Genomic DNA, 144,179 nt, shown 5'->3' with positions numbered 1-144,179 from the left:
GATATGTTCTGTAGATATCTATTAATTCCAGTTGATTCATAGTCTCTGCTAGTTTTACAGTGTCCTTGTTCAGTTTCTGTTTCCATGATCTGTCCATTGGTGAGAGTGGGGTATTAAAGTTTCTCACTATTATTGTTTGTGGTGAAATGTATTTTTGTAGCTGTATTAGGGTTCATTTTGCGAATGTGGGTGCTTTTGTATTTGGAGCATATATGTTAAGGATTGAGAGCTCCTCCTGACAGATGTTCCCTGTAATGAGTAAAAAGTGTCCTTCCTTGTCTTTTTTGATAACTTTTGGTTGGAAATTTGCTTTATTCGATATTAGAATAGCCACTCCAGCTTGCTTCTTGTGGCTGTTTGCTTGGAAGTTTTTTTCCCAACCTTTTACTCTGAGATAGTGTCTGTCTTTGTCTCTGAGATGAGTTTCCTGTATGCAGCAAAATGCTGCATTTTGTTTATGTATCCAGTCTGATAGCCTATGTCTCTTTATTGGGGAGTTGATTCCATTCATGTTAATAGATATCAAGGAATAGTGGTTTCTGTTTCCTGATATTATTGCTTTTGTAGGTTGAGTTGTGTCTGTGTCTCTTTATTCTTTTGGTTTTCTTGCTTAGGAGTTTTCTTGTTTTTACTAGGATGTATTTTCCCTCATTGTATTGGGATTTCCCCCTATATTTCATTGTAGTGCTGGGTTTGTGTTCAAATAATGTGTAAATTTAGATTTGTTTTGAAATATCTTCATCTCTCCATCTATGGTGATTGATAGTTTTGCCGGGTATAACAGCTTGGGCTGGCACTTGTGCTCTCTTAGGGTGTGCATGATGTTTGCCTAGGCTCTTCTAGCTTTCATAGTCTCTGTTGAGAAATCAGGTGTGATTTTGATGGTCTGCCTTTATATGTTACCTGACCTTTTTCCTTACTGCTTTTAGTATTCTTTCTTTGCTTTGGGCACTTTGTGTTTTTGACTATTATGTGTCAAGAGGAATTTCTTTTCTGTTCCAACCTATTTGGAGTTCTGAAGGATTCTTTTTTGTTCGTGGTCATCTCATTCTTAAGGGTAGGGAAATTTTCTTCTACAATTTTGTTGAAGATATTTACTGTGCCTCTTAGTTGATATTATTCTCCCTCTTCTATTCCTATTATACTTAGGTTTGGTCTTTTCATTGTGTCCTGGATCTCCTGGCCATTTTGGCTTAGGAGCTTTTTGTTTTTTGTATATTCTCTGGCTGTTTTGTCTATGTTTACAATGTTGTCTTTGGTCCCCGAGATTTTCTCTTCCATCTCTTGTAGTGTATTGGAAATGCTTGTTTCTGTGACTACTGATTTCTTTTTTAGGTGTTCTACCTCTAGGGTTATCTCTTTTAATGTTTTTTTAATTGGGTCAATTTCTGTTTTAAATTCCTTCCTCCATTCCTTTATCTCTTTGTTTCTCTTTTCCTCTAGTTCTTTGAGTTCTTTGAGTATTTTTCTTGTTTCCTCTTTAAAAGCTTCTGATTCTTTTTGCTTTTCCTCCTGTTCTTGTTTAAGAATCTCTATCATTTTCTTGAGGTATGATTTTAGGTGTGCATCTTCTTTTTCTGGAGTGTTTGGCATTCCAATGTTTGCTGTGATGGGATAGCTGGGTACTAGTGTTGCCAGGTTGTCTTTGTTTCCTTAGGATATGCTCTTTCGCTTTCCTCTTGCCATCTTGTTGTCAGTGATATGTTTTTGCCTTTCCCTTATATCTGGTCTGTGTTCCTGGATCTCCACTAGACCAGGTGGCGGATTGTCCAAGCCCTGTTCTGTGCCCCAAAGCTGCCAGGTGGTAACAGAGTTCCCAATGCTGGGTTCCTGGTCCCTGTGTCAGGCAGGGCAGGGGCGCATTTTCCATGAGCACTCTGCAGAGATCTCTCTGCACCCAGGCTGCTCTGTTTTTCTTCTCACCAGGCCTTAAACTTTGGGAACTGCTGGTCCAGGTGGCAGATGGTCTGAGCCCTGTTCTGCGTCCCAAAGCAGCCGGGTAGGAACAGAGGTCCCAATGCTGGGTTCCTGGTCCCTGGATCAGGCAGGGCAGGGTCGCACTTTCCATGCACACTCAGTAGAGATCTCTCTGCTCCCTGGCTGCTCAGATCCCCTTCTCATCAGTCTTTAACCTTTGGGAACTCTTGTTTCTTTTATATTTGTTAAAACTTGCTTAGTGAACAAAAACTCCTATGACAGCAGATGCTGGCAAGGATGTGGAGAAAGAGGAAAACTCCTCTACTACTGGTGGGGTTGTAAGCTGGTACAACCTCTCTGGAAATCAGTTTCATGGTTCCTTGGAAAATTGGACATCGTGCTACCTGAAGACCTAGTTATTCCACTTCTGTGCATATATCCCAAAGCTTCTCCAACATACAATAAGGACACACGCTCCACCATGTTCATAGCAGTCTTATTTATTATAATAGCCAGAAGCTGGAAAAGAACCCAGATATCATTTAGTAGATGAGTGGACACATAAATTGTGGTATATTTATACAATGGAGTACTACTCAGCTATCAGAAACAATGACTTTATGAAATTCCTAGGAAAATTGGTGTATCTAGAGAATATCATCCTGAGTGAGGTAACCCAGTCACAAAAGAACAGAGATAATATGCAGTCACTGATAATTGGATACTAACCCTAGAAAGCTCTGAACACCTGTAGAAACAACTCACAGACCATATGAAGCTCAAAAAAAAGGCCAAAAAGTGGAATCCTCAGTCCTTCTTAGAAATAAAACCATAAGTGTGTAGCACCCTCTCAGAGTTGGGCACATCTAGACCATAAATCATTAATAACTCAAGAGCTAAGATGATAGCTTTGTATCATTTTTTGGTAGTTAAAAATCATTATGTTTAATCTTTACAAACCAAGAAAACTTTGACTATTTCCATGTTACATTTTGTTTTACATGTACTTTATGCTCATTGTAACTAGTAAAAATTTCAATGCATAATATCAACCCTTCAAAAAATAAAGAGCAGCTCTGCTGCTTTGTCAAGGAAAAAAATTAAAAACAAACTTGTTTAGTGGCAGAGAATTTTTTATATTATAGAAAAGGTGCTATGGGCTTTTGAGAATATGTGCTTCATTTCTTCACATCTCATAGACAAATATTTTGGCATGTACCTTTAACTATAGTCTAGGTTAATTCTACAGTTTATTGTTAGGTAGGCTAATATTATCTGAGCATTAGATAAGTATATTGAAATCACACATTTTTGTATCACGATCTCTCTGATCTACTATGTACAATAGTGTTTATTTTATAAGCTCCAATATTTTATACAATGTATGTGGTTGTTTTATATATATTCACTATTAATTATAACCTTTATGAATATGCAGTTGTCTTTTTATCCTTTCTGATTTTTATCTTTATTTCAGTCCCAATTTTATCCTTCCTGACCGGGTTGCATATTCATCAGCAAGAATACCAATTCCAGTAAAATCCCTGGATTATACTTGCATGCTGAATCTCTGTAGGACTAATATTCAGATACTACTGATATTTCTAATATCTGAACTTGATGGGAGTTGTTGTAAGGTCCTCAGTAATTCTGTGACCTCTGGAAGTCCCAGTAATTTTTGTGGGTCAGCAGAGTTAAAATCTCAGGATCTCAGTGAACAATGGGACTACTGGAAAATAAAACCCTATTCTTCAGGGACCCCTGGGAAGAGAGTACCCAAAATCTCAGACCCACACTCCTTTGGGGACTTCTGGAAAGTACATCCTCTTAAAATGCCAAGTTCTGTGTCAGTTTATTTAAGGTCACTCTACATATCTGATGAGAAACTCTGAGATTTCTGAAGGTAAAACCCTAGTGTCTGTGAACTCTAGGACTACTGGTGCTGAAAGTATACTCCTGTAGTGAACTTCTTAGATCTCTGAATTTGAACTCATTCAAACCAAAGCCCAGGTTCCTTGGTGAATGAATGCATGACATCTGAAGTAGGAGGCTTTATTTGTGTCGATCCTGGCCATTATGTCAACTTTCTTAAGCATCATGTGTTATGATGGGTTATTTTTAAATAGGGCATTTTTTTGTAGCTCACAATATCTTCAAATTCACTGTGGCTTCAAATACATTGTGTAGCCAAAATTACCTTAAATTTTGGGTCATCTTACATCTGCCTCCCCAGTGTTGGGACTAAATATATCCATTAACATTCCATGTTTATATGGTCCTAGGAATTGGATACTGGGCTTGCTATATGTTAGGCATTCATTTTACCAACTGAAGGTGAAAGATGACTTATCTGAGTTTGTACATTAATTCCTGTGATTTTTCTCCTGTGAAGTTTTGTTTTCATTAATTTTAGTATTTCTCCAAGGAATAAGCTTCTTAGAAATGAATTCAACAGTGCTCACTTCAGCAGCACATATACTAAAATTGGAACATAGTACTACCTGAGGATCTAACTATACTAATCCTGGGCATATAGCCCCCCAAATAAAAGCTTCAACATCTAACAAGGACACATGCTCTACCTTGTTCATAGCAGCCTTGTTTATAATAGAAGCTGGAAAGAACCCAGATGTCCTTCAACAGAGGAATGGATACAGAAATGGTGGTACATTTAAACAGTGGAGTACTACTCAGCTATTAAAAACAAGAACTTCTTGAAATTTCTAGGCAAATGGATGTAACTGGAAGCAATCATCCTGAGTGAGGTAACCCAGTCACAAAAGAACACTCATGGTATGGACTCACTGATAAGCAGATACTAACTCATAAAGTTTGAATACCCAAGAAACAACTCACCCAAATTCTGAAGCTCAAAGAGAAGGAATACTAGAAGGTGGATGCCTCAGTCCTTTTTATACAGGAGAACAAAACGTTCATGGCGAAAAAATGGGACAAATAAAGGAGCAGGGATTGGAGAACAGGTCATGTAAAAACTGCCGCATCAGGGGATCCACTCCATTTGCAGGCACTAAACCCAAGCACTATCGCTGATGCCAAGTAGTGTTTAGTGGAAGTAACATGATATGGCTGCCTCCTGAGAGGCTCTACTAGAACCCTAATGATACAGAGGAGGAGGCTTGCAGCTAACCATCAGACTGAACACAAGGACCACAATGAATGAGGTCAAGAAAGAACTGAAGGTGCTGACAGGGTGCGCAACCCCATGGGAAGAACAAAATTATCAACCAACCAAACCCACCACAGCTCCCAGGGACTAAAACACCAACCAATGAGTTTGCTTTGAGAGACCCATGGCCCGAGTTGTATATGTGGCAGAGGATGGCACTCTCTGGCATCAATGGGAGGAGAGGCCTTTGTTCCAACAAAGGCTTTTTTCCCAGTGTAGGGGAATGCCAAGGCACTGAGGTGGGAGAGGGGGGTTGAGAGAGGGATCCCTCTCATGGAGGCAATGGTAGGGGGAAAGGGGAATTGGGGAAAGGGGATAACATCTGAAATGTAAATGCAGAAAATGTCCAATACAAAATGATAAAAATAAATAAATTCAACAAAGAATTAATAGCTCTCTTTCTTGTGTTTAGATCCTTAGAAAATCTAAGAAGGATAATACATTGTTCTTCAAAAAAATAATAACATAAATGAAAACAGTTAAGGCATCATATTCTAGGATAAAGGAAAGCAATTGGAAAGACAAATTAAAGTAGGTGATAGTCATTATAAAGGGCCATACTGTGAATTACAAAAAGAAAAAAGAAAAAGAAAAACAGAAGAGTGGATTCACAAAATAAAAGTATAAGGGTGGGTTTTTAAATCCACACTTCTGTCACCTAATATCTGTGCATCCTTGAAAAACCACTCATCTTTTCTGTCTGAATTCTTCATGAGCACAGAAATTCTTAGAAGTGACTCTTATATAAGTAAGAGTTGTAGTTCATAACAAACAATAACACTACTATTTATTAACCATGTGTGAAACTTAACCAACAACTGATAGTAATTTTATTACTTACAGTCCACAGAAGGGGGCAGTATAACATCGTAAATCTATGTGAGTTCTTTTGGATTTGCCATCCAAAAGAATTGCATAATCTTAGAATGGGCTATTTTGAAAGATAATGTTGATCAAGAAGTATCAGACAGCAGTTATAAGATACAATTGGAGACTCCCATGCTCCAGGATTTCCCCCCTCTTAACAGGACTGCTTTTAAATATAATATAATTGTTTTGTTTTGCTTTGTTTCTATATCTAAGAAAGCAGATGGATTTCCTAGCAACTTTGTCTATAAAGATTAGGGAAACAGGCTTAATATAATTTAGAAAATAACAATAAATTACATTTGCATGCTGTTTGTCTGACAAATTGTATGTTTGCCCATTTTTAAAAGTGAGGAACTTGAGCGTCAGATAGGTAAAGTTGCTTGTCCAATGTCACACTGCTAGAAAGCATTAAGGTGAGGGACTGAAGGTAGTAATATGGAATTTAATCACAAAAACAAAAAGTGAACTACAAGAGTATGGCTTCTGGATCAGACTTTTTTATTTTTAATTCAGCCTTTCTCATTTACGAACTATAAGATGCTAGTAAATTTACCTGAGTTCACTGTCTCTTGATTTTCCTAAATTCTACAAAATTCAAATTTCTCTTATATTCCTGTAAAATAGATATAATTATACATATATTGGGTAAATATTGGAAGGAGACAATAAAATATATTTTATAAGTATGCAAATGACTTTCTCTAAAATACCCTCTGTTCAATCAGTGTTCTCTGAGTTTATTAAGAAGAACAAAGTTAAAACACAAAACACCTAAGCAAACAAAAAAAATATTGCTCAAAGTGTGCATGATGACACATATTTACAATCCTAGTACTTAGGAGGTGCAGGCAGAAAGACCAGGAGATAAAGGACAACTTTGTCTGCATATTGAGTCCAAGAGCCTAGACTACATAATAACTTGTCTCACAAAAGCTCAAATTGTAAAAGAAAAATAGAAGTATAAGATTTATGTATTTGAGACTGCTGGAGAACTGATTTTAAAAAGGAGAATGAAATGTTGTAAAACAAAATAGAGAAATGAAATAGTATCATGGCAGTGATGAGAAAATTCCAGAAATACATGTTTTAAGCCCCAGTCAGTTTACCAGCATTTAGTCCTAAGTCTGATATTTTAACTAGTTATGTTATTAAGCAAGTTGCTTAACTGTGGATTACCTCAGTTTCTCTTAATGTAAATAGATGACTTACCCAAATAGTACTATGATAATTAAATGCATCAGTACACAGAAAATATTTAGAACAGAAAGCATCCTTCACCCAGGATAAACCCAAATGTTTCTGGTTAGTAGTATTATTGCAGAATCAAGAGGAGAATTCTTTAAATAAGTCTGGCAAGTGTGATCAGATCACAGAACTTTGAAAGTAGAAGCAGGAAGATCCTGAGTTTATATATAGCTACATAAGAGATTAAGAACCCACTTACAATTTCTTCTAAATGAAACTTTTAAAAATCTATTCTCACTACCCCAGGTTTCTTTTTGTCACTGTTTATCTCTTGACTGTTTTGCACACAGAAAAGAGCAAAGGCTGAGAAATAGAAGGTGATCTTGTTTGCCTGGAACATTATGCTAATTAAAATTCTGAGAAAAGAATTGTCTTGAATGGCCTATACATTCTCCTAAAAAGAAAAAAGGAAACAATGCTGGCCCTGGTGGCACATGCATGTAATCCCAGTTTTGTGGAGGTTGAAGTAGAAGAATTAATTGTGAGTTCACAGTCGGCTTACCCTACAATAGAAAACTCAAAATCAGTCCATGAAACTTGAAGAGAGTATGTCTCAAACTAAACATTTTTAATTCGTGGGGCTATCTCAGTGAAAGAGCATTTATTTGTCTAGCATGTACAAGGCTCAGACTCTAACATCATAAAAGAAAACTGCTGAGTACATACAAAATGGCATGTAGCACTTTAGAAACTGGAGATTTAAACATGTTTTCTTCTATCAGAGTTTATAGCAGATACTGGGGTATTGACAACAAATATGTAACCAATGACAAAATTTGACAATGTTGTTACAATGTTTAATTAACATCTTACCTCTTCTAGATTAATTCTAGGAGCCAGGCAAGATGAGTTGTGAGCTACTTAGAAAAGGGCAAGAATACAGAGCATTGAGGGAAGAGGACAGATAGGGAAGGCAATTAGGATGAAACAGACTGAGTTCTTTCACATGGCCAAGGGGGTCTTCAAGGCTGTCAAATGACAAATAAAACTGTGACAGTGCCTCAAATCTGACCTCCTCCCCCCCAAAAAAAACTGATTAGATTCCTGGTCAGTGTTTTTGACAACCACTTAGGGTTTTTTAATTGGAAACTAGTCAAAAAGAGGAACTACAGAACAGCATGGCACCTTAGAATTAGAAGAGAATACCTTAAGCTAGGTCACAAAGGGCTCTGTTTTTTGTTCCCCCTCCCCATTTTACAATTTTGAAATACCCTCAAAAATTAATAGTATAATAAATAACTTGAGAAGGTGCATACTACAGAAATATATACTGTATATGAAGAAAACACAGAGGCGAAATTTTCTGTATATATAGTTAGAACCTCAGAGAAATGTGTACTCTAGCGCCCTCTGCTGAATTATTATGTCTATTTTCTCAAATTCTGGTGACGCAGTTTCGGATTCAAACCTAAAATGGCAAGGACCTTGCACCACAGACATCCCAGAGTCCCTGGCTGCGGCATTGAGAGGATTGGCCAAGACCTTAACGTCTGGTTTGGGACAGCGGTCCACTGGACAGTAAGCTAGTGTTCTTTGAAAATTAGATGTCTGTAAGCGTTAAGAATAAAGCTGTTGACGTTACATTGTCCAGCAGGTGGTGATAGAGGGTAACAAGAGGGCCTCAGCTTCTCCGAAATTTCTAGAACTGGATTGCTTTATCAGAGTTTAAGACTGTGTTCAAGTTTTTAAATGATGGGATTAATTTTTGGAGCTATTTGTTTTATTATTTTTGTCGGAATTCCCAGAATAGCCTACACTACGAGGATTTTAGGCAGAGATGTAGTGAATAGTCTATAAACACATAAACATTGGGGGAGAGGGTGTCTTCAGCTTTCATTAGATTTTCACAAACCATTCGGTTGGAAAGTACTTGCATTAGCAGACAGAGCCCTGGCTTTTGATAGCTTTGCCGAATTCTAGAGCCAAACTTTCTTTCTAATATTTACTAGGCTTGTTCCTAGCTTGAGATCCCAGGCAACGTTCCCAGCTTTTCTCTAACATAGGTGCTTCATCCTTAAAATGGGGACAACAGCAGTGTGAATGAAATAGCTGATAGAAATGAGTTTAGGCTTCCCCAAGAGTTCAGTAACCCTTGGCAACGTTATAATAAGTCATGCTGATATAAAAACTCTCAAAATCCATTATCTCCTTTGATGCTAAATACAATTGTATGAAACATGATAAAAAGATATCCCATATGGGTGTCTATCCAGTCTTACCTTAAACATATATTACCGGAAGCAAAATGTATCCTAGAAGAACCCAGTGTATCTTATAGAAAACTTCATTACAATGTGTTTTGTAAACACCGGGAATTCTCTTAGGTTTTACACATTTGAAAACTTTCCTTATATCCATAACTATATATGGCATGCATACCTGATGGCATTTTTAGATATAAAGAAGAATGAAGTTATGTAGTTTACATGATTGTGAATGCAACTAGAGATAATCGTATTAAGCAGTCTCACAATACAAATATTGTACATTTTCATTGCAAAATCATGTGTATATACGTTAAAAAGGTAGAAATAGAGCAATCTTGGGGACAAGAAGACTAATAGGGATGAGGAAGGATGGGGAATAATATGCCGAATATTCCAGTACATACTGGTACAAGGAAATGTCTTTAAGTATCATGTACAATGAATGTACAAAATAATTTTGAGACAGGGTCTCATTATATAGTCCAGACTACCCTGGAACCCACTACATAGATCAGACAGGACTCAAACTTATAAAAATCCACCTGCCTTCACCTGCTGAGTGCTGGGAATAAAGGTCTATACCATCATGCCTAGCCTATGAAATGATTTTTAGTAAAGCTTTCCTTAATATTGATCTCTTGCAAGCTGCCCCTCATCAATTTCTTATATTGATCTCTTTTCCTTCTCAACAAACTTAGAGAAAAATTGTTTAGCCAGGGTTTCAAAGCCTTCAGTTCTGATTTACCCCTTCACCTCCTTTATGAATCTGGGCAGTGTCAGTCTCATTGACAAGACCAATAAGTGCTATTCAGAATTTGTTTGTCCTAACTCATGGATTATTTTTTACCTCTTTGCCCCTTGAACTCTAATACCGTATTGCTTTTATTTTTCTTGAGCATTTCCGTCTTTTCCCTCACCCTTTCCTTGCATGCTTTACTGTCTTATGTCTATTTCCTATGTGTTATTCTAGTTATATCTTTAGCCCTCTCCTTATGTTATACTGAGTCTCTGAATGACCTCATCCCTCACTCAGCTTCAACCAATGCCTGAAGCTAATGGCTAATCACTTTAAGACCACAGTCCAGTCATCTTGCCGTAACTCCAGATTATTACATCCAACTTCCTATCATATATCTCATAAGCACGTCCCTGTTCTCCAAAACTAATCATTTCCCCCTTGTTTCAAATATAAGATACTACCATTGAAATGGCTTACCAAAATCAGAGACTGGCAATAATTCTTAAGAAATGTTGTTGGGCACTGAAGCCTTTCGTTTCCATGGCATCTGGGATTTCTAGTGGCTAGCAACAGATCCCCACCCCCCATTGCTACATGTATCTATTCACTTTTCTGACCCTCTGCATTTCTCTCTTGTCTTTTCCAATACCTCATCCTGTCCCCCTTTTATCCCTCTCCCTCCTCACTCACTAGCACTTCACTCCCTACCTCTAGCTCCTGTGATTAGGTTCTTCCCCGATCTATGATCTAGGAGGAATAGAAGCATCTACACTTTAATCTTCCTTGTGTTTAAGCTCCATATGATTGGTTGTATCATGGGTACTCTCAGCTTTTGGTTCCAGGACCCAATGTTGATGATACTAGCTGAAATACCCAACAAAGAGGAGATGCAACCTGTAGAGACCACATCTGTAGTTCAGCATAACCCCCAGTTGAGGGATGGAGCTAACCACCCATCTCAAAAATTTCAACCCAGAAATGATCCTGATAACTAAATATACCCCACATAATACTTCTGCTTCCATCTATTTTTTACAGCTTTCTTTAGTATATTCTATAATAAGTATGTACCCATTTTCACTGTAAGTTAATCAGTTGAAGGATTTTCATTTGTAATACTTTTTGTGAATAGAGTAGCAGAAAACACAGCTGAGGAAGTTTGATAAATTATTTTAACATGAGTTCATAGTGAATAAAAATGGGACACTGGGGGTTACTCAAAATGAAAAATAAGAGGGGGTATGGCAGAAAAGATGGGATGTGATTTGCTTCTAATTTCTAACTTGAACTAGAAATTCCATAGTAGTAATTGTAGGCTTATATTTTTCAAATCCTACTTTTGAAATGGGTTCATAAACATTTTAACCTCCTTTCTAGCCTACCACCCACCAGAGTTAGAGGAAAAGAAAGGTTATTGGGATAACAGGGAAATGAACTCGTTTAGAAATTGTTCTCTAGAGCAGATCCCATCTGTGTTGACAGAAAGTCAGCAGTTCGATTCAAAGGAAAAGGCAGCAGGGGCTAGATTCCCCTGCAAACACGTCACAGATATATCAGTAATAGAGTTTGGCAATGTTGGCATAGCAAACACAAGCTGGTGGAAGTGGCATGACCTAGCAGAAACAGCTAGGCCTCAGCTGAATCCACACACGTCATCAGGAGGATCCAGGACCACCTGAGATACCAGGTGTTCTTTGTTGAGCCTCTCTCAACAAGGCAGAGATTATTGAAGACATGCGCGCAAAAAGCATTGCAAAGCTAATAATGCAAGCAAGCCAAGCCTTCATCGTTACCCTTTGAGTCCTATTTACATCCCCTCCAAATAGCATGTGTCCTCCCAGCGTCTTGCCTCATTTTGTGTCTTGAACATGATTTTGCCTTAGCAAAACTCTGTGTGTATCTGTATCAGCGGATATCACTCTGCCATTTGGCTCAAGTCCACAAAAGTGGCAAGAAACCACAGGAACCTCATGAGTTTTTGTTGTTGTTGTTTTAGGTTTTTGTTTTGGTTTTTGGGTTTTGTGCCTTTCTCTCTATAGAGTCATGACAAATGGACTTCAACAAGTCAGCGTAACGTAAACAAATACATGGCAAAGAATCCTTAATCATGGATCCTTTCATGTCCTTGCTTTAGCCAACATTTTTTTACCTGTACTCTCTTCAACAAAACTTTCCTTCACGTGTCTGCTTTAGCAAAATATCATCTGACACAACTGACTTTCCAAAGAAACCAGAAGTTTCCACTTCAAGTGCTGTTCTGAGTTGTGAACAATATGAAGAGTACATTTAGCATGTAAAGGGGAAATCTAATTTGAGATGGCACAAGTATATAAAAATCAGTTTTGATTTCTTAAAGTACAGTAAAATAATGATACCTATTAAAATTGATGGCATATTAATTTAAGTTAGGCTTTGTTATTGAAACCTAGAATGTGGATGAAATCACATTAATGAATTCAGAAAAAAGGGAGTTAAAGTATGACTCTCAAAGATGATTACAATTCAACTACTTGATGAAAGATTTGGAACTGACAATGAAGAATGAGATATAATATGTAGAGACATGAGGGTAAACCCAGTTATAACTCACTTCTCAGAAGCCAAGAGAAAAGTATATTCGAAAAAAGAAGACAGGGTAATGCCAAGGAATGAAGAATATATCCATTGGATACTTATAATAGGGTTGAGTAATTTTTGAAATAAGAAGCCAAATAAATAAATATGCCACAGACTCATTAGTTATCTGTGTATTCATTAATAATTTTAAGAATCTACTATGTTTCATGAAGGATAACAAAAATAAGTAATAGTTAAGACAGCTATGTTATTCCTTTGTCCAAGGAGCATGGCAATGTTTTTTATACTCAGACTGGAGATAGACAATATATTTATCAGATGAAGAAGAGTTTCACAGAAAATATACAATGACTATACCATTAACTTGACTTTATAATTTCAAAATTCTTGAATTTTTCAACTTTCTTAACTATGTCACTTTCAATCCCAGAAAATAACTCTACTGACTAGTTTTATGTCAGGTTGGTGCAATCTAGAGTCATCTGAATGCAAAGAATGTCAATTGAGAAAATGCCTCCATAGGATCTGGCTGAAGGGAATTTCTTGAATTAGTGATTGATGTGGGAAGGCCCAGTCCTATGTGGATGATGTCATTCCTGGGCTGGTCATCTTGAGTTATATAAGAAGTTGATCAAGCCACATTGAGCAAGCTAACAAGCAACACTGCTATATATCAGCTCCTGTCTCCAGTTTTCTTCACTATTTAAGTACATTCATTTTTAATTTACTTATTTGTGTCCCAAATGCTGCCCCCCTTCCAGCCCTACCTGACAGGGTTCCTCCTCCTCCTTGCCTCTGAGAGGGTGTCCCGCTGGGTATGTCCCCACCTTGTTGCATCAAGTCTCTGCATGATTGGGAACATCCTCTCCCACTGAGGGCAGACAAGGCAGCACTCTGCTACATATATGCTGGGGGCTGTGGACTAGCCCATGTATGCCCTTTGGTTGGTGGCTTAGTCTCTAGGAGCTCCCGGGAGTCCAGGTTAGTTGACACTGTTAGTCTTCCTGTGGTGTTGCCATCCCCTTTCATCTTCTTCAGTCTTTCCCCTAACTCTTCCACAAAGGCTCCAACCTCAGTTCAATGATTAGCTGTAAATATCTGCATCTGTCTCAGTCAGCTGCTGCGCAGAGCCTCTCAGAGGTCAGCCATGCTAGGTACCTGTCTGTAAGCATAACATAGCATCACTTATAGTGTCAGGGATTGGTGCCTGCCTAGGAGATGGGTCTCAATTTGGGCAGGTCACTGTTTGGCCATTCCCTCAGTCTCCACTCCATCTTTTTTCTTGCATTTCTTTTGGACAGGACAAATTTTGGGTTGAAAGTTTTGTTGATGGGTTGGTGTCTTTGTCCTTCCACTGGGGGTCCTATCTGGCTACTGGAAGTGGTGACTTCATGTTCCATATCCTCACTCTTGGCACTCCCACATGCCCCAGACAGGCTGTACCAGTCAGGTAAAAAAAAATATATATCTAACCATTGGTCTCTTTGCTAATAAATAGATACTGCATGCTTGTGTAAATGAATGTGGCTCCATTCTGGGATGTAACAAACACATGGCTTGTTGCCATGTTTGCTAAGGGTGGGAAAATTCAGAGCTATAGTTTCAGTGCCATCTTGCTCCTGTTTGAGATCCTGACTTCCTTCAGTGATGGACTATATTATGGAAGTATAAGCTAAATAAACACCTTCTTCTCCAACTTACTTTAGGTCATGGTGTTTTATCACAGCAATGGTAAACCTAACTGGGATAAAAAGGCATGCTGGGAGATATCTGAACATAAAGATTATATCAACTCGAATCTTAACTACAGCGGAGGATGTATCTTGCCAATCATAATTATTTATCCACCAATATCTGACTTAGAATCTCTTAGCTCACCCTTCTGAACTTCAATGCATTTTTCAAAGTATAAAATACCATCTCTATTTGTAACAGTTGAGTATTTTGCTCAGCTACTAAATTTTTGCTAATGCTCTAAAAATATTAGAGCCTTTGTATTATCTTAGCTGTCTTTGGGAAGGGTTAGGTGTTATACTATCCGCAATGGGTTAGGTACTCCCAATCAATCACTAGCTAAGAAAATACTCCATGAACTTGCCTAAAGAACAATATGATGGGAATATTTTCTCAGTTGAGGTTCCATATTTCCTAATGACTTCAGCATATGACTTGATGTAGAACTAGCCAGCACACACTTGTCTATCACCTTAATCTTTTAAGTAGGTGTTCTGTGATTTTAGCTAATTATGTCTTTAAATAGGACCCCTGTCTTGTCCTTTTGAACAATGACCTCATCTTGTATGTTTGTTTGTGAGATTGCCTTTGTCAGAGCACTTTATCACAGCAACAAGGAATAAACTAAGACACAATTTTGAGTAAATTTATGACTTATGCTAGGCCACTTTTGTAGCTACTCCTGTACAAGACGTGCCTGGAAGCAATTCAAGACTCCACCAAAGGATGAACAAACAATATTTGTGGTGTCAGTTATGTCAGTAAAAACGATTCAACTGTAGAAGAGTGAAGATACTGGGATACGTAACAATATGTATGAACTTAAAACCTGTTGAGTAAAAAACACAAAGAGCTCAAACTCTTTTATCCCAGTGACAGGAGGCCTAGAACAGGAAATTTCAAGGACACAGAAAGTAACAATTATCATTGTACTAAGTATTATCTAGCACTCAGAAAGACTATTGAAGTTTTTCATTCATCTGATCATTTCTAGCACCATGAAGGCTAGCTAGTAGAAGCAGGGTTTCCTGATCTCTTCAAGATTTATTTCTCTTTTTGTTCCTGCAGCCAAAGTTCGTGATTTATTCAGGAGTATTATCTTATTCATTAATAGTAATGTGCATCAGTACAATGCTGACAACTTCTGTTGTTTTGACATCTTCCCTTACCAATAACTCATAGGCTGGTAACCTGTGGTGGGCACTGAGATTATTATTAATTTTATACTGGGCCCATGAAAGGTAACCTATGACTTCTGGAAGCATAATTGTTAACCCAAATGGAATAACTCTATTTAAGTTATGTTTACTTGTTCTTTAGTTAGCTTAGAGGGCGGCTTAACCAGAACTAAGGGTGTATGAAAAAGGCCTATATGAAACCCCACTAGTTCATAAACTAATTTATTTTTCAGGAGTTAGTGCCGAAGGTTAAGGTTGAATGAAGATGCTCATAAATGAGCCTTGTGAATAAGAGGCAAGAGTTCTAACTCTGAGCCACAGACAAATATCTTGCCTTATAGGCTTATATGATAGAATGAATGGTTTCCCCATGATATTCTAGCTGAGTAAGTTGACTACGGGCAATCTTATTTGCATAGTAATAATTGGAAGTTTAAACTTTCCAGTAATACCCCTTCACTTCAGTTTGTCTTGACTGCATTTGTCTATAATATTTTAGATTATTCATCATGCAGGGCAATAGATTTATGAGGAAATCTCATTGGACTAAAGCCAGTAGGGTTATTCATAGTTCTATTTCTGTTTTATTATTTTTGCATTTTTCTTGAATATTTTATGTATTTACATTTCAAATGTTATCCCCTTTTTCTGTTCCCAACTCTCCCACTCCCTTAACCCTCCACCCGCTTTTATGAGGATGCTCCCCCTTCCACCCACCCACGCCTACCTCATCATCCAGTCATTCCCCTACACTTAGGAAACAAATATTCACAGAAAAAAAGACTTCTTCTATTAATTCCAGATAATGTCATCCTCTGCTACATATGTGGCTGGAGCCATGGGTCCCTCCATCTATACTGTTGGTTGGTGGCTTAGACCCTGGAAGCTCTGGGGGTGTTCTGGTTAGTTGTTCTTCCTGTGGGGTTGCAAACCCCTTCTGCTCTATTTCTTATAAATTATAGTTCAACACACTGGAGATTAGTTTGCTTAAGAATTAACTAGCCATCAATGTGTACCATGAATATTGGCTTAGAGACAGACACATGATCAAATAATCTAGTGAAAGGTAAGGTTTTCCTTTGAACAACTAAGAAAGATATTTTCTATATATAGACCAGAGCTTGTGTAGCTATAAGGCCCTTGTCACTAGAGATGGTCCTTGAAATATGCCCAAGAATAAATTTTTAAAAAGACAAAATAAACTGAAAAACACTGAGTCCTGATAATATATCTTGAATACCTACAGTCACGTATGAAGCCATATTTCCTTGAGCACTTCTGTTACTTTCCCAACAAATATTTGCGGAAATTTTTAATTGCCTTAAATTTATTTATTATCTTACTGTATTATTTTATTATTTATGTATGCATTTTATTTTAAAATGTTATTTACTTTGTGTGTGTGTGTGTGTGTGTGTGTGTGTGTACTTGCATGCCATGGTGTATGTATTCCCTTCTACCGCTTTATAGGTCTCATTAGTTCATCAGCCTTTGCAGCAAGTGTCTGTAATTGCTGAACTAGCTGCCTCTATGTCTGGAGTGCCTGTTTTGTTGCAGAGATACATGTTTTGGGGAAGTTATGCTACTTTCAAAAGGTGCATCTAGAAACAGTAAGTTTACACATACACAGGTTTTGTAAGAGGCACTGGTTTGTACATAGGAACACTAAAGTAGATAAAGGTAGACATGGCTCTCTGACTTCATTATAAAGATCAAACAATCCTTTTCTTTTTATATAATGAATCTATTTTTCTCATCTAAACTGAGAGAGTCCTGGTTAATATGTGGGGGATAAAGATGTTTTCACGGATTAAATGACATAATATATGTTTACTTAGTTTTTAAAACAATGACTAGCATATAGTACCTGGTAGGTTTTATGGCTCTGTATCATTGTCCCTTCTAATATTCTCAAGTGATTGCTATAAATATTATCCTATTTATCATAAATACATATTGTTTTTTGAATTTTACTACACTTATATTCCATAATAAGTGAACCTAAACAATATATCATTTTAGAACTCCTAGGGAAGTGGAGCCACAGGCAAAGGAGTGAGGAAGAGATATTTAAACTCTACACACTTTTAAAAGATTTTTGTTGCAAACACACTTCAGGCAGGGGAGATAATTGCTGTCTTAAGGAGATATAAGAGTTGTAGACCTCTTGTGATAAGTATTGATTCACATTCACATGATTTCTACTTGAAGACTGTCACTTAAGTTTACAACAATTATATCACACCTCTAAATTTCAGTTTCTTGGCTTAAAAATGAGAATGAAAGTTTTCTTAAGCCCTAGGCTTGTTACAAATCATAAGTGAGAGAAAATATTTAAACTGTTTTAAGAGTGGGTTGGTAATAAAAAGTGCTTAGAAGATGTTATTGTTGAGGAAGCTTTTCTTTTAAAATTTATTTTATTTTTATTAGATACTTTCTGTATTTACATTTAAAATATTATCCCCTACCCCTCTCTGCCATCCCTCCTCCCCCTCCACTGTCTCCACAATGATGCACCCTCTCCCAACAACCCTATCTACCTCAGTGCCTTGGCATTTCCCTACAATGGGAAAACACATCCTCATTAGACCAAAGGTCTCTCTCCCACCGATGCTAGACACGGCTATCTTTTCCTAATATACAGCTGGGGCCACAGGTCTCTCCGTGTGTGCTCAATGGTTAGTGTTTAAGTCCATAGGAGTTGTGGAGTGTTTGGTTGGTTGATAATGTTGTTCTTCCCATGAAGTTGCAAACCCTTTCAGATCTTTCAGTCCTTTCTTTAGCACCTTCATTGGGGGTCCTTGTGTTCAGTCCAATGGTTAGCTGCAAGCATGCTTAGCTGTATCTGTATAATTCTGGAAGACCTCCTAAGGAGGCATCCATATCTGGTTCCTGCCAGTAAGTACTTTTTGGCATCAGAAATAGTGCTTGGTCTTGTTTTACATGTACTTTATGCTCATTGTTACTGGTGGGATCTTTATCACACTATCAAACCTTAAAAAAAACAAGTACTGACAAAAATGTATTGTATAATTTTATGCAAAAAATGCTTAAAATCTGTACATTTATCTTTGTTTTGTAAAATAAAGTTGTTAAAAAATTAAAAATTAAAAAAAAAAAGAAATAGTGCTTGGGTTTGGTGGTTCCATAAGGAGTGAATCCCAAGGTGAGGCAGCCTCAGAATAATTTTTTCTTCAATCCCTGCTCCTCTATTTGATCTTATATTTCCTCCTGTGAGTGTTTTGTTCTCCTTTCTTAGAAGTACTGAGGTATCCAGAACTCTGGAGCCAAGTTTGAAAAAGCTTTTACTGTACTGTGCTCTCCCGTAATAATGCTATTACTTAAAGATATAACTACTGTGCATCAAGACACATCAAAGCATCTCCAAATACATGAATTCCACTACTTTTTAGCTGCAGTGTGACTTTTTTTTCATATTTCTCCTATGACCCTGGCCTGTCCTCACATCTCATGCAACACACTCACACACACTCTTCAAACATGTCTTTCTATACTCTCAACCACTTCTTCTCAATTGGAAAAACATATACTCTGACCTTATATCCTTCTCAGATTGAAAATGTGTAGCTTATTTTCCCTTAATTATTTCAACTGTCTCTCCTTAGATCCTGTTTTTTTCATAGTGGAGGTGACTGTAATCCATGTAACTCTCTCAATACTCTTCTGAGGAAGTTCTGCTCCACATCATCACCTACCTCTTTAATGGTAGAGATGGAAGTCTATGCAGAATACTTAAATATTTTGCCCTTGTTCCAAAGAATTTGAGTCTGCTTCTTGCACTTCTGGCTCTAGGCAAACATCTTACACAGTATTCCTCCTGGACTTTCTTTCTTTGTGTTTTCTGTTTGTAGACGTCTCTTAGTGTACCAAAAATATTACTGTGCTGAGAGGTTTTACCTCTCTATGCACTTTGTCTACATATAACCTGGACATTCTTATCCACTACTTACAATTTGTTTACATCAGTAAATAAGCATTCACATCCTAAATCAAGACTGCTACATTTAAATGGGTTCTCTGACACTTGTAATATGAGTTAATGTCCTCCACACTTTAGTTACTGCATCAATAAACTGAGTACTAATACATTTACTAAATAATAAGCTATTTGTATTTAGTGAGAAAATATTTCTAAATGCTAAGTATGTAATAATTTTGAATCAGTTTAATACTATCTACACTTAACAGAATAATACTAATATATTGTTTTCTAAGGGCTATGGACTATCCTCTAAGAGTTATGAGCTATGTAGCCATAGGTTCTTTTTATTTCTCTTTTCTTATTAGATGCTCTGTATTTACATTTGAGATGTTATCCATTTACCCCACCCCACTGCCATCCCCCTCCCCCTCCAGTTGCCTTCACAAAGGTGCACTCCCTTCTCATCCCCCTCTCCACCCCATTGTCTTGTCATTCCCCTACATTGGAAAAAAACGTGCCCTCTCTGGAACAAAAGCCTCTTCTCACATTGATGCCAGACACTGCTATCTTCAGCTACATACACAACTGGATCAATAGGTCTCTCAAAGTGTGCACAAAAGTTGGTGTTTTACTCCATGGGGGCATTGGAGGGTTTAGTTGGTTGATAATGTTTTTGTCTTCCCAGGAGGTTGCCACCCCTTTCTGCTCCTTAAGTCTTTTATTTAGCAACTTCATTGGGATCCCCCAGTTCAGACTGATGGGTAGCTCCAAACATGCTCAGCTGTATCTATATGATTCTTGCCTAGTCCTTGAGAGGGCATCTCTGCCTGGTCCCTGCCAGTAAGTACTTTTGGGGATCAGCTATAGTGCTTGGACTTGGTGACTGCAAATATGGTGGATCCCCAGGTGAGGTGGGTTCTGAGTGATCTTTTCTTCAATTCCTGATCCTCTATTTGACCTTGCATTTCCTCCCATGAGAGTTTTGATCTCTTTTCTAAGAAGGATTGAGGCATCCCCATTTTGTCCTTTCTTCTTTTTGAGCTTCATAATGTCTGTGAATTTTATCTTGAGAATAGGTTTTTCCCAGCTTTCTGGGGCTAGTTTCCGATTATCAGTGAGTGTATACCATGTGTGCTCTTTTGTGACTGGGTTACCTCACTCAGGATGATATTCTCTAGATACATCCATTTGCCTACCAATTTCATGAAGGCATTCTTTCTAATAGCTGAGTAGCACTCCATTGTGTAAATGTAACACACATTCTGTATCTATTCATCTGTTGATGGACATCTGGGTTCTTTCCAGCTTCTGGCTATTATAAATAAGGCTGCTATAAACATAGTGGAGCATGTGTCCTCGTTACATGTCTTTGGGGTATATGCCCAGGAGTGGAATAGCTGAGTTTTAAGGTAGTGCTATGTTCAATTTTCTGAGGAACTGCCAAATTGATTTCCACAGTGGTTGTACCAGCCTACAACCCACCAACAGTGGAGGAGTGTTCCTCTTTCTCAGCATCCTTGTCAACATCTGGTATCACCTGAGTGTTTGATCTTATCCATTTCTTACTGGTGTGGGGTAGAATCTCAGAGTTGTTTAGATTTGCATTTCCCTTATGATTAGGGATGTTGAGCATTTCTTTAGGTGCTTCTCAGCCATTTGCTGTCCCTAAGCTGAGAATTCTTTGTTTAGCTCTGTACCTCATTTTTAAATAGGATTATTTAATTCTCTATAGTCTAGCTTTCTGAGTTCTTTGTATATATTAAATACTAGCCACATAGTATATGTAAGTGACCACAAAAATCCCACCAGAGAACTTTTACAACTAATAAACAACTTCAGCAAACTGGCTGGCTATAAAATTAACTCAAACAAATCAACTGCCTTCCTCTATGCAATGGATAAACAGGTTGAGAATGAAACTAGGGAATCGACACCCTTCACAATAGTCAAAAACACTATAAAATACCTTGGGCTGACCCTAACCAAGCAAGTGGAGGATATATATGACAAGAACTTCAAGACTCTGAAGAAGAAAATTGAAGATCTCAGAAGATGGGAAGATCTCCCATGCTCATGTATTGGAAGGATCAACATTGTAAAAATGCCACCTTTCCAAAAGTAATCTACATATTCAATGCAATCTCACCAAAATACCAACTCAATTCTTCATAGAGTTGGAAAAAGCAATTTTCAAATTCATCTGGAATAACAAAAAACTTAGAACAGTGCAATCTATTCTCAAGAATAAAAACACTTCTGGGGGAATCACCATCCCTGATCTCAAGCTATATTACAAAGCAATTGTGATAAAAACTGCATGGAATTGGTACAGAGATAGGAAGGTAGATCAACAGAACAGAACTGAGGACACAAAAATGAACCCACACACCTATGGTCATTTGATCTTTGACAAAGGAGCTAAAAGTATTCAATGGAAAAAGGACAGACTCTTCAACAAATGGTGCTGGTCCAACTGGCAGTCAGCATGCAGAAGAATGAAAATAGACCCTTTCTTATCTCCTTGTACAAAGCTCAAGTGCAAGTGGATCAAAGATCTCCACATTAAACCGGATACACTGAAACTATTAGAAGAGAAAGTGGGGAAGAGCTTAGAACACATAGGCACAGGGGAAAAATTCCTGAACAGAAGGCCAATGTCTTATGCTCTAAGAACAAGAATGAACAAATGGAACCTCATGAAATTGCAAAGCTTCTGTCAGGCTAAGGACACTGTTAAGAAGACAAAACAGAAGCCTACAGATTGGGAAAGGATCGTAACCATATGTTCTTAATATTAGTATCCATACCAGACACAAGTGTCATCCTATGGACAAGGCCTTAAATCCAATCAAACCATAGAGGCAACATATCTCCTGGAGCTTAAATTAAAGATAGCTGTGAGCTGCCATTTATGGGTGGGAAATCAAAACAAAGAAGTCTGGAAGAATAGCCATTAACTGATGAACCATCTTTCAGAATTAAGGGCTGTATAATATCAGCAACTAGTTTCCTACTCTGATGCTGTGCATAGCTCCTGTCAGTACAATAAAAGCTAGATGGTAAAGATAATCCTTACATCTGAGTTCTACCTTGACTTTTCAATATTCTCTTACCCAAACATATTGTATCTTTACCAATACAGACTTACATTCAAGCTCTGCACGGTAATCAATTGCATTGGTATTAGCAGGAATTCTTGATCAGTAGCATAGAGTAGATATTCAACAAGATCATCAATGGAAATATCTTCAAATATAGGAAAGGCATATCCATAGAGATACAAAAAGTATGCAGAACACTTAATATGCAAGACAGAAAGAGAAAATACCTATAGCATGTCATTGTTAAAATAGTAAATATACAGGAAAAAGAGTATCAAAATGTAGAAGAAGAAAAAAGAATTAAATATACAGAAAAATACATCACAATAACAGCTGTTTTTTTTTTCCCCATTGGAAACTTGAAAATCAGAAGAACTCAAAGAAATATAGTTCAAGTTGTAAAACAACATTAGTACCATCATAGAATAGTCACGCGCCCACGCTTCCCGCCGATAGGAACAGGCGTGCAACAAACAAACAGATTCTTCTGCGGATAACCTTTATTGTACAGCACTCTGAGCAGGGGACTTCTTGAGCAGGAAACTTCTCTCTGAGCCGGGGACTCCCAACCGGGTTCTACTGTCTAGGCGACCTCTCATGCGCAGTCCCCCACGTACGATCTCTCTGTCCAGTCTCTGTCCACACGGGATCTCCCGCAATCTCTTTTACCGAGTCTCTCTCCACGTGGTATCTCTCTGCCATCCCTCCACGTGGGGTCTCCCGCAATCTCTCCACTATCTTCCTCTCCACGTGGGGGAGAAAATTGCACTGCTATATATGCCTAAGAGACTTGTGTTGCTACCTGATTGGTGCATCCTCCTGTAGCTCAATCACGTGCCCCAAGAGTGGGCTATGACTTATGTGGTTGCCAAGCAACACGAGGGAAAAGGTTTTTGTAGGCTGAACAATGGGCGGGAAGCTGGCGCCATCTATTGGCGCCAACGGCTTCCTACATAGAATATTGGATACACCAAAACCATCTGCCATAGTTGAAAAAGATAAAATGAATTTGATTCAAATAGAATAAAGGAGTTCATCTTCTTTATGTTCCATTCTGTTTGGTTTCTATAAACTTCTTGTATGTTTATAGGCATGTATTTGTTTATTTATGTTAAGGGAATTTTGAAGATAGTTTCTGGGATTTTGAGCTGGGAATCTTCTCATTCTTCTATTCCTATTATTCTCAGGATTGGTCTTTTGATAATGTTTCAAATTTCCTGAAAGTTTTGTATGATGGATTTTTTATATACTTTTATATATTTTCATTTTCTTTTACCAATTTATTAATATATTTTATGACTAAACTCTTTTTTCCATCTCCTGTATTCTGTTGGTGAGGCTTTGGTCTGTAGGTTCTGCTCTTTTTCATAGGTTTTCTAACTCCTCATGCTGAGGACTGCATCAGTATGTGGTTTCTTTGTTGCTTCTATTTCCCTTTTCAGGTCTTGAGTAGTTTTATTCATATCCTTCACCTATTTGATTTTATTTTTCTGTATTTCTTTATATTTATTTGCCTCTATTTTAATACTCCTGACTGTAAAAATATATTTTCCTGTATTTTCTTGAGAGATTTATTCATCTCCCCTTTAAAGACCTCTGTGTAAGTAAGGATTCAGTAGAGATACAGAACTTATAGAATGCTTCTATATACTAAGGGAAATTATTGGAATGACTTACAGTCAGCAGTCCAACTTGGGGCTAACCCATCAATGGGCACATGCTGGCAAAGTTGTGGAACACGGAACTCCTCTACTGCTGCATAGAGTGCAAACTTGTATAATCACTTTGAAAATTAATCTTGTGGTTTCTCAGAAAATTTGGAATAGTTCAACCTCAAGACCCAGTTATACCAATAAAGAATATATACCCAAAAGATGTTCTACCATTCCATGAAGGCACTTGCTCAACTATGTTCATAACAGCTTTATTTGTAATAGTCAGAAACTGGAAATGATCTAGATGTCCCTCAACTGAATCATGGATAAATAAATTGTGTTTAATTTACACAATGGAATAGTACTTACCCCTTAAAACAAGAACATTGTAAGTTTCACAGGTAAATAGATGGAACTAGAAATTATCATCCTGAGTGTGGTGGTCCAGACCCAAAAGAACTTTGTGTGGTGTGTACTCTCTTATAAGTGAATATTAGCTATAAAATTTAGGATAACCACACTATAATTGATAGATCCAAACAATTCAATAATAAGGAAGGCCAGAGGGAGAATAATTGAATCTTTCCAGAAGCTGAAAGAAAATAGATATTGTAAAATATTGCAGGTCAATTGAAAGAGATGGCTGGGTTGAATAGAAGATGGGAGGGGAATTAAATGGGCTGTGGAGATCATATGTAGGGAGAGATATGAAAAATCAGAAGTGGGGTGGGGGCAATCTCTAAGACATGCCAGAGACCTGGGATGGGAAAGGCCACAAATGGTCAATGGGAACACCTCTACCCAATGCTACTAGCAGTGGGGATATGTATTCTGAAGTGGCCACTTTCTGTATCCAGGCAGGACTCACAGTGGAGAGTCAAGCAGAGCAATTCAGAGAAAAGACAAGAGAAGCCAGTTTGTAGTCAGCTTGGAGAAGAGTTTGATCCAGAACAACTGAATTGAACCAGACAGACAGAGTTGGGAAAGAGCTAGAAAGGGTAAATTGTTCATAAGTAAGCCTCTAACAGGACAATTACATCTGATGAATAAAAGTTATATTTATAATCACCCAAGACCCAGAGAGGCTAGGTAACAAGAATGGCTCAAGAAAGTAGTCGTGCATAGATTTCCCTGGGAAGGGAGAAATAGAATAGAATAAATTTTGTGGTTGGACTGGAGGCTCATAGAGATGGGAACAATGGGAACAGAAAGAATCAGACAGGGTGGGGGCAGGTATGGAAGGAGAGAGTACTACAAGAGATTTCTGAATTTGGGGAGAACTTGGGGAGTAATGTAGAAACCTAGTACATGGGAAGCTCCCTGGAATTTATGAGATAGTGATTTTAGCAAAATTTCCTTGTAATGAGTATCACTATATAAGAATGGCATGAACTGGTCATCTTCTATAAGACTCTAAGAAGTGGGACTGGAATATCAACCAAACTACAAAAACTTGAAACTACAGTCTGTTGTACATGAAATACCTGCTGGAGAAATGGTGGCACAGATGTTGTAGTGGGGTCCAACTTATGATTGGTCCAACTTATAGCCCATGCCACTAGAGGAAGTCCACTCTTCATACTGTCCAGAAACCAGAGGTAGGACAACCCAGAGACTCAGAATAGAAACAACTATAACTGGCCAAAAAAGGATTGAAGAAATGGGGGAGGAAGGGAGAGAGAGGGGGAGGGAGGGAGGGAGGGAAGAAGGAAGGGAGAAAGAAAGGAAGGAAGAAAGTCAATGAAATGATTCCTAAAAATATTCTCACCACCCAGCCCTTCCTTGCCTTCCCCTTCCCCATGCACTTCTCCTTTATACCCACCCCCAAAAAATGTTCAGGTCTCCCAGATATATTAACATTAACAAAACATGGTATATTAAGTTGCAAGAATATTAGATACCTCCCCTTATATTAAAGCAGGGCAAGGCAACTCTGTAGGAGGAAAGGATCCCCAAACAGGCCAAAGAGTCAGAGATAGGCCCTGTTCCCAATGATAAGTGTCCCACAAGAACACCAAACTACACAACCATACCATATATGCAAAGGGTTTAATTCAGATCCATGCAGGCTCCCCGATTGTTGGCTCTGTCTCCATGATCCTCTATGAGTCTAGGTTAGTTTAGTTTAAGAGTTTTCTTCTGTCCTTGACCCCTCTGGCTCTTACAATTCTCCCTCCCCTTCTTCTGCAGGATTCACTAAGCTCTATCTAACCTTTTGTTGTGGTCTCTGCATGTGCTTCTATCTGTTGCTGGATGGAACCTCTCTGATGATACTTGTGTATCATTAGGAATCATTTCATTGACTTGTTTCAATTATGTCAGGTGAGACTTTAGGTCATCTGACCTCTGGTCTCTGGTCCTCCAGGCAGTGTTGTATATAGGTTCCTTCTTGTTGTATATAGGTCTCAAGCCAGACAAATTATTGGTTATCTACTCCTGCAAATTATGTGCTGCCTTTACGCCAGCACATCATGTTTCAGGACAGATGTTGAAGGTTTTTTTTTTTTTTTTTTTTTTTCCTTCTTGGTAGATAGGTTTTGCAGCTGGGGTGGTATTCCGATCCCTCTACTGGAAATATCCATGGTTATACTACTCCTGGACATATACACAAAAGACGATCCATCCTTCCACAAAGACACATGCTAAACTATATTCATAGCAGCTTTATTCATCATAGCCAGAAACTGAAAACAACCTAGATACCCCTCCAATGAATAATGAATGAAGAAAATGAGATGCATCTACACAGTGAAATATTACTACACTGTGAAAAACCAATGACATCATGAAATTTGAAAGCAAATGGATGGAAGTAGAAAAAATAATCACACAGAATCTGGTAACCCAGACCCAGAAAGGCAAATACAGTATGGATTTACAAGTGGATATTAACTGCAAACTAAAGGATAACTCTATTACAGTCCACAGACCTCGAAAAGCTAAGTAACAAGGAGGGCTCAAGAACACATGGATCTCCCTGGGAAGGGAAAATAGAAGAGATCTCATCGATAGATTGGACCTGGGTGGGGATGGTAACAGGGTGGATCAATTGGGGACAAAGGAGATAAGGAGAGAGTACTAGGAGAGACAACTGAAATTGGTGGTAGCAATTGAGGCATGAGGTAGAAACCTAGTGCAACAAAAACCTAAGAACTTGTATAAAGGTCTGAGGATGTGAACACTTAAAAAATTCTTAAGGTATAAGAAAATGCTTTGGCTTTTTATCACCTATTACGAGGAGTCTTAGCCAGGCTCATCATAGTAGATTCCTGGGAGTGTCCATTGCACCCTTATGACCTTATTAAATGAGTGTTAATTTTAAGTCAGATATTTTATAAACCCTGCTTTTATGATTTTTGTTTTCATATCAGGAATTACTATACAAAAATGAAGAAAGCATACAAAGTGAAGTAAGCTCTCGTGAAGAAGAGATGGATGTAAGAGTTATATGGAACTGAATCAGCTTTGACTACATGCTATATAGCAACTTCCAGACCCTATGAGGATGGACTGCTAATAAAAGGTAGGAGTCTCTTGGACATTAAACATCCTTGTTTAAGTGCTACCACAGTTAGGTGTAGATAGAAAGAAATCGAGAAGGAGAGAACATGTTAAGGCATAAGAGATTCTTGGATCATTTGTTTCTGCAGTGGCAGAAGCTGCAACCATTGAAAATTGACCAAGCCAATTTAGCCATTGAACTGTATTGATGCCATGCTGTTTGTGATAGAAGAATAAGATTTTAATAAATCTGAATCAATGAAATTAGAGAGAAAGTGTCTCAAAATTAACTCAGCTGAACACAATTTTATCAGTTCCAAGTGGGAGCTCGGAGACAAAAAAGTACCCTAAGAGAGTATAGAGAAATTGTGAGACTTCCAGGAAGCAGCTGAGTGACAGAAGGGACAAGGTCACAGAGACAGCCTGGAAGGGCTTCATGAAGCCATGGAATTCAGTAAGGCATCCAGGAATCTCCAAGAGGGAAGAGGCAAAGAAACAGGGAGGCTTCCAATAGAGGGAGACAAGCAAATGTCTTTGTAACTAGAGTTGCCCATGTGGTAAGGCCATAGAAGGTGTAATAGGGTCCAGGAGTGAGAGAAAGGACACATACTGAGTAGGCAAAGAGAGATGGATTGGTAGAGCATATGGAGTGAGGAAGTGGCTCAAGAGGTAGACACTAGAATCTGGAACCAAATATGATGGGTGGCAGAAGCCACCAGAGACAAACGATCCATACAGACCCTAGGAGAGTCACATCAGTCAGCTTGAAATATTGAGGCATGGGTATGACTAAAAGGTAAGTATGGCACCCTCTACCAACACTACAGAAAGTTTACACAATAGTCTTACAAACCTTGAGACAAGATTTGTGCCTTAACAAATTTTTGAGAGTTAAATCAAAACCAAAAGAGCATAAGATGAGTATCAATAGTGCCCAATGGGGATAGTCTGTTCTTGGATTTTGTTTTACTCTCTTTTCTCTGTAGCACATTCAGGTGGCTCCCCTGATACAGAACACAGATTTTGGAGAAAACCTTTAAGCACACATGCTTAGGTCTAGGGGAGGGGAGCCATATCGTACTCCAAAGCCATCTTTTAATTTAAGTAGGACAGTACAAAACAGCAGTCTAATGTCAGTCATACCGAAAAGACACCTAAAACGTACCTGAATTTCTATAAAATTAACTCAGTAAAATGAGAACAGAGAAGGTTTGTGGATTGAAAGTATATAGTATAAAGCTATATAAAGTCAGATGACACTGCCAGACAGAGGCAGGAGACCCACAAGCCAGGGAGGTGAGGAGTGTCTGTTTGTGTGTGTACCCTGCTGTTGGCTTGTTCCTTTGTTTCTTCCCCTTCAACTAGGTCTAGATCCCTGCTCATACTTTGAAACGAACTTACATATCCATCAACTATAACTTAAAAGACTAGATATTTACACAGTTTGAATTTGGGGGAGGAGACCAGACAAAACCACATAGTGTTTTTTGGAGTGGATAAAAGAAAGATTGAATATAAGCAATTGAGGATCTCTTTCCATTTCTCTAATAGCTTCCAGAATTTGTAAAGATCTCGAATATTATTGGGATCTAGGGTGTCATTATGGGGACACTTGGAATAATTATCTAAGAGGTATTGATTCAAAATTGATTACAAAAGCAAATAAATTTGGTGCCAGTCAGGTCCAGTGCTATGTGGAAAGGCTGGTTTCTGAAAGGCTACCTAAGGGGGAATAAGAGGGTATGGAGAACACTGTTCCATGTGTGGTGGGGGGAGGAAAAAAATCTCACTTCAGCCAGTAGTTGTTGACATCTCAATGAATCAGGGTGAACTAGAAGAAGACATAGCTTTGCAATAGATTGCCAACTGCTCTCAATTGGTACCAGGGGTTTCATGAGAGGAGGCCAGAAGGAGGGGAAGAGAGCTAAGTCCTAGGAGAGGGGATCTCTTTTACAGGAAAGGGTCAGGAATTGAGTAGCAAAAGCTCCAGGGGCCTAGAGAAGCTGGGGTATTATCGGCAGTTCCAATGGGAAGGCCTAAAGAAACTACAAGATTGTACCTCTAAGGATTGGGAATGGGGCCAGCTATGATTTTAAACACCACAGCTGGGGGTACATCTGCTTCCAAGAGTACCAGAGGGGTGCTAAATGCTAAAAGGTCACTTTCTTATATTCAAGGAAGTGTTGACACCAACCAAGGGGAAACTTACCAAATTGCTTTTAGTGGATGGAGTGCTGGGTGACCAGTGAAAGGGAAAGTGAGTTTGTAGAGGATGACCTAGAAATGAGGGCTGGAGTCCTGGAGCAGCTTGTACCCTGAGGGTAGTACAGGCACAAGGAGAGCCTATCCCAGTCACAGCAACAGTGTTAAGTGTTACAACTGTAAGGGAAAAAAAGGATTCCCCATTGTAAGTGTTTCAGCTCTGAAGAGAAAGGTATCCTGGAAGTCAGAGAAGAGATTTTTTGGGAAAGACACACAAGCATAGCTGCTTCTGCTCAGACAGGAAGTAGTAGACAACTGGGCAGGAGACAGACTTATACAAGGTGTGTTGGGTCAGAGTTTTGCAGGGTGAGATTTCCAGGGTGAGCATTGGTGGGATTTCATCTTCTGGGCTTGGTGGGGGGGGGGAGCTCAGGGATTGGTAGACTTTCAAAACTGAGAAATGAGCTCAGATATTTTATCCTAAACCACTCCCATTCCCTACCCACCTAACTTCATGATCTTTGGTCCACCCAATGACTCTATCACTGTTTTCTTTCTCTAAAATAAGAACAACAACAACTAAACAGTAACAAACAAAAAAACCAAAACTTGCATGAAACAAAACATACACAAACAAACAAACAAACAAACAAAAAACAATACCCAAACAAAATAAAATTAAACACATAGAGCTCACAGATAAACAACAAACATGGAGTCAGCTTTATGTTAGCTAACTACTCCAGGTTGTGAGGCTTGCCCTGGAGTGTGGTTGAGAGACAAATGACTTTTCATTTCCTAGCAGGTCTCAATTGCAAATAATTTTATGGTAGGGGGAGTGACATTGTGCTGGAATTTTCTCTTGTTTGAGACTGTGGAGGCATTATACACACTGCCACAGTTGCTGTGTATTCATTTGTATATCATTTCTACTGTATATGAAAGACACTGCTTCATTGAAGGCACCCAGTACCTCTGGCTATATTAACTACAAAATCTCGAATCTGCAACATTATCTACTAGCAAAATATACTGGTATGAAAGTAGCACTACCAAGCAACTTTTTAAATTTTTTTAATTGAAAATTCTCTGCATTTACATTTCAGATGTTATCCCTTTCCCACAATCCCATCTCCCCTCTCCCTCCCATTGCCTACATGAAGGTGCTCCCTCTCCCAATCACTCTTTTCCACCTCAGCACCTTGGTGTTCCCCTACACTGGGAAAATAAGCCTTTACTCAACCAGAGGCCTCTCCTCCCATTGATATCAGAAAATGCTATCCTCTGCTGCCTATGTACCTCCTGCCATGGTCCATGGGTCTCTCCATGTGAACACATTGGTTGGTGTTTTAGTCGCTGGGAGCTGTGGTGGGTTTGGATAGTTGATAACTTTATTCTTCCCATGGGGTTGTAGACCCTTTCATCTACTTCAGTCCTTTCTCTAGCTCCTTCATTGGGTCCTGGTGCTCAGTTTGATAGTTAGCTGCAAGCATACTTCTCTGTTTCAGTATGGCTCTGACAGAGCCTCTGAGGAGGCATCCATATCAGATTCTTGCCAGTAAGCACTACTTGGCATCAGCAATAGTGCTTGGGTTTATTGGGCACATATGGGGTGTATCCCCAGATGAGGCAGAAAAGATCTCTGGATGATCTTTCCTCCAATACCTGCTCCTTTATTTGTCCCTTTATCTCCTCCCATGAAAGTTTTTTTTTTCTTCTAAGAAAGACTGAGGCATCCACTTTCTGGCCTTGTTTCTATTTGAGCTTCATAAATTCTGCGGTTGGTTTCTTGGGTATTCCAAGCTTTTTGGGCTAGTATCCACTTACAAGAGAGTACATACTATGATTTTTTTTTTGTGACTGGGTTACCTCACTCAGGATGATATCTTTGAGTTCCATCCATTTGCCTAGGAATTTCATGAAGTCATTGTTTTTGATAGCTGAGTAGTACTCCATTGTGTAAATGTACCACGATTTTCTTGTCCATTCCTCTGTTGAAGGATATGTGGGTTCTTTCCAGCTTCTGGCTATTATAAATAAGGCTGCTATGAACATGGTTATGCATGTGTCCTTGTTAGATGTTGGAGCTTCTTTGTGTATATGCCCAGGAGTGGTATAGCTGGGTCCTCAGGTAGTACTATGTCCAATTTTCTGAGGAACCACCAGACTGATTTCCAAAGTGGTCATACCAGTTTACAGTACCACCAGCAGTGGAGGAGTGTTTTTCTTTCCCCACATGCTTGCAAAAAACCAAGCAAATTTTTGGATCTTACATTTGAGGCCCACTTGATGAGCAGTAACCCTCACTGACCCTGCCAATGTGGCTGAGAAGCTGAGACTAGTAAAGTAATGGGGCTAGAGAGAAAACTAACATTATTCTCCTGAAGAAATACACCAGGTCCATGATTTGAGTGGTTTTTTTATTACTTTTCTTTTCAAAATTAATTTTACATCCCATTTTTTAGTAGCTGGTCAGAATTCTTGGACACATGGAGTTCAATTCAGAAAGACAGTTTCTACACTTTCATAGGATATTGCTGAAGATTTTGTCTAGCAGTTTTAGTGTTTCATGTTTCATGTTTAGGCCTTTGAACTATTTGGAGTTAGTTTTTGTTCAGGGTGATATATATGAATGTAATTTCATTCTTCTTCTTGTGTATATCAGTTTTCACAGTTAATGATGCCATGATAAAGTTGCACTATCTAATCACATTCTAAATATTTTTCCTAATTCACAAAGGTAAATGTAGTCCTTAACCCTCATCAAGGAAACTTGTTTTTTTTCAATAGACTGAGACCAAAGTGCTTGAATAGTATCCCATAGAGTATATTTATGAGATCTTTACACATTTAGGTTATTTCTATTCTTTAACTATTGTGATTATAAAAGCAATGATTACAGCTGAAAAAAAGATCTGTGGAATATGATTTCCAGTCCTTTGGACATACTCCAAGTAGTGCTATACATCAATCAAAATGCAGTGCTATGGAGCCCAGTCCTTCTCTGCGGATTCTTTCTAGACTGTGTGGCTACACTAGTCTCAATAACTAAGACATGGGAATAACCTAAATGTCATTTGGTGGATAAATAAATAATGAAACTATGACACATGTACAGTGAGATATTATTTAGCTTAAAGAAAAATGGATAGAACAAGAAAATATATTGAGTTAGATATCTCAAGCCTAGAAAGAAAAATAAGCTGTATGTTCTTCATTTGTGTCTTTTATGTATAAACCTTCATATGAGAGGATATAAAGTAGAAAAACTTCAGAAATGAGTAAATAAATAAGGAAGCCCAATGGTGTGCTCTAGATATAGAAATATCAGTGTCAAGAAAATACTATGGTTGAAATAAAAAATGGGAAATGAAAAATGAAAAATTCAAATTCAATTTTGAATACCAGTTGAAATGCTATATGGATGTAGAAAATCTTACATGGTCCCAGGAAATTAATGGCCACTTAGAAAAGAATTTAACTGAAGAGGTTTGAAAAATAAAAATACCGAAGGAAAGAAAGAAAGCTGGATAAGTAACATCAGGAACTTTTATAAAAACAGGGAATCACTCATCTTATTTTACATATACGTATGATTATGTATATATATACATATGTGTATTCTATCAAATTATTTTATCTCATTCTGGGTGATGTTTTCTCAAAGGGCGATAGGTTATCTAACAAATGCCTAGTAGCAGGCAGGAAAAACTCGCTTTCACAGTGTTATATTGGGAGTACGGGATATGCCTAAGTCAGTATAAGCTATGGCCTTTGCCCTTGTTTACCTGCTTGAAGTTGAATGTAGGGCCCTGTTGTTGTAGGCACCACACACATGGGACACAGGATTTTGTGGATTTGAGGAGGCTCAGACCCAAAAGCTTCCTCCATGAAGACAAAAATCCCTATGCGATTTTCCAAGAGAGTAATCAATATTCCTTCCCAGATTCGGTGAGTATGAATCACAGCAGTAACCTGCACTATATTTCCTTAGTGGAACAAAGTAACAGAACTTGCATCTTAGCAGCAAACCCAGCTTTTTAATTGGGCACTAGGCCTACACAACAGAGGAGAAATTAGGCCTGGTAATGTAAACTTACTCAACTACACATGGCTAGTGAGGTCATGGATCCTAGATTACTACTTTCCTAAAGCAGTATAATTTCTATTTTTCTACCCATATAACCAAAGTAAGTGTAGCTCTCACTGCTCATTCAAAAAGAAGCCTCTTTTTTGCAAAGTTAGATACAATGCCAGACCTAGATCACACACAGAACAACTGACCATGATGTATCCTGCCTCAATTGATACATACACTATGCAACCCCTACACCTATGGTTGAAAGATCATTGCAAAAGAAAGGGTTGACAGACTCTCATAACCAGATAATCAGAAAGTCTAACATAAGATTGTGTCATCTAGATATCATTGTCAAATCTCAACAGTATGTGGCAGCCTAAAGAAGAAATGAATAAACAATTTTGAATACCAGTTGGAATGCCATGTGGATGTAGAAAATCTTACATGGTCCCAGGAAATTAATGGCCACTTAGAAAAGAATTAATTTTCTCCAGGTTATTAGGCTCCTAATTGCTCACTGAATACCAAGTGACCAGCCCTAAAAATATATACAAAGAAGTAGGACTGTATAGATCCAGCTGATTTTATTTATATACTTATTTGTATATGTGTGTGAGAGCCTGCCTTTGAGTCTCTCACTCTCTCTCTCTCTCTCTCTCTCTCTCTCTCTCTCTCTCTCTCTCTCTCTCTCTCTCTCTCTCTCTCTCTCTCTCTCTCTCTCTCTCTCTCTCTCTCTCTCTCTCTCTCTCTCTCTCTGTCTATGTGTGTGTGTGTGTGTGTGTGTAAGAGAGAGGATAATTAAAGAAAAAGAGAGATATGCTAAAGAGGGAATGGTTTGGGGAACACGGGAAGAGTGGTAGAGAAGAAAAGGCATACTATTATATTTTAATAAATTTTTAAAAAGAAAACCTATTTCATGTTAAGCACTGAATAAAGCAGTTAATATCACCTTTTATTTTGTCTTGCATATAGTAAGTTCTTGAATTTTACAGAATATTTTGCATGTATTCTCAGTACCCCTATATGACCAGCCACCACTTTAGTATTCATATTTGGCAGCTAGTAAGATAGTGACTTCTTCAACTAAAGGTAATGAAAGATTCCAACCTTTTGTTTATCAGTTTTTAAGTTTATCAGGTTTTTTTCTTTTTTCATGTCTTTCACACAGAGTGAGGTGGGATAGAGAATGCTAGAAGAAAAATAGAATAGGAAAAACATTGAGAAAGAAGCAGCCAGAATTGCCCTTAAGGTTTATTTTTTTTATTGTGGACCACCTAGATCATTGAAAGGTTATGCCCTGGCTGCTACGATACAAAGGAGGCACAACAGGGAAAAGTATAAAAACAGGATAAAAGTCAGTTGGGAAAGATGACATTTAAAACGCACCATGCTTCATTCTCCTTATCAGCCATCAAGCCAAACAGAAAGTGCTGAAAGAGTTGTATCAATTTCCTGAGAAGGAAAGGGGAGCTTTTGCACGATTATTAAGAACATCTGGGAAAAGTCTCTCTGATTGGTCAGCACTGGTTCTTAGGGTAAATCTTTGAGTTCAGTGTTTTGTAGTTAATTTCTGGTTGTCACAGTGAACTAAACAAAACAATTACTTCTCTTTCTTCGATCAGATCACTCATCCTTATTCCAGCTCCAGGAAAAACCGACATCACACATTAGCCTCATTATACTTCTTCTTCACTTTTTCCTTGTTTGGCTTTTCAAGGATTCTATATTAATTACCTCCCTCTCGGCTTTCAGTAAAGTCATCTGCCAGAACAAAGAAAACAGTCTCACCATTTCTTTCAGAGTTATTTCTCTTAACTCTCCACCCAACAATCTCCTAGCCACCCCTCCCCCAAACACATAACACACACATAAACACAAACACCAAGTCCAAGTGCTTACTTTCTAGATAGGATGAATTGAAATAGTCATACTTTCGTTATAGGTATGGTCTGTAAATATTGAAATCTTTATAGTGACTAAAAAAAACCAGATCAATATCAGGAAGCAGTACTATTTACCACACACCATGAATTGTACACTTTAAAATACTACTTCTTGTCACAAACATTGCTGCAAGGATTGTATTCATCTTCATTTTACAAATCAGCCAACTGAGGCTTGAAAATGGCAAGGAAAATAAACTAGAAATCAGTGCCAAATATATCTGGCTCCAAAGCTTTATGCATTGTATCCTCTCATTGTGAAAGAAACAAAATGTCATCAGGACAGGATAAATGCTAAACCAATTTAATGTCTTATTTAATTCTTACAACACATGTCCCCATTAGTTGTTAACTCCATTCTTTAGATGAAGAAAACAATGCTCATTTCCAAGTGCATAAACTAAATCTTTAGCAATGGATTAACAAGTAATTAAGACACTATTATATAAAATGTCTAGCACCATAATTTGCACTAATCAGAGCTGCAATATAAGTTCCCCTCCTCCTCGGAGGTGAATGAATTTAGCTATGAGTTTGAAGATTCTCAGAGTAGATTTAACCGACTCTGAACATGCCAAGTATCATGCTCAGTTTCACAATGACCTAGGCCTAGTTCCCTATTTAGAAAACTATATTCAGATAAATTGTGTCCACCTTGAGGCATGTATTCCTGTGGCTCATAAGCTAAAAATGGTTTAAAGATATTTAATAGGCTATAAGAAGCAAAAGAAGAGTATGGAGAAGAAAACGTGACAGTATGTGGCCAACAGGCCTAAAGTACTCCCTGGTCTTTTAAAAACGTTTGCCAAATTCTGCACTAGTGTCCGAGCCTAGAGTTAAAATTATGTGTAGTAATTAGGCTCTAATAGTTGTTTTCTTTCAGCCTTATCTTTCTTGTTCCTCTTTCTCTACTGGTAGGTTCTCTTCATACTGGATGAATACATAATTCAAGTCTGGCTAAACACTATATGGCTTTTATTTTTTTGACAATGGTGATTGTTATAACTCAGAATTAATTTGAGTCTTTCCCAGATACATGTAAAGTTTTAGATGGAAAGTTGCTGTTTTTCATTGACATCACTATGTCAAGGATCATGGGAGCTGTTTTTACTACCATGTGGAAAAGTACCGTCTGAAATAAGAAGGCATAGGAGATATATGAATTCAAATGATCGGAGATAAATAAAAACACAGTCATGGCATCTTATAGCATCTTAGTTCTGATAGTGAAGAGTTTTTTCCTTTTTGGTTTTACTTCAGTTTCATTACTTACCTTATGACTTCTTACAAGGAGTTCTCAGTACTTTCTTCTTAAGGAAAAAGCCACTAAATATTTTTATTTCATTTTGCCCCATCTAGACTGTTGATTTTATGACACAATAAAAACAATAACAAAATCCTATTCCAATAGATAAAACGGGATAAAATCCTGCTCCAACAAGATTAAAAAAAACATGTTATAATCTGCATTCATACCAGCATCCACTTCCTGACTGTGTGAATTTAAGAACTGACAGTACATCATTAATACCTGTTTTAACATCTTACAATTAGGATAGTAAAAGCCGTGTAATGGTGTTTTCTGAAAAGCAGGCAGGTAAGCTAAATGTATAAAAGAGTCACAATAAAGGCAGCAATACATGCTCATAAATATATGAGTTCTTTTCTCTAATAGCAAGGTCTAACAGATCAGATGATTTCCAGACAAGTAAAATGCCCATGACTCATAGCTGCCCAGCTGTTTCTTGGTGACTCTTGACTGTAATAAACCTGTCAGATTCCTACTCTATAAATCAAATCTTGAACTTAGCAGCTAGTATGACAGGTGTAGTTTAGTAGCGGAGGCTGAAGAAATTACTGAAACTTATGATACATCTTGAGTCAAAACAATTTCCTCTTGCCACACGTTATCTAACTTCACATATTGTATACTTTGCAGCCTTTTAGATTTTTCAGTTATTAAAATAAGCTTCTCCATTTTAAACCAGGTCACATAATCATGAACAAAATGTGTTCTGTTTTCCCTGAGGTGGACAATAACTTAAAAATTATCACATTCTTTTATAAAAAGTAGTTTTATTATTATTTTAAACATTGTGAAGCTCTTATTTATCTTATTTACCTTTCAAATATTGCCCTGCTTCCCGGTCATCACTGTACAAGCCCCCCACCTATCCCCTCCTCCTTGCCTCTAAGATGGTGCTCCCCTACTCACCCACCCACTACCACCTCACCCCTTTAGCATCTCCCTCCTCTGGGGCATCAAGCCTCCACAGGGCCAAGTTCATCCCCTCCCACTGAGACCAGACAAGGAAGTCTTCTGCTACATATGTAGAGGGGACCATGGACAAGCCCATTTATGCTTTTTGATTGCTGGTTTAGTTCCTGGGAGTTCTGAGGGGTCCAATTAGTTGGTGCTGTTGTTCTTCCTATGGGGTTGCAATCCGCTTGAGTTTCTTCAATCCTCCCCCTAACTCTTCCATAGGGATCCCCAGGCTCAGTCCAAAGGTTGTAAGTATCTGCTGCATCTGTCTCAGTCAGGTGTAGGTAGAGCCTCTCGGCGAACAACTGTACCAGGCTCCTGTCTGCAAACACATCTTGACATCTGCAATAAAGTCAGGGTTTGTTGTCTGCTCATGGGATGGATCCCAATTTGGGACAGTCTCTGGATGGTCTCTTCTACATTCTATGCTCCACTTTTTGTCCCTAAATTTTCTTTAGACGGGAACAATTCTGAGTCAAAAAATTTGAGTTGGGTGAGTGGTCCCTCCCATCAACTGGGGTCCATGTTTATCTATTGGACATGGTCTCTTCATTACCTGCCAAAAACATAGTGGAGCATGTGTTTATGTAGCATGGTGAAGCATCTTCCGGGTATATGCCCAGGAGTGGTATAGCTGGGTATTCGGGTACAACTATTTCTAATTTTCTGAGGAACACCAGATTGATTTCCAGAGTGGTTGGACCAGCATGTAATCCCACCAGCAATGCAGGAGTGTTCCTTTTTCTCAACAATCTTGCAAGCACTGCCTGAGTTTTTTGCTTGTTTGTTTTGTTTGTTTTTTATCTTAGCCATTCTGATTGGTATAAGGTGGAATCTCAGAAACATTTTGATTTGTATTTCCCTTATGATTAAGGATGTTGAACATCTTTTTAGGTGCTTCTCAAAAGCTATTCAAGATTTCTCAGTTGAGAATTCTCTGTTTAGCTCTTTAGCCTATTCTTTTAGTTTTCTGTATATTTTAAATATTACCTCTGTATTGGATATAACATTAGTAAAGACATTTTCCCAAATTGTAGCTTGCTGTTTTGTCCTATTGACAGTGCTTTGCCTTACAGAAGCTCTTCGTTTTCATGAGGTGCCATTTGTTAATTGTTGAGACTAAGCAATTGGTGTTCTTTTCAGAGAATTTTCCCTTGTGCCAACATTTTGGAGGCTATTTCCCTTTCTCTTTTATTAGATTCCATGTAATTGGATTTAGGTGGAGGTCCTTGATCCATTTGTACTTGAGATTTGTACCAAAAGATAAATATGGCCAATATGCATTCTTTTATATGTAGACTGTCAGGTAGACCATTTGTTGATGATGCTTTCTTTTCCACTGTATGGTTTTTAGCTTCTTTTTCAAAGAACTCAAGATGTCACTATTTGTGGATGATATGACAGTATCCATACATGACCACAAAAATTCTATCAGAGAACACTTGGAACTGAACAACTCCTTCAGCAAAACGGCTGGATATAAAATTAACTCAAATGAATCAGTAGCATTCTTCTATACAAAGGATAAATGGGCTGAGAATAAAATTAAGGAAACAACACCCTTCACAATAGTCACAAATAATGTAAAAAATCTTGGTGTAACTTTAACCAAGCAAGTGAAAGTTCTGTATGAAAAAAAAATTCAAGTCTCTGAAGAAAGAAATCAAAGACCTCAGAAGATGAAAAGTTCTCCATGCTCATGGATCAGTAGGATTAACATAGTGAAAATGGCCACCTTACTAAAGCAATCCACAGATTCAGGGCAATCCTCATAAATATACCAACTCAATTTTTCACAGAGACAGAAAGAGCAATTCTCAACTTCATATGGAATAACAAAAATCCCAGGATATAGAAAACATTTCTCAACAATAAAAAAGCTTCTGGGGGAAGCACGATCTCTGACCTCAAGCTATTCTACAGACCGACCGATAGCTATTTTAAAAAACAGCATGGTATTGGTGCAGAGAAAAACAGATCAATCAATGGAGTAGAATTCAAGACCCAGAAATAAACTCACACACCTATGGACACTTGATCTTTAGCATAGTTTTATTATTTTCAAGAGACAGTTTCACAGCACAATGAACACTACACACACACACATACAGAGGTCACTTCCTTAATTTAAGAGAAAAATAATTACAAAGTAAGAAGTTAACTTTGTATTATTTTTCCTGTACAAAAATCAGTCATAAACATTAGAAAAGAACAAAGCCTTCCAAATATAGACACCAGAAAGGGCCTTTTGTTGCAAGACAGTGTCATGGAATTATCTTCTGACTATACTTGATTAAATAGAGCCTTGTCTGAGAGCAGGGAATGATGGCAAGAAGCAAGATTGTTGGGGTACATAGCATTATGTGGCAGCTTAATTTGAAAGAAGATCATTTGGACCTTCTACAGAAAGCAATAACTGGCAGGGAAGCCAGATAAGTCATGTGTAAGCTCCTTAACCTCAGTCTCCATTATCCTGAAAAAGACAAACAGTAACGTGGAAGACAACAAATATGAACAACAGGGTTTTATCCCTATTGTTCTGTTATCCTCAGACCAAAGTACTTTGGTCATAAAAAATGAAGTGGAAAACATATATCTCTGTAATTTTATACTTTCAGGCACACAAACACATATATGACAATACCAAATCTAAGTTCCAGAAAAGAATGCTGAAAAAAATGTTCTATGCAATTTTTACAATTCTGGCTCTTGAAGTTATGAACCTGGACTGTGACACAAATAGTAACTATTGAAAATGACTTGACATTAAAGATTGTAGAATGGGTCAACTTTTAATAAAGGGCTATACATCTGATAAAACATGTTTGAAAGAATCCATCACTCAGCAAAAAATAATTTAACCCAAGACCAAAAGCTATCAATGGAATTTAAAAAAAAATCTTTCATACTGGGTTAAAGTGTTCTACAAATCAGTTGTACATGAATCATAATGTGTCCAGTTTCTCTAAATTCTCCAAATGATTTCCATCTTACTTTGCTCAGTATAAATTAAAACTTCCCGAGCGAAGAAAAAGTTTTGTGCAGTCTCTCAACTCTTTATCCACAGTGTCATAATCACAGTGACTTTTCTTTAACTCACATGAACTGTTACCATGCTTGTGAATTTCTTTCATATATCTATAGCTTTCTTCCCTAAATTTCATAGAACTGCTTCTTGGAGTAGGTGTGGCCTTGTTGGAGGAATTATTGGAGGAAGATTATCATTGGGGTGGAGGATGGACTTTGGGGTGTCTAATGCTCAGAACAGGCCCAGTGTAACCGTCTCTTTTCTGCCTGCTGATTATGATTTAGAACTCTCAGCCACCTCTCTAGCACCATGAGTGCCTGCAAACCACCATGCTTCCTGCTGTGGTAATGATAATGTACTAAACTTCTCAATATAACTAGACCTAGACCATAATGAAATAGTTTTATAAGAGTTGCCTTGGTCATAGCATCTCTTCATATAAACAGAATATTGACTAAAAGAATTTGGGGCATATCTTTTTATTTAAAATGACCCTTTCAAGACAAGAGCACATTAGCACAGTATTTGCTTATAGAAAGCATTTGGAGAATTTAAGGTAACTGGATAAGTCTATCACTAAAAACAAAACAAAAATATGAATTCTCTCCTGTTCATATATGCATCAAATTATCTTCAAAATATTTATTTGTACATCAAAAATTTTCTTCACTAATACCTCAATGATGTGAGAATAAATGTCTTGGGTTTTCCTTTTAAAGTACTGACATATGTTCGTTGTATAAGATGACTGGTTTCATAACTTATTCATATGTACCCCTCTGCCCTCTCATATCCTTATATTTCTCTATCACACTCTCATTCTCTACTTAAATATTTATTTCCCATCTCTCTCTCTCTCTCTCTCTCTCTCTCTCTCTCTCTCTCTCTCTCTCTCTCTCTCTCTCTCCCTTTCCCCCTCTCTCTCCCTTCCCCCCCTCTCTCTCCCTTCCCCCCTCTCTCCCTTGCCCCCCTCTCTCCCCCTCTCTCCCTCTCTCTCTCCCTCTATAAAAATGACTCCTAGGGCTGGGGTTATATGACAGGGGTACCCACCCAAAGTTCATAAACCTTGGATTTCATCTCCAGCAATACATACATATAATAATTCCTGTGTCTGCCTAATGGTCAAGGCATCATATCTTTTAGAATAGCACCAAACACACACTCTTCCTTTCTCTGTCCATCTCTTTCTATCTCCTCCAGTCTGTTGGTCTGTCTCCCTCTCCCCCCCCCTCTCTCTCTCTCTCACACACACACACACACACACACACACATACACACACACACACACACACACACACACACAGCAATAGCAGCAGAAGCAACAACAGCAATGAAAACCAATCAACAAAACCAATACGTCCAGGCTGTCACTCTGAAGGCAAAACAAACAAACAAACAAACAAAAAACTATGCACATTTTTCCAGTTGTGCAAAGTTTTAGGATTCAAAAGCTGTAGCAGTGTACCTGGGTCCACATACATTTTAAAGGATGCCCATGAGAGTCATTGGGAAGGAGAGGGCGAGAGAGATAGAGATGGATAGATAGATATAGAGATAGAGATAGAGAGAGAGAGAGAGAGAGAGAGACCTTCATTGTGCAATCCTTAGAGGACTTTAAAAAGCAGAATATTCTAATACTCCCAAACTGTAGCATGTAATGTCATTTTTTGAAAGCTTCAGGAAAAATAGTCTAAGCAGTGAGATTTGTAGTATGTGATGCTCTTAGCAACATAAGGTCTTCTTCAAGGAGTCTTGGGGGTCCAATGTATACAAGAAGGCAAAAAAAAAAAAAAAAAAAAGAGAGAGATAATTCTCATTGCCCAAGATTTAATGTCTTCTTTCTATTATAATTTGCACTTATTTATGGATTTTTTTATTTCTGTTTTTTATCACTCTATCTGGGAATACAAATATCTTTGCTGTTTGGGAATAAAAATATCTCTTCTGTCTAATATGCGATAATACAGGCTAACAAAGTATAGAGAAATTTTCTTCTAGAAATATCATGCCCAAGTTTCATTAATATTTTGCTTACAGAACATTCTGAATTTTAAATTTGTTTGGTGCTATAAGAAGAAGTGAAAATGTGTTTCATATGTGAGAGTATGAATTTTGGGAGATCATGAGTAATATGCTATGGTTATAAAATGTTTTATTCAAAAAATGAAGTTAAAATATATAGTTTAAATGAAGCTGTGACACTTGGGACACTCCCCAAAGCAACATTAACAAAATTGTAGCACCCAGCATAAAGAACCTCTATTGAAATCATTGATCAGGGGAGTCTAAAAGACCCCTAAAACACTGTAGGCTATAGCTGTTGTCTCTGTTTGCCTCCCAGAAGTTGAAGTTATATTCATACTACCAAATACACCTTGCAACTAAGACACAGAATTTAGAGGAATAAAGATAGATCCTAACAGAAGTCTCCTCCATGAGGACCAATTTTAATATTACCCAAAGGTGGTATTCAAGCTTCTAATGGAGGAAATAATCAGTGGTCATTCTCAGCTCTAATGCCTATGAACCATAACAATGATCAGAATGATAAAATATCCCGAAAGGTTCGATATTGCATGGGGGAAACCAACAGCTGTTTAATTGGACTTAAGTCCTTCTCATCAGGAAGAAAATCATGTCTGGTAGTTGCTAGCATATTTTATTTGCTTCTTATACCTCTACCTCCCTTCCAACACTTATTCCACCATAATCTCTTCCAACTTTACAGAACTAGACAGGAGAGAAAGAAGATTAGTGGGAAAGGGGTACATATACTTCTTCAGACTACATCCTGCTGTTTAGGGTCATTGAATTTCTTGGGGAAGGTCCAATCTTCATAGTGAGAATATCCAACAATCCAGCAATAGCAAATGCAGCAGCAGAAACTAGTAGGGGGAGCAGCAGTCACCATAGGCTCTCTAGTCACTTCTAGGGGCTCTCCTACCTTCTGCAGAGTCCCCAAAGGTAAACTAACTGCAGCTGGCAAAAATCACTCCCATGCTAGTGTACAAGGGAAATCACAATCACCTTCTGTGAAGCATCGATTTATCCCATACCTGAGACTAAAACAAAAACATATTTATATAACATAACTGAATTATTTAAGAAGAGAAACTTTCCTTTGCATGTACTGTGAACCTTGTGAACTACATGTGGTTAATAAGGTTATGAATTTTAGAGGAGAATGAACATTTGAAATTTCTCTGGTATAGTTTCTAACTATATTCTATAGTTCTTCTTATAGCCATTGGTAAGTGTAACTCTCATCTGTACCACCAAAACTTCTGTATAGAAAAGATAAAGAGAAGTACATAAAACCATAACTCCTTGGTGATCACTGAAGAAAAGGGGCTAGAAATACAGTAATAACCAGAATACTAGAACTTCTGGTGTAAGATAATGCATTATAACATGGCAAGGAAACTGGGCCTATAAAATCTAAATAATAAGGCTATCCAAAGAAGACCCAAACAGTGACAATACCAGTTAGCATAAAAATTGGTTGGGAAAAATTTCCTAGGGGCCCATCTCTAAATGAAAATCTACAGTGAATCTATGACTACTGAAAAGGGAAAATTTGTCTTCCCCAGAAATGAGCCCCCTAAATGCTTTTCCAATACTAACTAGTTAGGCTTGAATATATATATATATATATATATATATATATATATATATATATATATATATATATATATATATATATATATGACATTAGACACACTGAGCAGGTTGTATTTATTAATGTATAATAATAACTTTAAAAGAGGCCATGCATTTGAGAGGAGGTGAGTTGAGGACATGGGAAGCATTGAAGGGAAAGAGGGTAGAAATTATGTAATTGTATTTTAATTAAATAAAAATGTTTGCAACTGTTTTCTGTATGGAGAATGCAGATTAATACTACTTCATTAATTCAGTTACACAAACAGACCAGTCAAGATCAAAAATGACAACAAATTCTTGTATGGGTGTTGGTAAAGGAGAACTCTAATATACTGATGATGGGAATAGCAATCAGGCTGGATTTTTCTCAAAACAAATAGATATAGAAATATCCTATGACCCACCTGTGTTACTCCAGGGTTTATAAAGTTCCACAAGTCGTTATATACTATTATAGAAAAACTTGGCTATCCATTTTAATTGAGGTTCAATTCACAATAGCTAGGAATTGCACTGAACCAAAATGTCCACTAACTGAAGAATGATTGAGGAAAATGTGACATGTATGTGTAATGATCTACTACACTACTATATAGCAAAAGTTAACTTGTGAAATTTCAAGTTAATCCATGTCAGAAAGACCAATGCTGGGAGAATATTGTCTCTCATATTTCTGTCATCAAATAATTTGTTTTGTATGTTTACCTACATATATGAAGAAGCCAGAACACTAGGAACAGGTGATCGTGGGATGAATGCTGTAAAGAAAGTAAGACAGGAAGAGAAAGGTAATGTGAAAGTAGTAAAGGGCCTTACTAAGGACACAAATGTTTAAGCATAGAGGGCACAAAATGTGAAATGAGAACAAATACTTAACAGAAACATTTAAAAAGCTACGTTGAAACCTATTAACTCCCAACTCAGAAAAGACAGTTAAATTAGAGAGGATGGTGGAACACAGATGAGGAAAAACACAAGAGGAAATACTCGGAGTTAAAAGTTTAGATTAATAAGTGTTCTATGAACATAGTGGAGCATGTGTCCTTGTTATATGTTGGAACATTTTTGAGGTATATGTCTAGGAATGGTACAGCTGTGTCCTCAGATAGTACTATGTCCATTGTTTCAGAGGAACAACCAGACTGATTTCCAGAGTGGTTGTACCAGGCTACAACCCCACCAACAGAGAAGGAGTGTTCCTCTTTCTCTGCATCCTCACCAGTATCTGCTGTCATCTGAATTTTTGATCTTAGCCATTCTGACTGGTGTGAGGTTGAATTTCAGGCCTGTTTTTATTTGCATTTCCCTAATGAATAAGAATGTTGAATATTTTTTAATTTGATATTTTTATTAAACATTCTCTATATTTATATTTCAAATGTTCTCCCCTTTGCCTACCCAGTCCCACTCTCCTCACCCTCCACTTGCTTCCATAAAGAAAATCCCTCATAGAAGCAGAGGTATAGGAAATGGGAATGGGCATTATGGGGGAGAAACATAGAAAGGGGATAACATTTGAAATGTAAATAAAATATATCCAATCAAAAAATGTTTTAATGAGTATAGCAGGAGTGTAGAAAGGAAAATGTAGATTAGTAAAAGCTCATAATAAATGAAGATATCTTAAGTAAACCAACAAGTTTGTGAACTTATTAAACACATATTATTAAAACAAAATATATATTATTGGTTTGAATTATAAAATTTCCACTATTTTCTTATATTTGCATACTTATTGTCTATTTGGAAGTGCTTGGAAAAGATTCTTAGGTGTTGGAGGATGTCTGTCGTTTGGGGCAGGCTTTGAGGATTTAAAAGCTTTCCCTGTGACTCTTGTTTGAATATCTGGATGTAAATAATGAGCTATTACCCAAAAGTCATGCCTCTCTGTCTGCCTGTCTACATGCCTGCTTCCTTCCATGTTCCCCATGATGATGGTCATGTGCTTTAAACTTCTGAAACTTTTTTTATAATTTGCCCAGTTCATGGTGTCTTATTACAGCATAGAAAATAAATGAAAACATGTCTTAGGACCTTACTGCTCTGAGCAGTCACCATGACTAAGACAAATCTTACAAAGACAACATTTATTTGGGGCTAGCTTACAGGTTTAAAAGTGCAATCTATTATCTTCAAGAGGAAAAAATGGCAACATCCAAGCAGGCATGGTGCAGGAGGAGCCAAGAGTTCTACAACTTCATTTGAAATGTGCGGGCGAATACTGGCTTTCAGGTAGCCAGGACAAGGGTATTACTGTTTATGCCCACCTACTTCAACACTGCTCCACCCCCAAATGTTGCCACTACCTGGGCCAAGCATATACAAACCATCACAGTTTCCAAACTTCCAAGGCTAGGGGACCTTTCAGAAGATGAAATAGAAAACATGATCCAGTAAATTTGGAGGAGAGGTGTGAAATGTTAACTTCTGAACCTGATGGAGTGTTAGCAAGCACCAGCTTACAGCAGCTATGATTACATGCACAAGATCAAGCCAGTGAAAATATCATTATAGACGAGAAAATGCCCAATGCTACACTCCTATCAAAAATGCTATGGGAAATTGATGGTTGCTGAGGGAGGAAGTGCCACTCTCCTTTGTGGATATGGCACACAGGTAAACTGCTCACGTATCATCCCATAGAATGATTTTCTCTAATTTAAAGATAAACATCAAAAAGTCATTTATTTCCCTCATGTTTACCAGTTATCATCCTCCACAGTAACCATTGCCCACTATATAAAGGAGGTTTATAAGCCTGAAGCCAACAGAATCAATAATACATACACATAAATATAAATTTTAAGGAAGCAATTTGACAAGTGCATCATATTCATCAACCAAACAATAATAGATGTTTCTCCAGTAAGGTCTATAACCACCCCAGCTGAAAGATATTCTTATGCTGACTTGAAATATTAGACCTAGGTCCCCTCGTGCAGGGGTCTATTGCAAACTCTGCTGCTCATTTCACACTCCTTCTTCAACATTCAAGGTATCTTTTTCCACAGTGCATTGGCTGGAATTTGGGGAGTTGTATTATGAATAGTGTAAATTTTCCTTTTTTTTTGTCATATACCATAATCCAGGACACAAACTCCTTATTTATCCTGAAGGTACTTTTATATATGGAGTTTATCAAAATGAGATTTCTAAAGGGGGACAAGTACTAAAAAATCCTATTCCACTTGGTTACTGATGCTGCTTGTACTTAATATTTTATATATACTTTTCAGTTTTAAAGTATTTATATTTATTTTTAAAATATTTTCATATTTATAAGTATTTTATATATTATAATAAATAGTATAAAAATTATATTCACTTTAAAATAGTTATTTTTATTTTCTGTGTATGCGTGAGTACCTGCATGTACGTACATGTACCATGTCTATGCATGGTACTGTAGGAGGCCAGAAGAGAACACATGATAATCTAGAACTAAAGTAACATGTGGTTGTGAGAGGCCTGATGTGCTGGGAACCAAATCAGGGTCTTCTGGAAGATCTGCAAGGGCTCTCAACTACTGTGCCATCTATCCTCTCCCCTATTGTTCTCGTCTTAAAAAAGGAACTAATCTTTGAAGTGCTGTAAAAGACTATATTTATTTTTATTGCTGTTGCTGTAATAAAATATTCTGGAAAAAAAGCAACATATAGGAAAAGGAATTATTGGCTTAGGGTTCCAGAAGACCTGCTGTCAACAGCAGGAAACTGAGAGGACATGTCTCAAAAGCACACAAGAAATAGAAAGCTAAGATAATTTGCATCAGTCTATGAAGCATGAAAGCCCTCCCTGAAGGACTTCCTCCACCAAGAAGGTTTCATAATGCTTCCCAAACTGCATCACCAGCCATGAACCAAGTATTCAAATATATTAACCTATAAGGGGCATTTTTTAAAAAGCTACAGCAAAGGGTTATGGAGACAATTTTATAAATTGCCTAGAACTGGTGTCTCTACACACACACACACACACACACACACACACAAAGAAATTGTCTCATGGATATAGAAGGGATACTTGCCTACAAGTTACTTTAAAGTAAAATTATTAATAAGTATATATGTAGCACATAAGATTCTGGGCTTGGATCTTTTAGTGTAGTATGTAGAAAAAACATGGGTTTGGCTACTTACCTGAGCCAAAACTATTATTTCATTCAGTGTTTGTGTAATGAAAATCCAAATAAAACCAGGAAGTACTGACAAGGAAGGAGATTACTAAGTGAACTTTTCATTGAGCATGTGGAGAGCACAGCTGACAGACTATGAGGAAATTGGCAGTTAGGATATCCACACAAGAGTTAACATTTGGATATGCTCGGTTTATTCACACCAACATTTGTTGCAATACCATGCTATAATGCAGGCTATATTTATCTTGTACAAACAAACATCTCACTAAGCAGAGAAAAGTTAGTCAGGCAGAAAGCTGATGCAAGGTTTCACTGAAGAATTCTTTCTTGTTAGAATGTTTCTGGCAAATTGGACATAGTCCTACCTACAGACCCAGTTATTTAACTTCTGGACATATACCCCAGAGATTCTCGAACATACAATAAAGACACATGCACCACAATGTTCATAGCATCCCTATTTATAATAGCCAGAACCTGGAAAGAACCCAAATGTCCTTCAGTAAATAAATGAATACAGAAATTGTGGTATATTTACACAATGGAGTACTATTCAGCTATTAGAAACAATGACTTTATGAAAGTCCTAGGAAAATGGATGCATCTAGAGAATATCATCCTGAGTGAGGTAACCCAGTCACAAAGAACAGACCTAATATGCCGTCACTGATAATTGGATACTAACCCCAGAAAGCTATGAATACCTCAGAAACAACTCACAGATCTTATGAAGCTCAATAAAAGAAAGGCCAAAAAGTGGAAGCCTCAGTCCTTCTTAGAAAAAAAAGTCCTTCTTAGAAAAAAAAAAACAAAAACAAAAAACAAGAACAACAAGTTTATAGCACCCACTCAGAGTGGGGTACACCTAGATCTTAAATCATTAATGACTCAAGAGCTAAGAATACAGCCTTGTGGCAATTTTTGGTATTTAAAAATCATTACATCTAATCTATACACACCAAAAACTCTTTGACTATTTCCATTTTGTTTTACATGTACTTTATGCTTATGGTAACTAGTAAGATTTTAATGCATACTATCAAAGCTTTAAAAAAAACAAGTACTGACAAAAGTATTCATATAGTTTTATGCCAAAATGCATTTAAAATCTGTACATGTGTCTCTCTTTCTCTCTCTCTCTCTCTCTCTCTCTCTCTCTCTCTCTCTCTCTCTCTCTCTCTCTCTTTCTCTCTCTCTCTTTAAATAAAGGTGTAAGGGGAAAAAATAATGTTCTGGCAGGTCTGCCCCACTTTGCTGTGAAGCCCTTCACCTGTAGCAGGCCCAGAGGATGGCACTGGTGGAGGTCATAAAAGGACCTAGAGAGTCTAGATCAGTGATTGCTAGCACTCATAGGTGGGCATGCTTGAACACAGCTACAGTGCCTGAAACTCAACACTCTCCAAAGCTAGAGCTGCCTAAAGGCTGATCTGGAAGACTTCTTGTGGATGGCGATCAGTGAAGAGGCTCGTGATGCCATCTCAAGTTAATGTGAAACTAACGTTACCTCCACATATCCACATCTTTGTAGTATTCAAATGGTGTAAGTTTTGTGCTATGAGGCTCTCACACTTTAGTGCTGGTTCATTATTATATCAATGCCACCTAAAGGTTGGTTTATTAACATATGAAAGGCTATGTTGTGCTTGGTTTAAATGGGGTTACTTTGTGGCTGGTTCCTCTCTTGCAAGCACTACAGTATTTCAAATCACACAACATAGTTTTTTAGTTACACGAATTATTTCATTCATTTTCCTAATAGTGAGTTATAAAGTTAGTTGGGTAGAGTATGCTTTGGTGTACTCTGGGTGTCAAAATGAAATCATGTGACATGGGTAGAATATAAACAACACATATTTTTCATAGTTCTATAGGTGTGGAGAATAAGATTAAGATATAAACTGATTCACTGTTCGGTCAATGTCTACTTTCTCTATTGCTGTCTTCTGGCATTTTCACATAATTGAAGGGGCAAGTAGTATCTATAATCTGCGTGATTCTTCATAAGAATACTAATTGCTTTCATGAAATCTCTGTACTTTCTAAAGGAGTGCCTATAAATACTTTCCTATTAAATTTAAGTTTTGGCTCAGACCATCTGCGAACAGGACCAGCTGAGACCCAGATATACAGGCCTGGTGAGAAGGGGTTGGCATAGAGATCTCTGCCGAGCATGCACGGAAAGTGCTCCCCTGCCCTGCCTGGTCGAGGGACCAGGAACCCAAAATCGGGCTCTCTGTTCCTATCAAGCGTCTTTGGGGCACAGAACAGGGCTCGGAGCAGCCAAAACCAGGAACAGCGGAGATCCAGGGACACAGGCTAGGTACAAGGGAAAGGTGAGAACCAGTCACTGACAAGATGGCAAGAAGAAAGCGAAAGAGCGTACCCCAGGGAAACCAAGACAACCTAGCAACACTAGAACCCAGCTCTCCCATCACAGCAAACATCAGAATGCCAAACACTCCAGAAAAAGGAGACTCAGACATAAAATCCTACCTCAAGATGATGATAGAGATCCTTAAACAAGAACGGGAGGAAAAGCATAAAGAATTAGAAGCTTTTAAAGAAGAAACAAGAAAAATACTCAAAGAACTCAAAGAACTAGAAGAAAACAGAACCAAAGAGATGAAGGAATGGAAGAAGGAATTCAAAACGGAAATGGACACAATAAAGAAAACACTAAAAGAGACAACCCTAGAAGTAGAAATCCTAAAAAAGAAATCAGGAGTTACAGATGCAAGCATTTCCAACAGACTACAAGAGATGGAAGAGAGAATCTCGGGGGCCAAAGACAACATTGAAAACATAGACAAAACAGTCAGAGAAGATGCAAAAAACAAAAAGCTCCTAACCCAAAATGTCCAGGAGATCCAAGACATAAAGAGAAGACCAAACCTAAGGATAATAGGAATAGAAGAGGGCGAAGAATATCAACTAAGAGGTTCAGTAAATATCTTCAACAAAATCCTGGAAGAAAACTTCCCTACCCTTAAAAATGAGATGACTATGAGCATAAAAGAAGCCTACAGAACTCCAAATAGGTTGGACCAGAAAAGAAATTCCTCCTGACACATAATAGTCAAAACACCAAGTGCCCAAAGCAAAGAAAGAATACTAAAAGCAGTAAGGGAAAAAGGTCATGTAACATAAAGGCAGACCAATCAGAATCACACCCGATTTCTCAACAGAGACTATGAAAGCTAGAAGAGCCTGGACAGACATCATGCAGACCCTAAGAAAGCACAAGTGCCAGCCCAAGCTGCTATACCCAGCAAAACTATCAATCACCATAGATGGCGAGATGAAGATATTCCAAGTCAAAACTAAATTCATACAATATATGACCACAAACGCAGCACTACAACAAATAATAGGTGGAAAACCCAATGCAATGAGGGGAACCACCTCATAGTAAAAACAAGAAAACTTCTAAGCAGAGGAATCAAGTTTGGTTCCAAGCATCCAAGGCACTCACAACTGCCTTTAACTCCAGCTCCCAGGGATCCAATGCTCTCTCCAGCCTCTACTCACACAAGGAGACACACACACAAGCACACACACATACACATGCATGCACATCTTTTTTAAAGCTTTTAAAAGGTTTAATTATCATCTCAAGAATGTTAACAACTGTTATAACTAAGTCTGAACAATAAATATAAGCTGAAAAGCCAGTATATTGTGGAAGAAATTTTCTGCTGAAGGAAAAAAAGGAATCACAAGCTCGAATATCCTCCATTAAATAAAAATGCAAGTCTTCCCTGGCATTAAACACTGTTCAACTTGAGCCTCTTTGACTAAAATTCAAGGAAGTGTAAAATGTTAAAATCAACTCTTCTATGAGAAAAAGACAAATACATTCACCTATTATTATGCAGTATCCTCTAAGTAAAAGATTTGCAATGGTCATCATATGTAATCCTTACCATATCCTATGATATAGACCCATGACCACTAGCCACTTACAAACAAGAAACCTGGTACAATGTGGTTAAGAAACTTGTCCATGCCAACAGCTAATTTGTGGCCAAGTTCCAAGTCCTCACATAAATCAGACTTGCAAACAAATAGTGATATTAACTATCACTATCATAGTGTTACCAAGAAATTAAAACAAAGAGACAAAAAAATAGAATTTAAGTTTTAACATATGAGTTTTGGGAGATATATAAACATTTAGATCATAGAAAGGGGAAAATGATTAATAACTATATAGAGTACTGTCATTGATGTAATGGTAATAGATTCAGTTACTGAAATTCTGTGTTTAGAACTTACATAATGAGTTTATAAATGTTCCTCTTTGCTATTTCTAAAATTCCGTGCTTGGTTTCCTTTTTAATAGACATCTCCTTTGGGATTCAAAACAGTTTAAGTGGATGTATCAACATCACACATGTAAGCTAATAAGAGATTAAAGACTTCATTTTAGGATCAAAAATACAATACATGTGTATTACTAAGTAATAATCACACTTCTTTGAAAAGAATAATATGACATCTTTGAAATCAGAGTCAGGTTTTTATTCTAGAATGAGTTTATGCTACTTTGCATTCTTGGGCATGTTAAACTACTTCTCTGATTTTGAGTTCCCTACTTTATAAAATAGTGAAAGGAATAATATGGCAAATGGCTGATTAGCAGGTAGATAGATTCATCTCCATAAGTATTTTGAGAATATTCACATTAAAACAAATATTCATAGAGATAAGACAAGAGAAATCACTATGTCACGATCTGAGAGGGACTATTTTGAGAAATAGAAGGAAACCAGATGGAAATTTTATCCTGACAAAAGACTGTTTCCAAAAGAAAACTGACCAACTGGAAAAAGTTGTGAATAAAGAAGAAAATGATCAAAAATATTCCCTAACACTGGGCAGGAAAGATTTCCCTGTAGCCCAAAGGAGAGAACATGGGGCAATATTCCCGTTTATAATATGTCAGGTTGTTGATATAAATGATGATATGGAAACAGTAAGCATACAATACTCTGGTCAGAATTTTAACATGATTTTACTAGTATATATGAATCATGTATAGTGATGTGTTTCATTGTTAAATTTTCATACAGGTACACAATATAATTTTGTCATACATTCATTCCTTATGACCTTCTCTTGTTCCATTTCTTTTCTACTCTCTCTTCCCAACTAACTGCCATCTACTTTCGTGGTAGTGGTGGTGGTCATGCTTGTGTGTGTTAATGTGAGTGTGAATGTGAATGTGTGTGTTTGTGTGTGAGAGAGAGATAGAGAGATAGATAGATAGAGAGAGAGAGAGAGAGAGAGAGAGAGAGAGAGAGAGAGAGAGAGAGACAGAGAGAGACAGAGAGAGACAGAGAGAGACCGGGAGACACAGAAAGAGAGACTGAGAGAGAGAGAGAGATAGGGGTGGGGCTGAGATTCATGTAGTTTCATTGAGTTTGTTTATTTCAGGAGCATAAATGTGGAGTTGTTGACAGGACTGTGAGAACCTTTTCAGTGAATGTGCTGTTGAGGGAACTGTCTCCCCCATCAACTGTTTCATTAATAGTTTATAGATTCTCAGGCAAGATTTAGACCCAGAATCCCTTCCTTACTTCATAATGAAGTGTTGACAGGTCCTGTGTTGTGCAGATTTTATGCAGGTAATTGTGGCTGTTTTGAATTCACGAGTGAATCAGCCATATTATATTTCAAAGGCACTCTTCCACACGCTCTTGCCTCTGCTTCTAGCTCTTACATTATTTTCTCACTTTCATGGTATTTCTTGAACCTTGGAGAGAGGATATAGATGTCTAATTCATAGCCATACATCCAACAACTACTTATTCTCAGGACTTTCACTTGCTGAGTCTCTTTTGTTTCATTTCCATGCCAAAATGAAGCTTCTCTGATAAAAACTAACAACAGTACTCATCTATAACCCTAAACATAGTTATTCAGAAGTGATTTGATTAGTACATTATGCCCATTTATCATATAAAAAAAGCACTGTCTTTCCTACTAAGGCCTATGGCCTCTCTAGCCATGGGCTTTTGTTTAATTTTATAGTTTCTGAGTCAGTACTTGATCAGAATTTAAGAAAAGAAGAGAGATCAACTCGTTCATTAAAAAGGAGATAGTGAAGATGATAGATTCAATGGGAAAATGGGGGGAGGATTCAAATGTGTTTGTGGGTAGAGGGTTTGGGTAAAACAGAGAAGAAAAATAATAGAGATACCAGTGAAGATATTCACATTTAGAGAGACAAGTTAGAGTCAGGGAAGAGGGTCAATTGAATAAACTCTCAGATATTCCAATATCTGAATGGTAAATAGAGAAGACAAATCCAAGGGGAAGTATGAAGGAAGGAATGAAAACAAGAGTCATAATTTTTATGAAAGGAAAGGCAAGAGTCAAGAAAGAAAGGGAGTCCACAATTCTGGATGTTCAAGGGAACTCAAATAAGTCAGAAAAAGTTTCTAAGTTTGACAGCAAGTTATCAATAAGTGGTCTTAAGGAGAATGGAATATAATGAGTTCAAAAATGAAGAGGTTGAGCCAGATAGAGTAGTTTATATCTTTAAAGCCAGCTTTAGAGTTTCTATAGTTGGAGGGCTATACATTCCTGGTCTCTTTGGCCTATGTAATAAGACAATGCCTCTACAAACCAAAACTATAGACAAAAAAATGAAATAGTAAATGTAATCATATAAAACCAATTACTATGGTAAACTTTTGCAGCATCTTGGCTTAAAAGAGAAAGACAAGAGGAAGCAGAAGCATATGAGGGCAAAATGACCACAAAGATACATGAGAAATAGTAAATAACAGACAACGGGTTGAATGCTGATGTATCATTTTAAGACAAAAAGAAATCCTTAAATGTGATAAAAGCATGAGCTTTGGGAAGGAGAGGTCAGTGCTCTTTTATTCTTGAAAATGAAGTGGTCTGTTCAGCTTTTTAAAGAAGCATTTGAGTCTTGATTAAGAGGAATGGGATTAAAACAGTTATTTTTGGCAAATAGAAAAAATGTGATTCAGGATGAAAGAATGCACTAACTAAGCTACAACTTAGCTGAAGTTTGAAAAAAAATCACATGAACAAAAGTAACTTTATTTTATATCTTAGCCTTCTAATCTAGAAGACCCAAGACATTCTGTGAGGCAGATATGGACACATTTATTTACAAACATTATACATGCTGACCAAGAAACATGAGAAATTGTATCAGTCAGGGATATTGCTGGGCATACAGGAAACTGAAGGGTCAATTTTATAGCTCCCACTCTCCCATGATTCTACACTTGTGACGTTCATTTGTGCTCTTCAGTCTCTAACTACATTTTGCCCTTGAAGTAGAAGCTACTCTGGCTTCTTGGAGAGTTCAGCAAGACTAGTATTTCTTAGTGGAATGAGAAATATCTGAAAGTTTGCATTAAAGAGCCCTAAATCTCTGTGTGCAGTCCAAAAATAACATCTTTTCAGCCATATACATGCATAGGGCAGGCTGGGCCTATCTATCCTCCAGTTAGGTGTGTAAGGTAATTTCTAACAATAATGTATAATCAGAGAAACTAGAATTATACTCATTGTTCTCATGAAACAACTTCCAAGATTTGGGAGAGTCCAAAAAAATAAAGTGATCCAAATCAGTTTCCATTGCCCTTGGGACTCAAATAGATTCTGTATAGAGAAAATAGTTGAAAGCATTACTCTGACTCAGTGCCATACTGTACCTAGTGTACTTAGAGCTAGTACTAAGGAAAAGCTGATTCTTTGGAGTCCAAAATGCAGGAGAAATTCTATTATCTCATATTAGGGTATTCTTGATAGTTCTTTCTGAAAACAGTTGAATGGAGAACTAGAGAAAGTGATGGAGTTATAATAATGACTGGAAATAGGACCATGATAATGGCTGTGGAAGAAAGGTTTACACTGAAAAACTACACATTCAATCTTTAACATGTCAAGTATTAGGAGAAGTAAACCAAAGATACTAACATGGTTGAGCATATTCATAAAATGGAAGAGTGGATTAGATCAAAGATATATGGCAGGTGGTAGCAGTTAAACTGGAGCGGAGTAGATTATAAACTATGATAAATCACAGTGAATACATTTGGCTTTTTACTATGAATAAGCCCACCAACAGAAAGGTTGGATTTCCTAATATTTTAAAAGGTCCAATCTGGCTGATACGCTGAGAAATGACTAGAATAGGGAAATTACAAAAAGAAGAACACATGGCTACAGTTGAAGTAAAATTTCTGAGTTATGTGATTTAGAAGAATTCTAAAGACAGGAAGTGCTAGTGAATTATATATGTGATTATTTAAAAAGTAAAAGCAGAGCTTATTCTGATATTTGTGATCTTATTCGTTGTTAGGTAAAATATATTTACAGATAAAATGTGTTAAGGAATCTTTGTCAAGTTCTCAGTGAAGATCAACAATTATTCTATTATTAGAACAATTATGGTAGGAGGCATATCTACTGAGAGACATTTTTTTCCAAATAAAATGACAATAACTTAAGGACTCTGAAGGTTTGGGATTTTTTTTTCGAAACTTTTCTCTCAGGTTTCTTCCAGACATCCTCACGGAGCACTAGGATTCACTTTGGCTATAAAATTTGTATAGTAAACCTGAAAAGAAAATTGTTAGTGACAAAATAACACAAATTACACAATTGATTTCTTTAATTTAATTCTGATATGTCTCCCAAGGGCCCATTTATCCATGGCTTGGACAATAGCTCATGGTGCTACTAAAACCTGGTAGAGCTTTTAAGAGGTGAGGTCTAGTGGGAGATATATTGATAAGAGGGGCTTCATCTTTAAAGAAGCCAGTGAGGTGTATGTCATTTGATAGGTTTCTCTTTTGAGTCCCTGCTGTTGTGTAAATGGCTTTGTGCCACTGGCATGATAAGTTACATTAGCACCGACCAAAAACAAACAAACAAAAAAGCAAACTAAAACCAAAAACAAAAAAACAGGGGCAAAACCTCCAAGTCTGTCTTTTTCAGAAGTTGATCATTGTTGCTATAGAATCTGGCTAATGGAAATGAGCAGCATCTAGACCTTTGTTATTAAATGCATTGTCTGAGACTCAGATGCAACTATATCAAATAGAATGCTGCTAGAATAAACAGTCTCAACCTCACATCAGTGATACTAATTTTGAATCTCTGTGTTATAAGAAACCCTATGTAATTGTATGTGTACATTGGCTCGTGAGAAGCACCACTTCAAAATTTCAAGGCCGAACAAGGCTAAGGACCTGTTAACATTTCAAATACAGAAAGCAAGACTGGGAGGCATTATGTGAATTTACATAAGAAGTTGGGTTGGTCAAGTGCCCTAATTCTCAAACTAGCATTCTTTTTACATTCTTTTTTAGAGTCTCAAAACTCAGCTAGCTTAGACATTCTCATATGTAGAAGATGGAGGAAAATCAGAGAGCCACTCTTGTATAAAAAGTTGCCCTCTCTGGGAGAAGAGGCATATTTTTCCTCTATTGGTCATCCCTCCTCCATACTCAGGGCAAAATTGGCTGTGTGGGTTAGAAATTTTCATTTTAGTCTCAGAGGTGATGTCAGTTGGCCCCAAGGTGTATGTATGTATAGATCGATCGGTATGTGTATGCATGTATGTATTTGTATTCAAAATGCACTTGTATATAACTAAATTCTAGTCATTATTCTAATCCAGTTCTTCTATTTCCTCCAAAGGATTTCAGCCTTTAAGACTTGGTTCTGAATTCCTGTTCATGCACTGCTCGGGCCAGATAAGGTTTCTTAGGTTTGTTTCAAGGCATATTGTTTGGTTATCTCCTCCACACCTTGAAACAAGCGTCCATTTCTTCCTATCTATAATGCAGTCTGGGACATCCTCCTACTTCTGTCTGTGAAATCAGACTCTGGGAAAGTGTCATTGTTGGAAAAACACGTGTGTGTGTGTGTGTGTGTGTGTGTGTGTGTGTGTGTACGTACTATAGAGACCCAACAGAGGTGATTTAAATTCAGAGTGATGTATACGATCAAGTTTTTCTTCATTTTTAGTAGTCTTTCCCAAGCTTCACATTTTATGTTAAAAATCTTAATCTTCTGAAGGTATTAATATAAAAATGCAAAGCCAGAGTCAGGAAGTAGTTTTTCCCCCATGTCTGAGAATCCTTACTTTTTCAACATTTGATTTTCTCTGGAACCCCAAGTCTGCTAAATCATGCACAGAATTTTAAAAGCTGAGCTGCTTTTAGCTAGCTGCCTACCTCCCTTCCTCCCCACAGATGAGACTAGATCTAGCTCTGAGCCTTTCCCTCCCTAGGCCTTGCTTCAGTTCCTGGAGCTTTAGTAACTCTTGCCAGACTTGTGACTTGGCCATTGTTTACCAGCGAGACTCACACTGTGCTTTTAGGGGCGGGGTTTATTTGCATAACCACTCCCAGACGTATAAACTGGTCCAATAGCTGTCCTGCATTCTTTGCAGGGGAGGGGAGGGGGATAGGCATAACATGAAAGAAATAGAGGATGGATTTGATCTGTTGTTGCCACACGTGGAAGTGAAATGACTCCAGCAGAAGACTGGTTGCAACGGATTCCACCTATTGTGAGAACGGTATGCCGTCTGGGGAGCTGAGGGGAGGCTGCTGGGCAGGGTGTCTGTTCTGTACTGGAATGCATTTGTTCTGGGAATCCCACTGTAAAATCCATCCAGTGATCTTGACAGAGTAAGTGTGGGAACATCCCACACTTGGTAAAATCACTTGGAACCTGTGGCACCTAAGGACGGAAATAGAGGACCAGAGGACTATAGATGTCCCTGTAAGAGTGCTACAAAGTCAGCAAGATTTTGGGGAAGAAAGTATTCTGTGGCTATCAGTCATTCTATCCCTTCGTGCCCTGACGGCGCTTTCCGAGATGTCAGAAACTTAGGCGGTTGTCCCTACAGCTCTGAGTAGTCAGTTCCTGTCTGTGCAGGTTCGAACTGGGGCCAGATGGCCGCTGGGAATATGCCCGGACTTGTCCAACAACCCTGTGCATCTGGGATCCAGAGATAAGGAAGAAAAGGAACCTGGGAGTTAGCTCTTGGAGAGGAGGAGGGAACGGATTGGACATGCCGAGCACCCTGTGGAAAGCTGAACTTCTAGCCCACCCACGTGGTGCCTGGGCAAGTCCGGGCCTGTGTAAAAAAGCAATTTGGCACTGTGTATGGGGACTTTCAATCCAGCCCCGTCACCAGTGCGACTGAGTTTCATTTGCTCACTTGCTGCTGGAAGCGGAGCCCAGGACAGTGATATTTTGATCCGGCCTCACCCCAAACACTGGCCAAGGCCCAGACAGCTGCAAGAACTGGCAGGGTGAAAGGAGAAGGGACCTGCCAGAGAGTAGGCTGGGAAAACAGGCTGTAAGATCTCATTTTGACAGGTTTTGGCAGCAATGGCCAATTTAATGTAGGGCAGTAAGAGGTAGTAAATTGTGGAACTCTCTGTCCAGGTAAAGTTCCTGTCGCCTTTGACCCACCATACCTTTCATCCAACATAAGATGCAGAAGGAATATTTGCTCTCTCTCACGAAGTTTAAAGTACTAAGCCATCCAAGCTATAGAGGCTGTTCCCCCTGGGGCCTTAAAGACTTATCTTGAGTGTAGGAAGATAACAGATACTGAGAAAGATGAAATTGTCAAGTAAAGACCATGTCAACTAGAGCTAGAGAAAGACAGAAAGGGGTTTGTTTCTTTTCGTTTGCTTGCTTTCTTGTTTGTATATTTTTGATAGATTTTGAGTGATTTTTCATCAGAGGTCCTGATGGAGACTTGTCTCGGGTTCCTTTGAGACCTGATACAGTCCCATGTAGATAAGGCTGGACTGAATGATACTTTCTCTATTAGCTGAGGAGGATCTTAATTTCCGATCTCCCTGCTGCTGACCCCTAAATGCTGTAAGTATAGGTCTGTGTTCCTTCCACACAGCCCACTGTGGTTCAGTCCTATTACTTCTGCTTGCTAGAGAGCAAAAGTATTTGTATTCAGATTTCATTCTTCCACGGAGTGACTGTGTGACCTTGGAAAAAAGGAATATTTCTCCCTCTCTGAGCCTCATTTTATCACAGGCAACCGCTGAGTTAATAATAGTACCAACATCATCAAGTTTTTGTGAAGATGAACTGATATAATCCACGTAAAATACTGGCACATGCTTACCACAGTGCAAAATAAGCACTCAATAAACATTAGCTGTTATTATTTAAGATAGATTATGTGGCACAGATAGGATTTCAACAGGTGGAAAAGGGAGAGAAGGCATTTTAAGTAGAGAAAACATGAGTAACAGCCTGACAGCAAGGAACTCAGAGCACAGAGCGTGAGAAAGGAACGATAGTTGAGTTGGATGTTTTAGTACAATTAGGGAAAAGTACAAGTTAGATTAATGGGAAACTACACAAGACTGGATGTTTGAGGTTCTGTTTATTACACAGAAGATTATTGAGCCACCATGAGTGTCTTCCCCCCCACCATTTATTTATTTATGTATTTATTCAGTTTACATCTCAGTGCTGCTGAACTGAAGAAAAAGTCCGATGTGTACTTCAGGTAATTGTGAATAAGCTAGGCTTGAATGAGAAAACACAAAAGTGGGCAAATGAAAAGTATCCAAAGTCCTAGTCCTGATGTGGTGGCTGTGAGAACAGAAAGAAGGCAACGTGATGTATAGAATGGAGGGTCTCTCTTAGGGTTTGAGAGAGTACCTATTTTCATCCTATCTCTGAGTAGAGTTAAGACAGATGTTTTTAAATCCTGGGTCGACTTCCTGCTGTTTGGAATCCTAGGTGCATTTTGTGCTCAACATTTTCTTCTGCATTAGTACTCACTGATGGTATAAACCAAAGAGATGTTTCTTCTGTCTACCTATGAAATCATGAATAAGCCTGGTGAGACAATTAAAATTTCCCGAAGCTTCTGTTTTCCGGAAAAATGGGAAATAGTTCCCACTTATTGGAAGGATTAAAAATTGATAATCCCTGCAAAAGACCTAGCAGAACACTTGATACATTGCAGGCTTCTGTGAGTCATATGTTTCTTTTTACAATTGACTTAACCTTTAAACACTCATCTCATCTCTGACTGAACACTTCTAGAGGAAATGTCTGCATTGTTCTCTGAAAGAACCCATCATCTGTGTTGGGGGAAATCTTGGGCTGTTGGAAGTTCTTTCTTTTGTTCGGTTGCATGTATTCTGCCTCTGACATGTATTCAGATGTTCTAGTAGTGTTTACTGGGGACACTTACAGCAGCCTATTTCTCTTTTCTGAAACTTTAGAGATCTGAAGATAAAGGACCAAATTTTCCTCATATTCTGTTTCCTGGTAAAGCAGCTGGGTTTCTTTCATTTCTTTTCTGGCATGATATTAAATAAATGTGAATCTGAGGTTTTGAATTATACAAAAGTTGAGTGCTAACACCTTCAGAGAGATGGCAATAACTGCCCAAAAACATGATGGCAGGATGTGACAAGTTTCTTTATAATGTATTATTTCTGTCAATGCTTTAATTGTATCTTTTGTTCGTAGAGAGTGCTCAGAGAAAATGAAACCTGCTCAAGATTGGTTGGTCTGTATGTGTCTGAGTCATAACTACTAGCCACATTTTCCTTTCAATTCACTTTTTTTCTTCATTTCCTATAGCTGTTTGTGCATAAAATGATGGCTAGGCAGGTTAGTTCTGACACCAGAGAGAAAGATAGTCACTCAATTGCCCTGTACCAGTTATTTTGTCTTTAAAAATCTTTCAGTAAGAGAAACAAGGGAGGAAAAGATCCCTAGACACAAGAGAAAAACAAATAGTAAGTCAGTGTAGAAATCTCAGGCAGGCCATATAGCTTTCCTTTACTTAGATGGCTGCCTGATCTATTCCCTGCAGTGAAATCCTTATTCAGAACTGAAGCTTGTGAAACAAAAGCTAGTTTTTCTCTTCTTCCTTTAGAAAACTGGCTCCACCCATATATTCTCCCTGAAGGTGCTTAATGGGAAGGGTACTGGCCAGTTTTTTCATTCTTTATACTAGAAGGACTATTATTATTAGACAAATATGAGAGATAGAAGGGTGGCTTTAGTCTGCCTTAGATTAGAATTAACTATATTTTTCAGTGTTTCTCCAGACTTGTTCTCTTACAGATGATAAACCTCCATATCAGTATGACTTTCTCTCTTTTGACTAAATCCCAACAGAATACCTGGCTTCAACAACAATTATCAAATGAGTGGTTAGTGACTAGCCATCTACCCTGGAGGACCTAAAGCTACTCTATATAAGTATCCCCAAGAGACACCAACCCACCTGAAAAAGTGAAGTGGTTTCCATGTAATATATGATGGAATCAAACAGTAAAATGTCATTATTTCTAGGAGGTTGTTAGTCACTATTGTGACTAAGCCAGAAAGAGTGGGCAGTACTACTTCCCTTTCATGAACTACCTTCCCTGAACTAGTCTACCCTTTGGAAGTTTTCCTGCTGAGAGATTACTAAGCCAATATTCTGTTGTGAGAATAAGAAGGAAAGAGAAGCTGGATCCATAGTAACATAAGCAGTGGGCAAACAGCCTGGAGGCAGCCTGCTTCTTTGTGTATGGGAAATAGACAAAGCACTGGTCCCTGAGTAACTTAAATTCTCGTCTTAAACTATGTAACTTTGAGGAAATATTTTGTTTCCATAGTTCTAGTTTTCTAACTTGGATCCTAAGCGTGAAGATAATCTTGATATACCCTAGTAGAATTTCATGGCTATACCAATTAGTTTTAACTTATATTTTATCTAGTTCTGAAAAAAAAAAGGAGAAAAAAATGTCATAATGGAAATATATTGTGAGTGCTGAGTTGCCTGTCATTAAGGAGGTCAAATAGAGATTGAAGGTAGTTTCCTCTAAACAATACAAAGAAGAGGCTATTTTGACCTTTTGTGTGGGATTTTCAAAATCTGAAATTATTTCTGAAAATTATTTCACAGAGCATAATTATATATCAAATCATAGGTTAATTTTTCCTGGATATTTTTGAAATGCCAAGTCTTTCATGTGCTATACTCTGTCTTCTTCATGGGCATATTTCACATTTTATTTTCTGCTAGGTTTTTAGTTAGCATACAAAACATTGAGTTTTACTGTGACATTTTTATAAGTGTATATCAATCTTTCTTATTTATGTTCATCTTCAATTACCCTTTTCTGTTTCTTGGGCATGGCTTTAAAGGGGGGAGTTGTGACTACTATAGCAAACGAACATTATTTTCTACAAATAGGTCTCAATCTCTAGACTGATTTTTCCCAAGTCTTATTGTATAGTTTTGCCTTTGGTTGTGTTACAAGTGCCTACTGGCTTGTCCCACTAATTCTTTAGGATTTTTAATTCCCTGGCTTTGTGAGGGAGAGATGACATATTTGCTTGTTGTTGCCAGATTCAATGTGCTCCAGTTCTTCTATATTGTTTGGTAACCTGAACAGAGCTGAAACAATATGGTACCAGACTAAATAATGGTAAGGGAAATCAGTAATTTGAACATACTTTCTGAGTCATCCATAGAAAGAAATATCATAATTTCAATTGTTTTCTGGGATGCTCTGCCAAATTTCCTTGGTTAGCTAATGAATCTCTACTTTGAGCACTCTATGGGTAGATAACTAATTATTGCTCATGGCACAATTTCATGTTGTTTTGTGGTTGTCAATACACAAACCAGTTACTCATTTAGGATTTTGTAACAATAGAGCAAATCCGAGGCTTTAAATGGTGGCTCAAAATTGACATGTTCTGTGGCTTTTCTCCACTGCCCTTTGCTCTTCTGCTTGGGATGGGATACTAACAACAGTCACAGCAGCTCTTCACATGTGAAGCACAGTCTGGAGTTTCCAGAGCACTTTCACACACTTTGTCTCATTTTATCCCTTGAACACAATCCAAAGTAGTTTCTGTGCCTTTCCTTTTACTTGGGATGATTATTTCATTAGAAATCAAAAGGGTATTTTCCCCTTACATACTGCAGTTGACTGGTCTTAATTTCATCAATGCTTTCATGAATCATACATCTATATGGTTTTGTAAGCTTTCCCTTTTCTACTGGTCAATTTATAGTTTTCTAAGTTATCTTTTTCTTCTTGAGAAATTTGTGTCCTTTTGTGTGGTAGCTGTGTGTGCTGGCACACATTTTGAAATTTAACTCATATTATTACTGTTTGCCTTTGGATGCATAGATATGGCCTTGTTCAAGTATTAATTCTACCTCTACAGTGACAACAGCCTTGAAAAAGGACTATATATTTCTACCTACCTCAGATGGGACATCACTTCTTGCTGTGTGCACTGGAATAAAAGACAAATTAAACTGGTGAGTTCTTTTAATTATATACAACTCCTTTTTATTTCCTGAGGTTGATATCATTGATAAATAAAATTGTACACCACTAAGAAAATATAAAATGAAGCCAATGGAAAACTACAATAGGCAACCATGTTCTTTCAATTATTTTTATTCCAGGCATATATTTTAGCAAATTTAGACAAATTACTTTCTAAATACATGTTCCAAGGATAAGGCTTTCATGACAAATCCACTGCTCTACTCACTGAGCTATTTTGCTGAATTTTACTTTTACACAAACCAAAACTAAAACAACATAGTTTCACCCTTTTGCCCATGCCTGTATCAAAACATTACTATAACAATATTATCCCTGTTGTTCTATAGAAGTTCTTTTTACCATTTGCTCAAACAATAAATACTTATTTAGTGCCTACTCTGTAACAGGCACTGTTTTAAGTGTTTTGGATGAAGAAGTAAATATAATAGGCTTAATGATCTCATAGTGATTCTACTTTAATTGGAGAAAAATAGGACAAACGTTAATAAGAAAACTGTAATGTATAAGAAGGTCATAAGTACTATGGAGAATAATGAAAAGAGAAGGGGGAGGATGATTAGGGAAATTCCAATTTAAAATAGTGGCCAGAGAAATCTAAGAAGATGGTATAATAATAAATAACTGAAGAAGTAGAGCAGTAATTGAATGTATGTATTCAGGAGAAGATTCCTGACTTGAGAAGGTATGATGGCCTTCTACCTAAAATACCCCTCCTTAATTTGAAGAATGGAAATGAGAACACTATGACTGCTGTGAGTAGAGTAAGGGGAAGAACAAAAGAGCCTATGGCTAGATATAACAGATGAAGATTAGGTAGCGAGACTATGTAAAATACCACCAGCCATTAAAAGGACTTCAGATATCTTGTGAGTAAAAGGGAAAGCCAGTGAGATATGAAAAGAATGTAATCTATCATGCTTTAAAGGATCCGTTCTCCTATTTTCTGCTTCTTCATCTCTCATTTTCCTATAAAAAAGAAAATATTGGTAGATTACCTCAGACTATAGAGCAATAAGAATTCCATTTTACTGGTTGTGACTTATATTCAAGCAACACAGAAAGCTATAGAAACCCTTGAATTCACACTGTCATTTAGAATAGTTGGACTTGAGAATCATGAATAAACTCTATAAGTTCCAGAACCTCAGGTCAGAAATTCAATAGTGGCACCCAGGTATCAATATATTTTGGAGTTTTCAACATATATCTAAGAATAAAGAGCACAGGTCTGAAGTGTTTAACCTAATTAACCTGCTCATGATGACTGTGTAGCTTGAGTTAGCAATGAGTATAACTGTTGCTTTTGGGAGAACTGTACCTGGGACCATTCACTAAGTAAAATAAGAAATAAAAAATTATGAAGAGTGAGCTAGAAAGATAGTATGATGCTTGATAATAGAGAAATAGAAAAAGTGATAAGAGAAAGCTGTTCTAGAAATTGATCTGGGCCAGACCCAAAAGGAAAAAACTGAGAGGCAGTATCTAACCATTTGGAACAACATCTGAACTACAGGCCAAACATCTGGAATTGATGAGGGCACTATACAGATTAGAAAGCTGAATTTCCAAGGAAAGAATTATTCTCTAGTCCAAGCTGAGCAACTGCTTTGATTTGTGACAACCCTGTGCACAGGGGTGGTGACTGTGCTTGCTGGAGAGGAATGGGCAGGGCATGGGCCAGCTGCTATCTTCACCCTTTTTTAATCTCAGGACTTCTGTACTGCCCAGGCAAAGCAAATAGCCTAAAGTCTTGAGTTCTTAATTTAGACTCGTCATCCTACAAGGTCTACCCATCCTAGATAGAGAGACCATGCTTCATGCCACAGGCATTTCTGCAAGTTGAGAAGACCAGCAGCCACAAAGGGTAGCCAGAAGCAGCTGCACACCCAGCAGCGTGAGTGCCTTACATCCAGAAGAAACTTAGCCAACATCATTTATTCTGGGCACAGTGAGCTAATGTTGAGATTATTATTAATGCCTGCATCATTCCTTTTCTCGTTCCTACTTGCCTGCTTTCACTCTTTGTTATTTTCTGAGGAATTAAGACAATGGGAACAATTTCAGAGATTATGCAGATGACAGAGATAAGACAAGTAAAGAAGCACTTGTCACTTTTGTAGTTTGTTGCTCCAGCCTTACTGGATAATTATATGTATGTACATATACATAATAAAATATTAATGTAACATTATAACATTAAGTATATGCATATGTCCATACACATCAATGATCATGTATGGATTAAAACTAGAATGAAATAAATCAGTCGGATTATGACTATTTACAGCAGCCTTAAATTTTATTTTAATTTTGGGGCAAACTTGGCAATATTCACTAGAAAAATATTTCAAGTATTAAAAAGTGAAGGTTATCTTTCTCTAAAAAAGCTGAAACTTAATTCATATAACATAAACTTTGTCATCTACAATGCCATGCTTTTTAATATATTCAAAACCTTCTACCACATAATTCCAGGTCATTTTCATTGTGCATTGATTAGTCTTTGTCTTCTAATCAGTCTATGGAAAATGATAAATTTGCCTTTTGTCTCTGTGGATTGTCTATTCTGGAGATTTCATGTAAATAAAATCATATTATTCTAGGTACTTCTCTTAATCATAATAAAGATTAATTATACATTATAACATTCATTATGTATATCATTCCTTTTTCTAGATAAATCCTATGAAATTGTACAAGCACAGTAAGTTCTATTTGTCAACTTTGCTTACAAGTTGATGGACATTTGATTGTTTTTTTAACTTTCTGTTATTATAATAATAGGAACTTTTATGTACAAGATTTTGTATGAACATGTGTTTTCATCTCTTGGCATATATATTTAGGAATTTATATTTAGGAATAATTGTTATATGATAACTCAGTGTTTCACTTTTTGAAGAACTGATTAATAATTTTCTATAAATGTTGCACTATTTTATACACTCAACAAAACTGTATGAAATCCTAGTTGTCTACATTTTCCATGACCGTTGTTTATCCACGTTTAAGAAAAATGTATTTTCATAGGGTATAGTAAAATATTTAATTGTGGTTTTAGTTCACATTCCTACTTTCATGTGTTTAGTGGTCACCTGTACTCCTTTCATAAGTCTTTGTTTACAATCTGAGAGAAGAAAGGCAGAATTTCCCTTCTTGGTTCGTTCTTTCACCCTTTAACTATTAGTTGTATTTTACCTGTCCCACAAGTTTGGGAGTCAGTGGCTGTACAGAATTTCAGATCCCAGATCTAATCTCCTGTGTCACAGAATTTTATTTAAGTCTAGTGGGAAGGTACAGAAACTCTGGTTATGTGGATATCCATTTCAGATGGAATGTATTTTGCTAAATATGACATGTTCATTTTAATCAAATAGACTTACTGTTACATTCCAGAAGATGATGAAATAAAATGTGATGCTCAAAGCCCTTTCTCAAGGTCATTTTCCTATAAGAGATCACTTTATTTTTCAACATAAACCTGATGCTGGAGACTGTGGAAGATCTAGGGAGAGATCCTGGACTTTACAGAACAGACAAACAAGAGTCAGTAAACAGTCTTGAGGTAAAGAGTGACAGAAATTAAGAGTTTTTTCAAGTCCCCTGTCTCTGTTCCATCTATTCATCTGGCTAAAGGGTAGAGTAGGTTCCAAGAGATAAGAGCATCAGAGTTATTTTTGAGAGTTTTGAGATATCCCTAATGGGGTCAGTTGTTTCATTTTGGGCTTGAGCATTACATCCTGATACTTGTTAGTTCATTGAAATCTTTACATATCAATGAAATGACCTGATCTAAGATAGTGAAGTCAGGGGATAGAGAGCCAAAAGGAAGAACATTACCTAAAGCTCCTGGCTAGGAGTTAAAAAGACCTTAGGACTCTCTACATTTAGATTGAGGTTCTAGGCAAACGAAAATCCACTGATGAATACTTTGGTGTTAGGTGGATGGTTTTATCTCATTAACTGTCAGCTATATTCATCTAATCTATGAGGTCAGTATCTAGAGTATATTCACATTAAAACATACAAGCATATCAGGGCAGAGAAAAGACCATATACATTGTTTTACATTTGCAGGGTTTTTCACTTGGGTCTGTATTTGGTGACTGATAAGGTGAGAATGTTTGGTATATACTTTCCCACAGTTGTCAGACTGGCAGAAATAAGGCCCTCAAACTGAGGAATTCTCCTTAGATTCCCCTTGAAGTTCTATGGGCTCTGTGGAGCACATATGGGCTACTCAGACAAGAGAGGGCCTTCCTGGCAGTATGGTTGGTTCACAAATAAGTCGTGAAATTTTAAAGTCAGCAACTGCTGGGGCCCAACCACAATAATCTAAAAATTATAGTGATTTCTGATTAATAGCATCTAACCCAGAGAAAGGAAAGTAACTGGGGCCTCAGTAGAGAGCATGGCTGCTCCTGGACCCATTCCATGTGTTGAAGAGGCTGTGGTAGAAGGTGCTGTCAGGGACACTGGTGGTGGACATGATTGAGAGGCTACTGAAAGCTGAGACTAGATGGCTAATCACTGCAGGACATCATACTTTCACCAAAAGTCATGGGCATTCCTGGAATACCAGGCTTTCCTACTGGCATTGTGTGGGACTCCCTTACAAATCATGTTCTCTGGATGGAAAAGAGATGCTCCCTGAAGTGATAGGAGTCAGTTGGGAGCAGTAGCCCCCACTATACTTAGGCAGTGACATAATACCCTATGATTCCCCTTTACTCATATTTCACCCAGATGATTCAGCAGAACAAAATTATTATTATTATTATTATTACACAACAGTAATAATAATGGGGCTTTGATTTTTTTCAGACTCTGAAAACAGTGAAAAATGCTTGTTGGTCTGTGATTGTAAGAGGGGTGCACTCTTTTTTCAGAAAAAAAAAAAAAACATATCCAAAACTGACAGCAACTTCTCATATTCTAGAGGTATTTGGTCAACAGACTACCAGGGTCTCAGCTCCTTAGCTTCCTGTTCCATGTTGGCCAATGTCCAATTGTACTTTGGGACTCAAAAGGTTTTGAATCACTTTGGATCTGAGAAGAGGCTCTTAGTCTTGTAATCACTCTTTGAGAGGAAAAGAGTTTTGAATTTTTAAGTACTAAGTTTAAGCATAACTTGTTTTCCAACTATAATCTAAGATCGCAAAAACTTATCTTTATTGTCTGATGAGAGCAATTTTAAATTACACATTTTATCATCGCTTATGAGAAAACTCCTATAAGCTAGAAACAAAAATGTAATGTCCTATATTTGGATTTATGTGACATTAAAGGAGAATGAACACATAATGACAATTACCTATGGGAAGGGGCCGTATTTGTTAGAAAAGGAATACAGGAGAATCTGTGTAGGTGATGTAAAGGCTCTACATCTTTAACTGGAGAGTATTTCCTGTCACAAACCACAGACTTTGTCCACTGCATCTGGGCTTTGTTCAATGTTCAACTGTTTTCTTTGTCTATACTTTTGTCCCTTTGTTATTGCTCAAGGTAGAGGTGGAATATTTGAGTGTGACCTGTACAGTACAGTTGAAAGGATTGTGACCTTGGAGAGAAGGAGAGAAAAAGCCACCCAGCCTCTGTCATGCTCCAGGAGAGGAGACAAAAGATGCCTGACAAGTTCTTTCACCTCCCCTCATTCCACTAATGTAATGATATAAAAAGAACACAGTCCCATATTGGGATCAGTCAGAGTGTTAGGTTGTGACAATGGGAGTGACTAACCTTCGAGAAATGATCTGATGCTCAGTAATGTCCCTAATATCATCCCCAATTATTTTGTATATTTTTTCTTTCCACTTTAATTTTAAAAATATTTTTTCCCGAAAAGTTTCTAAGCAATATCTACTTAATTCTTTTGTAGAAATATCCCAAGGAGACATATTCAACAAACAACAAATCAATGGTCAGTTGAGCCAAGGTGATGTAGACACTATACAAATTGAAGGAAACCTGTTTCTCAGCCTCAGGTTATTGGGAAGAGCAGTTGCTGAGGAGGTGTAAGCTCTGGAGAGACCTGGTTTTTGGCATGGCATCCATGCTCCTGATGCAGTGGGCCACTCAAGTATTTTATGTGCTTTTCCCTTTCTTTTCCTGAAAATCCTGGGAAGGACAAATGTGAATTCCCTTGAATTGTTCACACTTCTGAAAAGTCTCTTGTAAATCAGGGACAAATCTACTAATTACCATGTAGTAACACTTTCAGAAAGCTCTTGTACTAGATACATTAACATTGTACAGTTAAATCTAAGCCTTTGTAAATTACTATGAAAGCTCCTATTGTTAAAATACTAAATTTATGGATGAAATGAATGATTCTATGAAAGAAAACAATTGTAAAATCTAGTAAATGGCAGAGTTCTGATTCAGACTGATATCATCTTTGACATGGGGTTATAATGCATTGTCTGAAAGGTACAATTGGAAAGTAAAACAATGTACATTTCCTAGCTAGACATATACCTAAGCAAGGACAGAAAGCATGGTCACAAACATAATAAGTAGCAAGCACTGTTGGATTATCATTTCTGTACTCGCTTGGTGTAGGGCATTAACCATTATTCAGTATAAAATTCATATGTTTGATTGTAAATTGCTGACTTTTCCAAAAGTACATCTTCTATACTACTTTGTAGAAAGACAAAGTCAGTTATAGATATTTATTCACAACACTTAATTTTTCTTTCTTTTACCATAAATTAGCATCTGCTGTGAGGAACTGTTATTCACAGGGTATAAGACCTCATACGAGTCATGGCATTTATTGCTTGTTAGGAAGTTTTATCTGTATACCCAGGATTCTTAGGAACAGTCCAGAGTACACATGTTTTCTTTTCTTTTTTTTAATCAATAAAAGCAGTTTCTTCAACAACAATTGAAATTCAACTTAAGTTATGTTTTGGATAACCATTTTGATAAAAAAGAGGGACAAAGAAACTCTGTTATTTACTATGTTCTATTATGTGTATTTGGCAGGAAACCAACATAAAGAAACAATTTCAAACCAAGGTTAAAGAGAAACATTAAGCTCCGTGCAATTTAATGACTATTGGGTGAATTGGAATCTGAAAACTAAACTGAATAGGGTCTCATATATGCTTCATGGACCCTAGCTTCCACAAAATTTCAGGTGCTTATGATAAAAATATATCTCTAAAGGAGGTCTGCTTTGTGGACCCTATCAATGTTTCCATGTTTTCTGGGAAAGAAAACTATACATAATTTTTTCTTTAGATAATCTGTTCTGGATTTGCTGCCATAATATTGAATTCTCTTATCAGTGAAGGTTATGAGAATACTGATATTTTTCCCTCAATGACAAGGATAGAGAGCATAGAGGGGAATCTTGTCTTCTGAGGGTAACAATTTGACAACAGAGGAGAAAATGTGCTCATTTTGTTCAAAAAGTGGGCTTCATAGGCTACCTTCTATTGAGTGAAGAAATAGTGAAAAGTTATACTTCAGAAAAAATGGCATCCAGGACATCATACTTTATTTCTATTGGTGACCTTGAAGGAGATGATAGAGTCGCACTGTCCTCTTTTATAACTAGAAATATACATTAAGGACTTTCAGTAGGTCGAGAGAACCCACCTGAAATAAAGTCTTCTATAAGATTAGGAGTGACAAAAATGTCCCAGTGTTTTATTTTAGAGAGACAGGTATCATGTATATATCACTTGAGCCACTGTTGTTATAAAAATTGTGTTTATATCAGACTACCTGTTGCCATACCTATCTTTTCAATTTGGATAGTTCTTCAAAAATTTTTATGATGACTTGAAGAAACATAACGCATTAGTTCTCTCAAGTTTTCTGTATAGGTTAGAGTCACAATGTCAAATTTCCTCAGTTTAAGTAACTGAAGTCATTTGTAATCCATATAAGTTGAAATGGAATCACCCAGTCAACATAATCAAATGCTTTGGCAAAGAAAAATCATATTCAAAATTTTTCATTCACAAATAAGGATTATATTTTCTATATTGCTTAAGTCAGAAAGTAGTGAAAATATTGACAAATGAAATAAAGGCGTTTCACATATCTGTAGCCAGTAGGAGGAAGCCAATAGCTTGTCTAATTTATTTGTTAGTTTTTGCCAGTAAAGCTCCTGATATAACCACAAGCTGAAAATGTGTTTGCCTCTTTGGCTTAGTTCCCATACTTGTAAAATGAAATGAATAACACTTTGTGACATCCTTTTAGATAATTTAATGTATTGACATATAGAAAACATTTACAAGAGTTCTGGGCATATTGTCAGTACTCTAAACATTTTAGCTGCTTTAGGTTGGCTTCCTTGGCAATTTTCACTAGAAGACTCAGTAAATAACACACAGAAGTCAAATCTCAGGGAAGCCACTACTTTAAAATCTTTCTTTTTTTAAATTTGATATTCTCTGTAATTACATTTCAAATATTATTCCCTTTCTCCCCACTCCCATCAACCCTTCCCCTCCTCTTGCTTCCATTGAGGTGCTCCCTCTTCCAACCACCGTCTTCTACCTCGGTGCCTTGGCATTCCCCTACACTGAGAATGTATGGTCCCTACACTGGAAATGTACTTTCACTGGACCAAAGGCCTCTCCTCCCATTGATGTCAGACATGATATTCTCTGCTACATATGCAACTGGAGATATGGGTCTATCTATGTGTGCTCACTGGTTGGTGTTTTAGTCCCTGGAAGCTCTGGAAGGTTTGGCTGGTTGATAATGTTGTTTTTCCCATGGGGTTGCAGACCCTTTCAGCTTCTTCAATCCTTTCTCTAGTTTCTTCATTGGGATCCCCGTGTTCAGTCTGATGGTTAGCTGCAGCCATCTTCAACTGTATCTGTATGGCTCTGACAGAGCCTCTGTGGAGGCATCCATATTTGGCTCCTGCCAGTAAGCACTTCTTGGCATCAGTAATAGTGCTTGGGTTTGGTCGATGCCTATGTGTTGGATCCCCAGGTGAGGTAGTCTCTGATATTTTCTTCTATCCCTGCTTTCTTATTTGTCCTTGTATTTCCTCTCGTGAGTGTTGTGTTCACCCTTCTAAGAAGGACTTCCGCATCTACATTCTGGCCTTCCTTCTTTTGGAGCTTAAGAAGGTATTTGACTTGTTTCTTGGGTATTCCAAGCTTTTTGGGCTATTATCTGCTTATCAGTAAGTGAATACAATGTGTATTCTTTTGTGACTGGGTTACCACACACAGGATAATATTTTCTAGTTCTATCCATTTGCATAAAATTTTCATGTATCATTGTTTCTAATACTTAAGTAGTACTCTATTGTGTAAATGTACCACATTTTCTGTATCTGTTTCTCTGTTGAAGAACATCTGAGTCCTTTACAGCTTCTTGATATTATAAATAAGACTGTTATGAACATGGTGGAGCATGTGTCCTTGTTATATTCTGGAGCATCTTTTGGGTATATGCCCAATAGTGGTATAGATGGGTCCTCAGGTAGTACTATATCCAATTTTCTGAGGAACCGCCAGACTTATTTCTAGAGTGGTCATATCAACTTGCAATCCCAACAACAATAAAGGAGTCTTCCTCTTTCTCCACATCCTTGCCAGCATCTGCTGTTACCTGAGTTTTTGATGTTAACCATTCTGAATGGTGTGAGGTAGAATCTCAGAGTTGTTTTGATTTACATTTTTTTCTACCTACAGTTTTTTTCGTCATGGATTGTCCAGAAAATGAGTACCGGGACCAATGGGGGCGCTGTGTCACCTGCCAACAATGTGGCCCTGGAGAGGAACTCTCTAAGGTAAAAGCTTTTGATCAGTATTTTTATTTTAGATATCAGGACCCTGGAAGTGTATGTGCATTTGTGTGTATGAAGAGAAAAAGGCCTGAGAAAACCCAATATTAGCAATACAGTCAATCACAGCTATGACTAGTTCAGTTCAGCAGATACAATGAGATGCAAATAGTATGCAACAAGAATCATTGCTGGCAAGAAGTCAGGCAGACTCAGAGGCACGGAAGAGTTCAGTGAGATACTAGGTAACCCAATGAAGAGATATTTCAATACAGTCTTTAGACTTATTGTGTTAAAAAAAAATCTGTTAAGCAATGCAAACTATACTTAATTTGATGAAAAGGGTTGGGAAGGATGTGGGAAAAAGAACTCTTCTACACTATGGTAAAAATGAAGCTGCACTGTAAAATTTGCATGGAAGTTTCTCAAGAAATTAAGAATAGGCATTTCAGGAAAGTTGGCAGATTAGAAATCTTATGATGCAACTCACTGAAAGAAAACAGGATAGTACAGGATAATCTCTATTCTTGCAAGAGACAGTAGCTGTAAATGGTCTTATTAAGCCAAGTGAGATCTCTGTGGGGAAGCAGACAAGAGTGGCTGTGAACTGGTGCCTAGCTGCACAAATTGGCTTTGGTGAGGTAATTGGAAACCACGGGGAGGCACTTTACAGCACACACACTCAGCAGCACTGCAGTAACAGTTAGCTCATAACCAAGGACTGGATAGCAATTGGAGATGAAGCCTTGGAACTAAAGCTTAGTTCTCACAGCAGGGCTCAGGTTGAGGTTAAGTGGGACTTACAGGACAAAGCCTACACCTCCTTTCCCTTCCCAGTACGCCAGCATGGTGGCACAGCATGAGGAAAGACTTGCCACAAAACCTGGGTGGATCCAGGGGCCGGAATATGATAGTGCAATTGACACCCTCTTTATCTCAAGTTTGTAGCTACACTCTATGGAAACCCATGGCATGGAACCCCACCCTGGCTTCTCCAGCACAGTGAGGCCAAACCGAACAGAATATCAAAAAAGGAATTGAGAACTACACGGCTCATCTCACTGCAGCTGTGCCAAATACTCAATCCAAAGTGTTGTTAACTAATCTCTAAGGGACAATACATACACAAAATCAGGTTTCACAGCTTTCTGCTGGACTAAGAAACAAATCGCATCTCCCCCATTAGTGCAACTTGCCAGAGCAAACTTTGGAAGGGAAAAGAAAGAATTCAAAACCCATTCCAAGATGAAAGAAATAGTAATTGATAATGACTTTTCTAAAATCCAAAGTGCTTTTATTACCCGTTGTTTTTTTTTTTTGTGACTGGCAATGTTTTTAATAATTTTTATGTTTTTTTAAAGTTTTTTTAAATCAGAATTTCCGAATAAGTACACTGAAAGTGTCTTGTCTTAGGTCATACACTGCTTAGTTTGCATGGTTGTTTTGCATACTATTTAACCCATTACACTAGTACATATTCTGCAGTATTTTTCCTAAATACAACCCTTGTACTTTCTCACTAATTTCCACTTGCTTTTCTATTTTGTCTTCCCTGTCCATCTTCTTTCTCTTATTAACTCTAGTCCTTCAAAACTTTAAAAATGGATAAACTACTAAACACTAACAGAATACAAACTTTTTCCTTCCAATATTTTTTCTCAACTCAATTTTCTTCTATTTGATCTATCATTAATTTCTAGGCGTATCACATTCCGTCCACTTGTAATCTTGGTAATGCTCCAATACATATTATGTTATTTGTGTATATTAACCTTCTAGTAGTTATAAGAGTAAAAAGAAAAGATTATTGTTAATTGGCTAGAAGGACATTTACTTAAGCCTTCTTTCTATCCAGCAATTGAGTTTGGTTCTACAGCTGATATTCAAATGTTTGGTTGTACCAGAGTCCCTTAGAACATGAGTGGGGGTATAAATTCTAAAGCATACATATAAATTCTATCACTTGAATACTGAAGGTATTTTGACTACAACAAAATACTTGATAAACACAACTAATAAAATAACCCAGATACAAAAATCTCAACATAATAGAGCAAGAAAGGTGACAAATCAAGGAAGAATGATTTTCTCTCCATGGAAAATATAGTACTGGTCCACAGTGAGAATGACTTAGATAAAATCTCAGAAAACTGCAGTTGTTTAACAAAAACAGGAGAGAAATAAAATCCCGAGAGAACTCAAGAAGAATAAAAATAAACAGTTGAATATAATAAGAAAGTTAATCTAGCATATAAAAACTGGAGTTTAATGAAGAAACAGAAATATGGAAAAATGGAAAATTTTATTTGTATAAAAGTCAGCACACAAAATAAAGTCAATTGAAAACCTAAGTAATACAATGGATCATGTGAAAGAAAGAATTATTGAGACAAATGAGCAGAAACACTGAAGACATCAGCAAAGATAAAATGAGAAAATGTAACTAAAACATAGAGTTCTATGGGTCACCACTGAAAGGCTGTTTTTGTCCCATAGCACAACTCCTGTACCTATGACTCAGGGAGCACCATAGACAATAGGTGTTGTGTTTATAAAGAGATAAAGAGAGTGGAGGGCATGTTCTATGGAGGTGTGGCGAGGTATGGGGGAAGGGGATACCTCTGGTGGGCCCATACTGAGGCATCTTTTCCCCCTGAGGAACCAGCCACATGGTTTAATATAAAATAGAGTTTATTCAGGGCTTGGAAAGGGGAGTTGAGAGGGTGGTAGGTGCAGAGGGGTGGGGAGTAGAGGAATAGAAGCCGCCCATGAGCACATGGAGGGGGGGGGTGAAAGGAACGGGGAAAGAAGGGACAAGAGAGAGAACATGGGAGTGTGGAGGGGCATGTAATTCTGGGGTGGAGCTTAGACAGAATGCTAACAGTGGGGTAAATGTCAGAAAATTTGTAAGTACCAGAGGATCAGGAAGTCTTCTGTGAGATTATGTCTTTTAGAAATGACAGTGAAGCTACAGCCACAATACCTCAGAGATATGGCTGCCTAGACACAACTTGAATAATGGCAATATAAATAATGCATGAAAACAGGAATGAGAAATATCTTAGAGCCCCACCCCAAGAATAAGAACTACAGTCAACTTAGGACTACCAAGAGAAAGAGAATTTGACTTATTAAAGGATCAGCTTCTTAATTGTTTATCCAAAACCACATGATCAACCCTAAAATCATGAACATAAAGATAATATTAAGTGGACTCAGAAAGCTGTCTTTATTTTTAAAAAAAAAAACTTTCAAATTTTTTAACATTTTTTAACATCCTAGATTAACAGGATGGCTATCCAGGCTCAGGAGGCATGTCAGTCAAAATGGGAAAGATCTGAAAATAGATCTTTCCAAAGCAACAAGCTTAATAGATAGATAGATAGATAGATAGATAGATAGATAGATAGATAGATAGATAGATAGATGGATGGATGGATGGACAGATAGATAGCACTGAAGAAAAAAACAGCAAGTTGTATTAAAGAAAAATTTATCAGATTTCAAACAGATTTTTGAAGAGATTCCTTAAAAGTCTGGAGAATATGCCATGATGTATTTCAAGAGCTGAAAGACAATAATTGGGAATTCAGTTACTATTGTATAAACTGATGAAATGACCTTTACAAAGTATTGATAAATGCAAGGTTTTATTATATGTATGAGAAAGAGTACATATATCTGTATCTGAATCTGTCCAAAGCAAGGAAAGAAAGTATTAGACTGAACAAAACCAGCAGACTGAACTTGGTTTTGCAAGAAGAGAATGGAGAAGCAATAGAGGAAAACAAAGCATGTGGGTAAAGGAGAACAAGACAAAGGAAAGGGGAGAATGTGTGTGTGTGTGTGTGTGTGTGTGTGTGTGAGAGAGAGAGAGAGAGAGAGAGAGAGAGAGAGAGAGAGAGAGAGACAGAGACAGAGACAGAGACAGAGACAGAGACAGAGAGACAGAGAGAAATCAGTATTATGAGTAAAGATGAGAAGCTGGAAGGAGGAATGCCTATGAGCTAGAGAAGCTTAGGGTAAAGAGCAGGATGTGTAGCCCTAGGGTGCCGGTATGGACTCTTGTGATAGTGAGGGACATGATTTCTGCTTTAGTTTCTGTCTCCAGATTTCTGCCACGACTTCCTTGGATGATAGACATGAACACTGTAAGCTTGAAACAAACCCTTTCTTTCCTAAGTTGCTTTTGGTCAAAATATTTTACCACAGCAGTAGAAACCTTTTTAAGACAGATGGAAAGACTGCTGATAGGCACAAATGAGAAAACAATATTCTGAAAATGGCTATAGTACCAAAAAAACCCTACATGACTGATGTAATTCCTTTCAAAATATCAATGCTACTCTTCACAAAAGTAGAAAAAACAAATAAATGCATGTGGTAACTCAAAAGACCCTGGACGATGCCATCAGTTCCGGGAAAAAGAACAATAAATGATGTATATCCACATATCACTCTAAGTTGTCCTCCAGAGTAGCAAAAAGAACACATGCATGGATTGAGCATCAGAATATAGGACACAGATGTAAGCCCACACAGCCACAACCGTTTTTCACAACACTGCTTTAGAACCATGCTTTAAGAAAAGATAACCTCACCTAGAAACATTTCTAACCACGCTGGATATTCTTTTGTACAATAATTAATCCAGATTCATGTCCACATAAAATCAAAACATCACATCTGCATATCACAAAAGTCATGAAGCAGAGACAAGATAAAAGAGCTAGCTTTGTATTAGGAAAAAACATTTCCCCAAAGGTTTCCAAAAAAAAAAAAAAAAAAAAAACTTTTCTATGCATCTTATGATACAAAACTGGGTAGTGAATTTCTGTATACCTAGAAGGGTGACTATGAAATGTATGTTTGGCAAAAAGAATGATTCATTCTTCGTTTGCTAAACAAATTAAGAAATCATTTTTGAGCCTGGTCATCATACTACCTGCAGTCGAATGACCAACTGATTATTAAGGGAGGCAGTGACACTTGGATAACAACATCCAAGACAACATTTCTGTTAGGTTATCTTTGTTCAATTTTATATTTTACTCATGAATTATAAATATCACTGTAAACAAATTATTACAGAAAATTAACAGTACTTCCTCAGGATGTTTTTCAAGAATTATAATATGTAAGATAAATACAGTTTTAATATTCTTCAACTATATAAATGCATACACTTTTGAACTTTTTTTTTACTAATTTCCATTACAAATCCATGTATTTCAATAATGCATAAAATTCCCAAGTCCCAAAAGTCGAAACCAAAATGAATAATGCATATTGCTGTCATCTGTTACTTCTATGCTTTTCTTTATAATATTAATTACTAATTTATGAAGCTTTTAGAAATTATTTTTATTTTTCAAATATTTGACAGAGAAATATGCTAACCTGTAAATTCTTTCCTAGTACAGTATTTTTAAACCTTTATATAACAAACAAATATATTAAAATCAAAATGTTTTAAAATTTTATTTTATTTCATTACTTTGTATGCACTTTTTAACATATTTTCTGTGATTATGCTTATTTGATAATATAGTAAAAAATTCTTAGAGTTAAACCATTGTATATTTTTGCATAAATCATTCTTGATTATAATTTTTAGTTAATTGTTCTTGTATGTTATATAAACAACTTTTCAAAAGAAATAACCATAATTACTCCATGGTCAGCATCAAAATTTTGTGTCAGCTTCATGAAAGCATGATTAAATTAAGATAAATGTTTCCTGGTTATAAAACTGATTAGGAGCAAAAGCTTATGGAATTCTGAATCATTTAAAAAACAAAACTCTTTTTGCCTGCTAACTGTGAAAGATGATTCTCAACAAGAGTTTTAAATGATAATTTGCATGTTTTTAATTCTTAGGAAATGATTCATTCATCAGTGAAAGAAATGGCTACTGGGGGCAATTTGATAGTATCTGATTTTATCTACAATGCTCATTTCTGCCTTTTAATTGCTTTGCTTAGATGATTTAAATTTAAGATTGCTATTGATTGGCACTTTAAGGCTGAAGGCTGCTACTGTACTGTTGTTGTGCTCTCAGTTCCTATTCCTTTTGGGCTTTTTTTTTTTTTTGCCTCCTTGTTGTTTACACAAAGTTATATTTTAGAGCTTCATCTTGATGTATCTGTGCCAATTCTATTGTATTTCTTTATATTATTTACTTGGCTGTTCTAAATACAAAAATGCACACATGTGAATTTTCGGGTCTGCTGATTTCAACTTTTGCCTATTATGAGTATAGAAACATCCACTTAAGTGCCTTCATTTTCCCAATATCTCAGTCAGTGTTCTATTGCTTCGAAGAGACGCCATTACCCCAGAACTCTTGTAAAGAATTTTAATTGGGGCTTGCTTAAAGTTCCAGAGGTTTCGCCTATTTTCAGCATAGCTGGAAGATGGCATGGAAATACACAGGAAGTTTGGAAATTCTATATCCAGATCCACAGGCACCAGGGAGAGAGAGAGAGAGAGAGAGAGAGAGAGAGAGAGAGAGAGAGAGAGAGAGAGAGAGAGAGAGAGAGAGAGAGAGAGAGGGAGAGGGAGGGAGGGAGGGAGGGAGGGAGAGAGAGAGAGAGGGAGAGAGAGAGAGACACTAGGACTGCCTTGGGCTTTTGAAACCTCAACATCTACTCCCCCAGTGACACACTTACAAGACCACACCTACTCCAAAAAGACAACACCTTCTATTCTTTTACAAGTAGTACCACTCTCCAATGACTAAACATTAAAATATATGAGCATAAAGAAGCCATTCTTACGTGGGCCATTACGCCCAATGTATGCATAAAATTGCCAAAGATATCAACTGTGATATTTTGTTATAATCACCACACATGATTTATAAAATTTGTGAAAAGAAAGTTTATTTTTAAAAGAAGTTTTATAGTTTTCAAATTAAAATATGATTGCTTGACTTTCTTCCTTCCCTTTACTCTCTACAATTATTACAATGTATTTTACCTTAGTACTGGTGTGTTGTTCTCTAGGTAAGACTATTTTTCCAACTCTGAGCATTCTTTCTTTTTTTTTTTTTGATATTTTGTTGATTTGCATTTCAATGTTATCCCTTTTACCGATTTCCCCTCTGGAAACACCTATCCTATCCGTATCCTCTGCTTCTATGTGGGTGTCCCCGCAATAACTGAACCATTCCCACCTCCCCACCACTGCATCCCCCTCCACTGAGGTATCAAGCTTTCCAAGGATCAAGGGCCTCTCCTCCCTTTGATGTCCAAAAAGGCCACCTCAACTACTAATGCGGCTGAAGCCATGGGTCCTTCCATATACTCATTGGTAGGTGGTTTCGTTTCTGGGCTTTCTGTTGTGGGGTGGGGAGTCTGCTTGGTTGATAATGTTGTTCTTCCTATGGCGTAGCAAACCCCTTCAGCTCCTTCAGTCCTTTGTCTAACTCCTCCATTAGAGACCCCATTATCAGTCCAATGGTTGGTTGGGAGCATCTGAGTCTGCACCAGTAAGTCTCTAGCAGAGTTTCCGAAGAGGAATCCATACCAGGCTCCTGCCAGTAAGCACTGCTTGGCATCAGCAATAGTGACTGGGTTTGGTGGCTGCATATGGCATGGGTCCTAAGACACTGCAATCTCTTGATGGCCTTTTCCTCAGACTCTGCTCTGTTCTTTGACCCTGTATTTCCACATCTAAATAGGACTGAAGGATCTAAACTTCGGTCTTCCTTCTTGAGCTTCATGTGGTCTGTGAATTGCATTTTGGGTATTTTGAACTTTTGGGCTAATATCCACTTATCAGTGTGTTCTTTTGTGATTGGGTTACCTCACTCAGGATTATAATTTCTAATTCCATCCATTTGCCTAAAAATTTCATGAAGTCATTGTTTCTAATAGCTGAGTACAACTCCATTGTATAAATGCACCACATTTTCTGTATCCATTCATCTTTTGAAAGACATCTGGGTTCTGGTATTATAAATAAGACTGTTATGAACATGGTGGAGCATGTGTCATTATATGTTGGAGCATCTTTTGGGTATATGCCCAGGAGTGGTATAGCTAGGTCCTCAGGTAGTACTATATCCAGTTTTCGGAGGAACTGCTAGACTGATTTCCAGAGTGATTGTACCAGCTTGCAATCCCACCAACAATGGAGGAGTGTTTCTCTTTCTCCACATCCTCGCCAGCATGTGATTTCACTTGAGACTTTTATCTTAACCATTCTGACTCCTGTGAGGTGAAATCTCAGGGATGTTTTGATTTGCATTTCTCTGATGACTAAGGATGTCGAACATTTCTTTAGGTGCTTCTGTGCCATTCGATATTCCTCAGTTGAGAATTCTTTGTTTAACTCTGTACCCAATTTTTCATAGGGTTATTTTGCTCTCTGGAGTCTAACTTCTATTTTCTTTGTATATATTGGATATTAGCCCACTATATAGGATGTTGGATTGTTAAATATCCTTTCACAGTCTTGTGGTTGCTTTTTTGGTCTATTGACAGTGCCCTTGGCCTTACAGAAGCTTCACAATTTTATGAGGTCCCATTTGCTATTCTTGATCTTAGAGTATAAGCCATTGGTGTTCTGTTCAGGAAATTTTTCCCTGTGCCTATGTGTTCAAGGCTCTTCCCACTTTCTCTTCCATTAGTTTCAGTGTACCTGGTTTTATGTGGAGGTCCTCGATCCACATGGACTTGAACTTTTTATAGGATGATAAGAATGGATCAATTTGCATTCTTCTACATGCTAACCTCTGGTTAAACCAACACCGTTTGTTGAAAATGCTTTTTTCCACTGTATGGTTTTTTTTGTCAAAGATCAAGTGACCATAGGTATGTGGGTTCATTTCTGGGTCTTCAGTCCAATTCCATTGACCTACCCGCCTGTCTCTGTACCAATACTATGCAGTTTTTATCACTATTGTTTTGTAATACAGCTTGAGGTCAGAGATTAGGATTCCCCCAGAAGTTCTTTTATTATTGAGAATCATTTTCAGTATCCTTGGTTTTGTGCTATCCCAAATGAAGTTGCAAATTGCTCTATCCAACCCTATGAAGAACTGATTTGGAATTTTGATGGAGATTGCACTGAATCTTTAGATTGCTTTTAGCAAGGTGACACTCTGAGTATTCATTAGTAAGGTCTCCTGGGTTTTCCCATTAACTTCAATACATCCATGTTTCTGTTGTTCTTCAGCCCATGTTTAGCCACTCATGCTGGTAAGATAGATTATGGGTGTATTTCCACATTATTAGGATATACAATGTCATAGCAAACTTGCTCACTCTTAGACTCTTATACTCTTTTCACAATATTCACTAAGTTATAGGTATAGGAGTGGTTTTGTAGTTGTATCCACTGGGGCTGGGCATCAAAACACTGCATTTTTATTAATCGTGGTTCTCTGTAATGGTCTCCTGTTGCAAAGATAATTTTCTTAGATAAGGAGTAACAGCAACACTTTTACTATATTGTGGGTATAAAAACATTATATAGAATCTGGTTAGGGATATTTGTGCTTTAGTAAAGTGGCCATTGTAGGTAGTTTAGAACCAAGTTCTGTGACTGCACTAGGACTAGGTGGTTGAAAAGATCTCCTGTACCAGGCATGGTTTCCCTCTTTTTGAGAAGGTCTTAAGTGAAATTAGAAAGATGTTACTTACCACCAAGTATGTGTGTCACTGCTCTATCTATTAGGCTTAATGTACCATGGTGGTCACTGTTGTGGTTCATCTACATGAGAAATGGATAGGACTGTGTTAGTTGTGTCCTTCCTCCCATGACATCTTTTAGTATTGTGAAAACTGGTCCTCGTGGAGGAAGTATTTACATGAGTTCTAGCACCAGGTCCTCTGAAACCTATCCTCGAAGTGCATGATATGCACAGAAACAGAGACTTGCCTTCTACTTTGGGGGGCAATCACTCTTGATAACAATAAGCTGTTTTGGGGGAGCCTCTTGGACAACCCTGAGAAAAATTTCAAATTCAAAAGAGGGTTTCTCATGCCTGCTCTTCACATGTTTGTTAGATTGTCTTTGGTTCTTGGAGGAAGCATTGTTAATCCAGATAAGAACATTTTATTTGAAATATACGTGAATATTTATATACGCATATATATATATATATATATATATATATATATATATATATATAAAGGTTTTAAAGTAAATAGTTATTAGTATGATTTCTTGTGATCTTTTCAGACATGCTTACTGTTATTTCATCATTCCCATTCTATTTTTATCTCTTTCCCTTCCATAATTTGAGCTTCTTTTTCTCATTTCCCTGATCACATCATTTGGACCCTGCTGTTTCCCTCTGTTCTGATCTTGAGCCTATTTTCTTAATATTATTTGCAGATTGTTTTTCTCTTTACTTTTTGGGCTCTTTACATATTTTGAATATTAATTATTTTCAGATGTATGGCTGGCAAAAATTCTTATTCTTTGGGAATACTCTTTATGGGATTGTTTATTTTTCTGTCAAGAAGCCTTTTGGTTTTATGAGTTCTGCTTTTTAATTCTGAGATCAGTTATTACCCTGGATACCTGAGCAAATGAAACACCACTTAGAAAGTACATTCTTACATTCATTTTATGCATAGTACTTTGTATATTTTGCTGTAACCATTGATATTTCATATTTAGATCTTTGCTCCATTTGGATTTAGATTTTCTCAAAGGTAGTAGATATAGTTCTGATATCTTTCTCTTACATATGGATGTCCTGTTTTCCTGGCAGCATTTGTTGAATATACTGCATTTTCACCAGTGTGTGGTTTTGGCATCGTTGTAGAATATTAGATAGATATGACTGTATATACTTGTGTTTCAATCATCAGTTTTGTTCCATTGGTCAGTATGTTTATTTTGTGCCATTATCATATTATTTTAATTACTTGACCTAGTAATATATTCTGAAACTGGGACGGGTTTTGTTCCTGGAGTCTTGTGGTTTCCTGTGAATTTTAGGGTAGTTCATTTCTTTCTGTCATGAATAAGATGGAGATTTTGATTGTGATTGCATTAAAACTCTAAATGTCATTTGATAAAGTACTTACAATTTTCACAACACTAATTAGAATATTCATTAATTTTCACAATATTAATTCTATCAATCAATGAGAATGATTTCTATTTCTAATTTCTAGTGTCTTTATCTCATTCTTTAGAGACTTAACATTTTCATTGTAAAGGTCTTTCATTTTTGGTTTGGTTTATTCCTGGGCTGGGCATTTAACTTTCTTTGAAACTACTATGGATAGGAGACTGTCCATGATCTTTTTCTCTCTATGTTTTCTGTTTGGTGATGGTAATAGTGGTTCACATTTTTTGCTTGTTTGTACAAGTCCTCTGTAGAATATTTGCAATCTCTAACTTAATATCATGTCATTTACAACTAGAGATTTTGACTTATTGTTCCTAATTAGTGTCTCATTTAATTTCCTTTTCATGCCTTAAGTTTCCTGGCTGGTGCTTACAGTGTTGAAAAGCAGTGGGAGTAAATAAAGTGTATTTTTATGATTCCAGTATTTTCATCTTTCCTGAAGCTTTACAAGCTACCAGTTTTGACCATTCCTTTCTGACTGAATATTTCTAATAGCTAGTATTTTACTATGTCTACCAGCAACACGGGAGTTTTCTATTGCCTGAAGAATATCTTTGTTTTCCCATTTTTCTTAAGTTGAAGTTTCACTGAATTTAGAATTTGCACTTGGCAGTTATATACTGTCAATATTTTAAAAATATGGCTTAAGAACACTTTCAAAGTTTTAGACAACTCACCGTCATTTCAGTGATTGTTGTTTTAGAGTTAATGTCATACTATGTTGAATATTTTTAAAATGATCTTTTCCAAGAAGTTTCATTTTATATATATAAACACAACATAATCTCCAGTTTCATTATATATACATATATATACACATATAATACATACATACATGTTTTCTGCATTTTGAACTGTATTTCTTCTATTGTTTTTTCTTCAGGTTTAGTGATTTTTTTAATTTTCTAATAATCAGCACAAACAGTGAATTTTGGATATTTATTTAGTTAATTTTACAACTTCTATTTGGCTCTGAAGAATAATTTCTTTGAGTTGAATATGGTTACTTTCAGCTCTAATGCCAATATTCTGAAGATAGAAGCAAAATGATTTCAAACTTGAAGCCAGCTTAGGCAAATGATGAGTTCCAGGCCAAATAGTGCTATATAGATACTATTTTAAAAACCAAATTTGTGAAAAAAAATTTCCTCTCATATTCAAATGTATTGTATACTTGTTTGTCAAAGCATTTTTGGATGCTTTAAAATCCTTGTTAAATAATTCTAATAACGAATTCATCTAGCTTGTGGTATCTGTTGATTGTCTTTTTTCATGAATCTGATTTTATTGATTCTTTTTATCCTGAGTATTTTATTGTGTCTGATTTTTGTTTCATTGTGTCTGTTAATTTTTCAGGAGACTCAGAGTCCTACTAAAACCTTCCATTTAGTGGGCTGTGTTAACATACAGGTTCTGGCCTTCTTTGTAGATGTCACTTTGAAATACTAATTTTCTGTATCCCTAGTACATTATTTGGTCTATATTGTTTTTTTACTTCTGGGTCTCACATTATTCCACTAGACTATTTGATATTTGGAAAGATGTTTCATGAGAATTTTCTCTATTTATCTTATGTGAAGTAAAGAAGTCTCTGAATTTTGGAGACTAAAAAAAAAAATTCTAAAACTATAGTCATTGTAGGATACTACCTGCCTGCATACACTCAAACATATAGCCTTATGTAGCAGTATTCTTAGACCCACAAGATTAAAAGGCTAATTGGACTAGGTACTTGTTTCAATATCCCCGTTGCTCCAAAACACAGTATCTCTGTGCAGGTTAAAGTCTCATGAGCTAGCCAACTCTTTTGACACAAAATTTTCTCAGCTTTAAAATAGGGATGATAATGCAATCTTTCAAGATTGTTATGGTGAATAAACACATATAAAAGTTTCTAAAGACAGGGATTTTGTTTTACTCTGATACTTTTAATCATTTAGTTATAATACACATGGCAGAATCATAATATATAATAGCTGCTTAATAAATATTATAAAGGGCTGGAAAGGTGGCTCATTGGTTAAGAGCACTGACTGCTTCTAGAAGTCTTAAGTCTAGCCACAACATGGTGGCTCACAGCCATCTGTAATGAGATCTGATACCCTCTTCTGCTTTGCCCAAAGACAGCTACAGTGTACTTATATATAATAAATAAATATTTTTGAAAAATATATTATATAAATTAATCAGTTCAATCAAGGGAAATTTTGAACAATTGGTAAAATTGTTATTTGATTATCACTGAATCTTGTATAACTTTAATCACTGTTTCTCTAGTGAGTGAATTAATAAGGACTCATATCATGTTCTTCTGATACCAGTGGCCTACTTTTTCTTTCAGAATACATAGCAATATGTAATGTTGCTTGTTCATTGAGAATTACTTTGCACTAGGCATGATGATATCAACAGCATTTGATTTTACCCAAGGTCGCTGGGATACCTACTCTCCCTCTTTTGGTCCTCCAAGCAGTATTAGGTATAGTTTCCATCTTCTGGAGTGGATCTTAAATCAAATAAGATAATTGTTGGTTACTCCCAGCCACCTTAGTATATCTCACAGGTAGGATACCATTTTAGATTAAAGAGTTTTTATCTAGGTTGGTGTTCATGTTTCTCCTTTGGTAGAATACAGAGCACCTTCTGATACCAAGAGCACTAGTCCTTATAAGCGAAGGCTCTCCATAGGCACCTTCCAGAGTTCTCCATGTTTAGTGAGCTGTGTAGATATTGTTTTCAGGAATTGTACCTTGTTATCAGTTTGTGGGAAACAACCTGTAATCTTCGCCACAGCCTGGTTGTTTGGGGTTCCCATGGGACCCCTTTTAACTCAATTAAACATGGCCCAGTTCTGCTACTGGAGGCTTAATTTGGTAACAATAAATGTACAGATGGGGATCCCACCCCCATTATTTTGGTTAATTCATTTAGATTGACTTCATATATGGATATACTTCAAGAAAATTCTACTGTATCAAGTTTTCCAACTACACTCAAATGACCCTTTAAGTTTAGTTGTTTTTCCCTATCTTCTCCTCCCTCATCTTTCTCTCCCCTCCCCACCTGGATTGATCTCTAGTACCCCAGCCAGTCCACCCATAACTATGTATTCTATTTCTCCTTTCTATCTCTGCTTTAGATTACAGTTCGATTATGATTGGTTTAGCAGCCAATAGCCACATATTAGCAAATGTATACCATATTAGTCTTTCTGGGTTTGTGTTACTTTACTCAGGATTATTTTTTTTTCTGGTTACCTCCTCATGTATTTTTAACAGTTAGTTAATACTCCATTTTTAAAATGTACTCTATTTTCTATATCCATTCATCTGCTGAAGGAAATTTAAGTTGTTTCTGAATTCTGGCTATTATTAATAGAGCAGCAATAAATGGGTGTCTCTGTAGTAGGATATAGCATCCTTTGGGTATACTATACCCCTGAGAGTGGTACAGCTAGATCTTGAAGTAGATTGATTCCCATCTTTTCTAAGGAACCACCATACTGAGTTCCATAGTATAGAGCTAAAATTATTTTTGCAGAACATTTATTCCTGTCTCTTCAAGTGTTCAGTACTTATGCACAGAAAGAATGGGTTTGTAGTAATAGCCCTAGTATCATTGCATTGATACCAGACCTAAAGCAAAAGTCAGATATATCTATTTTCTAGTGATTATTAAAACATATTTATGATGACCTAGAATACAAAATAATTTTTATCAGTACATAACATATAGAAACATGTGTTCAACCTGTGTTAAAAGAGTAGGAACTATTCTTTTATATCATATATTTGCCAGTATACATGTGCTTTATACTTAACAATAATTGTCATGCATGGCCTGTGCCATATGATGAAACTGAAGTGTATTATTTCTTGGGGACAAAGTGTTCTCTTTTTCTTGGTATTCCTATCATGCAAGCACAAAATAAAGCCTTTCATGTATGGGATGCCCCATTGTAGCTAATGTAGGCCTCAACCCTCATTAAGTTTCTAATAGGCAGAGTGTGGTTAAAAAATAAACTGAAATGTGGGGTTCTTTTCCATAGTGTAATCTTGTTTATTTTTATTGACGCACTTAGCTTTTCTTTGTTTTATGTCACTATTATATTTATTTGCCTTTCAATTCTCAGTGCTGGTTACACCTGGTACATTAATTTAATGAAACTTGTAGTTTGAAAAATAGTGTCCTACAGAATATTAACTTGACTCATAACAGATCATGACTCATAAGCTCTTGTGAACACCTTCTATATTTCAGGATTGTGGTTATGGAGAAGGTGGAGATGCGTACTGCATAGCCTGCCCTCCCCGGAAGTATAAAAGCACTTGGGGACATCACAGATGTCAGACATGCATCACTTGTGCTGTCATCAACCGGGTCCAGAAGGCCAACTGCACAAATACCTCTAATGCTATCTGTGGAGACTGTCTCCCCAGGTAAGCCTACTAAATTGTATACATCCTTCTGGGAATTTTTAATATTTTTGATGCCCTTAGCCCTACTAAAAGAATTCTAAATATCAATTCCATGATCCAGTTAACCCCCATGAATGGGGAATCTCTATCTTTCTAATTACATCTATCTATACAAAGTGTCCAGGAAGTTTCAAACATAGATGAGCACCTAGAAGCTCTTTATTCATGCTGATATTCTGCCTAAAATTAAAAGTAAATGTCATGTTAGAGTACACAGAAATCATGAAGAAGTCAGCATCATATAACAGCTTGCCTGTCTCATGACCTTAGCTCCTCTTAGGTTATAGGATATGGATAATAAGGAAAAAGATGGATTGAATCACACTTGAAAGAGATCTCACTAGGATAGGCACTCCCCTAAAGAAAAGACTCAGACATTTTCTGATGATAATCTCAGAAAGGGCTGTTACAAGGCAATTGCTTGTTTCTCCACTCTGTCATTCCTTTCTGCTCTGATCACAGGTTCTACCGAAAGACACGCATTGGGGGGCTGCAGGACCAAGAATGCATCCCGTGTACAAAACAGACTCCTTCTTCTGAGGTTCAGTGTGTGTATCCATTTTTCTTTTCCTTCTTCCACAAACCTCTGTTTGTCAACAAAAGCAATAAACTTCTTGATCCTTGTAGGAGAAAAACACTCCTTAGCAAGTGTTCCTTTGGCATACTGCACAGCCACCTAGGGTTAAGTGCCACCTTTTCAGCCTTCAGATTCCTTAGACCAGGTTTCCCTTCTTACAAAATTGTATCTAATGAGGAAACATTTGTATTTATACTTTGTAAGCTACCTGACTAGGTTCCATGGATTAATGAATGATACAATGTATTTAAAAATAAAATTTCTACACTTTATTGCTATAAGAGTCAATATATATAGCATATGGAAATCGCCAGGTCTTAGATCACATTTGAAGCTGAAAAAAAAGCTAGAATGTAGTTTCTGCCAGTGTTACGTGTATAATATGTGCAATATAATAGGTGTCACTTATTATATAATAATTTACTTATTCATCTGATGTTCTAAATTGTTATCTACCTTCTTGCATACCCTTTAAACTATTGGTGTTTTCCTAAAAAAAATAATGACATATGAAAGAGACATTGAAAAAATGTAAGTATAAAAGATAAAATTCTATATTATCTGAGATTCTTGGATAATAAATAACAAAAATTTGTATATTTCCTTCAGACATTTTTAAACAACAGGCATAATAAACTTCCCTTTAGATCCTTTCTGAGTCTTCTGTCCTTTCCTCCACAGAAATAGACACTTTTCTTAAATTTTAAGAAGTTTTTTGCTAGGCTACCTTATGGTTAAAAAAATAAATCCCACACGTCTTTTCATAAGGTAAAAGCCTTCTTCTATCATGGTCCTATGATTGCTAGTCCAGGAAGTGTCCAGTTTCTTCTCACAGAAAAAAGTGATTATCAGCTCTTCACTGATTCAGTCTGAAAGTGACACACATTGTTTCTACTCAAAGTGCATTGGTATTTCCTGTATGTTGATGGCTTTACTGTAAGGGTGTATACAGAGTGTGGTGAATTCATTTGTATATTTCTCTGCCTTATTCTCCACTGATATTTAAATGGTTTTTTTTTTTTTTGGATTCCCATATTCTTATTCTTAGACAATATTTGCTATTACTTTGTGTTTTACAACATTTTTTATAAAGCTCCAAAGCTATTCTTTTTTCACTTTGATTTTTTCCCAGTGGGTTATTATATTAATCAATGAAAGGTCTTTTATGATGTCTTAGCAAAATCGTGAGTTGCTGATCCAGTGTTCACTGATGAGCATTTTCATCTGGTAATATTTGTTATTAGGTTATATTACTGAACATAGGAGAGTGAAGCACAGTATGGCATCTTTTGGTTAGTGGTGCTCATTTATGCCATGTCTATAGCATATGCTCTTTGATTCATTTTATCATCATTTTACCTATTCTCAAATATGAAGATAGGAGACATGATGCAGATGACCTTAAGGAAAAGATGTGCCCTCCAGAACTTTAGAGCCCTAGTCAGAATGACAGCTAACTCTTTCCTTTGACTGACCTTGCCCATTGTTTTGTTGTTGTTCCACAGGTACCTTTCAGTTAAGCTTAGTGAAGGTAGATGCACACACTGTTCCCCCTAAGGAAGCCACACTTGTTGCACTGGTAGGAAGTCTGCTAGTGGTATTTGCCCTGGCCTTTTTTGGACTCTTCTTCCTCTATTGCAAGCAGATATTCAACAGACATTGTCAATGTGGTAAGTATGTCTATGGACGTGAATCAGAAGTAAGACAACTTTGCTTCTTTGTTTTTTTTTTTTTTGTTTGTTTGTTTTTTTTTTTTTTTTTTTTTTTGGTAAAAGAAGAATTTCTCTGAGACTGCATGAAAATGGGCCTTCCCTGACACATTGGAAAACCTTAACAATGATGCTGTGTTGTCCTATGGGAACTATCTGGGATGCTATAAAAAGTATATAGGAAGTCAAACGGGTTGGAATCTATCTAGAATTTGAATAGACAAATTTATTAGGCTTTAATTGTTCATGAAACATTTTCCTTTATGAGAAATCACTTGTAATAGAAACTCAAGACCAAACATCCAAATCTACTATTAAATTATAGTCTAACACAAATTACCTAAACACTTAGATTTACTTATTTTTAATCTTCAAAATAATAGAAGGAATTGGATACGTTGTTTCTTTTATATATATGTACATATATAGAATACATATATATAAATATAGTATTAGTATATATATATATGTACATGTATACAAATAGATTCTGAAACATTATAGTTGAAGATTTAGCTATACCTAAAACATAAATAATAAAAGTTGAGGAGGCTTACAGTAAATGCTGTCAATATAGTAATTTTCCAAAGTGGGATAAAGCATAGTGTTTAGTCAAAAGTCTTATACTTTTCTGTTGTCCAAAATGCTGCTGCCCAAGGAGATCCAGCCAAAGCCATGCGGAATGGCTTCTTAGTGAAAATAAAGTTATATGATTCTATTTCAAGTCTTAATAATATTTTTACTTGTTTTCAACATCATCTACCAGTCAATAATGTAAGACAGAAAGTACAGTTCAATAAGGGACAAATATGGAAGACATAGGATCATCAAGACTAATAAGACATTAGAATTCCCGACAAGAATACCATTATCCAATGCAGCTGCAGTGCAATTAAAAGAACTGTGAACTAAACAGCATGAGCAAATAACAACAAAACAAAGACAACAACAAAAAAGCTAACTCAGACTAACAAATAGATCTGTGTTAATAAAGGAAAGAATATAACCGTGCAGTCTTTGGAAGGCGGTATGTGAAATAAGAACTCTTGTCGGGCCTTGGATTATGGATAATGAAACTTTTGGGCCCTAAAATGTGAATGTGATAAAACATCTAAGAACTGCCTGTCTCCATATTTCTTCCTTGGGAGAGAAGAAATGAGGAGCTCTCTCTAGAGTAAAGATATTATTATAGTACCATTCTAGGAGCATGAGGACAGGCAGCTTCCCATTGATTTCCATATCCAAAAATATATATATCAGTACTCACTGACATATATACTTGCTAGGGCTGTGTAGTTGAAGGACAAGTTGGTGTGAATTAAATTATGTAGATGTAGATGCAAAAGGGAATAAGACTGTGGGGTACTGGAAAGACCATCTCCTATCTAATCAAGACTCCATTACTCAGTTCCTTATTGTTAGCACAGCAAAACCTTCCACATTTTCAAAGACTCCAGAACACTGTGATTTTTGTATGAAATTTTTTTACTTACAAATAATTTGAACAAACAGCAGAACCATATCCACAGTGGAGAAATCATGAATACACACTCAGTTTGTAGTCTCCTGTTGAATCAGACTAACGTGGGAGGATGTGTTACTTCTCACTTAGTTAGAAAATTGTCAAATATCTAATGGGTTGTCTGAATTACCATCCCTCAGAAGTTTAACAGGCTTTCCTGGGCCTTTATAAAACTGTAATCAAGAAATTGGCAGGACTGTGTTTCTTTCAGTACACTTTATAGGAATCTGTTTCCTCATGAATTTATAAGATTAAAGGTCTGTTTTCTTGCTGAAGTTCATTTACAGCTTGTATAGCAGTGGATTTCAACCTGTGTGAGACCACTTTGGTGGTCAAATGACCTTTCACAGGGGTTACATAGGATCATTATAAAACATGGCTATTTAATCTTTACACACCAAGAAAACTTTGACTATTTCCAGGTTACATCCTGTTTTAAATGTACTTTATGCTCATTGTAACTAGTAAGATCTTAATGCATACTATCAAACCTTTAAAAAAATCTAGTACTGACAAAAATGTATTTGTATACTTGTATGCAAAAATGCTTAAAATCTGTACATTTATCTTTGCTTTTTAAAATAAAGTTGTTCAATTTAAAAAAAAGAAATAAAAAGGGAGACATAACACAAACAGGAAATAAAAAATATCATCGTATCCTAAAAAAAAAAAAAAGAAAAGAAAAAAAAGAAAGAAAACATGGCTATTTATATTTTGACTCAACAGTAACAAAATTAGTTATGTCTAAGCAATGAAAGAATGAAAGTAATTTTATGGTCAGAGGTCACCACAACATGGGGAACTGTATTAAAGGGTCACAGCATTAGGAAGGCTGAGAACCACTGCTCTAGGGAATGGTCATCTCCTTTGGCTCATAGTTTTCTTTGACTTCTAAAACTAGGGTTGGTATATTGATTTTGTTTTATACCACATCTCTCTTGTGTCATTTCTGCTTTCAAAATCTTCTAATGATACCTCTAGTAACTAGAAAATTCAACTAAATTAAAATATTTTTTATTAAGTATGGAATAAAAACTACCATTATTTAGCTTTAGGGGGTGTATGAACCCATCCGCATAATTCCAGATAATCTTCCTATTTTAATATGTACTACCATTATTCTCTCTGGTCCCTTTGCCATATTTCACAATATCCATAGATCATGGAAGAATGGGACATGTCAAAATCTCTTTTCTGCAAAGCATTTATCTCTATCTGAACACATTTGTCTTCCTTAATCCAGAATCTACCAGATTTAATGTGGTATGGTACCCTGATGAAAATATGTTTCTGAAATGTGTCATTTTAGCTCACTTCTAGGTGCTTTGGTCCTCCAGGAGGGGAAGAGGAACTCTGGCTCCTAGATCCCCTCACCCGCTCTCCATTGTGTACTCAGTGAGAGGTATCCTGTTGAAAAGAGACCCCGAGTTTGGGTGACTCAGTGGCTTTCTGCTTTGAGTTGCAGGAGGTTCGTTGCAATATGAAGCTGAGAAGGCAGTGGAGGAGGATTCTCTTTTCCCCATGCCACCTGGCCAGGAGACCAGTCCTGAATTTCCAGCGAAGGAGAGCATCTTTGAGATCAAGCCACTTAACTCCATTCTTGATGATGACTGCAGCTCTACTCGCGGCTTCCCCACCCAGGAATCCTTTACCATGGCCTCCTGTGCCTCAGAGAGCCATTCTCAATGGGTCCATACTCCCATTGAATGTACAGAGCTAGACCTGCAAAAGTTTTCCAGTTCTGTTCCCTGTACTGGAGCCGAAACCTTGAGAGAAGACACAGCTGAAAACTCAGGAGACAGACTGGACCTCTATGTACCTTTTGAAGTTCCCAGCTTTTAACTCTACCAAGGTGAGCTCGAAATGTAGGGCTAGAAGACCAGAAGGTGCAGGCAATCCTCATGAAATTCCAACCCGGGTTCTATGGTTTGGGTGGAAGAATAGCAGGACACTAGGACCAATAGAGAGACAGTAGTCCAGGCACTAAACTTTTGAGCTAAGTTTATATTGGCCTTCTAGAAACCAGGTAGGTTGACACGAGGCCAATTTCTTCATTCATGCCCCACTATCAACTAGTAATATTCAGCTGTTTCTTTTTGTGTGTCCAAGTAGCACAACATTGTACAGATATGCAGCTCTATATTCAGAGAAATACCAGTTCCTGAATAGCTTTATGGACTTGTGCAAATCATTTTACTTCTTTCAGACACAGAGGCTTCAGCTCATAAGTTTTCTTGAAGATTGATAGAAAGCGTATGCAAGTGCCCTTTACAGTGTCTGCCTGGTAGGCCCTTTTTTTTTCCTTTCCCTGTGCTCAGTCACAAATTAGAAATTCCTTTTATATCGGTTACATTTTATTCTGAACTTCATACCTTCATCCCTCTGTGGTAGACAAATAAGAAATTTGTTAACCTCATTTTAAACAAACAGGAATCAAGGAACAGAGATGAAAAGTGATTTGCACAAACCAACCTCTGAAACAGACTAGAACCCAGGATTAGCTGTCACATTATAGAACACATTCAACACCATCACTGAATTTAAAATATATATGTATCTTAATATATGTTTATATCCATATGTGTGTGTATGTGTGTGTGTGTGTGTGTGTGTGTGTGTGTGTGTGTGTGTGTTGTGTTGTGTGTTGAAATATCTTTTAGGAAAAAAGAACACACACAGAGCCTGAAAGTATTTCATGTTGTATTTGTATAATACAAACTCTCATGTGTGATCAAGTGTGAGAATTTTCACTTATGGTATCATGTCAAATAGAAAGCTTTGAGCATTTCGGGATGCTGAATCTTTTACATTTGGATTAATGATTCCCAATCTGTTTCTTCATTCAAAAATGATGGAGTTCTTTTTTTATATATTGCAATGAAGAAGAGCTCACAACTGAAAAAATAATGATTGTATCTCATACTCACTTATGTGATCTAGTTCTGTTCTGACTCTTCTGCCTCGTGAGAAAAATGAAGCACTACTAAAATATATAATTTATATATATATATATATATATATATATATATATATATATATATATATATATATATATATATACATTATATATAATATGTATATATATAATTTTGGTACATGGTGCTTATAATGTAACACAATTTTTTTTTAAATCTTACTACTTTGGAATAGAATAGATTTGTCATCTTTATAGCCAGGTGATGTATTTTTTGTTATTGTATCCTAAATCTTTACTAGTCTAACCATTAGCCTTTAGAGAAAAGGAAGAGGAGGGTGGTGATGAGCTTGCATCATAGGATTCTAACTTGCTATTCTTTTTCTAGGTCTTTTTCACTCTCGGCAGCCTGGCTAGTGCTTGTTACTGGACTTTCCTGCTCTTCTTTTGTTCAACAACAGTAGCAGAAGCCTGGAATGTAGGTCCTGCCATAACCAGCATTTAAAAATGGGGTACACAGAGCCCCATGCTACCAGAGGATTAATTTCCTCCAGTGACTGGCTTTGACAACTTTTTGTTTTGTTATTCTAGTCTGGGGATCCAGATTCCATAGCCATGGGACTGCTGGGCCTGTTCTTTCTCTTTAATTAATTATAGAAGTGAGGGGATTAACAATGAATAAGGTAGAGTTTTCCTGCCTGTATATTTTTCCTGCTTATAATTTTTGACAAGTAGGCCTACAAAAAGAAGTATACTGAACTATGTTGGCATCTGCCTACCACTTTGAAGAGAAAAATGAAGTACTTCCCTCTTTAGTGGTCTGCTTTGACTTCCTCCTCCCCTACATAGACACACAAACACATACACAGAGTGAGGGGATATTGAGGAAGATATCATGGGGAGGCTGAAGCCTGGGTTTTACAACTCATGTTCTAGACTTCTATAGCTCTGATAACTGTCAAGCCAGTATATTTCTTAGACATTTCATTCTCAGAGGCAGGCTACCAATATTCTCTAGTGGGGATTCAAATCAGTGTCTCCTAGATTTTTTTTTTAATTGATGTTTCCTAAACTTCTTTTCATTTTTATTACCGAAATATTCTTCCCCTTTCTCCCTTCCAGTCAGATCCTGACTGTGAAGATTCTCAGGTGCAGTAGTGCCCTGTGGAGCTGCGGGGACCGTTTGGTGCTTCCTTGGCTGGGAGAATAGTCAGACTACTTCTCTTAAGCCTGAACCTACAGTTTTACATGATTTTCAGCATGAATTGAAAGCATTTTCTTTATTTTTATTTATTAATATTTTTGTGGAACATGTCAGATGTGACCCTCAGGACTTAGATGCAACTATCACATATTGGCTTTAAGTCTTCCTGTACATTCAAAGTGAGCCACTAGGATTGGTGTCTATTCCTTCAAAGTGGTTCTAGGGGAAAGTGCTCAAATGTTGCAGCAAAGTAACTGGATCTTGGGAGTAATATATACTATCCTGGATGCTAGTGTGACATAGCTTCTTTAAAACAAACTAAAGATGGACACAATTATTCTGGATCAAAGATGTAAATCTGCATTAACCTGTGGGTGCTGCACTTTACATTATCCACACTATAGTTGTCCTCTCCATGACTCATTACATAAACTTTGATATAGGCAGTGCAGGTGTGAAATAGGGGTACATTGAAAGGCTAGAATGTTTTCAGCCATTTCTCCTCATTTGACACTTACTGCTGATTCAAGTGTAAATACTGCTGACTCTTAAAAGGTAGAAGTGCAGGGCTTGGCTGCATACATGTATTCCTTCAATATCAAGATGGCAGAAGCAGGAGTAATGGGATTTAGAAGAAAGCTTGCCTTGCATTCTAATTCTCTCAAAAACAGAAGGGATAGGAATTTAGATAGTGTTAGAGTACTTGGATTTAGAATGAAAAAGGCATTATATTCCATTATAGCATTGAAGAAGAAAAAGATGGGTGGTGAAAGAGGTAAAAGAAGGGAAGTAAAGAAGGAAATAAAACATTTCACCACCAAGAAATGTACTGAATCCCATTATTGACTAAATGCTGCTGAGCCTGTAGTGGAGTTTTCCATTGGAAAATATACAATTTCATCTTATATTAGAAGGTTTTCTTGCCTTTAGTCCTTAAACACTGTTTATAATATTTTTCTTGCTTTTTTCTTGATTCCCTAGACTCATAGCACTTTGTGAGTCTGCTGGAAGGTCTGGTGGATGTTCAAAGAGCAGTGGTTCTGAGTTGTAGCATAACACATAAAGGAATTTTGATATGTGTCTCCAAGGCCTTATCTAATATTTCAGGTTCTACATTTCTCTATCCCCAGCAGAAAGCCAGGCTTCAGTTTGATCTTTCAAGACCCTACAGTACATTTTGAGCCAATTTTCCTTTCCTATGTCTGGGCTCCCCAAGCAACCACTTACCAGGCCTCCAAAGATACCCATAATATTTCTCAAGTTAGCTAAGTGAGGATGGGAAGGGCCCCCCAAGGTATGGACATTTCTTTTGACATGTCAGTTTGATGCATACTTTACTGTCCATTTGTTTCTTTTTGAAAATTCATTTTGCCTTTAGCTCTTACCTCTACATCTCAAGAGCAAAGAGAAAAAAGAATCTCCTTGGAGATTCTATTATTCTTTTTTATCTCAAAATCTTTATGAAGCTTATGCAGCTAGTTTCTATCCTATAAGCAATTGGTGGGTTAGGTAAAATGTGTTTCATTGCCAGGACTTAGCCTTTAAAGAGAGTGTTCTCTACAAGTTTCTCTTAAGTGTATCTTTGATAACAGCTCATCCACAAACACAGTTTAAGGGCCTTAAGATCAAACCACTGTTTTGTGTGTTAAAAACACAAGAGGGAAAAATGGCTAAAAGGTCCCATTGTATTTGGGAGGGGATTAGAAGCAATTGAATCACACATTTGTACTAGGCAACCTGGTCTGATGTAAGCATTAGCAAATATGTGTGAGCCAAGGTTTAGACCTTGGTCTTTGGGCTCTCTGTACTTTTTTCTGGGACAGTTTATGCTTGTCTCACCAACTTTAATTAGTCATATCTATACTTCAGGTGGAGAAGAACTAGCACCCAATCTGGTGGATTCAGCTTAAGTAGTTTCTAGCTATAGAAAGATCACCATATGCCTGACCATGCTTCAAACTCAAGGCCATCCTGCTTCTCAGTGAAAAGGACAGTGATGATAACAGAGAAAAAACAATGTGATTAAATTACCTGGGCACCCCACTTCACTGTGCCTATATGTAGCAAGGTCATCATATGTTCATACCAAGAATAGCCTTGGTTCCAGATTTCTTGAATTGAACAGTTGGAGTTGGTAATTAAAATAAGTTGAAGTTTGGTTTTGCTTTGCTCTCTATGGTATTGGGGATCTTGGGTAGAAGCAGGGTGAAGGATGGCTTTGGTTTTCTCTTGTAATTGATATGTGGCCTTGGCTTACTTCATATTTGCATATTTGCTCAAGTAGTGTCCTTATAAAGTGGGACCACTTTGAGTATTTTGCTTTTATGTGTCTTCTATTTGAAGAATTCATGAGAAATATATATAACAAAACTCTGAGCCTGGTTAATAGTTGTGTATTACATATTTGAGCTAGCAACAGAAAATATTCTGTTTACAAGGGTTACAATAGGTGTTTAGTGGAGGTGAGTTGGGCTTCAGGGTTCACCTTTTCCTCCACTTAAAAATGTCACTGGAATTTTCAAAGGTGGGATGTAGTGTGGAAGATCAACTTTCTTCCCTATGGTCATTAATATTAGATTAAGTAAAAATGTCAGTATTACATCGCTCTTACCAACAAATAGTGCTGGCACACTGAGGTGTCACCCTCAAACCCCTCATTCAATTTATTACCAAGGTCTTTGATGGTTTTTGTTTAATGGAGGTGGCTTTTAATTATTATTTTCCTTAAAATGAGCTATTTATAGAGATTTTGTTAAATTTTGAGCCATATGCATGAGTGGATACTGACAAGCTGTGTTTGGTTTATGAGAATCTGCAAACAATTCCTATTAATCAATAAACAGAAGTACATCCAGATGCCTTGTTTATTTCCCTGCGTTCAGAGAACTGGTGTGACTCATTCGGTTGTTTTGTGAGTCTCCTCAGTCAGTACAGAAAGAAATGTGTTTCTAATCATTGGGTGTAGCACCAGGACTACGGCAATTCTGACTCGTCACCCAGGAGATCTGAGTTATAGTATGCATTCTCCTGCTTTCAAAGTGTTTATGACATTTAGAATCGTGTCTGGCTGCAGATCTACCAGACATTTTTATATTCTAAATGTATAATCTTTTGTTGTTGTTTTGTTTGTGTTGAGACAAGGTTTCTCTGTGTAGCTCTGGATTTCCTGGACTCGCTTTGTAGACCAAGCTGGCCTCAAACTCAGAGATATCTGCCTAACTCTGACTGCCAAGTTCTGGGATTAAAGGTGTGTGCCACCATACCCAGGCCTAAATTTACATATCTTAAGGAGGTTTGTGTAGTATTCAGACTGTGCTTATATTTAAAAGTATGAACCAATATCTTATAGTTTATATGTGCACATTTCCATTTGATCATACTATTTTAAAAATAAGAAAACACACACACATGCATGCATGCCTATACATATACACACATGTCCAAACTAGACAATCTGTGGAATTGCCCCTTAAGAAAATTGTTTTGCCATTGTTTGATCTGTATTTTTGTTTATAGTGTTATTGATTGAATTTAAGGGGCTGCTAAAGGGACAGCATTTCATTTGAAATGTTCTTCACTACTATAATTTTATTTGAAACCAAGCAAATTAAATTTCCTCCTATCTCAAATATTAGCTAATCCTAATAGAAATACATACTGACAAGGATGTGAAAAAAAGAAAATTCATATAATGTTGATGGGTTTGTAAAATGGCATGACCTTTTCGAAACAGTCTGGCAGTTCTTGTAAAATTTAAAGCTTCAGTTGACACATGATTCAATAATTCTACCAATCAATATATAACCAAGGTAATTAAAAACATGAACATATATGTCCTTTAAAACAGTGTGTATAATAACTAAATGTTTATAATTGCAATCCAATTTCATCAAAATGATAAATGAATAAGCAAGTTGTAATACAACACAAGATATTAAACAAAAGAATTGAAATTATGATACTTGATATGTCACAGTTCAAGCTCAAATCATACTACGTGAAAGAATCCAGGTACCAGAAGGCACATTTTGTGTAGTTCCATTCACAGTAAATGTTTACACAATGTAAGCCAGTAGTAGCAGAAGGTAAATTAGTGGTATTTTGGTACTTGGTACAAGAGAAACAACTAATGTTTAGTAGTCATATGTGATTTTATTTAGAAGAGAAAATGTTACAATGATAGCTGCAATTCTCCGTAAATTTAATTTAAAAATTGCTGACAGGCATACTGGAAATGGATGAATTTTATTATATAAAATATTCAATAAAGCTGTTTTTAAAATATATTTTGTGATCTCTGGGCTCACTTCGTGATTTGTCAAATTAAACACTTTCCATGTTTCTTCACTGCCTGTCCTTAGTCTATAACTGCACTCTCCCTCTCTCTTTCTCTCTGATCTGCCCTCTCTCCCTTTCTTTACTTCACTTTATCTTCCCTCTCTTTTACACTATGTAGTTACTGACTTCAGGGTAAAAACTGACTTGCTTCATTCTATTCTTATTGAGCTATCAAAATAGCCAGTAGAAAGGAGTAAAGGGGAGTAAGTTGGAGGAACTTAGAGGAAGAACATTTAGGCAGATCACTCAGACCAAAGGGGGAAGAACAGGGGAAGTCACTACAATCTCAGGATTGAACAAAGAAAAGGGATGTTAGGCAAAGGAACTCTAGTACAGGCTACAGTGAGGCATATTAGCATTATCAATGGACAAAATATTGATTGGTTGACAAGTACAAGTAGTTAAATGGTACTGTGGCAAGACTCCTCTTTCAGAGTGTGAGAAAACCTGCTAGCTCCTACATTCTCATTTGATTAAAATTGGGAATGCTGCTATAGTGAGGAAGATTAAGTCAATAAATTTATGCATAGTGATGGAGGCACAGAAATTGGTAATATGTGAACAGTAGCCTTGTCTGCTGTAGAGTTGAGGTCACTGTGTGCCTGTGCTAGTCACAGGGCAAGGAACTCCCACATGACCCTAGAAGGACAGGAAGGAAACTAGACCTATGAACAGATGGATCAGAGCAATAAAATCATCACAGCATCAAACAGGGAATTTTTACATATTATTAATCATTTTATTAGTGGCTAAGAACACTTGCATTTTTCTATACCAGTAACAATCCTTAATTATGTCCACAGTGTGACTGGTAAATTTCTGTTTGCCTAAAAGTTAGCCTTTTAAGGACTGAGAAGTCATGTGTACATGAGTATTAGGATTTCAGATGCTGTTTGTCTGAACAAAATGGCTTCCTATTAGGGAACTTGCTCAACTGCATGGCTTTTATCCTGTGGTTTCTAGTGAGAGCAGATTCCATCCCTTAATTGTTCCATTGTAAATAGTAGTGCAGTGACAGTTAAGTAGAATGGAGCATTTAGTAAGTGCTGATTGGCATACTGATTGTTTGTTTGTTTGTCAACTTGATACAGTGTAGAGGATTTACAAGGAACCACAAATGAGAAAAAGCCTCTCCCTCAAAATGGCCTTCAAGAGCCCTGTGGGACATTTTCTTGAATAATGGTTGAGGTGAGAGGGCCTAGCTCACCATGGGTGGTCCTGCTCCAGTGTAAGTCACAGAGAACTTGTCAATAAGACGCAATCCTTGGTTGGTGTTTTAGTCCCTGGGAGCTGTGACCAACCAATGAGTGTGCTGGAGAGACTCATGCCTCCAGGTGCATATATAACAGAAGGTAACATTTTCTGGGATCAATGGGAGAAGAGGCCTTTGGTCCAGAGAAGGTGCATTTTCTGATTGTGTAGGGAAATGCCAAGTCACTGAGGTGGAGAGGGTGGTTGGGAAAGGGAGTACCTTCATGAAAGCAAGGGGAGGGGGAGGAGGGATGGGAGTGAGGAGGAGATAACATTTGAAATATAAATACAGAGAATATCCAATAAAAAGGGGGTAAAAAGAAGTAGTCCTACACTGTTTCTGCTTCAATTTCTACTTCCAGACTCCTGTTCTTGCCATGACTTTCCTCAATGATGAATCTGAACATGTGAGCCAAACAAACCCTTTCCTCCAAAGGATCCTTTTGGTCATGATGAGAGGGGGGGGAACCCTGTATTTTATTGATTAAAACCCTCATGATAGTTTTAGATAGTAATTGGCCCTTGATAATCTTCATCTTATGAAGAAAAAAGTTTACATTCTTACAGATTTAATGATTTTTCTGATGATAATACTTTAAGTGATGTTCTGAGACTCTAGCTTAAACCTGTATGTCTCTGAGAGTTACGTGTATTCCACTATTCCACAGAAGTATCCCAATGATAGGCATTAGGAAACCAGTGTTTATCCAATTAGTCGGTTCGTGCAGCTTATAAGGTAAAGATTTAGTAGGAGAAAAGTCAACAATACAAACTCAATGAGGTCAAACTATAAAAGCTATCAAAAGCCTGATGTTTATTTGTTCTTTTGTTTTTTCCAAGGGAAATGTAAAGGGAGGGGCAATCTAGCAAAAATAGCATCATTATAAGCTATTTCCTATTACCTAAACAAAATATAGAATACTCTTATTAAACCTACCCTTCCCAGTAAGACACTGTGATATGAGAGTCAAAGCTTATATCCTTACTCTCCTAAAATGACATACACTTTTCCTTTTTACCAGGCTGTTGCCAAAGAAGGCCAAATGTAATCTGGAAACTTTTGTCACTAATTACATCCCATTAAGCATACCATTATGGTATCAGTGGAGGCTGGGATTTCATCTTGGTGCTTAGCTACAGAACATTCCTGCCCTGTCAGTTTCAGTGTAAGTTATTTGAAACAAGAAAATAAAACAAAAAACTGAACATTCACTACCATCTGGAAGTAACCAAATATCTCCTCATTCAGCGTGTCAGTGGTAGTTATCCCTGAAACAGTAATATAGTACCCTTTTTCTGCCAAGGTTAGTTTCTTCAGTTATCTCAAAATGAACTAAAACTTTCAGGTTACTAAGACCAAGGAGGGGTTTCTCACCTCAGGGGAATAATGAGAGACTGAGAGAAACATTTTGACACCAGCAGCAGCTGCTGACAGTAATAACAGGGTGAGTCATGTCCTTCAATTGCGGTGGTGTCAGCTTCCTTGTAACCTTTTTTACTTGCAATTCTTCTACCTTAAGTTACTGTGACAACCATCCTGGCCACTTCCGCCTATTTATGAATCATCTCAAGCATGCTTATCACCTTGGAGCCCTTAGAATCACCATTCCCTCTGTTAGCATGAAGTCTGCTGCTATTATCATTATGTTCCATTTCTTCTTAAATGGGACCAATTTAAAGCATGCTTTCCTGATTTTCTTGTATCTCAAATAGTGTTTCTCCTGCAAACAGACAGACAGACAGACAGACAGATAGATAGATAGATAGACAGATAAAGATATAAATACAGACAGACATCCATCTTGTTCTCATCTATTACACACACCCATCTAACTCTCCCCAGGAACTCACCAAAACACAGCTCCCTCCCAGCCTTACATCCTTTTTATTCAGTTACTTTTACTGTTTCTAATTTTTAACTAACTAAATACAAATAGTGTGGCCCATATATGCATAAGTATGGAACCATCTAAGATATTGGCAATTTACCTTAATTGTTACCATTTCCTCCAAAAAGGAATGATTCCACTCTTCTAGCAACCACCAACTTCCAAGAGCTTCTTAGTTAGGAATGAGTTCTTGTGATCTTTCCTTACACCCATGCTGGAATTTTAACTGGCTTAATCTGAATCTTGTGCAAATAACCCCAGCTGCTGTGAGCTCATGAGTGAAATAGCCATGTTTAACCAGAAGATAGCATTTCACAGTATTGGCCTTCTCTCCCATACTATACATAACTCTTCAATTCTTTCTATTTTTCCTTCTATGATGTTTTCTGAATATTGGGAAACCTTGATATAAGTGACCCATTTAAGAATGAGCACTCATAGTCAATCATTCACAGCGATTTTACCACCTATGAGTTTCTGCATTGGCAAGAAAATGTTTCTTGATGCAAACACGTTTGACAGATGCTATTCTATACACAAAGAAATTTCCCTGACAAACCCTAAATACCATTCCACTAGCCTCATTTATCGAGTATCTTTCCTTTTGGCATCATCTCACTTATATTTAAATAACCTTTTGTGATGGATTTCTAGTTGAAATAAATGAGGAGAGAAAGAACTGTGTTCATTGTTAAGTGGTTAGACATAAAGGAGAATAGTTAATCGACTATCCCTATCTCACCCAGCATAGAAGTGCGAGGAGCATGGTGATAGAACATGTTCATAAAGCACCATTTAAAGAGTGCTGACGATTCTTCAGTCTTTACCATGTTCTTTTCCAAAATCTACCAATAGAACAGCTGACTGTTATTCAGGAGGTAGAACACAGACCTCAGAAATCAATGGGCTCATTTTCAGTCCTGTTTCTGGCTGCTATATATAAACCTGTGTTTAAAACTCACATCAGTTTTCCTGTTTGTACCTTTAGCTTTTTTTTTTAGTAAAACAAAAATAAAAGCCATTCATAAGATGACTCACATCCCTGCACTTATTATAACAGAGGCATGTTGTATATGCTCTATCAATATTTGCCATAATGACAATGAATGACTAAGCTGAGGTTAGCTTGTAGTGGTGGCCTCAGGTTTGTTGTGCCTCCAGGATTATAATATCTAATTGTTGCCTCCCCCATGACTAAACAGGGTCTCACTATGTAAACAAGGATTGTCTTGAACTGTTGAGCCTCTTGGTCGAGTTTTAAAAGTACTAGGATTATAAACATGTGCCCCAATTTCCAACAAAATTGAGTTCTTAATTAACATCTTTGAACTCATTTTTCTGTTTTATGTAAGTCTCACATTTCCTAGATACTGCATATTTGAAATGTAGATATTCAACATATACAATATTAAATCTTGCAGTTAAAAATATAATTTTTCATTTATGATGATTGTACTGGCTGGTTTTGTGTATCAACATGAAGCAAACAGGATTTACCACAAATAAAGGAGCCTCACTTGAGAAAATGCCTCCCTGAGATCCAGCTGTAAGGTGTTTTCTCAACTAGTGATAAGGGGGGAAGGGCCAATTGTGGGTGGTGCCATTCCTGGGCTGGTAGACCTGATTTCTATAAGAAAGCAGGCTGAGCAAGCCAGGGGAAGCAAGCCAGTAAGTGACATCCCTCCATGGCCTCTGCATCAGCTCTTGCTTCCTGATCTGCTTGAGTTCCAGTCCTGACTTCCTCTGGTGATGAACAGCAATGTGGAAGTGTGAGCTGAATAAACCCTTTCTTCCCCAACTTGCCTCTTGGTCATGATGTTTTGTACAGGAATAAAAATCCTAAGTGATCAATCAAATAAACTGGTGAGTGTTTCTTATACTAAAGATTATGATAATCGTATATATTTTAATGAAAATAAATTATAGACAATGGCCATGGTAATTGAGAAATAGCAGGAACAATGAAGAGAAATGAAGAAGGGCGCTTCTGTACTTTGAATGACAAAGACTGTATTATTAATAAGAAGCAACCATGACAAAACTAACAGCTGTACTATGGTTATTGATTTGTCATGAAAACATTCAGAAAACTGTCAAAAAAAGAGAAAAACTTAATTACAGAACAGTTTTGTACTGCTATAAAATTCTATAGTATTGGTGCTTACTGTCAGTTAATCAAAAAAATACAATAAAATAAAGATAAAAATGCCATCCAACTACAGAAGATAAATTTTGTCACCTATGTGAAAGATATATATGTATGAGGGTAATAATAAAGTGTATTCTTAATGCAGTAAAAATCAATTCTGGAACTTTCAGTATATAATCTATTCTTTAGGCAAACATATTGTTTACACTATCATCAGTACAGCATCTGGGTCATATCTAGGAGACACTGCCTAGCAGCATATATCCTGATCCTCTGACTCTTACAGTTTTTTCACCTTCTCTTGCATGATGTTTCTTAAGCCATAGGGGTTGTGTTACAAATGAATTGATTGATCTTGGGAAGTCCACAGTCACATTTCTGCCTTTATACCAGTTGTAGATTTCTGTGGTGGTTTCCATATTTTAGAAAAGGTGGCTTTGATGAAGCTGAGAACTATTCATGACTATGTGTATCAAAGTAAGCATTTAAAATACAGTTAGAAATTATATTGTTTTAGGAAAATGACAATGATAGGTTCTTCACTAGGGTCAATGCTCTTTTGCCATGGATGGTTGGACAGGTTTACTGTACAAGGTATGAGTTTCCTCATATGATGTAGACCTTATTATTTAGACAATGGTGGATGATCTTGAAGTAACCATCCCACTGTTGCACCACTGGAAATATCTTACCAGGCTGATCATTGTTGTGGTTCATAGTTGATATAACTGGATAGAATTGTTTTTCTTCCTAGGCAGTTTGCACAACAAAGTATGAAACTTAATCTTCAGGAAGGAGACTTATGATTAATTTTAGATCATGTTCTTCAAGTACCTTTGCCTACACTGTGTGGTGTCTTCAGCAATAGGGATTTACCTTTAAGTTCTGGGACTGTAAAATGACAAAATCAGTGGATATGCCAATGCATATAGGGAAATTTTTAAATGTTCCCACCCCAATATAAGAGCTACCACCAATTAATGCCTACTGAGAGAGAGAAGATCAGTTTTCTCTGGGTAAGAACTTACTGATAGATTACCTAATCCAAGGTGGTCAACCTAAACAGATGTACATAAAATCAACACTAAATTGATTGTAGGTTACACACACACACACACACACACACACACACACATACCATAGTATTGGTCTTCTATTGTTACTATAATCATGCCACATAACTTAATATTTTAAAATAATACAATTAAAATGGTAAAAAAGAGAGTAGGTTAATATGACAATAATAATTATAGAAGAAAATGTCATGAGAATGAGAGGAGTTTGGGAGGAGTTGGGCAGGAGAGAGGAAGGATGAGATGGAAAAATGATGTGACTATAGTACTTGTGTATAAATTTCTAAAAAGATAATTTCTATTTTTCATAATATCTACTATTGAAAAAACTGGCTGGAATTTAATTCTACCCTTGTTTCTCATTGATTTGTAATCTTTTACAATTTTATTTCTAATCGGTTTCTATAATCATAAAATACTAATAATGATGACATTTTTATTACATAATGGTAATGGTTAAGTAAAATAGGCTATGTGAAAACTTCAGAATTAGGCTGTAGTGGCTTGAATGAGAAATGTCTACTTGCCCACTATAGGCTTGGGGACTTGAATACTTGGTTCTCAGTTAACACTGTTTGGGGATCTTTAGAAGGTATGAATATGATACAGGAAATCTATCACTTGAGCTACCCTTTGAATCTTCATGTATCCAGTATATGCTTATGCCTTTCTGCTTGAAATTGAATATATGAGTTATCAACTTCCTGCACAAACTTTCAACCAGCTGTCATTGTCTGCATTATGCTCAACTCTTATCTGTCTGAAACCATAAACCAAAATAAAGTCTTCTCTAAGTCCCCTAAGTTACTTTTGGTCAATGTGTTTTACAAAAGTAACAGAAAAGTAACCAGTATAAATGTGTGGCATATTTTAAAAACTTAGAAAAAACGAATTAGTATCAGTGTCATGGTTATTGTCACTATTTCTTAAGTATCGAATACTCCTTGGCTTATAGTAAGTATTTAGTAACCATTATTAATCATAATTAAATTATTTTGATATGAGATTGTTATTGTTGTTATAAAAACCCATATGTAGTTAACAGCATAAACAATGCAATTAAATATTTAATCAGGTATACTGTCCGATTTCTAGTTTTCAAAAGTCAGACAGGTGTTGCCATGCTAAAATAAAAACTTTTAGGTTGCATTCCTTTTTGCAGGCTTGAGAGAAAAGCAATTTCCTTACCATTTCAAGCTTCTGAAGGCTGCCAACATTTCTTTGCTTGTGTCCTCTTACTGCAAATTAAAAGCTAGCTACAATAGGTTGAAACCACCTTACATGGACAAGACTGTAAGAACTGTCATGATCATCGGTGTAAGAGGATCCACCCACTTCCTATGACACAAAGTTCTGTGTAATGGGTCTAGCTAGAGTGATGGCTCAACCTTTACAAGAGTATATTGCTCTTACAGAAGGCACAGTTTTATTCTCAGCATGAACTTCAGGTCATTCTCAATATCCTGTAATTGCAGCTCCAGAGGCTCTGATGCTCTGACCTTCAAAAGTCCTGGTACTCATATGTACATACCTGCAGGAAGACACACACATAAATAAAATATAATAAATCTTTTAAAATGAAGAAAGCTAGCAAAGCATTAGCCTGTGAGAGAGACAGAGAGAAATCATGAACGAGCATTCTGCCATGGTTCTGGAATTCAGATTCCTGCACTGTGTTCCAAACTTGACTTGTATAAATGATGGATTGATTATAAACTGAAGTAGACCCTTAAGTTCTCTAAGTGGCTTTTGATCAAATGTTTTTATCACAGCAACAGAAATCAAACTATAATAGCATTTTTTCACCAAGAAATTGTGCTGATGCTGTGATGGACCTGGCTGTGTGGCTTTTTCATCCTTTGGACTATTTTACTGAATTTTGAAGAATATTTGGAGGTTTAGGCAGTAAAGAATATCAGATGCTTGGAGTTTAGTAAAATATTGTATGAGAAAAATGTGAACTAAAGAGTCTTCACTTGTAAGTCTTCAGCATGGGGGGAGGGAGACAAAGATTTATTGGAACTATTTTGTGATATTTTGGATTAACAATCTGTGGTTGCTGAGGAGCTGGAGCTAAAGAAACAGCTATTCTAATAATAGGTCATTCAAATGAATTATTATCATTAAAGAGAAACCTGTGTCACCTAGACCAGCAGAGAGCCTGGGGCATAGGCCCAGTGAGATCATGCCAAGAGTTCTCAGAGCACAGAGAGTGCTGTGCTCTCTAGAAAAGGGTCATCTCCGGCCCACAGTGAGGTCCAGGTCTCTGTCATCAGGACTCTGCCCTGGGAAAGCTGAGCTTGCACATCAGCTTCATAGGCTCTTTTACACTTGGACCGGAGGTGAGCCTGAGACATAGGCCCAGGGAGGTAACACCAGGAGGTCGCAAAGAGCAAAAAGTGCTGTGCATTCTGAAAAAGAGTCATTTTTAGCCTAGAGAAAGAGCCAGGTCTTCGCCAGTTGCAATTAGGACTCAGGCAGAGGGCTGAGCTCTGAAGACAGCATCACAAGGGCTACCACACTTGAGTCCACAAAGATAGAACTGAGTCACTGACATCACAACTCACTCATTGCAAACAAAGATCTGAACACTCAGAAGCAAATTTCTTCCTGAGCCCACAGGTCCTCAGATCTTCTGAAGAGACAAGCACCAGTCAGTGACAACAAGATCACCTATAATCACGGATAACAAGATGGCAAGGGGAAAGTAAAGAACTTGAGCAATGGAGAGCAAGACAACCTGGAAACATGAGAAACCAGGTCTCCCACTACAGCAAGTAGTGCATTGCCAAACACACCAGAAAGACAAGACTTAGACTTGAAATCATACCTCATGATAATGATGGAGATCTTTGAGTAGCATGTCATCCTCAATCAGTTACAGGAGAACCAAGAGAAAGCACTCAAAGAACTACAGGAAAACACAACCAAACAGATAATGAATTGAAAACAGAAATAGAAACAATAAAGAAAACACAAAAAGAGAACCTTGGAGACAGAAAATCTAAAAAAAAAAAGAAATCAGGAATTACAGATTGCAAGCATCACCAAAAGACTACAAGAGATGGAAGAAAGGATCTCAGGGGCCGAAGACAACATAGAAAACATAGACACAACATTAAAAGAAGATGCAAAAACCAAAAAGCTCCTAACCCAAAATGTACAACAGATCCAGGACACGATGAGAAGACCAAACCTAAGGATAATAGGAATAAGTAAATATCTTCAACAAAATTGTAGAAGAAAACTTCCATACCCTTAAGAATGAGATGACCATGAGCATAAAAGAAGCCTACAGAACTTCAAATATATTGGACCAGAAAAGAAATTCTTCCTAACACATAATACTCAAAACACCAAAGGTTCGAAACAAAGAAAGAATACTAAAAACAATAAGTGAAAAAGGACATGTAACATATAAAGGCAGACCAATCAGAATTACACTCAATTTGTCAACAGAGAATAGAAAAGTTAGAAGATCCTGGACAGACATCATACAGACTCTAAGAGAACAGAAATGCCAGCCAAGACTGGATACATAAACAGAATCCAAAATTTTGCTGCATACAGGAAACTCATCTCAGAGACAAAGACACTCTTTCAGAGTAAAAATTTGGGGAAAAAAAAACCTTCCAAAGCAAATGGCTCCAAGAAAAAAAGTGGGATTAGTCATTCAAATATCAAATAAAGTAGATTTTCAACCAGAAGTAATCAAAAAAGATGAGGAAGGACACTTTTTACTCATTACAGGAAAAATTTATCAGGATGAATTCTCAATCCTTAACATATACGCTCCAAATACAAGAGGACCCATATTCACAAAAGAAACCCTAGTAAAGAGCAAAAAATATATTGCACCCCACACAATAATATTGGGAGACCTCAACACCCCATTCTCGTCAATGGACAGATCATGGAAGCAGAAACTGAACAAGGATGCAATGAAACTAGCAGAGGTTGTGAACCATTTGGAATTAATAGACATCTACAGAATATCTCATCCTAAAACAAAAGAATACACCTTCTTCTCAGCACCTCACAGCACCTTCTCCAAAATTGACCATATAGTCAATCACAACAAACACAACAAAAAACCCATATACACATGGAAGATGAACAATAGAGAAGAAAAGAGGTGACAGAATTATGAATGGTAAAAGAAGAAAGAAGTGTACAGAAGACTTACCTGGGTAGGTTGTAAGAAAAATAACAGTGCAGGAAAAGGAAAAACAGCACCATCTTTTAACAAGCATTAGGGAATTGTATTGTTATTGTTATTTACACAAACATAATATATGTGTGTATGTATTTATTTTTATGTAAAAGTATACTTTAAAGTATAGAACTTTTTTAATTGAACAACTTTATTTTAAAAAACAGAGATAAATGTACAGATTTTAAAAGCATTTTTGCATGAAAATATATGAATACATTTTTGTCAGTACTTGATTTTCTTTAAAGGTTTGATAGTATGCATTAAAATCTCACTAGTTACAATGAGCATAAAGTACATGTAAAACAAGATGTAACCTAGAAATAGTCAATGTTTTCTTGGTGTGTAAAGATTAAACGTAATGATTTTTCTTTTTTTTTTTTTTTTTTTCCTTTTTTTTTCTTTTTGGCCTTTATGTTTTTTTGAACTTCATATAGTCTGTGAGTTGTTTCTGGAGAATTAAGAGCTTTCTGGGGTTAGAACATAATTATCAGTGACAGCATATGATGTCCGTTCTTTTGTGACTGGGTTATCTCACTCAGGATGAAATTCTCTAGATGCATCCATTTTCTTAAGAATTTCATAAAGTCATTATTTCTGATGGCTGAGTAGTCATTCATTGTGTAAATATTCCACAAATTTTGCATCCATTCATCTACTGAAGGACATCTGGGTTTTTTCCAGTTTCTGGCTATTATAAATAGAGCTGCTATGAACATTGTGGTGCATGTATCTTTGTTGTATATTGGAGTGTCTCTGGGGTATATGCCCAGAAGTGGAATAGCTGGGTCTACAGTAGTACTATGTCCAATTGAATGTTTGCAGCTCCTCTGTCAAAAAAATAAGTGACCATATATATGATGATTCATTTCTGGATCTTCTATTCTATTCCATTGATCCACTTTCCTATCTCTGTACCAGTACTATGCAGTTTTTAGCACAATTTCCTTGTAATATAACTTGAGATCTGGGATGGTGATTCCCGCAGATGTTTTCTTGTTGTTGAGGATGGATTTTGCTATTCTAGGTCTTTTGTAATTCCAGATGAAATTGCACATTGCTCTTTCAAACTCTATAAAGAATTCTGTTGGAATTTTGATGGGGATTGCATTGAATCTATAGATTGCTTTTGGTAACATGGCCAATTTTACAATGATGATCCTTCTAATCCATGATCATGAGAGATCCTTCCATCTCCTGAGATCTTCCTCAATTTCCTTCTGGAGAGATTTGAAGTTCTTGTCATACAGGTCCTTCACTTGCTTAGTTAGAGTCACACCAAGGTATTTCCTATTGTTTGTGACTATTGTGAAGGGTATCTTTTATCTAATTTCTTTGTCTGAATATTTGTCCTTTGAGTAGAGGAAGGCTACTGATTTGTTTGAGTTAATTTTGTATCCAGCCACTTTGCTGAACTTGTTTATCAGCTGTAGAAGTTCTCTGGTGGAATTTTTGGGGTCATTTATGTACACTATCATGTCATCTGCAAACAGTGATGTTTTTACTTCTTACTTTCTAATTTGAATCTCTTTGATTTCCTTTTCCTGTCTAATTATTCCAGCCAGCAATTCCAGTACTGTGTGGAATAGGTACGGGGAGAGTGGGCAGCCTTGTCTACTCCCTGATTTTAGTGGGACTATATCAAGTTTCTCACCATTAAGTTTGATGTTGGCTGTTGGTTTGCTGTATATTGCCTTTATTATGTTTGGGTATGGGCCTTGGATTCCTGTTCTTTACAAGACTTTTAACATGAAGGGGTGTTGAATTTTGTCAAATGCTTTCTCAGCATCTAGTGAGATGACCATGTGTTTTTATTTTTTTTGAGTTTGTTTATATGGTGGATTACATTGATGAATTTCCTTATATTAAACCATCCCTGCATCCCAGGGTGAAGCCTACTTGATCATGGTGAATGATCATTTTGATGTGTTCTTGGATGCAGTTTGCAAGGAACTTGTTGAGTATTTATGCATTAATGTTCATAAGTGAGATTGGTCTGAAGTTCTCTTTCCTTGTAGAGTCTTTGTGTGGTTTAGGAATGAGGGTTACTGTAGCCTCAAAAAATGAGTTGGGTAGCATTCCATCTGATTCTATTTTGTGGAATAGTTTGGAGAGTATTGGTATTATGTCATCAATAAATGTCTGATAGAATTCTGAATTGAACCCATCTGGACCTGGACTTTTTTTGGTTGGAAAGCTTTTGATGACTGCCTCTATTTCTTTAGGTGTTATGAGATTATTGAGATGGTTTACCTGGTCCTGGTTTAACTTTAGTATCTGTTATCTGTCTAGGAATTCATCCATTTTTTTTTTCCAGATTTTCCAGCTTCGTTGAATATGAGCTTTTGTAGTAGGATATGATGATTTCTTGACTTTCCTCTGATTCAGTTGTTATGTCTCCACTTTCCTTTCTGATTTTGTTAATTTGGATACTCTTTCTTTGCCCTCTAGTTAATTTGGCTAAGGGTTTATCAATCTTGTAAATTTTCTCAAAGAACCAGCTCTTGGTTTTGTTGATTCTTTAAATGGTTGTTTTTGTTTCTATTTGGTTAATTTCTTAGTGTATGCTTTTTGCATTTTTTTGGAGGCACTCAGAGCTATGAGTTTTCCTCTGAATGCTGCTTTCATTGCATCCAATAGGTTTGGGTATGTTGTGTTTTCATTTTCATTTAATTTTAAAAAATTCTTAATTCCTTTCCTTATTTCTTCTTTGACCATACTATCCTTTAATAGAGCATTGTTTAGTTTCCATGTGTGTATGTGGTTTTGTTGTCTTCGTTGTTATTAATGACCAGCCGTAGACCATTTTGATCTGATAGGATGCATGGGAGTATTTCAATCATCTTATATCTATTGAGGCTTGTTTTGTGACCAATTATATGGTCAATTTTGGAGAAGGTGCTGTGAAGTGCTGAGAAGAAGGTGTATTCTTTTGTTTTAAGATGAAACGTTCTGTAGATGTCTATTAATTCCAAATGGTTCAGAACATCTGCTAGTTCCATTGCATCCTTTTTCAGTTTCTGCTTCCATGATCTGTCCATTGATGCGAGTGTGGTGTTGAAGTCTCCTACTATTATTTTGTGGGGTGCAGTGTATTTTTTACACTTTAGTAGGGTTTCTTTTATGAATATGGGTCCTATTTTATTTGGAGCATATATGTTAAGGATTGAGAATTTATCCTGATAAATTTTTCCTCTAATAAGGAAAAAGTGTTCTTCTATATCTTTTTTGGATAAGTTTTGGTTGAAAATCTACTTTATTCGATATTAGAATGGCTAATCCCACTTGTTTCTTGGGGTCATTTGCTTAGAAGTTTTTTTTTTGTTTTTTTCCGAACTTTTTACTCTGAGATGGTGCCTGTCTTTGTCTCTGAGATGAGTTTCCTGTATGCAGCAAAATGCTGAATTCTGTTTATATATCTAGTCTGATAGCCTATGTCTTTTTATTGGGGAATTCAGTCCATTTATGTTAACAGATATTAAGAAATAGTGGTTGCTGTTTCCTTCTATTTTTGCTTTTAGATGTAGAATTGTGCCTGTTTGTCTTTCTTCTTTTCATTTTCTTGCTTAGGTATTTTTTTTGTTTGTTTGTTTTTAGGATGTAGTTTTCCAACTTGTGTTGGGTTTTCCATCTATTATTCTTTGTAGGGCTGGATTTGTGGTCAGATATTGTATACATTTATTTTTGTCCTGGAATATCTTGGTCTCTCCATCTATGGTAATTTAGAATTTTTCTGGGGATAGTAGCCTGGGATGATACTTTTCTTCTCTTAGGGTCTGCACAATATATGTCCAGGATGCTTCATAGTCACTGTTGAGAAGTGCATGTGATTCTGATTGGTCTGCCTTTATATGTTACATGACCTTTTTCCCTTACCGCTTTTAGCATTCTTTCTTTCCTTTGGGCTTTTGGAGTTTTGTCTATTATGTGTCAAGAAGAATTTCATTTCTAGTCCACTCTATTTGGAGTTCGGTAGGCTTCTTTTATGCTCATGGTTATCTCATTCTTAAGGGTAGGGAAGTTTTCTTCTACAATTTTGTTGAAGATATTTACTGTGCCTCTTAGTTGATATTCTTCACCCTCTTCTATTCCTATTATTCTTAGGTTTGGTCTTCTCATTGTGTCCTGGATTTCCTGAATATTTTGGATTAGGAGATTTTTGGTTTTTGCATCTTCTATGGCTGTTTTGTCTATGTTTTCCATGTTGTCTTCGGCCCCTGAGATTCTCTCTTCCATCTCTTGTAGTCTGTTGGAGATGCTTGCATCTGTGACTCCTGATTTTTTTTTTTTTTTTTAGGTTTTTACCTCCAGGGTTGTCTCTTTTAATGATTTCTTTATTGTTTCCACTTTCATTTTAAATTCCTTCTTCAATTCCTTCACCTCTTTAGTTCTGTTTTCCTCTAGTTCTTTGATTTCTTTGGGTGTTTTTCGTGTTTCCTCTTTAAAAGCTTCTATTTCTTTATGCTTTTCCTCAAGTTCTTGTTTAAGTGAGTTATTCATGCTCTTCTCAAAGATCTCCATCATCATCTTGACGTATGATTTCCGGTCCGTGTCTTCTTTTTCTGGAGTGTTTGGCATTCTGCTGCTTGCTATGATGGGAAAGCTGGGTTCTGATGTTGCCAGGTTGTCTTGGTTTCCATTAGATAAGTTCTTTTGCTTTCCTCTTCCCATCTTTTTGTCTGTGATTATATGTGGTCTTGTTTTCAGTGATTGTTTCCCGTCTCTCTTGTGTACCTGTCCTGTGTCCCTGGATCTCTGCTCTTTTAAGTGGCAAATGGCTTGGGCATTTTGTCCTATACAAGGACCTTCTGGGTGGACCGGAGTCTCTATGGCAGAGTTCATGCTCCCCTGGATCAACCAGAGGGCCGCATCTACTGCATGCTAGGCCTTGCCCTCTTTGCACCCTGGCTACTCGCAGTGCAGTCTCACCAGGCCTGAGTCCCTGGATCTCTGCTTTTCCCAGTGGCAAATGGCCTGAGCGTTTGTTCTACACGCAAGGGTAAATGTGTTTTTAAAGTGAGTTTACACCAATTGAGGACAGAATGCCCTCCCATAAAATCATAGACTAACAACAACAACAACAACAAAACCCTTTGTTGGTCAAGGAAAAACTTCATTTCAAGAAGAGGAATACAAAGTCCCCTAAAACAATTAGGTTACTGTCATCACCTTTTATGTCTTTTAGTAAAAGAAGATAAGCCCTTATTTCTGGAGACATTGCATACCAGATAAAGGATTTAGAAGAATAGATCCAAATCTGACCCATGGATTCAGTTTACTATTTTTGTATGTGCAGTTGTTCAGTGCTAGCATCCAAAATGGAAAAAAACAAAACAAAACAAAAAAAAAAAAAACATGTACTATTTGTCGTTTTAAATTTGGGCTACCTCAGACAGGATAAGATTTTTTTTTCTTGGTTCTATTCATTTACCTCTAAATCTTATTTTATTTTTCTATGAATCTTTGATGGTGAGAAGTCTTTTCCTTTTTCAGTGTATTCAGCCTCTTCCTTCAGACTTTTAATGTTGTCTCTGTTGATCTTGCATGTTCTGACATTTCCTAGGTATTATGTTTTTGTAAGACTATTATGAATAATAATGTGTCCATGCTCATTTTCTTAGTGGGTTTGTGTTGGGACACATAAACTGAGTTTTGTGAGTTAATTTTGTATCTTGAAACCTAGTTAAATCTTTGATCATTTTTAGACATTTTCTGCTAGAACTTTTGAGATATCCCAAATATAATACTATATCATCTATAAATGAAGATATTTTGATTTATATTCTTATTTGTACACCTAAACTTTCTTTTTAATATTTTGTTGCTCTAACTTGTGCTTTGAGTATTCATTGAAAAGAAATAAATATTACTAATTACTAATTTTAATGATATTGCTTCAAGTTTTTTTCTATCTAGGTGATGAAGGCTTTATATTTGTAATACATAGTCCTTATTATTGTGAGGCATGTTTCCTCTAGTTCTACTCACACTCTTTGACTGTTTTGCATGAAGGTATATGCAATTTTGACAAAGATATTTTCTGTCCTACTGAGATGACCATGTGATTTTTGTCTTTAATTCATTTATATAATTTGTTACTTTTATCATGTCTATGTTGAAATAGCCATTCAGATTAGCCCTGGATTTAAGCCCTCATGCTTTTATCATGGATATTTGCATTGTGTTGCCTTCTCTCCTCCTCTTCCTCCTCTTCCTCCTCTTCCTCCTCTTCCTCCCCTTTTTATTCTTCTTGTTATTGTTCTTATTCTTCTCTCTACCTCTATCTCTATCTCTCTCTCATTCCCTCATTCTTGGTGCACTCGTGTGTGTGTGTGTGTGTGTGTGTGTGTGTGTGTGTGTGTGTGTGTAAAACAGGATTTGTTATTTGAGTAACACTGGTTTGAGGGAAAGTTTACAAAAGGTCCTTCTATTTCTTTTTTTGTTTTACACACACACACACACACACACACACACAAACACACACCAACTATAGATCTTGAGTATCCAGCTATACCACTCTTGGGCATATACCCAAAAGATGCTCCAACATACAACAAGGACACATGCTCTACTATGTTTATAACAGCTTAATATATAATAGCCAGAAGCTGGAAAGAATTCAGATGTCCTTCAACTGTGGAATGGATACCGAAAATGTGGTACATTTACAAAATTGGAGTACTACTCAGCTATTAGAACTGTGACTTTATGAGATTCTTAGGCAAATGGATGGATCTAAAAAATATCGTCCTGAGTGAGGTAACCTAATCACAAAAATACACCCATGCTATGCACTCACCGATAAGTGGATATTAGCCCAAAAGCCCTGGATACCCAAGATACAATTCACAAACTTCATGAAGCTCAAGAAGGATGACCAAAATGAAGATGCTTCAGTCCTTCTTATAATGGGGAACAAAAATCTTCTCAGGATAAAATATGGAAACAAAGCTTGGAGCAGAGACTGAAGGAAAGGCCGTCTAGCGACTTCCCCACCTGGGGAACTATCCCACATACAACCACCAAACCCAGAAACTCTTCTGCATGCCAAGAAGTGCATACTGACAGGAGCCTAATATAATTGTCTCCTGAGAGGCTTTGCCAGAGCATAATCAATACAGAGGCAGATGACTGAGGCCAACTGTAAGAATGGGGTCCTTAATGAAGGCGGTAGAGAATGAATTGAAAGAGTTGAAAGGGTTTAAAATCCCATAAGAACAATACCAGTCAACCAGAGTTCCCTGGGATTAAATCACTATCCAAAGACCCATGGCTCCAGCTGCACAAGTAGCAGAGGATGGCCTTGTTGGGCATCAAGGGAAAGAGTACCTTGGTGCTACCAAAGTATGATGTCACAGTGTAGGGAAATGTAAGTGTGGGGAGGCGGGATGGGATGGGTGGGTGAACACCCTCACAGAAACAGGTTGGTCAGATAGGGGATATGAAGGGGAATCCAAGTAAAGGGTATAACATTTGAAATGTAAATAAAAAGTAGAAAAAAAGAAGGAAAGAATGTCTGGTAGAATTCTTCTATAATATAAATCTATCTAGGGCTGGACTTTTCTTGGTCTGGTGACTTTTTAACAGTTTCAATCTATTTGTTTCTAATGAAGTCTTCAAATTGTTATCTGGTCTTGATTTAATATTTGTGGTTTGAGTATATTTAGAAATTAGGCACTTTCCCCCCTAAGCTTTCTAATTTAATGAGGTGTAGGCTTTAAAAGTATTCCCTTATAATAGTCTATTTTCCCACAACTCTTGTAACCTTTCTCATTTCTGATCTTGTTAAGTTTTGTCATCTCTTTCTTTGGGTTAATTAAGTCAAGGGTCTACTGATCTTGCTCATCTTCTCGAAGAACCAGATCTTGGATTAAGTGACTGTTGGTATTGTTTTCTTTCCATCCCATTAATTTATTCTTTGATTTTAATGATTAATTTGGGCTTACTTTTGTATTGTTTTTCCAAACTCTAGAATTTCATCATTAAGGAATTTATTTGTGCTCTTTCTAATTTCTTATATAGGAGTAAAGAGCTATTAATGTCCTTTTTAGGACCGTTTTTACTGTATTACAGAAGTTTTGTTGTGTCATAATTTCACTTTCATTTAGTTAAAATATTTTGTTAAATTTTACTACATATTGGTAAGACAAGACATATGGAATTATTTCATTTTTCTTGAAGTTGTTTAGATTTCTTTTGTACCCCAGAATGTAGTTTCTTTTAGAGAATCTTCCATGAGGTACTGAGTAATATATATATATATATATATATATATATATATATATATATATATATATATATATATATATATATATATATATTATTTGGTGTTTGAGGTAAAACACTAGTAAATAATCAAATGTTATGCCCATTTCAATTAATTCTGATGTTTTTGTGTTTGGTTTGTTTTACCCAGATAACCTGTATCTTAACTAAAGTATTGTCTTGGAATGCTTACTATTACTGAGTTCATGTTAATCTGTGTCTTTATCTCCAAACGTACACTCTTCATAAATTTAGTACATCAGACGTTGGTGTGCATACATTTAAAATTATGGACTCTGTGTGCCTGCTCCTCCATAAGTGTTCCTCCTCCACAGCCTCTCCACAGTCTCCGCTGCCATGTGGCAGATCACGTACCTGCAGGCTGGGCATTGCTGCAACCAGATTAGCGCCAACTTCTGGGAGGTAATCAGCGTAGAGCCTGGCATTGATCCCAGTGGCACGTACCATGGAGATAGCGACAACCTCCAGCTGGAGCGCATCAACATGTACTACAACGAGGCCACCAATGGCAAGTACGTGCCCCGCACCGTGCTCGTGGACTTGGAGCCTAGCACAATGAACTCAGTATGTTTAGGGCCCTTCGGGCAGATCTTCAAACCTGATAATTTGGTCTTTGTTCAGAGTGGGCCTGGGAACAACTGGGCCAAGGGGCCCTACAGAGGAGGTGCAGAGCTGGTTGACTCGGTTTTGGACGTTGTGAGGAAGGAAGCTGAGAGCTATGGCCAGGGCTTCCAGCTGACCCACTCCCTGTGTAGGGGGACTGGTTCTGGGAAGGATACCCTCCTTATCAGCAAGATCCAAGAGGAGTTCCCAGACAGAATCATGAACACCTTCAGTGTGGTACTTTTCCCCAAGGTGTTGGACATAGTGGTTGAACCCTACAATGCTAGCATTTCAGTCCACCAGCTTGTTGAAAACACAGATGAGACCTATTGTAATGATAATGAAGCACTCTATGACATCAGCTTCAGAACCCTAAAGCTGACCACACCCACTTACTGTGACGTGAACCATCTAGTGTCTGCCACCATGAGTGGGGTAACTACTTACCAGCGATTTCCTGGCCAGGTAAATGCTGACTTGTGAAAATTGGCTGTAAATATGGTGTCCTTCCCTCGCCTGCACTTCTTCATGCCAAGTTTTGCCCTCTTTAGTAGCAGGGGAAGCCAGCAGTACCATGCCCTGACAGTTCCTGAGCTCATCCAGTAGATGTTTGATGCAAAGAACTTGATGGCTGCCTGTGATCTCCACCACAGGCACTACTTAACAGTGACTGCTTTGTTCAGGGGTCGCACGCCTATGAAGGAAGTGGACGAACAGATGATTAACGTCCAAAACAAGAACAGCAGCTACTTTGTTGAGTAGATCCCCAACAAGGTGAAAATAGCTGTCTGTGGTACTCCACCTCGGGGCCTAAAAAATGTCTGCCACGTTCACTGACAACAGCACAGAACTTGAGGAGATGTTCAAACAAATCTCATAGCAGTTCACAGCCATGTTCTGACACAAGGCCTTCCTACACTGGTACACAAGTGAGAGCATGGGTGAGATGGAGTTTACTGAAGCTGAGAGCAACATCAATGACCTGGTGTCCCCAAGTGCCAGCAGTACCAGGATGCTACAGCTGAGGAGTAGGGAGAGTGTGAGGAGGAGGCTGAGCTCGAGGTGGCTTAGAGCTGTCTTAGTCACTAAAGCAAGGGAGCCTTGTCTGCTAGCCACGTCCACTGTGCATTCGCTGTCCTGTGTCCTGACATCACCATTAAAGCAATTCATAGTGAACAATAAATAAAATTGTGATGTACTCTTAGGTAGGTTTTCTCTTGATTAGAATACTGTCGTCCATTACCTCATTTCATTTGTTTTAGTTTGAAGTTCAGTTTGTCAGACAGTAAGATAGAGAGACCTGTTACTTCCCAGTCCAGTTGGCTTGGGATACAGTTTCTGTCCTTTAAGGTGGTATCAGTCTTTAAAACTAAAATTAGTTACTTGTAGAGAATGATAAATGTAGTTTGTATCTTATTCCATTCAATTATTTGATTAAGGAGGTTGGCTTATTGATAGTCAAAAGGTGTGTGGTGACTGTAATAATTTTGTTGGGGTTTCTGCTTTTGATTTTGTCCTCCTGGTTTTTGTTCTTAGTTGTAGTTTTCTTTCTTCCTTTTTCGAATTTAGAATTTTAATAATCACTGAAAATCTCTACTTCTTGACATTTTGTACTTTTGGAAATAATACTTATTTTCAATATTATTGATTAAACCCAAGGCCCTACACACATGAGAAAAGCATTCTTTTGCTGGAAGCTCTTCCTTCTTACTTTATTTTTATTGGACATTTTATGTATTTACATTTCAAATGTTATCTCCTTTCCAGATCCCCCCCCCCATCTCCCTTCCCCTGCTTTATGAGGATGTACCCCCTCCCACCTACCCACTGCCACCTCACAACCCAGGCTTTCCCCTACACTGGGGAAACAAGCTTTCACAGGACCAAGGGCCTCTCCTCCCACTGATGCTTGATAAGTCCATCCTCTGCTACACATGTAGCTGGAGCCATGGGTCCCTCTGTGTGTGCTCTTTGGTTGGTGGTTTAGGCCTTGGGAGCTTTGGAGTGTCTGGTTGGTTGATGTTTATGTTCTTCCTATGAGGTTGCAAACCCCTTCAGCTCCTTCACTTTTTTCTCTAACTTCTCCATTGGGGTCCTTGTGTTTAGTCTAATGGTTAGCTGCAAGAATTCTCAGCTAGCAGAGTTTCTGAGAAGGAAACCATATCAGGCTCCTGTCAGCAAGCACTTCTTGGCATCAACAACAGTGACTGGGTTTGGTGGCTGCATATGGGATGGATCCCCAGGTGGGGCAGTCTCTGTATTTCCTCCTGTGAGTATTTTGTTCCTTATTCTAAGGGCTGAAGCATCCATGTTTTTGATCTTTCTTCTTCTTGAGCTTCATATGGTCTGTGAATTGCATCTTGGGTATTTTGAGCTTTTAGATTATATCCACTTATCAGTGAGTGCATGCCATGTGTGTTCTTTTCTGACTGAGCTACCATACACAGGATATTTTTGTAGTTCCATTCATTTGTCTAAGAATTTCATGAAGTGATTGTTTTTAATAGCTGAGTAGTATTTCATTGTGTAAATTCATTTCAACAATTATAGCTTCATTTGTTTTCTATACAGCGTCTTGGCTACATTTACTTCTCCCTCCACATTGACTCACTGCTTTCAGTATTCTCTGTACGGTTGGTTTCATAGGCATAATTTCTTTTTTTTTTTTTTTTTTTTTTTTTTTTTTTTTTTTTTTTTTTTTTTTTTATCATAGAACCTTCGTTTTCTCCTTCCACTGTGATTGATAGATTTGGGGGGTATTGTATTCTTAGTCAGGGTTTATGATCTAGGGGTTTGTGATCTTTAAGAACTTAGAGTTCATTGTTCCAACCTGTATTACCTTTTAATGTTTCCAATAGAAAACCAGCTGTTACTTTGATGGGTTTGCCTTTATATGAGACTTGTTGATTTTTTCTCTAGCTGTGTGTGTGTTTGTGTGTGTGTATGTGTGTTAATATTTTAGTATTATATGTCATGGGGAATTTCTTTTCTGCCTTTTCTATTTTTGTTCTGTGTTCCTCTTATATCAGTCTTTCCTTAATTTGTGGGTGTTTTAATTAATGGTCTTATTGCAGATCTGGTTTATCACATTTGGGCTGGTTTTATTTTTTTCATCTATAATTATAATTCAGGTTATATATTTTTTTCAAGTGCATCATATTTCTTTTCTGTTATTTTGCATATTTAAAAATATTCTTTATTTGAGTACTTCAATTTCATTTTCTTCTAGTCCTCATATTAAATATCCTACATTATCTGTTCTACTTGTAAGGATTTTTCCTGAGTTTGCTAATTGGGTTAGTGAGTTTTTCAACTTCTTATTTTTAACTTGAGTGCTTTTTAATATTTCTGTTTTTACTAAATTTATTTTTCACACCCTGAACTATTTTTGTCATTTCATATAACTGTGTATTTCTGTGTTCATGTAAGCTTCTCAGGCAGTTTTTCTGTTCTGCTTATTTTCAATGTCTTATTCATGTCTTTTTTAAAACTCTGAATCATTTAAATTCATGATTATTCTTTTAAATATTGCATCCTGAAGTTGGTCTAGGCAATTCCCTTTAGAAAACATTTTTATAGGATGAGTATATTTGATGGAAATTTTGCTTTCTTGGCCTTTTGTAGAGTTTGTGTTTTCACAATAATCTGTGCATATAGACTGCTTTATTTGTGTATCTGATAAGAGCCTGGCTTACTTTGGGCTAGTGCAAGAGATGAAGATAGGAGTTGGGCCATAGAAAGCAGGTTCATGAGCTGCGTGATTATTCCTAAGCCAAGCAAAGCTTGTTCATGAATCATAGGTCCAGAGTAAGGCCTGAAGATGGTAGCAGAGGGAATTGGAGGAGGGACTCATATGACAAAGCTGGTTCACAATTTTTATATGATACTAATATGAGCCCTCATATACAAAGAATGGAAAAGTTGTATGTTTATGTATCAAGTTGATTGAAGATGACTTCTTGTTAGCATTAACTCTCAACTTGACAGTCTACAAAGTATCACAGAAATTCTCAACTGTATGATGTTGGTCCATGAAAACACCTGTGATGAGTATCTTGATTGTCTTGATTTGTGTAGGATGAATCAATCCACTTTGCTTACTGCAAGATATGGGATAAAAAGTCCTGAAATATATAAGCAAACTACCTACACCTGAACCTGTGAATGATTCAGAGAATGAACCAACAAACAACTTTCTTCCATGGAATTTGACTTGAGTTCCAACCCTGGATTCATTCCCTGATGGATTATAACACAGAAGTGCAAACCAAATATTTTCTTGAGTTTTGTTTTTTTGCTAGAGAGTTTATAATCATATTATAAAAGGAAATAAAACACCATTTCAATAATTTTTAGTGTAAAAGATTAGTCATATCAAGTATATTCACATTGCTATTCAACAGTTGCCATTATGGATCGTAATATGTTTCTGAGTTCTCAAACACAGGTTCTAGCATATAACAATATTTATGAGATGTTAGTAAAGATTGATCTTTAGAGTGTTAGCTTAGCATGTGTAAGGCCTTGGGGAGTTCAATCAACATTACAGCAAATAGAACAAAGCAAACAATAAAATCCTTATAACTTTTGAGGTATTTTATTTTTCAGATTAACAAAAAAGGCAAAAATTCTAAATTTGCAGGCTTCCTGTCTTCCAGTGGGTAACTTAATTTTGGTGCTTCCTTGATACTAACATTATTGCCAACATAACTTCCAGCATCTGAATTGTAAACCACACTTGCAACCATTATTCTTCGATATAAAATCTGAAGGGACACACACATGAACCGATAGTCAGCAGCTCTTCAGGAATCTTTCAAGCCTTCAGTGCCATACTGGCACTACTGAGGCCTGGTTAAAAAAAATAAAAACAAAACTAGGGCTCAACTGTCAGTATTCCTCAAATTTCACATTTCACCATGTCCTCAAATTTGAACATAAACTCTTTCAGATATGGCCTAAACATTACTATTGTTATGACTTATTGTGACCAGTTGACAGAGCCTTCAACTGCACACAGTGCATATGTCCTGACTGTCCTGTAAGGCCTTTCCAACTGTCAAGTTGGAAACATAATTATGCTCTGCTAAAGACTAATGAGCTGCCTTTCTGAATGTGCTCTTTCTTTGCTAGAAGAAATCAATAATTCTTTCTTTGATTTCAATTCAGCAATAGCTCCAGGGTTGAAGGGCAAGTCTATGGGGATCCACAAACTCCAGGATCATACCCCAAGGGCTCTAAGGGTGCTGAGGTTCTGGGAACAAGGCTGGAAACTGTCCAAGGAGAAAGCTATGTATGGGTAGGAAGAAATTTTTGTTATTTCCTGTATCTGTTCTATATACTCCTGATTTTATTCAGAATATGTTAATTTCTCACACCTTGAAAAAAAGGGAATAAAAAGAACCAGACATTTTTCTAATACAAAATACAACATTGCTGTTTTCCCAAATATTTTATTTATAATTCAACAAAAATCAAAATGTTATGTGCAACTGTCATATAAATACAAAGGTGAGATCTGTCAGTGAAATTTTAGTCATTCATATTTCTAGCTTAATTTGTGCACCTACTTTGAGCCCCCTCCCTTAACCTGTAACAAGAAGATAGCATTAGTAATTATCAGAGGGTTTCAGTGCAAAATCATATAATCATATAAAGCACATAAACATGCTAGCACTTGTAAAATTTTAAACAATATGAGTTCTGGTTACTGCTTTAACTTTTCCAATTCTGTCAATTAAAAGTATTTTGTGTTGACTATTTTTATGTCAAATTTACAAAAAGCTAGTGTCATCTGAGAGGAAGGTGTCTCAATTGAGAAAATGCCGTTATAAAATTGGACTGCGGACAAGCCTATAGCACATTTTCATAATTTGAGATTAATGGGAGAATGCCCGTTGGGTTAGACTCTCCTGGTTTGGTGGTTCTATATTTGATAATAAAACAGGCTGATGAATCTATGAGGAATGAGACAGTAATTAGCACTCCTCCATGGTCTCTGAATTAATTCCTGCCTCTAGGTTTCTTCTCTGCTTGAGTTCTTGACCTGGCTTACTTGGATGATAAACTGTGATCTGAAAGTATAAACCAAATAAACTCTTCTCTCCCCAAATAACGTTGGTCATGGTGTTTTCTTTCAACAATAACAACTTTAGCTAAAACACATATACAGACAGAAAGACAACTGAAAAACACAGTCCTCAAGTAATCCAGTACATATGGTGCATTAGTAACTTAGTGGTTGTCTACTAGAATCCCAACAACGCAATTTCTGCCTTAATTATAATCTCTACAATAGGATGAGTATAGTTAGCCATTACCATGACCACAACTGAAAAAAGAAACAAAATATCTGTATGCTTCCACCTGAATTATTTGAAAAAACACCATTCCCTGAAAAGTCAAATATCCCAAAATTTTAGCCAATACTTTCTTTTAATTTCTTCTGCTTATGGTGTCTTAAACCCTATAGGCAGAAAAACCATTTCGTAATTTTTTTCTTCTTGCCTTTTTTTAAAAAATAGTGTATATTAGTTCTGCTATTATGAAAATTAAAAATGGGCCAATTTGGAGGCAAAGGTGATGACATATTCACATCCACCTGCTTTTCCAAAAACAATAACACTATGCACTACAGAAGAGACATTTATAATAAAATGCAGAAATATTTGAATATCTGCATGAAAAGAATGTCACTTATTCTTGTCTCTTATTACAAAAAGAAAGTAAAAATAGTTTTGCAACTGAAAAGATCCAAAACTGTTGGGGGAAACAAGGTAAATACTTTAAAACATTGAAATTAACTTCATACCGGGTGGCACAGGTCTTTTCTTCTTGAGGGGTTCTATTTCTTAACAAACATCATGACCAAAAAGCATGTTAGGGAAGAAAAGATTTATTCAGCTTACACTTCCATATCACTGTTCATCACCAGAAGAAGTCAGGACTGGAATTCAAGCAGGTCAGGAAGCAGGAGCTGATGCAGAGGCCATGGAGTGATGTCATTTACTGGCTTGCTTCCCCTGGCCTGATCAGCTTGCTTTCTTATAGAACCCAGGTCTACCAGCCCAGGGATGGCACCACCCACAATAGGCTGGGCCCTCCCCCCTTGATCACTAGTTGAGAAAATGCCTTACAGCTAGACCTCATGGAGGTATTTCCTCACAGAAGACTCCTTTCTCTGTGATTACTCCAGCTCATGTCAGGTTGACACACAAAACCAGCCAGTACAGGTCTGTAATCTCAATTTGGGAAGTTGAGGGAGTAAAATCACAAGTTCAAATGCTAGCCTAAAAAGAATTATTGATTCCTATCTAAACATTTTAAAGAATTGGGGACTGGGGCTGGGGATAGAGTTCAATGGTAGAACACTCACCAATTATATGCTAGGTAGATCTTTTGTAAAACTCATACATACACACAAAAACACGCATACACACACACACACACACACACACACAGAGAGAGAGAGAGAGAGAGAGAGAGAGAGAGAGAGATGGGGAAGACATTGGAATGAGCAATGATGTTTTGTAGAAGATCTGCAAAACACAAGACACTAAAACATTACACAATAGAAGATTTACAAATAAACAATAATTGGATATAAATGCCCATTGGCACAAATCATCAGGAAAGTAAAAACCAAGACCTCGATAAGATAATACCTTAACCTAGTCTAGTGACAAGAAGTATATATTATAGAAATAAATGTAGAAAACACTTTAAGAATTGAATATTGCTGCTGATAATATAAACTATCATGCATTTGTTATGAAAACCAAAGGGGAGATTCCTGTTAGGAAAAATTAATGTTGAGCATCTACATATCCATTAATCCCATTTTTGAAAATATATTTAAATGAAAGAAAATCAATATACATGAAATATTTTTATATACATGAAAACTTCTATTTTCATTGCAACACTCATTATTCACTATAGACATAAATGGAAATAACCTAACTGACCATAAAGTATAGACAAAAGAAATATAATGCATATGTAAAATTAAACAATATTCAATTACTGAAATAAAGGAAGAAATACTGATTTTTAATTCCTCTAGTCTTATCCCCAGCCCTGTAGCAAGCCACTTGCAGAGGCCTACTCTCCCACACTATGTCCATGTCTTAAGTACTCCACTGAATCTTGTGGTGGACACAGCTTAACTCTCTACCCGCATTCCTTTATGTCACCTGCCAATACCAAGCAACAGTCTGTCTAGGAACTAAAACACTGTCTGAGAATAAGGTAGGCAATTTTTACTTTCTCTTCTGTCTACCTTTAAAATTCTTGTCACATTCACCAGCCCTGTTATAAGCAGCTTTCCTACCCTATCTCCAGTCCCAGAAGATTTCATGAAATCTCAAAAAATATCCAGCCATCCTCCTTAACATTGTTTCAGCCACAGAAACCTAGAAATACTCTCTGTCTGGAACTCTCAGTGCCATACTGGTTTGGAACTCAGGTAGGTGATTCTTCACTCTTTTTCTTGTCCTGAATTACAACCACTCCAGTAGCATTCCCAGCCCAGTAGCAGTCTGCTTAAGGAAGCATGTCTTCCTATCAATCTTCTACTTCCTAGGAGACACTGGTAAATCTTAAAGTTAACCCATCTTTCTCCTTACTTGTAACCCTCTCAATCCTCCCTCTAGACTGTCCTTGTCCCTTTTTATAAAGACCTTCATACCAGGAAATAATTTCCTGCCAGGTCTCTCAGCGACCCATGCCTGGCAGGAACTCTTAAGGTTGAATCATATCATGCTTGCCATCATCCAATAAAATTTTTCAATCATTAACCCTGTAATTTCTTGCTGACAGACACCCCTCTTTCCATTTCAGTATCATTCAGTGTTGAATATAAGTCTTGGGTCAGACCCAAGGTCCCTCTAGCCTCTTCTTCCCCATCTCTTGAGATAATAGTTTGCCTTCCTGCCACCAATTTTGCAATTTTCCTTTCCCCATATTTAGGTGTAAATAGAATCCCCATTAGTACTTTTCTTGAGCCCCATTTAACCTTTTCTCATAGTCTACTTTTATCTTGCTCTACCACTCACTGACTTGCACAAGCACTCCCTACCTGGCAGCCCAGAGCCACTAGATCTTTCTTAAGATCCAAAGAGGGTTACAGAAACCAAGGGACAGAATATCCACACAACAAAATCAATAATATGTATCAAAACCTAGAATCACAATGATCCAAACCCCAGATGACTAGACAAAACCACAATCATTAGCAGTCATGACAATATGTCTCCAAGAAAACCTAGGAACCCTATTTATAGGGAACCCAGAGAACTGTAGTATTGTGGAAGAATATGACAGAGACTTCAAAATAGCTACTGTAAATGTATTTATGTTCCTTAAAGATGATATGAACAAATCCTTAATGAAGTCTGTGAAAACACAAATAAACAGCAGAATAAAATAATAAAACATATTCAGGATGTGGAAGCATAAATAATATCAGTAAAAAATACAGATAAATCTGAAAATGAGAAAATTAGGAAGTGAATTAAGAAATGTCAGAGAATGATCCCCATTAATAGACTATAAGACATGGGAGAGAGAATATCAGGCATTTTAGACAAGATAGAATAAATGAATACTTCAGTCAAAGAACATGCTAAATAAAAAAAAAAAAAAGGAAAAAGAAAAGAAAAGAAAGAAAGAAAGAACACCCAGGAACAAAACATTCAGGAAAGCTAGCAGAAAAAACTAAAGTTAAAAGCATAAAAATATTTAACAAAATCATAAAAGAAAAGAAGTTTTCTAACCTAAACATAGAGGTGCCTGTCAAGGTATGAGAAGACTACAGAACATCAAATAAACTGGACCAGAAAAGAAAATCTCCACACCACACAATAATAAAAGCACTCAATGAAAGACCAAAGAAATAATATTAAAATCTGCAAAGGAAAAGGACCTAATAACATATTATTGCACACCCATTAGAATAAACCTTGACTTCTCAATGCCCAGATTTTTATGGGTAGCAAAGTTATCAATAACAATTGAGGGAGGAAAAGTCATAATAAAACTAAATTTAAGCAGTACGTATCTACAAATCCAGCCCTATAGACTGTGCTAAAAGGAAAACTCCAATCTGAAGTAGTTAACCACTGCGAAGAAAACACAATGAGTAAATAGAGCCAGACCAGCAAATCAAAAGAGGGAGGGGCAACCCACACCTTAACAACACAATAGCAGAAATCAATAAATATCACTTATTGGTAACTTTCAACATTAATTGTCTCAATTCTTTCATAAAAAGACAAAGAATAACAGGATGAAATGAAAAGCATGATCTATCTTTCAGCTACATTCAATAAAAACAATTTAACATCAAGGACAAATATTACCTTGGGGTAAAAGAATGGAAAAAGATATTCCAAGCAAATAGACCTAAGAAACAAACAACTGTATTAAAAAAAACAAAAACAAAAACAAAAACAAAAAAAAACAAAAAAATAACCTTCTAACTAAAATAAATTCAAAGAAGTAGGGACAGAGACTATACACTCATCAAAAGAAAAAAAAATTCAAGAAGACATGGCAATTCTTAAAATCTATACACCAAATACAAGGTTGCCCAAGTTCATAAAAACACAGCAAATGAACAAACAAAACTCTTATAGCTTAAATCACATATTGCTTCCCTCAAAGTGATGTTGGAAGTCTTCAATACTGCATTCTTACAAATAGACAGGGGATTCGGATGAGAAGTAAAGGAGAAAATGCTGGCATTAAATGACATCATAAATCAAATGAACTTATGAGATAACAGAACATTTTATCTAAACATAAATCAATATACATCTTTCTTTGCAATCCATAAATCTTTATCAAAATTCTACGACATACATGAACAAAAAGCCATTCTCAAAAAAAAAAAAAAAAGTAAATTCAAATATCAGCATGTATCCTGTCTGACCAACATATATTAAAACTGTATATCAAGAACAACAGAAACAGAGAAAAGTTCACAACTCATGGGAATTACAAACTTACTAATGAGTGAAAAATGGGTTAAGACATAAATTAAAATGAGTTTTTAAAATATTAGAATAAAATATAAATAAAAACCCAATACTGCCCCATAGAACTGCTAGGATGTAAAGGGGACTTACATTTGCCTGATGTAATTGTTGTTGTAGAGACTTATTGCTGAACAAGTTCAAATTTTTAGGATTTTTTTTTTTTGTTTTTGTTTTCTGAACTCTCACTGGGTGGTGTAACTCAACTATTTAGGCTCAAACTTCTCTCCAAGCTAACTGATTCAATCTGGGTTCTCCCAGCTTCTCACTGAATTTTTCTGCTAGACCTCTAACTAATTCAAGCAATTTGTTCTATCTTTTGGCTACTTAGTTTCTGGGCTTCAACTGCCTTTGCTGCAGGAACTGATTGGGATAGAACTCTACTCCAGTGCACTTCCTCCTATACTGACTAACTCTCAACTCATTGAAGCAAACTCAACTTCACCCACCCGAACTGACTGAACTGACTTTCGTATACTGGTATTAAAGGCATGTGGCAGTCTACTATACAAATGAGAATTGGGCAGGGAAAGAAATTAGCAAAACGACACCCTTTACAATAGCCATGAACAATATAACATATCTTGGTGTACCTTCAACTAAGCAAGTGAAAGAATGATCTTTCTGACCAGTTGTCGGGAGACATAGAAATAAGAATTTTCCTCAGCTTGGCTTACACCATTTTGTAATAGCTGAAGGCTTAAGTTTCTGTTTCCCTAGAGCTGAGACCTTTCCCAGTAACAGGTGCTTCCTCTGCAGTTAGGCAGTTAACAGAAAGTAAATTATTACCTTTGTAACATCCTGTTTGCAGAACATTCTATTGTTTCATGGAATTGCCCCATCCCAGAGATCCTGCATCAGCTTCTTCCCTCGGTTAAAATATAACTATGGTAAAAAATAAAGTCTTCTTGTCTTGCTCTAATTATTGTGTCTCTTGTTTTCTCATTCGTTTGTTACCTCCTTAGGTCTACGTTGAAGAGCCCGCGGGCTGGGACATCTTGACGCCCAATGTAGGGTCGCACATTGTTCGCCCCCAACAGGGACAAACGCCCCTCACCATGAACGGCCGTAAATTTTAGGATCGTCGGGAAGCTTGGAGCCACAAATGAAGATCCACACTGTGATCATTGCAGACGTCATGACCCATCTGTGAGCCTGATCCATTACAAAGTAAGTGAGAGCACAAAGGGCAAAGGATTAAGTAAACATGACTTATTTCCACAGGGACTCAAGGAGTCCCTTAAGGCAGGAGAAACACGAATAAAGAAAATGGATCTTAAAAAAATTTCTTGATTTTATAGATGTCTAACTCTGGTTTCCTCAGGAAGTGACTTATTAATGTAAAAATATGAGGCAGCGTAGGTGTCTTCAGAATTATTATGAGATAATTGGGCCAGAAAAGGTGCCCGTACAGATATTTTCCTATTAGAACTTAGTTAATGATGTCTTAAAGATCTATAATTATTCCCCTGATGTTCAAGAGGTAGTTAAGGAAGGTGAAAAGGTCCTTCAGTGCCTTTCCAGACCGCCCTCAGTCTGTGATTCAGTATCTATTCCCATGCCTGGGACCAAGGCCCAACAGAGGTGCCCGAAAAATCTTCGCTTGAGGAAGAAGGTTATAAGAAGCCATGAGAAGGCATTTATCCTTCTCTCAAAATTCTCAAGGCACTGCTAAAAGTTGACCCCTACAAAGGCCTTTCACGAATGAAACCCGCTGCCTTGGAGGAGGAGGAGGCTGCCAGATATCACAACCCGGACAGGCCACCCGCCCTTCTTTCTTCATTCTCCTTCAGATCCCTCCCCCCTTATATCCAGGCTGCGCAGCTCTGTGCCCCTGTTCTTGACCTTGATAATGTTTCTGATTATATAGATAAAGCCAAGATAAAGCTCTCTCCTGAGACAGCCTCCTTAAGGAGCATTCTCCAACAAAGAAAGAGAGAGAGAGAGAGAGAGAGAGAGAGAGAGAGAGAGAGAGAGAGAGAGAGAGAGAGAGAGAGAGAGAGAGAGAGAGAGAACATTTAACTTTAATAAAGGAGTTGCAAGCGCTGGACTTAGAATCGGCAAAATCTTCCTACCCTACAGACCCTCAGCTCCCTAAGGTCATATGACAGAAATCCCAGAAGAGGCTATCTAGACAACAAGGCTTCTTAGCTTTCCCTGTCACTCAGAGCAAATCCGCAGACAAGAAAACACGGAAGACCAGGCCATAGACCCCTCATCAGCTTGAGAAAGGTCCAAAGACAATAACGAGGCCTCTGGTGAGTCTGGAGACGAGGAGGATGAGGCAATAAATGAGGAAGAAGGAGGTGGAGAAGAAGCCAAGAGACAGCAGTATGGTCACCTCAGATTTAGACACATAAAAGAATTAAAAGCAGCAGGGACACTCTATGGGGCGGTAACCCCATTCACTAAGTCTGTAATTGAAACCTTGAGTGACCAGTGGATCACCCCCAATGATTGGTATCTTCTTGCCCACACTACCCTGTCAGGGAACAATTACCTACTGTGGAAAACTGACTTTGTGAAAAGGGTAGGGAAACAGCAATCCACATTACCGAAAGTAAAAACTCTAAGACTTGGACCAGAGACAAAATTCTAGGGCAGAGCCCCTAAGATACTAATGAGAAAGAGGCTAGATTCTCCTGCCCCTCATCCACTTTTTTGTCACAAATACAGAATGCTGGGCTTAATGCTTAGAAGCGACTTCCTTCGAAAGTGTAGGCAACAACCTCTCTAGCCTAGACTCACTCGCAGTGGCCGGTTGAGTCTTAGAGTAATTTTATCAGTTGGCTCACCGATGCAGCTAAGAGACTCCTGGGAAGAGATGAAAATGAAAGGGAATTCACTAAACACCTCGCTTTCTAAAACGTAAATCCCGCCTGTCACGTGACCATAAGACCCTATAATAGTAGCAAAGACATCTATCTCTGAGTATATCAGACTTTGTGCGGGCATTGGCTGGGCCTATTCCATTGGGCTTGCCATAGGAGCTCCCCTCAAAAATTTTGCCCAAGATGACCAGACCAAGACTTGCTTTAATTGCAAACAGCTAGGATATTTGTTCTATATAATGCAAGGCCTCGAAGGTCAAACACCCTCCTTGTTCTTTTGCCCTCAATGTAAGAGAGGTAATCACTGGGTTTCTGAGTGCTGTTCTAAAAAAAAGTGTCCTGCCTCCAAAACAGGGAAACTTTCAGAAGGGCCAACCCCTGACCCCAAACTTGAGACAACCCCTGGGGCTATTAGGTTTGTCCCCCAAACGTCTAATCCTCAGGCTCATGTGTTGCCTCTCTCCTCCAAGCAACTGAGACCAAATTAACCTCTGATGTGGACATTCAGGTCCTGAATACTAGAGTTTTTGGTCTCCTTATCCCTTGATACCTTGGGCCTCCTCCTTGGCCACGCTAGCTCTACTCTTCAGGGTTTAAATGTGTTCCCAGGAGTAATTGATCATGACTACACAGGAGAAATAAATATCTGGTCTCATCCAGGTCTGGTCCACTGACCGTGAAAACAGGACAGAGAATTGCTCAACTATTATTGATTCCTGTTATTCATCCTAATCAAATTATTTTTTCAAAAATACAGGGGCCCTAATAATCTAGGCTCTTCCAGTGCCTATTGGATCAAACAATTTACCCAAGGTAGACCCCTCCTTAGATTAAAATTAGATGGTTAAAAACTCTGAGGGGCATGTAGATACCGAGGGCAATGCCAAGGTAATCTCCAATAAGGACTGGCATTCTTCCCCTTGTGGCTTCCTTGACTCACTTTAAGTGTATCGGACAGACTTTCAACCCTCAACAAAGTTCATAGGTTCTCACGTGGTCTGACGAGGACAACAACGGCACTTTCCAACCTTATGCTGGGCCCAGCCTCCAACTCAATCTCTGGGGCAGAGATATCCTTGCCCAACTAAATCTTATTACGTGCAGCCCTAATGATATTATTACCGGCCGCCATATGTTAAATCAAGGGTTTCACCCTGGACAAGGATTAGCTAAAAATTCATAAGGAATAAAGAAACCTATTTCTGTGATCCAAAAAACTGATCACTCAGGATTAGGCTTGGGAAATTTACCCCAGGGGCTGCTGACATTCCTGTATTTGACGCAGATAAGATCACTTAGAAATCAGATGATGTGGTGTGGGTTGATCAATGGCCAATGACTTCCTGAGAAATTGGCTGCAGCAACCCCGTTAGTACAGGAGCAGCTGGCCACATTGAAAGCACCACCTCTCCTTGGAATACCCCTATTTTTGTCATAAAGTAAAAACCTGGCAAATGGAAATTGTTACAATGTTTGACGAAAATAAATGAAACTATGCTCACTATGGCTGCCTTACAACGTGGTTTGCTTACACCTGTGGGCATTCCTGCTGGACATTGTAAGATTGTAATAAGTCTTAAAGGTTGATTTTTTTTTTACCATCTTTTTACACCCCGAAGACAGACAACAATTTGCCTTTAGCTCACCAATAGTCAATTTTACAGGACTGATGTCCCACTTCAAATGATGAGTTCTTCCTGAGGGTATGGCCAGCAGCCTGTCCCTGTGCCAAAAGTTTGTTGCCCAAGTTATTGACCTCTTCTGCAAATCTTGGCCCTCTGTTTATATTATTGATTTTATGGATGATATCCTACTGGCAGGCCCTGATGGTACTTAGTTACCTTATTGTTGCCAGGAACGATCACAAAAATTAACAGGGGACTTCAGGTTGCACCAGATAAAATTCAGCTACAAGATCCATATTTTTACCTAGGGTTTGAATTCCATCATCAAAAAATTATCACTCAAAATTGCCTAAAAGTAGGCCTACCTAAAGACACTTAATGATTTCCAAAAATTATTGGGGGACATAAAGACCTTATCTTAAACTCACTATAGGAGATCTTAAGCCCCTTTTTGATGTTTTAAAAGGTAATCCTGACCCCTACCCCCCCCCCCAGTCTGCCTCATCCTTACACGCAATGCATTGAAGGCCTGCCCTATAGTTCATGAGGCCATCCATAACCAAGAGGTCATTTTTATTTCCTATAACAAACCATTTATGTTTGTTGTTTATTCTACCACCCCATGCTCCCATAGGAGTTTTATGGTAAGATGTTTCTCTTTTATGGGTCCATCTTCCTGTTTCCCCACCGATGGTTCTTACTCCCTATACCTCTCTGGTTGCAAAATTGCTCCTTTATAGATGCAAACAGAGTTGACAAATTTTTGGCAGAAACTCCAATAGACTGGTTGTGCCCTATTCAAATGAACAAATAGATTGGCTCAAGAAAACCACCGATGAATAGCCTATTATTTGCTCTTTCTTTATAGGAATTATAGATAATCATTATACTGCTAATAAGCTTCTTCAATTTTCCTGGATTCACCCTTTCATTTTTCCTAAACTTGCCTTCCCCTGTCCTATAGCAGGTGCTTGTTTAGTTTTTACTGATGGCTCCTGTAATGGATTAGCAGACTATGTTGTACATGGGAAGGTGATATGTCTAATAAATCCCCTTATATATTTGCCCAGCTTGTAGAACTTTATGTGGTTATAAAAGCTTTTCAATTGTTATCAAATTGTTCCTTTAATTTGTATACTGATAGTGCCTATGTGGCTCAATCTATTCCCATTTTACAAACAGTTTCATATAGTAGGCTTTCCACAAATGCTGTACCTCTTTTTCTTCAGCTCCAGTGCACAATCGCTTCTAGACAGCATCCCTTTTTCATCAGCCATCTCTGAGCTCATTCTGATTTGCCTGGCCCCTTTCTGAAGGAAATGCTCTTGCAGACACCACTTCCAGTATGGCTTTCTCCATACTGACTGGTTCTGTGGACCAAGCAAAGAAATTTCATACCTGACATTATTTAAATGTTCAGATCCTCAGGCTTCTTTGCAAGCTCATTCTCAAACAAGAAAGTCAAGTCCCTGCAGGAAAAATAATTGAAGATATTAAAAGATGGGAGCATGTCTCATGCTCATGAATCAATAGGATTAACACAGTGAAACTGATCATTTTAACAAAAGCAATCTACAAATTAAATGCAATTCCCATTAAAATTCCAACACAATTCTTTTAAAATAATATTTATTGTGTGAAGTGTCCTGTTGATATATGTGTGTGTGTGTGTGTGTGTGTGTGTGTGTGTGTGTGTGTGCCTGCACAACAGAAGTGGGCATCAGATCTCCTTGTGGGTGATAGTATTTGAACTCAGGACCTCTGTAAGGTCAATCAGCACTCTGAACATCTGAGTACAGCCCCAACAGTACTCTTTACAGACATTGACAGAACAATTAATTTTCTACTTCATATGGAAAAACAAAGAAAATCAGGATATCCATAACAATCCTGAACAATTAAACTTCATGAGGAATCATTAGCCCTGATCTCAAGAAGTAATACATAGCAATAAGGATTAAAAATTACATGGATACAGAAACAAACAGGTGGATCAATGGAATATATTCAAAGACCCAAAATAAACCTACACACCTATGAACACTTGATTTTTTATATAGAAGCAAAAAATATACATTGAAAAAAGAAAGTATTTTCAACAAATGTTGCTGGTCGATCTGAATGTCTGTTGGTAAAAGAAAGTTAATAGATCATATTTATCACTCTGTGCAAAACTCAACTCAAGTTCTAGCACATCAAAAACCTCAGCATAAAACTGGATATACTAGATATCTTGAGGGGACAAGTGGAAATAGCTTTGAACACATTGGTACAGGAGACAATTTCTTGAGCAGAATACCAGTGGTCTAGGTTTTAAGATCAACAATTCACAAATGGGACTTCGTGAAACTATAAAGCTTCTCTGTAAGGCAACAGACACTGTCAATAGGACAAAATGGCCACCTACAGACTGGGAAAGGATCTTCACCCAGCCTACATCTGACAGAGGGCTAATATTCAAATTTTACAAAGAACACAATAAGTTAAACACCAACAGTCTAAATAACCCAATTAAATTATGGGGTATAGAGCTAAAATCAAGAAAATCCTCAACAGAGCAATCTTGAATAGTCATGAAGTACTTAAAGTAATGTGAAAGTCCTTAGTCATCAGGGAAATGCAACGCAAAAACCTCTGTGATTCTATCTTATATCAGCCAAAATAGCTAAAATAAAAAAACTCAAGGGATCACACATGCTGGCAAGGATATGGATGGAACAAGTAAAACACTCCATCATTGCTGGTGGGAATACAAACTTGTACAACCACTTTGCTAATCAGTTTGGTGATATCTCAGAAAACTAGGAATAGTTCTACCTTAAAACCCAGCTATATCATTCCTGGGAGTACACGCAAATGATGTCCCACCAAGGACACATATTCCACTATGTTCATAGCACCTTTATTCATAAAAGACAGAAACTGGAAACAACCACTCAGATGTACCTTAACCAAAGAATGAATACAGAAAATGTGGTTTATTTATACCATGGAATATTATACATTATACAACCATTAAAAACAAAGACATTATGAACTCTTTTTTTTTTTTTTTTTTTTTTTTAGATAACCCAGACCCCAAAGGATATGCATGGTATATACTCACCGATAGATGGATATTAGCCATAAAGTACAAAATAGTCATGATACACCCCACCAACCAAAAAAAGTTAAATAAGCAAGGCTCAAGCAAGGATCCTTGAATAGCACATAGAAGAAAGAAAATAATCATAGGAGGCAAGTGGAGGGGGGAAACTAGGGGGGGCAGAGTGGGTGGGAGAGTGGGGAGGCAGGATCAGTTGCAGGAGAAACAAAAGAGATGCTTTTTGGGTCAGGAGAATGAATGAATGAAAATCTGCAACTGCAGCAGGGAGTTGGGGAAAGGGGAGAATCTCTAGGAAGTCCTAGAGACCTGGTGTTGGGGAAGTTCCCAGGAGTCAATGTGTGTGACCTTAGCCAAGATGCCTAACAGTGGGGACATGGAGCCTGAAAGGCCACCTCCTGTAATCAGGCAGGTCAATCAGTAGAATATAAAGGCACAAACCTATCCACTAACTTTCAACCTAAAATATGTCCTGTTTAAAAGAAATGCATGGATGGAGCAGAGACTTGCATATAGGAGCCTAGCACAACAAAATATTTGATCAAGGTCGGGACACCTATGGAAAAGTTAGGAGAAAGATTAAAGGCCCAGAAGAAGACAGAAACTCCACAGGAAGACCAGCAGGCTCAACATACCTGGAGCCTAGCTATGAGTAGCAGGTAAATCTCTGTCATCTGTTGACAGAACAGAATTTGGATTATTCTCCTTTCTCAAACTTACCTTTCTCAGATCATTAAAGACCTTGGAGGATAACTGTATTTGTTAATTCAACATCAGCAAACACACAACTCCTTCCCCAGTGCCTGCCTCTGCCTGGTCAGTCCATTTCATGTAAAACCCAAGCATTGCTTTACAGAGAACCACTAGGTCTCCTGCTGAGAAAGGCAGACTTTGCACTACAAAAGATAAATTCACAAAACAGATTCCCAGGTATTTTCTTTTTATTTTTAACTACTCCTTTGTTTAAAAAAATGTGGTTTTCTAATTTATTTATTTAATCATCATTATTTATTTATTTATTTATTTATTTATTTATTTATTTATTTATTTATTTATTTATTTATTACCCAAAGGCAGTCCCTCATCTGCTGACACAGAGAACCTGGCCCTCCCCCTTCTGCTTTTCCTCTGAGAGGGTTCTCCCCCATCCTCCCCACCCAGGCATTTCAAGTCTATCCAGGATTAGGCACATCCTCTCTCACTGAGGCCAGACAAAGCAGCCTCCTTGATAAATGGATTCCACCATCTGGCTATGGCTTTAGGGACAACCCCCCTCAAGCATCCTTTCCAGTTGTTATGCAGACTTAGCTGTGGGTCTGCTACCTATATTATCTGGGTCTCAGCCCAGCCTCTGAATGCTTTTTGTTGTGTCTCTGGGGGTTCCCAGGTGTTCAGGTTAATTAATTGACTCACTTTGTCCTCCTGTGGAGTTCCTATCCAGTTCAAAAGCCTCAGTCTTTCTCTCACTTTTTCATAAGAGTCCCTGACCTCTGTCTAATATTTGTCTGTGGGTATCTGTGTCTGTTCCAGTTTGAGAGGTGGAGCCTCTCAAAGGACAGTGATACTAGGCTCCTTTCTTCAAGCATAACAGAGTATCATTAATAGTGTCAGGGATTGATGTTTGCCCATGGGATGGGTCTCAAATTTTCCATTAGTCTTTCTTTGTCTTAGAAAGGACAAGTTTTGGGTCAAAATTTTGTGGGTTGGTTGTTGTCATTATTGATCCACTAGGGGCGTCTTTCCTGGTCACAATAGGTGGCCTATTCAAGTTTCCTGTCCCCACTGTTAGACATCAAAGCTAAGACCACCACCATTCTAGGCCCTGCCTTATCCCAGGTCTCTGCCATGTCCTAGACATGACCCCGTCCCACCCTGTCCCTACCAGCTACAAGTTTCTGTTCATTCTTCTGGCCTTTTGGTGCTCTATCTTGTGCCCACACTTGATCCTGACATACCCTCCCCATTCCCCTCCCCATCCCTCTTTCCATTTTCCTCTCTCTCTCTGCTTCCTATGACTATTTTATTCCCATTTCTAAGTGAGATTCAAGCTTCCTTGCTTGGGCCTTCCCTTTTGTTTAGTTTCTTTGGGTCTGAGTATAGTTGCATGTTACCCATATTTTATGCCTAATATCAACTTATGCCTAAGTACATGCCATGCATATTCTTTTGGGATTGGGTTACCTCACTTGGGATGATATTCTCAAATTCTACCCATTTGCTTATAAAATTCATGATGTCTTTGTTTTTAATGGCTAAATAGTATTCTATTCTGTAGATGTAACACTTTTTCTTATTTGTAAGTTGAGGGACCACTAGGTTGTTTCAAGTTTGTGGCTTTTATAAATAAAGCTGATGTGAACTAGTTGAACAAGTGTCTTTGTGGGATGTTAGAGCACCTTTGGCTATATGCCCAGGAGAAAAGTTCAAAAATTTAAATAATCTCTGGTTGTTTTCTAAATATAATACTATAGTAATTCTCACTGCTGTTTCTACAGAGGAGAGGGTATGAGTCTACTCTAGCTTTGTATAGACATGTGTTAATTGCATTTTCTACAATAAGGCTTTTAGTACCAATTACAAACAATGGTAATATTGTTAAAACTTGTAAACTTAAAAACGTCATGTAAGCTTCAGAGATTTACAACTAGGATCTACCTGTCAAAGGTAAAATGGACTCCAGATTAATAATGCAGGCAACAGCTTAAGCGTTCCATCTACTGTTTATCTCTAAAGGTGGGATACCCTGCCTTCCCTTGGTGTTGGAACTCCTTCGCTCTTCTCACCTACAAGGATCACAGGTCTGAAAGTTTCAAGTGTATACCTAAGGTAAAGATTTTCCCCTAAGCTCCTCAACTTTATCATCTGTCCCTAGTCTCTCTCCCAGAAGAATTTCCAATTAATATTACACTCTCCAAACTGCCTGCAATGTGCCAGATCCAGATAGCCCTTCAGAACAGTGAATTATGGTCTTGCTA

The 144,179-nt window shown here is 37.2% G+C and overlaps 1 protein-coding gene and 1 pseudogene across 2 annotated transcripts; both read left to right on the top strand.

Moving 5' to 3' along the window:
• Positions 1-59,689: 59,689 nt before the first annotated feature.
• On the top strand, positions 59,690-98,466 carry EDA2R (ectodysplasin A2 receptor). The gene is made up of 8 exons (XM_080910914.1): positions 59,690-59,751; positions 65,412-65,508; positions 75,217-75,314; positions 90,664-90,842; positions 91,344-91,429; positions 92,964-93,128; positions 96,155-96,541; positions 97,992-98,466. Exons 3-7 carry the CDS (start codon positions 75,228-75,230, stop codon positions 96,529-96,531), a joined length of 894 nt encoding a protein of 297 aa, XP_080767040.1. The 5' UTR covers positions 59,690-59,751; positions 65,412-65,508; positions 75,217-75,227; the 3' UTR covers positions 96,532-96,541; positions 97,992-98,466.
• Positions 98,467-122,366: 23,900 nt separating this feature from the next.
• LOC308414454 (tubulin beta-4 chain-like) lies at positions 122,367-123,641 on the top strand (annotated as a pseudogene). The gene has a single exon. The product of its transcript is annotated as a tubulin beta-4 chain-like (transcript).
• The last annotated feature ends 20,538 nt before the right edge of the window (positions 123,642-144,179 follow it).

The sequence above is a fragment of the Micromys minutus genome (assembly GCF_963924665.1).
Source record: "Micromys minutus genome assembly, chromosome: X".
Taxonomy (NCBI): domain Eukaryota; kingdom Metazoa; phylum Chordata; class Mammalia; order Rodentia; family Muridae; genus Micromys; species Micromys minutus.
Note: the sequence above shows the minus strand (reverse complement) of the source record. Positions and strands in the feature narration are given on the sequence as shown.

Bases quoted from the DNA above. Each gene is read 5' to 3' on its own strand.
- EDA2R (XM_080910914.1), top strand. From the start codon at position 75,228: ATGGATTGTCCAGAAAATGAGTACCGGGACCAATGGGGGCGCTGTGTC. The intron at 75,315-90,663 runs GTAAAAGCTTTT...TCTATATTTCAG, and splicing joins CTGGAGAGGAACTCTCTAAG to GATTGTGGTTATGGAGAAGG. The intron at 91,430-92,963 runs GTGTGTATCCAT...GTTGTTCCACAG, and splicing joins TCCTTCTTCTGAGGTTCAGT to GTACCTTTCAGTTAAGCTTA.